The sequence below is a fragment of the Dromaius novaehollandiae genome, chromosome 5, assembly GCF_036370855.1.
Source record: "Dromaius novaehollandiae isolate bDroNov1 chromosome 5, bDroNov1.hap1, whole genome shotgun sequence".
Classification (NCBI taxonomy): Eukaryota; Metazoa; Chordata; class Aves; order Casuariiformes; family Dromaiidae; genus Dromaius; species Dromaius novaehollandiae.
Genome location: NC_088102.1, coordinates 51044381 through 51181590, shown reverse-complemented (window position 1 = coordinate 51181590; position 137210 = coordinate 51044381). Strand labels below are relative to the sequence as shown.

At 38.3% G+C, this 137210-nt stretch overlaps 2 protein-coding genes across 2 annotated transcripts; one reads left to right on the top strand and one right to left on the bottom strand.

The window, feature by feature from the left end:
* Nucleotides 1-51451: 51451 nt before the first annotated feature.
* APIP (APAF1 interacting protein) lies at nucleotides 51452-68889 on the bottom strand. Its single transcript, XM_026099974.2, has 8 exons — nucleotides 68636-68889; nucleotides 63004-63104; nucleotides 60396-60444; nucleotides 58958-59075; nucleotides 57602-57737; nucleotides 54809-54976; nucleotides 54101-54223; nucleotides 51452-52854 (listed from the first exon to the last, which is right to left on the bottom strand). Exons 1-7 carry the CDS (start codon nucleotides 68708-68710, stop codon nucleotides 54124-54126), a joined length of 747 nt encoding a protein of 248 aa, XP_025955759.1. The 5' UTR covers nucleotides 68711-68889; the 3' UTR covers nucleotides 51452-52854; nucleotides 54101-54123.
* Nucleotides 68890-68976: 87 nt separating this feature from the next.
* Nucleotides 68977-130926, top strand: PDHX (pyruvate dehydrogenase complex component X). Its single transcript, XM_026099969.2, has 11 exons — nucleotides 68977-69170; nucleotides 83106-83189; nucleotides 88125-88225; nucleotides 99115-99320; nucleotides 101388-101486; nucleotides 106598-106781; nucleotides 108357-108504; nucleotides 115778-115836; nucleotides 122043-122201; nucleotides 126228-126292; nucleotides 127797-130926. Exons 1-11 carry the CDS (start codon nucleotides 69026-69028, stop codon nucleotides 128059-128061), a joined length of 1515 nt encoding a protein of 504 aa, XP_025955754.1. The 5' UTR covers nucleotides 68977-69025; the 3' UTR covers nucleotides 128062-130926.
* Nucleotides 130927-137210: the final 6284 nt, after the last annotated feature.

Below are 137210 nucleotides of genomic sequence, written 5' to 3'. Positions count from 1 at the left end.
TTTATTCATGCTGACATGCCCTAGGTGGGATGTTCCCAAAGGAACTGATTTGATCGAGCCTTTTGAAGAGACTGTTATATTAACACAGCTGGACTAATGATCTATTAAGCAAACCACTCAGCAAAGACAAGTTAGCATAAGCTCAGACCTGGTGGGGAGCCCCCAGAGCAGACAGACTGTCCAGAGAAGTTCCAGGAGCCTTGGTGAAACTTTTGTACTTCTCCAGTGATTCACCTGTTTTTAGAAGATCCAAAGATAAAAACATCAGAGTTGCAAGAAAATTTCATCACGAAGCTTAAGACTAGCTGCATGCTGTGTGCTCGCTCTGTTTGCATCACTAGCTCAGGACTCAGCTGATGCTCACTGAAAAGTTTGTTGCAGTCTGAGACCTTTGTAGGAGAACCTGATTAATGAAACTTTTTTGGGTAGAAATCAACTGCACCTAACATTTGCAATTACATTTTGTTTAAAGTATTATGATTCATAGATTCATAACAGATCTGGTATAAATGATTACATATTTTCATTATAATCTAAATTATTAAAAGCTCTGTCCTATGGATTTTACTTCCTGAAGGATCACTGTTGCTAACTGGCTTACCTTCCTTTTTACCACAGGACATCACATTTCACTGTCATGCCTGCCACGCATCCATAATGTTTGTCTGGTGCAAAGTGTTTGATCTAAAACATTCCTTTGAACTATAGATTAAAAGGGAAAAAATTCAGATGCAACATAAAAAATCTAACCATTGTGAATTTTTTTTTCTCCTCAAATCTTGCCTGGGAATGGGAAGGTGAGATGTGCCAGTCAGTGTCAGAAATGCAGTTTCTCTTCCCAGTGCTGGCCTGCAAGGCCCATTAAAAAGCAGCACAAAACCTTCTTTTTCCCCATGCCTTTAAGCACACGACTGATGCATATGCAACACTTCTCGGCCCCAGGAAAATATGAATGCTTCATAAATATTTGTCATGTGGTGTTATATATTTTACATATGTCTTGTACTTTTTTTCCATTTGTTTCTGAGTCTGCAGTTTTATGCTACTCCAGATGTTAGGGTAGTTACTTCTCCTAGTGAATTAGTTCAAGTGATTTTTTGTCTAAATAGAAGCATATTGATCACAAAATTAGATTAGCAGGTTGACTTTTTATTACAAGTATTTTCCATTGTGAAAAATCTCTTCATTTCCTTTGGCAGGCACTTCTCAACTAATTCCAGATTTTTGCATGTGTGTATGACATGTGAAAGGATTTCCTCACTTCAGGCTGTGGTTACTTCACTGAGGATTTTTAAGCAAACAGTTATTTCTTTGTCATTCACACATCTTGCCATTTCTGCAGGAGCTGCCCCCTCTTTGCCTCTTTTAGGATGGAGGGAAGGACGCTTATAGACCAAGGTGGTTCTGAAAGCCTCACGCTTGGAGCTGAGGGGGCCTCTCCAGCACAGGGGCTGAGCAAGACACCTCCTAAACTGCTTTTTAAAGCTCCCTTCTGAATCTTGAAAACTTTGGGCAATAGCGTGACCTGTAGCACTGCACAGAAAGGAAAATATTGTGCCTCACAGCTGATTAAGGAAGGCTGAAGGACAGCTCCAGAGTTACCTGGGGTGAGGAAAAGCCCCACATCTTCCCATGTTCCACCTCTGGGACTCACTGGGCACAAGGGTGGCAAGGGCACCCTTGCCTCCAGGCTGCTGCGCCTGCATTTCTTTGCTGGGCAGGTTTAGGCCTCAGATTTTCAATATTAATGGATGTGAGTCTGACGACCACGGCAGAGTTTGCCACAGGGGAGAAGCCCCATGGATGCCGCTACAGTGAGTGCTCCAGAAAAGTCAGGGAATGAATGGGATCATGGCATCTCTTGGAGGTGATTCTGCCACAGGAAAAGCACGAAATGCTCTGGGAGAGTGGACTGCGCCTTCCCCTTCAAATCTTGCCAGTTTTGCTCTCTATTCATCAGCTCCTGCCTCCGCTCTACAGTACATCTCCTCAGTAGAGTGACCCCACCAACCTAGTGCCCAAATACTGACATGAGGAGAAACCTCCTTTGCCACTAGAGACTTACCAGCTGCAGTCTTGTGCTTTCTAAGATCCCTGTATTTTCAAAGAAAGCCTAAATAGACAGACAACTAATTAAAAATTCAACTGCCTTGAATTTCATCCCTCTTATAGCAGATACAATCATATTCTTTCGGGTAATTAGCTTTGCCTGAACTGATGATCACTCATTTTAGAAGTGTATAAATCCTATGACTAGTGGTGTGAAGCAATCTGTAAGTCTCCATGCGTCTTCCTAGAGTTCCCTTGGTACTCTTATATTTATCTCTAAATCAGATCTCCTCTCCTGGGGGAAGGCTCACCAAAACCTATCAGATTCAATTACAGCTGTGTAATACCAATGTTCTCATGTGAAACCAGAATTTAAATACGCCAGGACTACCTCCATACCCCCAGACAATTACACATTCAGATGATTCACCAGTTATTCATGCCGAACCAATATTTTTCAGTATTTTACAGTTCACAAGTGAAACATTTTGGTACATCAAGGTGGAAATCACTGCCATGCCAGGAGGTGTCTGACAGAGAAGTGTGCTCTGGCAGGCTCAGGAGCTGAGCTGTCTCACCGCCGGAGCCGGAGCAGGGGACGGGGCCCCACGAGGCAGCAGGCCAGCGTGCCGGGTCAGCCCCCATCGTGGCCACCGCCAGCGGGGCAGCAGGATGGACTGAGCAGTTCTTTGATTTAGCTCTAAAAATGGATATCAGTATTGGCAGCACTGAAAACGCAAAGGATTCATGGAGGACTGCAATAAATTTTGAGGCCAGCAATCACCCTTTGGCTCTCTAAAATCTGCAGTTACTGCTTCAAGGAAGGAGTACGTGCTGGGCTGTGTGCTCGTACCTGAAAGGAGGCAACCCAGCGATATCAAATTTAAGGGGCTAGAATACAAAGATCCATTGTCAGTGTCCCGGGATCTGAGCAAGCACCATCTCATCCCAAATACGTTCTGTGGTCATGAAGTTTAGTCTCTGTGTACAGTTGATAATGAGCCCTACCCTTTATCTTTTTTTTCCATCAGATGGAATTTTTCAATATATTTACAATGAAAAGTTACGTGCTGAAGTTTAAACACCTTTCTTCTAGAGCGGAGGAAGAACTTCGTTCATTATGTATGGATAACCCATCTGTTTATAGTCAAGTTAAGAACAAAGCCAGCTATTAAGCTTTGCTGTCACCTTTAATGAATGGTTTCACAAGATAATAACTTCATGCAGCTACGCCCAAGGGCCATCAGCATTTCTAAAGCCTCTTTACGTGTCAAGAATAAGCCACACTGTAAGAGCCAGCAGCATTTCAGAGAATTGTTCCAAACTGATATTTCAGCTGGGCATCCAGGTCACAAGTTGCAGGGAACCAGCAGGCACAATTTAGCCTTGGACAGAGCTTAATGCCCCAAAGAAGGTCGTACATGGGCAAGCTTTCCTTCAGCTTGGAGAAGGATAAGGCTGGAAGTGGAGCCTTATCAGAGGAGTATGTCCCAACCCAGAAACCATGTGAAACACCTTGAGCTTGATTGAGGATTAATTTAGTCATAGTCAGCTTAAGCTGACCTGAGAGTGCTGCTGAAAGGGCAGCTTTGCTCTCCCTCTCCTTGCCTGCGGCTGCCTTGGTGTTAGTGCCAGGGCTGCTTCATGGGCTGGCCTCACTTGATGATTGATCTGGAAAGTAATCTGGAGGGGAAAAAAAAAAAGGTAAGTTTTTGGTTGGATATGCACACCCTGAGGTCACAGGCTCATTAGATGCCACTCAAGGAGGAAGGTAGAAATACGGGGTCAGAGTAGCAGGAGAAGGAGGTGACCTCCTGCCCCTTTAGCAGCCCTAGATGGCCCAAGCCAATTGTGAAACTTCAGGTCATCACTTGCTTTGTGGAAGGGACAGAGGACATGTGTCTGAGCCACGCAGGGGTAGCTAGAAGGTGCTTTATGCTTTGTTTTTCTGTTTTGTCTATAAATAGTGGCAGCTTTCCTTACATCTTGCATGGTAATAAAATAACTTTGTATTTTACTTTTGCTGTAACATTTTTCTGGCCCTAAGAGTGTGCTTGTGTGCCTGGCAAAGCACAGGTCTCTGGGGACTGATGAGACTGGACTATGAAACTGGGCAACTGGCCCACTGCGGTACCTAAGACAAAACAGGGGGATCTAAGAAAATTGCAAACATCCTCTGCTAAGCTGCAAGGGTGAGTTTGTCTGGGATTTAGTAATGCAGGGTGTTGATTTGGGAAAGATATCTCCCACCAGCAAGTGTTTGTCACAGGACAGTGAGGAGATCAAATGAGTCACAGGACTGTCTCCGAGACTGTAACATCTACGTTGTCTGGAAGGGTAGGTATGGTCTGCAGGGAGCAGGGGCAGAAAGAGGGCCATAACTACCTATAAACATTTGGGGTATGTCATATATCACCAAATGAAGAGATGTATTGTGAGAAAGGGAATATAGTTAAGAAAAGGAGAAACTATTAGGAAGAGTTTGGGGAATAACTTATTGCCATGCAGCGAGTTGCTCTCAAACTCTGGTTGTGTAGGCTGGAGGTGCTCAGGCTCCAGGGGCTGTGCTGTACACATTGTCTTATAGTATGTGATCAGAATTAGAAACCATTATAACTGTAATGACTGAAACTGTAGAGTGATGCGTTTAGTCTTTTTGAACTCTAGATGCTGCATTTACATAGTAATACCTGAGAACGATTACCTCATGTCTCCTAAGGGAAGCTGTTGAGGCCCCATCACTAAACACCAGTAGGGCCTGATTTCTCAGAGGTAGTGAGCAATCACCTATCCCCTGTAAGATCAGACTGGAAAATAAACTGCGGATAAAAATCTTGTGCTGGCAGAGGGATAGAATAGGTGTGACCTGTTATGGGTTTTTTCCATCTCAAAATTTTATGATTTGGCTGTATGTGCTCACCTGATACGCTGGTTTTAAAAAAAAAATCTATATGATCAGCCCACACACCTCCACTCCTCAGTCAGTTCCCACACCTTCATTCCCCAGCCCGTTCAAAGGGCTTGGTTGAAAAAACAAAGAAACCGCAAGCAGAGGAGATCACCACAACACTGCAACAACTTGGTTACAGATGATTAATTTCTTTGGGCTGGATTATTCCCTGGGCTTACACATCCATCCAAAGGAGTGAGGCGGAATAAACCATCTCCCACCTAAACCTTAAGAGCTACCTGGCGTTCAGGTTCGGGCTTGACGCCCAGGTCAGGCCTCTCTTCTAGATGCTCCTTCCTGAGTGAGGACACAGGGATTGGGTGATCTTTCTCAGGCCAAGATGATGGAAAAGGGGAAGTGGGAACCACTGTCTGAGGAGTAAAAGATGTTACTTGCTTCCAGGGAAAATCAGAAAAGAAAATATAACTGTCACTTGAGAGCTTTTCTGAGACAGGACTGCTACATCCACCCTTCCCTCCGAGATGAAGGTAGCCTTTCAGTCTAGCTCTACATAAGGAGCTCAGGATAGTGAGAGGTCTATGGTGACATCCTTTGGATAGCAGGAAATGGATCTAAGCTTGCTCTTTATAATTTGGGAGGCTGCGATAATGCAGTAACAGTATTTATCCTCCTTCACCTGCCATATTCTCACAAAAAAGCAGCAGGTGCACCAAGGGTACATTGCAATGGAAAGGAATAACATCAAAAGAGTTTAAGCTTATTTTAAGATGTTCTTGAATATGTTGTTTTTCTGTCTACCAAAAGGGGTAAAACATAAATCATAAACATGACCTGGATCATTACTTGTATGTAACAATCTACCCACGTGATTGTACACAGGAATGGTTTTGCAGAAAAAGCCAATTATCTTAACTATGAAGTCCAAACTTGTTAATAAGCCAACATGTGTCCTCTCAATTTTCATCAGTAATGTCTGACTTCTTCTTCATTTGCTGTTTTAAGATAATAGAGATGGAGACTTCATTCTTTTTTCCATTAACGTATTTGTAAATATGTTTTTCCTAAATAGATCAGGCTTCTGATAAACAGAGCAGAACATTCATACTTCTGTGGAGGACTATGTGGTTACTTACTATGGGACATGTTATGTAGACAGGGACATAAAATGTGCTGTATTGGTTCTGATCACTTGTAGGGATCTTGCAGTGGATAGTCTCAGACATTTCAGATGGAGACTCTCTTGTTTGTCACTGTGCCATGTTGTATTCCAGAAATAAGTCTTTCTCAATGTCTCGAGAGATTGCAAAAAACTGGCATGGGAGGAATATGAATGTATGAGACACGAGCTATGTGAGGGATCTAGCTGAGAGTCTCGTGGTAAAACTGCAAATGCAAAAACTAGTCTCTCTAGATGATTATTTCTGGAGTGTGATGTGTTTGAAAACGTTACTTCTGCAATGCTTTGAAAATAAAATAGATTAATGCTTTTCTGCTTTATTAAACAACTTTATTTTCTTTACAGTTCTGCATTAATAAGGAGAAAGTAATCTTTTGCCAAAGAGAACCTATATAATCCAAAGATGAGACAGCTCAGGTTGGAGGTAGCAGTCTCTGGAGTTGTTTGCTTGTAAAAATTAGTTGTAATCTGGGCCTGTCACTTTTATTTTACTGTGTAGAAATCATAGCCAGGCATTGAGTGTTGAAGGCATAACATACAGCTTTAAAACCTTGACACATGTAGCATGGTATGATAGGGGAAAATTACTGCTAATAAGTGTTCCCTGATGTATGTCCCAGGAAAAAACGTAAAAGAAATACCAATCTCTTGTAGTTAATCATGACTTTTTTTTTTGAGAAGATGTAAATCATGGTTGTTTTTGCTTCCTTGAAACACAGCTTCTAAGATTTTAACATTTGTTTTGTTTCTTTTGAAAATTTTTGAAAAAAATGTATTAGAACATAAAAAATGTTTGAAGTAGATTTGTTTTAATTATCCTTTTTGAACTGTCCCCATCCATTTATTGAGTGCACTTTGAACTTTTGAAATCTTCCCATTGAAAACTTGGTTGAACTTCTGATCAAAATGCCCACGCAAATTAACATCAGCAAACAGGAAGTGAGAAGTTGGACTGGAAAAGTAAAAGAATATGAGTTAGATGCTTTTGAATCAGAAGATCTTTCTGAAATCCACTCAAAACTGCTCAGGAAGCTGCCTGAGGCAATCTTTGAGTTGTTAACAATGAACTTCAGAAAAGGAAAGCAGAGAGCTAGTAAAGTGGAAAAATATAAATACAGAACCTATATCAAAGAATGGAGTGGCGGGGAGAAGATGACCAAAGCAAATATAGGCAAGGAAACGTAACATCAGCTTCTGGAAAACTATCGGAACAGATAATCAATCTGTTTGCAAAATGCCTACAAAATGCTGTAATGAATTTCCAAGAACAATTCCAACCAACTTTCTTCTGTGATAGTGTGGCAGGTTAACAATTCTTTAATAAGAGAGAGAATGTGTTAGGTTTAACAAGGCTTTTGATTTTACTGCTTCACAGGACATTTTCATAAACAAGCTATGGAAACATGGTCTTGAAGAAATTACTACAAAGTGTGTTCTAAACTGGTTGCAAAATTGTACTCTAAGAGTGGTTATTAGTGATTCACTGCCAAACTAAGTTATACTTAATGTGGCTCCACTGTGATCTGTCATCAGCTAAGTACCATTCAATATTTTCCTTAATGACTTTGTTCATGAAACAGTCTATTTACCGAGTTTGTAGGTCATACCAGCTGGGAGATGCAGCAAGCCCTTTGAAAGAGAAGATGAAAATTTGAAATAGCGATGATGCATTAAAGAAGTGGTCTGAAATAAGTAAAAGGCCATTCCATAAAGACAAAAACACATGCAATGGCTCAACAGCAATATTCAGCAGCACAAATAGGAGATGGTAAATGACCTCCTAGGTGGCACTTCTGCAGGAAAAAGGAAAGTGTGTTGCAGTGGATCGCAAGTTAAGCATGAATCAGCAATGTCATGTTTCTGTGAAAAAATGCAATAGAGTGTATAAATAGGAAAGACTTCTTGTCTCAGAAAGGAGCCAAGTAGTGTCAGAGGAAGGACTAGAGGTCTAGCAAACATGATATATGAAGAAAGGTTAGAAAATCAGGGCTGCTTTACAGGGAGAGGATGAGAAAGAGGAGAAATGTGATAACAGTCTTCAGTTGTGTAAAAAGTTGCCAGAAAGAAGATAAACCCTTCCGCATTTCCAGTGAGACAAAACAAGAAATAACAAGCCTGAACTACAGCAAGGGAAATTCAGGCTAGATGTAAGCAAGAGATTTGTGCTGGAACGGGTTGGAATCTCCACCAGTAGACATTTATGAGAACAGGTTAGACCAACATCTTTGTGGAATTACGTGAGTGCAGCTGATCTTTGCTTTGGGTGAGGGATGGACTGACACGATCTTAGATCTCCTTCAGCTCTACTTTTTATGACTCTGCAATATGTCTGCAGGAGTCATGCAGGCTTTGATGAAATGAGAATGTCACAAAGAAAAAGTTTTATTCAAAATGTTTTGGCCAAATTTAGCTGTATGCCTTGACAATTCATAAAATTGCCTCACGCTAGATTTCACTTTTATATTCTGTCAATTGACTCTATACCCTTCCAGAAATTTTAGGAGTTCCTAGAGTAGAACAGTATCATAAGGCATTTTTTCTATCATATTAGCATTTATATATCAGATTAGCATTTAAAGGAGAGTATGTGCAAAATTGAAACGGACTGCAGAGGACTAGGGGGAGAACAGATCATATTGACCTACTTCCAGCTGCATTTGAGCCTCACCCATCTAACCTGTCAGATAATTGTTTGCTGTTTACTGTGTCCCTGTAGGTAAGTGATAAAGCAGGTTAAAGTTTTAAAAGAAATTAAGAGAGGTTGTTAATACCACTAGACAGTGGGGAGTGTTGCACTAGATTGGTCTATACTTCCACACTGGCAGGGGCATGTACTGCAAATAACTGCCCTTCTACCTACAAAAGATAAGACAACGCTTTACCTGTATGCTTATGACACTCGTATGGCCCACACTGGTGTAGTATCCAAAACCACCTTGCTGTCTTTGCAGTCCCGTCCTCAGAGAATGGTTTTGAGATACGGAAGAAAAATTATCCTCTTTATATACACAGAAAATAAAGTCCCAGTCCATTCAGCAATTTTGAGATTTTTATCTGTTTGAATGTGGAATGGAGCCTAAGTAACTTCATCAAAGTCGTACATATAGAGAGATCCTGGATGCAAACACATCCGCCAGGTAGACAGAGGCTGCTGCTGTAGCCGGGAATGTCTTTCCTTTCATTTGCCCAGCATGAAACACAGAACTTTGTAGTGCAGGCATTCCCATGCCAGCTGTTGGGAAATACTTTTGTTTCTGCTAAAAGTGCTAACAAAAATATGCTTATATTTTTTTGTTAAAAATATTGCTAAAAATTTTCATCAAAACCCTGCAAATCTGAACAGAATCTGAGTTGGGACTGTGGAAGCTGAAAACCACAAGACTGTAGCAAAATAACAAAAAAGTTATGACAAAATCTGCAAATTGCTGTGTAACATAGACACTTGTTTTGACAGAAAAACCCATCCAACCAGTCAATTAACCTGCCAAGTTGGCTCTTTTTTCATGGAATACTAAAAATTTTTAACCAGTTCTATTCTTCTTCTTGCCCAGTGGGAGACAAAGGTGTCCCACTGGGACAATGTCCATTGTCCCATATACCATGGGGAAGGAATAAAATCAAAACAAACAGAATAGATTAGTTTGTGCTATTTTTTCCTTTCACATACCGTGTGTAGATCAAAACTTTCCCATCTACTGCTTAGTCTTCAGTAAGGTTCTCAATAAACAGTTAAAGGGCTGAGGGAGGGACTAGGATGGTGAATAGCTTTTTATTGAATAAACCAACAAAATAAACAGATATTTAGTTCAACAAATTAGAAACAAATCAGGCTTTTTTTTTTTTTTTTTTGAAAGCCATCTCCCAATGTTTCCTCTACCAAGGCCAGCAAGTTTACAAAGTTTATGAAATGCTTTGTTATTAGGGCAAATTCAGTGCTACCGCTGATGGACTGGCAGGACTAAGAAAAGCGATCTCATCCACAACTGCACTTTCATAGCATCATCGACAAAGCAATGAGGAAAGGAGACTTTGCAATGCAGAATATAACTAATGTAATGAAAATACAATAGCATCAATCTTCTAAGCTGAATAATGCTTTGGTGTTTAGGAATGTAGTCACAAAAGGCTGGCTGCAGCCTGCTAAGACTGGTCATCCTCAGATCTTCTGTAGTCAATGAAAGCTTTGGGTTTGCATTTGGGTTCAGGACACAGGATATATGATTCCTCTACTGAGAGTCAATAGATAGACTCTCAGTATATATAACCTAGACTCTAAGGGTACTTAGTGCACTATACACAGCACTCCAGGAGAAGTCAAGTTCTTATGCAAACATATGCTGGCTCTGGTGTGAGACCAGATCAATTTGTAGCACCTACAGATAAGTGCTAAGGACTAATTAACTCAGTCCTACTAAATTAGCCCTACCACCTAGGACACACCTCTATCTTGGTGTTTGGAGAATTTCAGCACAAAATCGAAATATCTGGAGAGGATGACCCGAGAATTACCAAGATGCAAATGCCCTACTGAACTTGCCAGACCACAGCAGAAAGTATCTTGGATATCTAGAATGACTTGGCATCGGGTACTGTCATCCTCAGGCACATGAAGCGATGTGGGAGTTGGGTGTGCCAGGAAGCAGGGATTGAGCCTTATGCTGGTATCTTCTAAGGATAACTTGCTGTATTCCTGATGCCTAATAGGAACTGGGATATGTCTAATCAGACCAAACAAAAGATGTAGAGATTAAACTGCATCATTAGTACGCAGTAATGAGATGACTCGAAAAGATCTCTCACATCCAACACCTTCATTTCCATGCTTAAATGATTTGCTTCTGTATTAAGTCCATTTGAATCAGCATTTCATCAAGGGAAATTAAATGCAGGTGGAAGAACAGTTGGCACCTTGACCACAAGCTGTACCATGGATATGAATTTAAATACACAAGCCTGCAGAGTTAGATATTACTAATGAATGCACCAGGGCAGAATGAAATAGAGCAGAGAAAACGTTTGCATAGGCTTATTCTTGACAAAATCTTACAGAAATACAGTAACATAAATGGAGAGTATTAAAAGGATTACAGAAAGAAAGCAAAGTATACACCAACTACAATAACTTGTCATAGGGCTGCTGTTTCACTTCACAAGTAGTCTATTGATTTTGGCAGTGTAGGAAAGGTGGCAAAATTATCTCCTCATAATTATGATCAACATAGCTGAAAGAAGCTGTTACTTGTTATCTGATATTTTAGGAGAAGAACGTCTAGCTTGTGAATGCCCTGTGTCCCTCCCTGCTCCACACCAGACGCACTCATGGTGTTTTAGTATGAAATGTCCTATTTCTACAAAAAATACTAAGGTGAAATTTTGCTTGTTTTCTCTGTAGATTTTTAAACATTTAATTATCATTTAAACACCGTTCCTGACTCACTCTCCTCCACTGTAGCAGTGAGGAGGTGTGCTGGAGTGACAGTGCTGGAGACCGTGGGCCTGCTGGGCACTGCCTTTGTACACCAGAGGTGATGGCACGGCACTGGCACCATCCTGCAACGAGTTTTAGTCAATCCTAGCATGGGATGTGAATTGGAGTTGACTGCTATGGACGAAAGGCTCTGTATCCCGGTTACTCACTGCTCAGCTATCCAACACACCCAAGGTTTTCAATTTGTAATAAAAACACATTTTGATCTTGATTCTCTGCTTCTCTGGAAAGAGGGCTTGGGTAATTTGTTAACCATGAACTAATAGGATTGCTTCGTGTCATACCAAACAGTTCAGGTGTATTTTGAGAGATATATAAATTCAAGGTGGCACAGACACTGGAAACTTCTCCTTATTGAAATTTTCCCTTCCATTTACAGAGAAGTCTTCTGAAATCTTAAATGTGATATAGTTTATCTTTTCAACACAGATTTCAATTGAATTGTCAGTGAAATTAAGATGTCAGGAAAAATAATAATTAAGCAGCATTTCAAGTCGGTTATGGGAGAAATGTTCATAGTTATTTGCATTCATATTTATTTAATTATGGACTGATAACAGATTCACTTTGCTGTTGTAAAATGAAATTGTACAGACGCATGAAGAATCAGTCATCACAACTAACTCAGAAATGCTAAACCATTCCCAGAAGCTGACAAGAAGTCTCATAGAGAAATACTAGGCAACATGCTTTGATATTTGAAGTTAAAGCACGAAATCCTTAGGCGAGCCTTATCTTTGGAGTCGGAGCACTTCCCAGCCGTGGCAGTATTGATCACCCGTTAAGCCCTGTGTGGCAGTGAATGAGGATCACTCATATTTTGCAGACAGCAAAGCCAGGCAGCCCAGAAACTCATTTGCCCCAGGCCACCCAGGGAGCCCACGGCAAAGCGGGGACCTGCACCAAGATGACGGCAATGTGAAGCAGCTCCCCTGCACGGGGGAACCTTGAACGCAGGTGTATTTTTTCCTACCTCTCGGGGAAGGAGATGCAGTTCAGATCTCCCGTTTGACTCTGAGAGGGGACCTTCTCAAAATTTCCCTCCGTTTGCCAGATTACTGCAAAATTTTCAGCCATATCCTGAGCTTCAGGCTGCACGTTACAAGCATCGGCTTGGCACGAGAGGACAGAGCCTGTCTGGGGTTGCGCGAAGGGGCTTAGCAGCGAGAACATTCCTGTGGCTTATTGCTGTTAATTTGATACGCTTTTTGTTCGTCGCCTAGAAGAATACAGCCTGGATAGAAAACTTGGCAGGTGGGACGAATTTCATAAGGTAGTTCAGACTGGGAAGGGAGACTTTCATACATAAATGCAGGTCATAAAGCACTGGAGAGGTTTGAGTAAGGAAATGTCACCAAATCAGTATTTTTAAATGTCATTAGGAAAGACTTGGCAAAGAGGGTGTAAATCACTGCGGAGCTGCCCAGCAGTAGTATGTGCATCTCTATGGCCTTTAGGATGCTCCTGAGCACAAATGCTACAGCAGCGAACCGGCAGAGGCTGGACTCTTTGGTTCTCTAGTACTTGCTGCAGAGTTATTTTGGGTCCCAGAAGCACGTCTCGGCTCCCTGGAGCCTGCTTGGCAACGCAAGGCCGCCTTCGCTTTTGAGCAGGGCAGCTGAAAACAGCTGGCGCTTCGTCCGAGGTGACCTTGTCTCTCTTGGTTTACCTGCTGCCGTCGCACGTGCTTTGGGCAGCGACGGGGTGCCGCTCCGCGTCGGAGGCGTCGCAGGCGGCGTCCCCCTCTCGGCCGCTCTCCGTGAGAGCCCGCGCGGTTCGTGGGAAGCGAAACGCGTTTCGCCGTGTGAACTGCAAACTGTTTGGCCGCTCTGTCGATGACTGAGGGTGTAACCCAGTGGTTACCTTGAAATGTGAGCACAAAACCAATCACCTGGGAGGTAAAGCTGTGCCGCCCGGTAACGATCTCCTCAGCCACCCAGCTCCTGTATATAAAGAGGTCATTTTCTTTATATTTGTCATCTTCTTGTCTCTTGACAGTACACATGGTGATGCTAGAATAAATTTAATGAGAAGACGGTAAAGTTGCAAAAGGAGTCGGTTTATCTGATTGTATTTGTTTTCCCTTGCTGTTCTTTAAAAATAATTATATGTGATTTGTAATATTTGCTGTAGCCTGGCAATATATATAGCGGCAATGGATCAGATTCAATCTTGGATGAAGCCATCACCCTCAGCTAATCAGGGTGTGGGAGAGGCATGCAGACAACATGTTCAGCCCATTTATTCAGTTATGTAATGGCCTTTTAAACATTTTCCATTTATGGTCTCTATTTAATTTACTGTAAGTCACAATGGTTTAATGTAAATTCAAGCTATAACATATACCAGACAGCTGAACCATAAATCAGACCAGCCTTTGGTTTTCATGCATTTCTTCTTTTATGAAATAAAAACCCGTCCATTACTGGCCTTTTAAAATGAGACTAGAGAAGATAAATCATTCTGGTTACCGCAAGGGACAAATCAGTTCAGCGAGACTTGGTCTTTTCCCATCACATGCACAATAAAGGTTTAGATGCTCTTCCTTTTAAAAATATTTTCATGCAGCTTTGTGTTATCTGGCTTCAGCTGTGACTGAAAGAGAAAACACGATGGGGAAAATCACTTTGGCAGTATAACTTTCCAAAGTCAGGAGCACTGGAAAGCTCTTTTTGCAAGATTTCCAAGTGTCTCATTAAAGGAGGTTTGGATTGGTGTCTAAATTAGGATACTTACTGAATTAAGCAAAACCTTGGATCTACTGTAAACGAGTCGTAACAGGAGTCTCAGCAGTGCATGCTTCCTCATTTATCCTCGCTGTAGCGCTTCACTCTGTTCAACTTTTCTGATCATTGCATGCCTAATATACGAACTGAAAACATCTTTTGTTTTTTTGTGAAATGTGTCCATCACACCAGCTGCATTATTTGAGCTCCAGCCTTTGCGTAAATGCCTTTCTGTGGATCCCTCCTCCCTCTAGGCCTGGCACCAGAGGCACAAACTGCAGAGACCGGGCTTTGGGGAACGTAACCTAAATTTAAGCGTTTGCACGGTCGAACACTGACTTTGCCGTGTGGTGCAGTGCGAACCGTCTCGCGCTTCTGCAGAGCGTGCCCCACGCCGCCCTCCCAAACGTGAGCAGAAGAAGCAGGCGAGGAAGCCAATAACGGGGGAAGAGGCGGACGATTACTCCCCCAACTTGTCAATATAGGCAACCCCTGTCGTTACGGAAGAGCTGGCAGCTGGACGTGCAGGTGGAGCCAAGTTTTGCCAGGCAGGAGCTGGTGGCGTGACGGAAAGCGGCGGCTGGACGCCGTCCTGGTAAGCTGCCCCTCATGGGCGCTGAGGCCTGGAGCTGGGATGGACCCTCTGGAGCTGCCGTCTCGCTTTGCCTGGTGGTGGCTGCCTCGTTCTTGTTTAACATAGCTCTGCCTCGTCAGAAGGGGACAGGAAACCACATTAAACCGTGTCAAAGACGTTAAACCTCCCTGGCTGACTGACTAGCCCACGGGTGCCTCCCTTTTAACCACCGCCAGAGCCGAGGACAGAGGTCAGTGCCCTGCCGAAGGTCTCTGGGGACCTTCTGTGGGACACACGGCGCAGCGCTCCTTCCGGACGGCCGCTCCGTCTGGGGGGGAAACTGGGCACATCCCTGCTGTGGCATCTCCGAGGGCTGCAGTGGGAAAAGCACGGGTCTTCGTGGCTTGAATGCTGAACTCCTAGTATTTCAGTCTGAGAGACTCATCCCAAAGTCTGTTGGTTTAAGAGCACAGTACAGAAAGGTGCAGTACTGCTGGGCCCATTTCTATTTTAATGAAGACAGACTGTACCCTATATTTCTTCTCTGTATTGACTTTATCAGATTGAAATCTGATGGGTCTGGTGTATTTGCAAGAGCCTTGTGTGCATTGTTCTGCTGTTTGGTTTTGATAAAATGTGGTATTGTACTTGATGTTCTTTAGCTACGTCAAACCTTGCTTCATGGCTAATGCGTGGCATTAGGCCATACCACAAGTTGTGCAATACTTCGCAGCAAAAATATTGATGCTTCTTGGGGATTAAGCGTGTTATTTCAGTATGAGTTTAATGAGAGAATGGAAGGCAGCACTGGAGGAAGAAAAATATCACCGTGAAATAAATTTTGGCGAGTTGATTATGAGGAAAAAAGCCCTCTTTCTTTATCTGTTCAAGCATTATACCTTCACCTGTTTCTAGAATTAAACCTTTTCTTTTTTAACTTTTCGCTTTTAGTTTCCAGCCGAAGCAAAACAGTAACAACCACAACAAAAAAATCCGCCACAACGGTGGATTTGGCCCGTTCTGCCCAGGAAGCGCAGAGCTGGCACTAGGATATAAACACGCTGGGAAGGTCTTATGGGAATTAAATGGTTTTTTTTTATGGCCTCCACGGCCGTATCTGAACTGGTAAATTAAACAGCATCTGGGCCAGGCAGCAGCCCACGGCTTGGTTAATTTACCCATACGGGCATAGCTTCAGTGCCTGGGGACGGAGTAAACCTGAGGGTCCTGCGGGAGCCGGGTGACAAGGCGGTGGGCGCTTCGGCAGCCTTTGCGGGGAGGCCGTCTGCGCGGCTAAGCCCTGGGGAACTCGCAGCACCCGGGCCCTTGCCTTCGTGGTGACTCCGCGGCTCGTTTTCCCTGCAAAGTGTGCGAGCACCCCGGCGCTCGGGAGGGCACGGGCCAATGGAGACACGATAATCCTGCTTACAGGAATAACACCTCCGTCACTCCGGGTAGGAGCGAGATAACAAAACTCTCACATCCACCCTTTGGACTCTGATTCACGAGCATTGCCTGTTCGTGCCGGGCTGATCTCGGAGATTGCCGGGGCTGCTCTCTGCCACACCTGTCTGCCAGCGGTTATTGCCCCGCTAATGGGGGCAGCGAAAGCGCCGTGTACCAGCTTCGGAGGCTCTCCAAGTCATAGGCTGATAAAGCAACGTAAATTGCTGCTACTTCTGTGTTAATGTGCTACAAAACATGGCAGTGAGTGGCATTGATTCATGACCCCTCAAATGCTGCTAAATAAAACCAGGAATTTTATTTCCAGCGTAAACTCTTTGAGACGGATTCTAGCTTTTAATCTGTTTTTTTTCCGCAGATCCTGGTCTCTACTGAGACCTGCAATTGCTACTCTAATATTAGTACTACTACTATTAACCATAACAATAACAACAACAGTGGGGACCTACATGCACCAAACAATGAGCTTATTAGGTACTGCAAATGCCTTTTATCATGCCATGCAAAAGCTTATGTCATACAGCCTAAACGCCTTGAGTCTCGAGCTGAAAACCGGGCCGCTGGCTTTTTTCCGGAGTGTTTCTGAGTCTCCACAGAATAGCTGCAGGGTCCGGACGGCGAGCGTACACCTCGCGCGTCAGCCCAGAGCCGGGCTGGCTGCATCCAGCGGGTCAAAAATGGACGTCCCAGTGTTGCACAACCATTTCTTCGGGAGAGATCGCTCCATCGCGGTCTAAAACCAACACTCATACATATTAGAGGAATCTCTACCCACCAGAGTTTGCATGTGGTGTTTTTGCTTATTAAATTCCCAAGTCCTCGGGTCATCATTTGCATTGGGTATCTTCCTCTCTCGGGCTGACAGTGGTACAGTATGAAAACAGTGCGGCTAATTGTTCTGCTATTACAAAGGCCTCCTGAAACAAAGCAGGTTTGGAAAATAATTTAGAGCAGGTGCTCAGCTCACGGGAAGTTCACTTGTCCAAGTAACAGATATTACAGGAGGTTACTACCTTTTGGTGTTGGCCGTGCTAGTTTCTAGCCACTTCAAACCTTCATTAATAGAGAGGTGGCTCAAGTAACCTCCAGAAGTCTCTTTCATAGCTAAATGCTGTGAGCATATCATTAATTTACCTTTTGCATAACTATGCATGTTTTTCTAGAACTAGCTCTGACTTTATTTTGCTGACGTTGTTTTGTCACTATTAGTCTCCTTAGGGACACAGATTTAAAATCTTATTTGAGTGTTGCAGAAAAGTCCTGTTGATATGGTGAAGGCTGGATAGCCTCCAAAGTTCAGTAGAAACCTTTTCAAGCCATACATAAATACATCTTCTGTGGTAGGATATTGTAATCTATCCTACTTAATTTGAAAGAATGATATGACTGTATCAGAGTTTTGTAGATTTTAGAATTTATAAAGAAAGATTAACCATTAAATTCTGTAGGAATTTCCAAAGGAAAATGAGATCATACACTTTTATTATGATTTCAATGCCTTTTTATCCCTACAGATAGTAAGAGAAAGAAAAACCTTAGCCAGTGAAAGGGGAGGAAGCTATACAACCTACTGCAGGTTTCTTGCTAAATTTCCTTTAGCTGTAACTGCAATCACCGGCTGCAAAGAGCAAACAAGACTGCAGGGGAGACAAACACAGCAGCAACCAGATAGAGGGCCACGACGCTTTTGCAAGTAATTACTCTATTCATATTGCATACAGTATTTTTAAATATAAGCTTTGATTTGTTCTGGAGAACTTTGTAGTTGCATGCAAAACTGAATTAATCTACGAATATCAGAAATAAGACTGAAATTATTCAGGAAATATTGAAGCAAAGCAAAATAAAAATTAATTTTAGAAATCGATCTGAAGGGGGTTTAGAGGGTGATTTATGCTTATATATATGAAAAATATCTTTTTCTTCTTGAACAAAATGTGAGTGCCCAGGGTTAAGGAAAACGTAACCACGATGTGACAATTCCAGAACCAGTCCTGAAAAAGAACTGTGTCATGATTTCATCCTGAAAGAAAAACTACAGTATCTGTGTCTAAGCTGGGCTGTGAAATTCAGTGTCTGATTCAGACAGACGTTCCAAGAAAATGACTTCCACGTACTACAGAAATAGTCCGATTACGAATGCACTGACAATTGGAGCACTATCCAATTACAGCATTCAGTAGTCCAGCAACATTATTTTATGCTAATTGCCTTTGCTGTTAATTCCTTGGAGTTCGTTTTATGTTTACTTTAAAGCAGGCTCATAATAAAGCACGCTCATAATGACATGACTTTTTATAATTATATGTGTTTACATATTGTAGCTCACCAATGCAGAAAACAAGAGAATCAATCATACTTACCAGCAGACCGAGCAGAGGAAATAAAGAAAGAAAAGGAAAAGATTTTACAAAAAAAAATTTATATGGAAATGGACATCTATCTTTCTATCTGCTGTGATGCCTAAAAGAATAAGAATATTTTTCTGCCTTTTTGGCTAACAGATTGTTTTGCAGGTTTATATACATTTGCTCCAGTACTGAATTGTGAGTTGTAATTAGGGATTTTCTAGGTGGGGAAGCGGCTGTGCTGTGACCTAGTATTTCAGAGTGCAGCCGTTGCTCTCGCGTTAACCCCCGACGCGTACATGCTTGGACTGCAGTCGGTGTTAGTAGCTAACCCCCGGAGTAAATAAGCTGCAATTACTGCACTTGAAGAATTACAGAAAAATTGTTAGTACGCTCTACATTCACCATTTAGTTCACTATACAATTACCTGTGAAGAGGAGCTTTTAGCCTGATCAAAGGATAATTTGGGGCACTGTTTCTCTATTTTAAAGGCCCATGCTGTATTGACTTTATTTTAGCATTCCTTTATTGATAATGTTTATGTCTATAAAAATACATGGCAAGAATTTGGTAAAAATGATAGCTAGAGCTAAATGGTTTTGGAGTATGCATTTATACTGCATACATCATGTCGTATCCTTTATTATTTGCTATCTTTTAATTGCCTGATAGAAATAATGTATGCATGCATATATATGTATACATATGCATTATATGAATGAATGAATTTATTTATACTTTTAAAGGCAGTCCCTTTTTAGAAAGGAACTCAATATTTTCACTACTTCTAGGAGCATCAAGGAGTTAGGTTTCCTAATAAATAGCTTGTTTTCTTTCTAGAGGTTATGAATCACATTTTATGTTTCTTAACTACCTAGGAGTAGTTCATGAATAATCAGTCATGCAAAGCTGTCACACTTGGTTAAATAGCAGTCATGTTTTTACTGCTTCAGTCCTTTATATCTTTAATTACCTTTATTTAGCTGATATAAATCATCCTTGAATGCCTGCTCTCCTGGGCAGCCCTGCTTTTGCACGTATTCTGCAAAGTACTGATCATACTTCTGGATGAAGTGCAAAACGTAACAACTGCATCTTTTTTTCTTTGGCATCGTTATGGAAATCTTTTCCATACTTCTCAGTTCTTTTATCCAGCATGAACTCGGTCTTTTTTCCCTACTGTTTCTTAGATTGATTTCACCGCATTGGTGCTCTTGCTTGATTGCATTCTCCTCTAAGTATATGTATTTTAGTTTTTTTTAAGCCAAGTCCCTTGTAAGAATATGTCTTTTCCAGCACCTTACCTCCTGGGACAAATCTCTGTGCGTATGCAGCCTGAAATTGGTTGGTGGGAGGTTTCTTCTCTCCTGTTTACCACTGCATCTGCACTCTGCAGTGTCTGAAGAGCTTTGGATCCAAAACTCCTAAATGTATCCAGTCTCTACCTGACAGCAAGATACTTTTTATTTAAGATAGCAATTCACTCAGAAGGGTTTTGATAACTTCATGGGATAAACATTGCTGTCAGAATAAATACCTGGAAAAACCACTTGGCTAGCAAACCAACTCAATCAGATAGTTTTAATGAAGAAGTGATGATGGGTTGAAGTTATAGTAAATTGAAAAGCCAGTTGATGGCTGCCAAAAATACATTCTGGCTAACATGAATGTCACTTTCCATTAGTTTTCTCATAATCTATCTGTCATAGTGGACAGACAGATTTGCTAATGGTGAGTGTCTGCAGATTACGTGACTAATTCCCCAAAATGAAAGGAGCATATCTTGATGCAAAAAGTTAATTAGGCTCTAGAAATTGTCTTGCAAATCTCTGATGAAAGGACAGACAAAAACGAAAGAAGATAAACTAGCTGGATTATTTCAGGATGATAATTTCTTTAGATCTATTAGCTCAGATTGTCTCCTCATTTTGCATATGTTTTACTTCTATTCAAGGACTACACCTGGTTATACATACACGTATATGGGAATATATACAAATGATTATAGCTGAGAAGATGGAGTCAGGTGTCCTTTATTTCTGATCCTGTCACAGGCTTGTGACCTAGGAGAAGATATTTCATGTTTCTGTGCTTTGGACTAAGTATGTGTGAAGACTGAGATGAGCTTTCTCTCTCCCTTCCTCCCCGTCCCCTCCAGCTTTCATCCTATCTGTTTTCAAAATTTTCCCTTGAAACTTCCAGCTCATGAGTAATATGGCAACGTCTATAAAAACAATAGCTACCATGAAAATATCTGCTACGGAGTAGCTGCATACTGTCAGGCATATCAACAAGTCATTGGCACCCTAAGCCTCTGGTGCGTCGCCCGACAGCAGCGCCGCGTGCAACCCGACTGGCAGAGGCTGCTGTTCTTGCTGGTCTTGCTTTTTCAAATTCCTCTTTACGTGGTCACTGCCAACTGTACAAAACTGATACGCCTTTTTTTATGAAACAAAGGGGATATTACTGGGCAAACTGCTGATAACAATATGTTGCTATTTGCATATCTCAATGCTGGCTTGTGAGTAAGAGCTGTAGGCCTGGGAATGGGTGGGTTTCTGTTAAAATGACTCAGACTGTCACTCTGCCTAGTATGGGAGCTTTAGTGAATAATAGCTGCTGAGGAGCCTCCTGTTGTATGTGTACAGAGAGGCAGGAGCCAGTGTTCCCAGTGCAGGGAAACCTTCATTGCTCAATATATGCAAGAATAAAGAGTTCCTTTGCTCTAAAGTGATTTTTTTCTTGGTGTTCCACAAGAACCTTGATGTTTTTCATCAAAGAATGTTTCAAAAATTTTCATGGAAGTTTTCCTCATTTTTTAACTAGGTTTGGCATTTCTGAGCCTCAAAAAAGTCAAAACTTATGACTCCAGCAGAGTCTGCTCCTTTGGCTTTTCTAATGCAATGTGCCATCTTTGCTGTGCCTGAGACAATGCAGCTGGCAAGATTATTTATACCTCTGATCTGAATATGTTATGCCTTTAATTCCAGTCTAGTTCCAATGAAGGGCAAACCCTTCATTCTCTTCTCTACCTATTTGTCCTACTTGTCTTTTATAGCATTGCCCCTCCACTTTTTTAGCGATAAACATCAATGCCCCCTCCAGCTGCTGTTCCTGTGATGCTTCCAACACATAATCTCTTTTCCTAACTTGTTCATAAAGCTGCTGTCTTGCACATTATACTGGGTACACCAGTGCTAATAGTACAGGGCAGGGGTGATATACTGCTTATTTATTCCATTCCTTCCAGATCAGCCTCCAAATTAAAGCCTGTGCTGTCTACACAGCCACTCGAGAATCAAACCAGATAGAATACTTCCAGTTACCCAGCCTTTAAAGGGAAAATCCCAAGCAAAAATCAAAGTGCCCCAAACTCTTCATGACCTATAGACCTGTTCCTTGTAAAACAGGTGTTTCTGATGCTGGAACTTCAGGTGCTTTTCACGCCCACTCCAGGCTTTGGAGATGGTCCAAAGCTGCTCTGGGAAGACCCTTCTGAGACATATGTGCATTATGCACACACTGAGCCATCATGTCATATGTCTGCGGGTTCTCTGATCTCCATCACTTCCTGACAAAGGGGTGCATCCTTCCAGCTCCCCTGAGGAACAGGGACCTTTCACAAAACCTTAGAGCTCCCCACCCAGGGAAAAAATGAATTTGGAAAATGTCTGTGAGTGAGGCAGGAAAGGATACTCTGCTGCCCTGCATTTAGCTGAAGAGCAGGTGCCACCATGATTTGCTTGGGCACAGATGAGGGACACAGGTTCTGTGCCCCATCATGCCCGTATTACTCCCAAGCTTCCTTTTTGTGAGATAGAGACATTGTGGTGACATGCAGAGGCAGCAGTTTCACCCTGGTGTGAATTTGCATGTATATAGCAGCGTCTGTAATCTGTTCAAGGGCTCAAAAGCTCCCTCATCACCGGTTTGTATGTATGTATGTATCTCCAGCATAGCCGTCCAAGTAACAGTGGGATTAAGGATCCTGGTATAGTGGTGGTTTTGGTCACAGTACTGAAAATCAAGCAATGGAGATGACCAATCTGACACTTCAGAAAGTGCAGGAAGTAAAAGAATAAGGGGGAAAAAAATGGGGATAAAGCAGCTGTATGCAAACACTCTGGTTGGTCACTGGGCCTTCTACCCTGTGCTCATAGTTCCTGCAAATCCATATCTTTCCCCTGGCATTCTCAGTCTAAAGCTACAAATGAAAATATGGAAACTGGCTTGTTATATGAGCATTGCATAATAGTTGTATTTATGATGAGTCTCTGGGAGACGATTCCTGCCATGGGTCTAACAAATCTAATCACAATTCACGGTCTATTTGGCATTTCATCTTTCCTTAGGCTGTCAGGGCAATTTGGAAAAGTCAACCATGTGAGCACTTTTACAGATAACCCCACATATTTTCTTTTCTATGTATCAGGCAGATGACGGACATCTGACGGCAAATGTTTTAGTAATGCCATTTTAAAGAGGTGGTCCAGATGGAGCTACTGTGCAAGGGTGGTTGTGGCATGAATGAAGAGTCACTCTGTGGCTGGTAGCTGCTCTCAGGTATGCCTCTCCCTCAGCCACGTGGCCAGAAGGCATCTTCCAGGCCAAGTCAGTGCTGCGCAAAGGTAGCACCAACCTGCTCATAGATTTTGAATGAAAACAACTATCTTCTGATGGTTCTGATGGTGGAGGTAAGAAGACAAGCTGGAAAGCATATAAAACATGGTTGGGAGTGGTAAAGAGAGGGCTGCCATACCCTGTCTGTGATGCATGACCATTCACACTCTGTAACAACCTTGCCTGTCCTATGCTTCTGACCTTGCTTGCAGATGAGCCTCATCACATGAGCCAGGACTCAAGAATGAAAAATTACATTGGGATGATGTACCATTTTGTACAGCACACTGCCTCTGCAACACAGGTCCATGGAGAGATGAAGGAGGAGGAAACAGGACTACAGTAAGGTGTGGAGTCAGCATGATATGGGGAATGCTTTTATGCAAATAAAGACCACTTATGTTAGACTTTCTTCTACTGGTGCAATAGTTTTAGTTTCTACAAAGTAACTGTAAGCGGCTTTGGAGCCTGCTAAAAACTTCAGCTTGATGTGTCAGCCAGGGTGGGCTAGATGGGCTAGAGGAAGGCATCATTGGTGCCCCTGCAGGAGGACAGCGAGGTGGAGGGGCCTGTTCACAGGTGCACTGAGACTGGCCTGGGCAGTGCCAGGAGTGATTGGTGAGCTGACTTCGGCCAGCTGACCACTCCAGGTGTGGTGCTGAGTTAGAGATGGGGAAAGCAGGCAGGCTGGCTCTGCTGAGCCATGTGGAGAGCTTTGCTCTTGTAACTCCACTCCGACAGGCTTGGGTGCTGCCTGTACAGCCTGGCTCGGTGGTCAGGGTCCTCCTGAGGTTCCCCCTATGCTGGGAGAGAGGCATCTTCCTGGAGGACATCCCTGTACTCTTGTGGCAATATGAGCAACCTGGTAAGGGTGCAGGGTGGGTACCCTGACTGTACTGCAGAGCTTGTCTGTAAGAGCATTTGAGTGCTAGGACAAGATGTAAAGGTATAGTGATGTAAAACAGTGAATGCTGCTTTATTGCATATGTGGTAGAAGACTTGCATAGCTCTAATGGGGGAGCAAGTGCTCCAGGGTCCAGCGTGTGTGCCGAGTGCTACGGGGTGCAGACAGCCAAGTGCTCTTGGATTTTCCTCTCTGCTGTGATCCAAAGAAGGCCTTTCTCAGGGTGCCCTGCAGGTGCCCCTGTGCTAAGCCTGCGTGAGCAACTGGAAAGCTGAGTTTTCAGAGCTCTGCAGAGGGCAGTCCTGCAGGGCAGCGTAGGTGCAGCCCTGCTCTGCCCTGGTGAGACCCTGGAGAGCAGGGGATGAGGGCTCTGACCCGGGCTGCAAGCAAGATTGAGTAGCTGATGATGCCCTCTAGCGACTACCCAGAGAGAAAATAGGAAGAAGTAACTACTAAGAGACTTTCTCTTGGGGGGGGGGCGCTAGTATGTGACCTGTAACGGCAAAGAACTAAATTTCTCACTGTTTCTTTTTCTGTTTGACTGAATACAGTTATTGTGTTTATTGCCAGCAGCATGTTAAATTGCTCTGGTGTAAAAAGAGCTTTGTGAAACTTTGGGCTTGGTAAACCTTATGTTTTATGCCTTGGACCTTTTCATTAAAGAATTTTGCTCAGCTGCAGAAAGATTCATATAAAAGAAAGTAGATAGTTCTACTAGTCCTCTTATTAAAAGATCTTATTTAAATAAAAATACTAATTTTTCATACAAACCTGCTTAGTCATGTTATCACTGTTTCCTTGCTGTGCAATTACCTGAAAATGAGTTTAAAGACTATAGTAACTGGATCTATTCCCTGCGCTCACTTAGTGGACTTTATTTTAAATAAACTTTTTGGAAAGTCTGTATGGTTTCCTGGATTTTTCTGGCTGAGTTGGATGGAATTTGGATCAGACATCTTATAAGAGTTTTGTTAGTTATACTGGCAGCATCTCCTGAACTGAGGAGGTGAATCACTCGCAGGGAGTGTAGGAATGATGTGTGTACATATAAAGGGTTGAGAATCACCAGTTTTTCATTCAAAAGAGCTCTAATCCCCTCAACCCCTCCCTTGGCTGTGCCCCTGTGTTTTCATCAACCCATCCATTCTGTTGGGGTGAGATAGCTTTTTTTCCCTCCACTCCCATGTCTGTGAAGCTTTTTTGTTGTTGTTGTCCCTGTAAATGGCAAGGGGAATGTTCTGATTTTTAAAGCACTGCTTCCATTCACTTACTACCTTCTTAAAAGACAGCCTCTTTTCAGAGATCTATCATACATGCACATATTAGTTAACCCTTGTTCTTGGATTACAACTGTGTGTTGCTTGTTGGTATTTCTTTTGGGAAGGGTGCTCTTTGGCACGAGCATCAGGTTTGGGTTTTTTTGTATGTGTGCGTGCTCTTTTTACTGAAAACATGCCAATCTAACTAAAAATTTACAGATAACCTCAAATGTAAAATTACAGTAGTTTCCATGGTTGTTTCACCTCTGGTTTGCACCAGTCAGAGATGTAGAAAGGCAGGGGAGAATATATCCTTTCTGTGCTCCATGAAGGATTTGCTGTCCTACAACTGTTGTGCTCCTTATGAGTTCCCAGAACACATGTAAATGGCTAAACGTAAGAGTAAACACAAATATTTTACCTTGTACCACATCCTCATCCTCCTTGGTTGCTCCACTCCTTTTGTCTTGATGTATTATTTTGCAAGATCTCTAGGTGAGGACTGTCTTCTTGCTACACGGGTTGCACCTGGCTCAGCGTGGCCCCTAGCCCTAGCTGTAGCCCCTAGATTAACACTGTGTCGATGGGGGATGAAAGATTTGGGGAGGTGGGTGGCAAGGCAGCTGTATGAGAACGTGCAGGTAAAATGAGAAGTAGATAATACTGGAGATGGCAGAGGTGAGAAAAGAGAGGCACAAAAGGGAAAATGAAATGAAGAAGAGTAGCAAAAACATAAAAGATGTAGGGAAAGGAAAGGGAGAGAGGTATGCAGTTTCCTTACGGAGCCAGGTTCCTCGTGGCTCAGTCTGCACCCTGCTCCCAAGAGCTGGGAGGCAGAGGCAGCGAGTTTGCAGGAGGTGAATGGTAAGGAGGGAGAGAAAGGAGAAAAATAAAACAGAATAGAGAAAAGCATGTTGGAAATAAGACAGACAGAAAACAAGCACATGTCGAAAGATATCTGAGCACTTCATCTTGGCTGTAACTTGCAAGTGACCATCTGAAATAATCAGAGGGTATTAATTAGATTAACAACAAGAATTCAGTGGGTGGAAATGTGGCACAATCTGCTTATATTATGCATGTCAGCACATAAGACCTCTGTGTTAATTCAGGAGGTGTCTGTTTTGTCACTTACTGAGTCCTGGGTGTTCCTTAGAGAAGTGCTCTGGGTGGAAACAGATGTACCTCAGTAGGAGTAACATTAATCTGTATTTTACTAACACATCTCGATTGCAAGAGGGTTCAAAATGTGCTTGATGCTGTATTAACAGGTCCTGTACTGATATTGCATCTTGCCCCTAGAACTTCCTCTCTGGGAAGGTGAAGTGAGCTATGAAATACAGGGAGATGTCTCTATCTACTTGGTGTTCAGTGCCCTCAAGCAAGACGGTCAATTGTCAAAGTTAACCTTATGCTTTGATCACACTACTCTTCTGGGGTGTAGAAACTGTCTATTGGCTATGTGTTTACAGACACCCTTAAAAACCAGGGCCTTTTCTGTTGGTGCTACCATAATTCCAATTTTTTTATTGGTAGATTTTGGTGCACAGGTTATTTTTACTTGATATTCAGGCAACGTTTCCGAAACATGGTCTGAGTTCATGCAAGTCCTGGAAGAGGAGAAAGCAAGCCTTTGTTGATCAGCCAAAATGAGCAGGTCTCTTTAGGACATGCTTTGCACAAGTTTAGGACACTGAGATATATATATATATAGGCTCACTGGCCTTTCTGTCTGCGCTTTTGGACATCCCTTCAATAATTGCTCTACCTGATATCCCTAGGGAGCACTGCTCCTTAAGGACAGCTGCCCTAGAGGACTGCTTCAGTGCGTTGTTTCTCCACATACCATAGTTGTTTCTGAGGGTACAGATGCAGCACCCTACACCTGTATTCCCCCTCTGGGAGGGTGGGGGGAGAAGACATTTTTCTCTGCATCAGACATGGTGATACATAAGCAGATGGCCTGTCTCAGATGTAGGCCAGATATTGGAGAAGCAACTGATAATAGAGCTTGCTGCTATGTTCCTTCTTTCCCAGGAAAGAAGAAAGACCTTCATTATTTAATGAATTAGTAATGATTTCTACTAAGAGTTGCTGGGGTAGGTGTTATATGTTTAACTTATCCCATTTCAAGGGCTTAGCAAAGGGTTTGACGTCTTGCGTCTTCTGAGTTGGAAAATTGTCATTCTGGGTGCTTGCAGCCTTGTGTTTTATTAAGTATTGAATAGTAATCTCTGAAGATCAGGTCTCTTTGAAGTATCTCAGCTTAGGTATTCAAAACACAGGGCTCTGAAATTTCTTGGTTTTCCTTCATTCTTCTTTGGTTCCAAAATGTCGTTTGACGGATCAAAATCAACTCTCAGATTTTCTTAACTGAGACCATGTAGGATGGCTTTAAGTTTTAACCGAAAATGGCATTCGCTGCCATTCAGTGATCAGCTAAGTGACCACTTACAGGTTCTTCCTGGACCTCAGTCTGGGAATTCTTGTTTTAAAGCACTCAGCAAAATTCACCAGATACTGCAGACCAAATGCAAACCTCTGCTGCTCCTGTCATTGTACTATCAGAAGTTCAGTCCTTTAGTTACTAGCACAGAATCAGGCTGACTACTTTTAATACAGAGCTTTTGCTTTGCTTTTTCCCTCCATTGTGCCCTTGAATGTCAGGAAAGTAACTTGTTTTTGCCCTATAGTGATTAAATAATCAGAGATTGTTCACAACTGCTTTTCCCTTCTTCTCTGTGTTGTGAGCGTTTTGACTTGCTTCCTCTTGGGGACTTTGCTGCTTCCTAGGCAAGGTAACTTTGATATCAGTTTTAACCTTTAACATTTTATACTTTCAGATGACTTCTCTACAGTTACTTCTATTGGTTAGAGTTCCTTTGGTTATTTCAGTGAAAGTCCTGCACTCAGCCAAAGCAAACTAATACAGAAAATAAACTCAAAAGTTTGAGCTAGGAAAAAAATCAAACTGTCCTCGGTATTTATGTAATACATTGTGAGGGTGCGCTTCATGCACCAATAAGACTTTAAAATGCCAGAACAGTGTTGTGACGGGGGGGGAAGTTGCCTTCTTTCTTACTGTTCTTGCCCTGACTATAATGACGGAGGAATGCAGGACGGTAGAATGATGCTTGCCATGGAGTGTTTATTTTCCTTTTCTGTGAGCAGGTGGCATTTCTTGTCTTACACTTAGAATAATGGGCCAGTTTTCCAGCTTCATGTTGGGCAAAATTTATAGCACGTTAGCAATGTAACCATTGTTGTTTTTTGTTTTTTCAATAGACATCATAACTAAGGAAGATTAAAAAAAAAATCTGTGTGAATGAGTGGATTTTTTAATTTATTGCTTTTTCTTCATGCTATGTCTGAAGAACCAGAATAGCTAAAAGGAGGTTAGCCACTACCACCCTTCCAAGAGAACTGGCATTCAGGAGTAGATGATTCCTACACTTAAACCAGTTGTCCTTTGCACCAGAAGTCTGTTGATATATCACAGAAAGACTGAAAGGCATAGGTCTGTGCAGGTACTGGATTTGGCTGCAAAGCCTTGATGACTGGTGAGGATACACAGAAGGGCAAGAACCTATGCTGTATTTGCATAACTGACAGTTGAAAAAACACTTTCAATTATAAACTGAAAAGATAGTGCTCAAGAAACCCTGAGACAGAGATTCCTTTAATCCTACACTTTCAGTCACATGATGGGACAGGACCACACTTTGAGCCAATCTGATCTTCTTCCCATAGATATGGGGTTCTGCTGCGATTCCCTAACTGCTGTGGAATGCTGGTAATAACAAGTGGAGTTTATCACTTCATCTGCATTTTACAGTATTAGAATATTTTACATTTCTTTAGTCTCATTTACCATGGGGAATTTAAGTAACCTGACTAATGAATCCACATGACCAATATTCCCTTTTTAGGACACCGTAAGGACTAGGAACGCCTGAAAGTAGATTGCAGCCTTCAAATACTTAGAGTTATTTACTTTAATCCTGAAACTATCTTTACAGCTTGTGCAAAAAGTCTTCATCCTCACTTTCAGTAGCTTGGACACACTCTGAAGAAATTCACAGTAGATATTTCTTTAATGATCTAAACACAGAACAAGCTTGCTTAGGCTTTCAAAATTGTTATATATGCACACAAATATATTGCACTTCTAAGAAATATGTAAGAATTTGTGTGAGTACTGAGAACATAGAGAATCTCTTTTCCCTGATGCTTGTTTTGTGAATACTCTTCTGGCTCTCTGAACACTAGCGTGGTTATTTGAACTTGCAGCCCATAGTTCAACCATTCCTTCCAGGAGCTGCTTCTGTAACTAAGGAATTCACCTGCTCTTTAGCTAATGGCATTGTGAGATTGCAAAAGACTTGAGCCGAGGCTTATATTTAATTGAATTTGTAAGGGTATAAAATCAGATTATTTATAAATACCACTTTTTTGAGCAAAATGTACTTGAGATCTTTGCAACAAAATGCTGGATTTCATAGATCCTCAGAATCAAGACGTAAGAAAGATCTTAGCTTTTCTATTGTGTTTTCCTGGTGAGATTTTTCTACAATGTGAGTGAAAGTGTGTCATGCTGACTAATTGTAAATGCTGTATTTTCCTTTCTTTTCATTCACAAAGAACAAAATAATACATGCTTGGTCTGGATGCTGATTACTAGCCAGTGGCAAGGAAAGAGCTGAATACTTGAAAAATAAGAGGACTTTGTGTGCCTTGAATTCTCTGAGAAAGGCGCTTCGCATATAAAGGTACATGGCATGAGGAGCAGAGTCGGTCTGTCCCTTGCGTATAAATGTACAAACAACTACGCAGTGTCCTGTTGAAGAAGAGGGAACAATTTCGTAATTCCATGAATATTCTGTTTCCTAGTTACCCTTATTTCCATAAGTGTATTATACACTACGACCCTAAAAGTGTGAACTGGGCTCACAAAGTAGTAGTTTTGGATGGAATTGCAGCAAGCAGGTTGGTGGGAGCTTGAGCTCTTGGGGGTGCCTGGATTTTGTCTCCCCCTTCACCTCCCTGTTATGCTGAAGGGTCTGCACTGAAATAACCGGCTCATTTCCCACAGTTGATTGGCCATGTGAAGAATGCTACTGACCTCAGCTGGACTGGAACGGTTGTTTAGCCGTTCAGCTGTGGGAGACGACGTTATTCCAAGTTCCTTCTAGACACCCTGGCCGTACTTCAGCAGTTTCCATGCTAGTGCATGTATGCATGATGAACCTATCACAGCAGTGGTTTAATGGGTATAAACAATTAAGCAATTATAAATCAATGAGCTCTGTAACTCTGGTACTATAATAATTACATTTTAAAAGGCACTACTTAGTTACAACTCGGGGATTATTTACAAGCAATAATTAAGGTCAAACTGACTTCCTTCTGTTACACAGAGTATTTGTATGAGCAGCATGTCAAGCAATAATTAATTTAAGGCAAACCTAATTGCATATTGTACTGAAGTGTGTCATTAGCCTTGAGAATATGATCTTGTATCTATCACTGGTTATATTTTAAGCAAAAAGACGTATCTTAAAGTGAATTGTCTGAATATGTCACACCTCAGTTATCGTATCATGTGCTTCAGGGTTTTTTATTCAGCCCACAGGAAAGGGAATAAAGTAACAGGAAAAGGAGTATGGCATATTCCACATATGAAGCAATCTTGTGAAGAAAGAATAGATGGGAAAAATTAGTGCAATCTTTTTACAGGATTAATCCCTACAGTATATTTCCCAGTGCTTTGTCTGGTCTAGTCTGCAAAGATGCAAATGATGTCGGCTTTATTGCTTCCCTTAGGGGAGATTATTCTAGTCTAATAACGTTCAGAGTTAGGAAATTTTACTGATGTTCAAACCGTTTTTCTTTACCCGACTTTACCCTATTGCTCCTAGTTGTAAACTCCCGCAGGCAATTCTAAATAGCTCCTCTCCTTCCTGGGTGTTCTGAGCCAAGCGATACATAAGTGTTTCTTTTAATCTTTCATCTAAGTCAGTCTAAGTGATGGACATTCAGGCCTCCAGTTTTGAACACACAGTCTGATCACTGCCCTGCGTTCAGGTCCACGTGGAGGTACGCGCGCTCGCTAAAAGGTCACCCAAGACAATGTGCCCCCTTGGTACCCGCTGAATGATGAAACGTGCTTTTGAAAATGGGTTTCTTTTCCAGTTGGGGGGTGGGGGGGGAAAGTTACCTGCAATGCTAACTGCTCTGTGAAAGACGAATTTGTAGAACCGGCACAAAATCACTGAGGTGGGAAGGGACCTGAGGAGGCCTCTGGTCTGACCTCCAACACACACTGGTGCCCTCAGGCCTCTGTCCAGTCAGGTCTTGAAAACCCAAATGGACAGAGGTTTCACAGCCTTTCCTGGTAACCTGTTCTGATGCTCCATTTTCACAGTGAACACTTTTTTCCTTTTTTCTTCCTTATATTCAGTTAGAACCATCTTATAACTGGTAGCCTTCTGGGATTTCTTTTAGGCTTCAGGTATCCTTTTTAAGCGGACACATTAGTGGCAAAAGGCAGCAGTGTGAACTGTTGGTAAAATGCCTCATGAAAGGCAGCACAGGCTTCTCCAGTTTTGGGTCAGATGAACGTTGTGAAGCTCTCTCCTCTTTGTGGGTTTTGTTTTTCTGTCCACAGCTATTTCGTTTCTATAGCATTAAATGATAAACTTGGTAAGAAAATGTGGCTTTTCGAATGACTGAGGGGACATATGTTTAAAATTGGCTTGTGTTGTAATATGACTAAATTCTAAGGCGTGTTAAAAGCCATTTCACAGAATGTTGAAAAGCTTCTACTGCTTCATAAAAAACAAACATTGTGACTATTGGTAGCTGTGCTGTGCAGTTGTACTGCACTATTGGTATGAAAAGTGAAATCTTCTATAGGAAATGGTGAATCTTCTTCCTGATCATGATGCATAAATCAGATCACCTCAGAGGCATCTCCTCTGAAGGGGGGTTGCTTTCAGACCCAGGTGTTACAACTAGGCTGCTGTGCCCCGTGCCTCATCCTTGAGGATGTCTGACCTGCGCTCCCCACCCCGAAGGGCACTGCCGAGCTGTGCAGAGCCTTCCTGGCATGGTCTCACCAGCACAGACCACCTCCTCTGTCCCTGCATTGGCCCTGGTAGCTCAGTCACCTCCTAGTGCCCTTTCCTGAAACAGGATCAATGTATTTCAGTTTTGGCAGGCTTGGTTATTCCCCTGGAGTGGCAGCCATCCTGACTGGAGGTGACACTGATGAAGAGATAATATCCTTCCTTTTTGGCAACAGCAAGCACAGTGAACAACCTTTTCAGGCTGATGAGCTCCAGCTCCTTAAGTCATTCAAAGACCTCTGCCTGTCCTTCTTGCTCTCCTGGATGTCACTTCCAGGGACTGATGTACTTGTTGAAGTGGGATTCTCAGCTTTAGGCTCCGTTTTCTAAAGTCCTACTAATGCTGAAGACAAGCATTGAGGGGATCTTGCAGACTGTTCTGCTTTTCACCACCAAGGATGGTGTTAGCTTGTGGTGGTGGTGTGGCAGCATAATGTTTACTGATGAGCAGCTTGTGATCAGATACCTCCCCTGCCTCCATGTATTCAGAACTGTTTTCCAGGCAGTCATTCCTGATTTTGTTCTTGTAGAGTCGAACCCTTCTGTGTAAGTGTAGACCACTTCTCCAATTTCCTTATCGATAACTGTATCAGCATCTTTTTCTGAGGCTGTTCTCCAGTATCTTCTTCAGAGGTAAGGATTTTGTAAAATGTAGTGTAGTACTCCAGAAGAGGGTGCATATACTATGAAACAAAATTAAATCTGACATTAACATCACAGTATTTTAAATAGGGAAAATAGGCATTAGTTTATGAAGCAATATGTATGAAAAGGTAAATAGAACGCCTGCTTTATGAACAGACGCTATGGGAAAATGACTCGACATGTTCTTACAACATAAAATTTCCAAATAACAGGGATGAAGTATTTCACACAAAGGCCACCTATAAAGCCATTTCACATAATAACAAAATGAAACAGCTATGTTCCAAAGCGGCTACGTTTGTTTTTCATTTAACAAAAACCTTGTTTTACAGTAAGATTATTTTTGTAGAGGCGTATGGGTATAGCTAGAACCCAAACTAATAAGTGAGGGATGCTGTAATATTCTTTAGCAGAAATATTTCAAAGGGGACAAGGTTTTTTCCAAAAGCTTGGCTTCTGTTTAAGAACCAAAATAACTAGCAACGTGCTTAGAGAATTTTAGCACATGTGGCTTTGAGCACTTCTAAAAATTTGCCTGTAGAGGTGGATGCTGAACACTTGAAGGAGAAAAAGGAAAAAAAAATCCTTGAGCTTTTAGAAAACCTGTCTACATGTTAGACAAATGTCTGTTCTATGATCTCTTGCCCTTTGATATACCAAAGCTGCAAGTGCTCTTTGATGAACTGCTTGTTGTCAGATGTTTATCAGTCTTTAGCTGGCTATAAAAATAAAAGGGGGGGCCCCTCTTTGGATTTTGTGGCGATGTAGACAGACTTCATATTTAGAGTAAGATAGACTTAATACTTAGACTTAATATTTCTGAGCAGCCAGCCAAGTGATTAATCAAGTTTGTCAGTCCCCTGAGAGGACCTGGAGCGCACAGTGCAACGGCAGGCCCGGAGAGCTTTTCTCACATTCCAATCCTTACTCACATCAAGGCTTCATAGCTTTACTAATGTTACCAAGAAATATTTGCATATGTTTTTCCACTACCTTTTACAGTGATGCAGGGAATGAATAATTAGTTTGTAATGTACATTGAAGATAAGTACTATAATTCATACCACTGCAGAATAAATTATTACCAATAAAAGAATAAGAATGTATGCTTGGCTGAGCCCAACATTTTACAAAGAGCTGTTTTTTAAATATTATAAACAATTTAGGTTTAGTGCAGTGCTCATTTACTAAGGTTTCTGGGTGGTATTCATGTCTCTTGGGTGTACCGCTTTGAGGCGTCGTTCCTATTTTCAGTCCTGCCATTGGCAGTGTGAACCTGGAAACTCTTTACCAGCCTCCCACCTTCTAAAACACATCTGAAGTGATTAATACTCCTTGTGTGTGTAATTAACAGTGACAAACCTGTAGCCTTCCAGATTTTCTGAATATGTAAAAGCCTTATTCATATCCAGATTGGATGGACAGCTGTACCTTGGCTGACCTGAAGGTGTCCTAAGCGAAACCCTAGGACTGCTCATTGAAGTATGCCCTGCTCCCAACTCTCATGTGGTCAGTTGGCAATGCCTGAAAGACTGTCTAAAAGAGCACTATTGCATCCCTTTTCAGCTTTTTTCAGTACGTAAAAATGGCCCAGTGTTCTGAACATACGCATCTCTTGCTGCACTCAAGAAGGATGTTAAATATACAAGAGCAGTAATTGTTTACAGCACTAGATGGTTAACTTGCTCTTGTATTAACTACCAGTCTTATCCTGATTAATCAGTATTTAATTCTGCATTCCACATCTCTATTGACCTTTAAAAATATTCTTTGCTACCAATCAGAAAATTGCATATAGTAGGAATTATTTTAGATCTTATTTGGGTGATTAATTGGTTTGTTTTTCAACTCAGTGGGAGGGGTAGACATTTTTCAATGCGTTTCTCAAAATTACATGAAAGTGGTTTCTGAGCCATAGAAGTGGCAGATCTGACTGTGGGTGCAGTGCTCTGGGCTTCATGATAGAAGAAGACATTAATACTTTTAGAAGTTATTTGTTTACTTATTCCTCATAATGGTGGTGTAGGATGAGTTTTAATCTTTACTGAATCTTCTCACTAGATAGTGAATGATAGAGATGCAGGAAAGAAAGCAGCTGGTGTTTTGACTGATTCTGTAATATTGTAATTATGTTTCTAAACCTGTGCCAGGTGCTCTAACAACTCTAGGTTTTATTTTATGTGGATGTAAATAAATAAAGTTTGCGGTTAATTTCTCTGTTTCCTGAAATAAGAGTTTATAGGTGTTAGTGAAAACAATGTTCATTGAGGCCTAAAAAAAAAAAAAAAAAAAAAAAAAAAAAAAGAGACCTAATTGTTGGAACTGTGCAGCTAAAGTAATGGGGTGCTTGAGAGGATGACTGAGTATCTAGGAAGGTGAATTATCAGGTTATTTATTGTCCATCAAAAGTCTGGGCACGTATCTTTTTAACAAAGACATGAAAGCCAGAACATGACCAAACACAGCTTTCAAAAACATATAGCATAAACACACAGTGCAGACAACGACTGGAGCTAGCATGGGTGTATGTTGTATTGGTAAGCCATTAATCAATTGAAAAATGCATTATAGATTCATGACAGAAGCTAAGCAGCAGCAAATGCATGGCAAAACGTATAAGGAAGAGACTAAATGTAAATAAAGTGGTGGGGAGAAAATGCATATGAATTTTTTGACTCAGCTGCTTGAAAGCTTGGCTGCAGCATGCTTCATCCCTTCCTATACTGCAGCAGCAAAGGGAACCTGGGCAACAAATCTGGTCCACATTCAAATCTGTGGTTAAAGGCGGCTGGTGAGGGAAAGTCCCTGACTGATGGGAGAGGGAGGCTCCTGGCCAGGACACAGGACTAATGGATGGGCAGTCAAACCTGGAAGACCATTCGGGGTGGGTCTGGGATAGGTGGGACTAGGACATGGAGGGGAGGAGAGAGGAGCTGCAGCTGAGAAGGGCACACATACCGGCTTTAGGAGGGCTAATTATTTCATTCTTCTGAGTTTATTAAAATTAAACATCTCAATTTAAATCTAATTTCAGTCAAACATAAATAAAATCAGATACAACTAGTATGGTATTATCAGCTCACAAGTAAATGTTTCTTTCCTGCTTGCTTTTACACTTTCAACGGAGAGAACTGTAGGCTGTTAGATACAATCTTGTGGAAAAGAGCAGAGATTTTGGGAAATGCAGTCGCACTTTCTATTTCATGAAATAGAAAGCTGTTTATATTTGTTGGTTCTAAACAGCCTGTAAACCCATAAAAGGTTATAACAAATCTCACAGTTTTCATGTCTCTGTGATGATAGTTCTTGTGCAATTTGCATTTCAACATCCAGTTTTGCTTTCTGGACTGCAGCCCTACTGGAGCACAATCAATTTTGGGATAAACAACAAAGAGGATATAATTATATGTACTTACAGAAGATGAAAATTAAAACTGTTTTCCAGCTTAAAGATGTTAAATGGGCTAGAGTCAATTAGCAAAATTATCTTCCACTATATGCTATAGCAATTAATTTATTAGTGAGGAGTGGTCACCTTGTGCAACTTCTAACCAGTTCTGCTTCTTCCAGTGATAAACAGGAGTCTTAAATCTTTTCTCTCCTGTAGTACCTAGCAGTGGAAACTAGTTATTGCCAAAATCCGTAAATCTGATGCCTTATCCCCCTCAAAATCCCTCCTCAAAACCTTTTGCTGCTGTGATGCTCATGAACCACTCCCATTAGGTAGGCAAGTAGTGAGCTGCAGTGATATCTGTCGGCTTTACAGTTATTCAGTCTTTCCAATCTCACCTAGTAGTTTATCTGCTCCATCAGTCTCTTTTATCCTGGATGATAAGAACTGTTAGATCTCTGATGCAGGAGCCCTTTCTTATTAGTGTTTGCAAAACACCTAATTAAATTAGGCCCTTTCATTGAGGTTTCTAGGTGCAGCGATAATATAAACAGTAAACAATAACTTTGTAAGATTAGCATTATCTCTAATCCCAAAATCTGAAAGTGAGGCTTCAGGAGTAGATGATTTGCAGTGCACTTGGAGGAACTGAGCAGCACAGATGGCACTGGGGGGCCACAACTGAATTTCATCTGCCAAATCCTGCCCAATCATACAGAGGCAGGCTAATAGATTTGGGGAGCTTGGCAAGTTTAAGCCTACACCACTCACTCAAAATGCCATCCAGACTAGGGACTTGAAACAAAAAGTAGCTCTAGCATAAGATGCTTTTTATCACATCAGTGAATTAACTTCCTCCCATTTGGGTCTGTTTATTTGCTATTACTAGTCTCTGGTTGGACATCCTGTGCAGCAAAAGCTTCCCACACTTAGTTTAGGACTAAAATGCAGCCTGGGATCCCTCATGTTTGAGCCATGTGTCTTTAGTACAGTAGCCTATTTTGTCCTGCAGTGAAAGGATCTCATAACAGAAGTGGATCAAGACTCTTAATTAAACGTTATGAGAGAGGTTGTAGGTCCTTAGAGGTGAAAGTCCTGGGTCATAACCCCAGTGTGGCATGGCTTTTAGCCTTTCACCTTGGCTGTGATATCCATAATTGGGTCAAAAGCAGCAATAAAAATGAATACCTTGTGCATCAGCGAGCTGGGAGGAGAACATTGTCTTTTGAGACCTCTGTGTAACTGGTCATACCTGTTCTAAAATGAGTATGTTCTCTGGGAAGCATTAAAAGAAACAGACCTTACCTTAGTGTCCAATTGTAATAAATGACAGGCTGCGTTAATTATTACTTGGTAATTCTTTATTTAAACTTTGTACTAAAATTCATTTGCAGTAGATTCTTTCATGCAGAACATAAAAGATATAATTGTGTACAGAGTGGGTGTGGTGTTTCCCTAGGTCATGTAAGGAATAATTTGTTTATATACTTGCCCCGTACGAAAAACATGCATGCTGTGCTTGTACATCCCAGTTTATCAGATCGTTTCCATTAGTGTTTGCATAAGGTGAGGAAAACAAATTCCTTGGTATTTGAGGGCCACTCTTCTCAGCCCGATGTAAGTGAGCAAGACACAGTAGTGTTTGTACAGTGTTGCAGTGACTTAATAAAACCTTCTAGATGCAGTCTAGATCTTAATCCTTCCCCACTCCATATACCAGCCCTTCTAAATTAGGTGTCCATCTTCTTGTTAAAAATGTCAGCAGCCAGAACTAGCTTCCAGGCTGTTCATTAGCCATCCCTAGGGATGGAAGAAACAGATTTTTGCATAAAACCATTTTTACTCAGATGACTGAAACTCTTTCTGCCTTCAAGAATACTGTCATACAATACCTCACAGGATCACTTTTTTGAACCAAGCTGTATGTGTAGTTTTTATACATACTTCACAGACATTGTGGCACAAGGGAATTTGAACAGAGGCACTGGGCATGTGGAATGATGTGTGTGCCGAAAAAATCAGAAGTCACTTTGGAAAATTCTGGTGATATTTTTATTACAAAATAATGCAGTGTGCTGAGAAAGGTGGAATGCTAGTTAATTCTCAGAGGTCTTGCTTACCCTTCTGCTTGGATTGTAATTGAGTTTCTAAAGGAAACAATAGGATCTCTTTGAGACTGATAGAACTAGATGTCAAAATCATAGCTAATTTCCAGCCAAGCATGAAGGACTCTCTTCCAGCAAACTCTGCTCCTCACAGCTGTTGTCTTCTCTCCTCAAACTAGCTTTTTCTGATAACTTTTTTCCTCCTACAGAGCTCTTACAGATTTTGAGCTGGAAGTCCTTGCCCTGTTTTCCTGGCCCTCACCTACCTCAGACTGGCTGTTAATCTGGTGGCATCTCCCTGTACTTGCTCTTGATTTTTTTAGAACAGCATAAAGCTCACTCCGCATGTGGATGGACGAACGAATTTCAGCCTTACCTCAGGTTGACTCAGGTCAAGACCAGCCCCCTCAGTCATTGCTGGATGATGTCTGTTAGTAATATCTGGGCCAGTACAGCTGAATAAGAGAAGACCAACAACAGCCTAAGCGCCAGGGCACTGGCAACTTCACTAGTTTTCAGAGGGGGAGGAGAAGGGAAGAAAAGGAATTGCCTTTACTCCAAGGGATCAGGAATGCTGTGCTTAGTTTGCTGCTTTATCTGTTGCCTGCCTATAGCAGCCATCCCTGTGTGACTGGCCTGTGGATGAAGGGAACCACGCTTTTCAAAGCTGCTAATCAGCAACTTTAATTAGCGTTAAACCTGCTAGCCCCCATAGCAACTTTCTTTATTAGTAGCACTTCTGTGCGAGTGTTTTGGGCTCACAGGCACCTACCCTGCTCTGCAGGGATCCCTGTGCTGCAGAGCGCCCCTCACCTCTGGAGGGCCCAGGACACTTGACGATACCGCAAGAGAAACACGAGCAATTACAGAGGGAAGGAACTTGTCCTTCTAGGAAAGGACTAGCTAGGAAAAGTGGATGGGACGATGCTGGCCTGCCACAGGGTGCTCATGGTTTTACAGCATGGCCAGAGCTTTTTCTACTATCAGCCATATTTAGAAGGTAAACTTTTTTTTAACTTCTTCTTTTTGCTCTTTAGATACTCTTGTTCCAAGTCCCTTGTCACATATGCTTTTCTAACGTTATCACTTTCTGTATGTGTCTTAAGCTTCCTAATATCTGTCCCTTCCTTAAGTCTTTATCATGTTTGACTGTTTTCAATAGGCTTGCATTTTCCTCTTTCATTCCCTTTCTCTTTTCTCTCCTACATATTCTTTCCCCTTTTCTCCAGTATTATACTTATTTATTAACTTCACTCAAGCAGTTTCAACTGAGCATGAGTTCCTATTATGTTAGTCACAATCTACAAAGCATGGCAGAAAGGAATTTTATCCCCTTTTTACCGATAAGGAAAATGTAGCTTTGGCCATTCAGTGTCTTGACCTAACCCATGTAAGGAAGTTGTGGTGTTTTGAGACTTGGGCCCATTTCTCGTGAGTCCCAGGGATATAAGGCTATCCCTCCCGCCCCTGCCCCCCTCCCCCCCCAATTTTCCCCATGTGTGCACTCTCCTTTCCCTTTTCTTCTGTACTTCTCCAGAGAGAACAACAACTTATTCTCTATGGTTACTACCCCTTGGCCACTTTGCTGACTGGGTATCTTTCTACCCAAATCAGTGGCAATGATCTCGGGTTACAGGATGTTTCATCAACTTCAGAATACCTGTATTGCATAACTCAAAGTTGAACTGTACGCCCATCTTGAAATAACACTAGGCACACCAGTTAATTGCATAGTTACTGTGGAAAAAAGAAAAACCCAAATTATTTGGTGGTAACTACGCGATGACTGTCAGCAGTGGCTGTAGCTTGCTTGCTTAACTTAAGATAATGCATTCAGTGCTTGCTACGTATCAATAAGCATGTAATCGACTACTGTGCAAACGAAACCGGTCACTTTTGAAGAATGCTTGCACAAGCTAATGCAGCAAGAAAAGGTTACTCCTGCTACCTCCATAAACTTTACTGACAACAGTTATAGTTTCTTCAAAAATAGGAAGAAAGTAGAAGGAAAAAAAGTAGAGTAAGTGCATTCGCTGAATTCCCCCCACACTCTGCTGCGAGGCAATGAGGAAAGATGCACAACTGGGGGAGGAGAAGGAAGAAAAGAGCTGCTTGATTGACATGTATAAATGATCAAATAGTCTCTTCATTTTTGTTCTCTCCCTCTACGGTGAATGATTTGGGTGAGGGAAGGTTATTTGAATTAAACGGTGAAACGTATAACTATGCTTAGATCTACCCCATTCACAGAGCGAAAGGGCCACTGCTCTGCCGCTGAGTTATTACCAGCTCTGACTCTCCCAACCCAAACTTCCACTTCTGAGAGCAAGGTGGAATCAGCTCCTATCAATAGGAGTGGAAAGTCAACAATCAATGCATCTAACGATCAGACTCCAAGGTTTTAACATGGGAATGAATATTTGGTCAATAAAAGAGGGAGGGGGGAAACTAGGCTTTCTAAAATTAAATCAAGAACCATTTTTGGTTAACTTTTTTTAAGCAGCTTTGACTTGATAATTCTGGCAAGTTCTTCTCCCAACGCATTTTAGCATCCGTGCTCAGATATGGACAAAAAACAGGTCCCAGCCTAAGCCTCTAATATTAACTATACAGTAAACATATCTGCATAAGGATCAATATCAAAATAAAGTGAGGCATGACTAAGTGGCTGTTTATTCCCATCCTTCAGTGGATATTCCTATTCCAAGGAAAAAAAAATGTTACCAATGTTAAGTCACTTGTTTATACAAGAAGGCTCCAGCAGTTACAAGGACAATGTTAGTGGTACAGCTCCCTTGTCCTGCCAGGACATTCTCTCATATGAGCTTTTTTCCCCCTTTATTTTCAGTTCAGCTTAAGCCCCTTCCAGTCAAAATAAGGTAATGCTTAATGCAGTACCATTATCATGTTCAAAAAGGCACAGTATACCTGTGTTACGGCATAGTCTTAATGTGATTACACTCGGTCATTTGTACACGTCTGCATTTGAATCAGGCCTGTAATCATCTCTCCTAGGCAAATACCAGGATGCTGCATCTGGAGAACATGATGCCATGTCTCAGGTGCTAACGTAACACAACAGAGCTTGTAGAAATATTATCTGCTAGTAGTTCACAGCAGCTGTTGTCTGTAGTTAGCTGAGGCGCTTCATTAGTAATGGCAATTCTAAGGGTGCTGTCACGCCGTATGAAAGCATAACAAGATTTCAAACCATTATTGAGTCATAATAGCTACTGGCACGGTGCTTTTTTTTTTTTTCTTCCCCAATAGTAAATGGTTGGAGAGCAACCTTTGGACATGTTCTTGCAGCAGCACCTGCTCTTCTAGGGAAAAGGATTATCAATGCAAATTACATGGGAGTGTTTAATAAGGGTTACTAATTTGAAAAATGAAGAATTTGCCAAGGTGAATGATTGGTAAAAGCAAGTCGTCTATTTCAGGGCTAAGAAAATATAAGAATCACTGAAGGCAAAAGAAGTAAAGAAGTTTTTGTTAAAAGGAAGGCTTGGAAGCTGTAACTGCTCATTTCCTTAAATTTGTTTTAAACTGCCTATTCCTACCTCTAAGGACTATTTTCAAGCATCTTAAGTACTTCTATTATAGGTACCTAATCCTTAGGGGCCTTGTTTTTTTTCCCCTTGCTTCCTTGCAGGATTGTGTGTAGTCACCAAAAGCTTCAGGTGACCAAGCACCTAGGTCAAACCTGAGCCCTTTCAGGAACCAGAGTCTTGATGCCTCTTTGGAGAGGATGAGCATGTCTGGATCAGGCTCTCAATAAAATATACCCATTCTCACAACCTTCAATTCTTTCTTCTGCCTGAGGGTCTTCAAATCTACATCTCCCATGACAAAAGCTATGCTGAGTGATAGTACTTTCACTTCTTCCTGTTGAATCACTTTTCTTGAGTTTATCCTAAAAAAAAAAGTGGAATGCAGTTTCAAGAATCTGTTTATAAATTCAACGGGGATTAGAATTCAAGTCTCTACTCTCCCACATAAATGATCTGTTGGTTGCCTAGGGATTAATCAATGCCCATTGCTATCTCTTTCTGATCCAGTGAATATTTTCAGAGCAGCCTCAAGGGGAATGAATGGGAGTACTCCCTGCAAATTCAGAGTAACTCCATTGCCAGATTTTTTCAGGGAGAGGGGAGAAACTTGGTTGAATCTCCACATTCCAAAAAGGTACCAAGTTTTCATCATCCTGGATGAGACCACTAATTGCTCAAGTACCCTATGAAGGAGCTGGGACTCCTTCCCTCTACTCCTCAAATATAAGAGCAATCCCTGCTTACGTGCTTTCAAAGATGGTGCTTAGACATCTACCTATTTAAAGGAAAGGATCCTGGACTGAGGTTTCTCAAACAGGAGGCTCCCCTCTGCTATGCTCAGTCACCTAACACCCAGATAGGGTTTAAGATTAAAGACCTACCCTTGTTGGTGATGTTTTGCCTAGTGACTGTTTATTCTACTTCACACCTAGCTTGTATTTTAAAAACTTAAATCTTATACCTTTGAATACAAAAGCCTTTACAAGGAAGTTAATTACAAGCATCATGAACCTACCCCCTTTTTTGGATGGGGTGTAAGTGCTTGAAAGATGCATAAGGAAGTACAAAAGCTTAGCCCAAAAGCTTCACAGAGCTTAAGAGGATCATTATGAGTCAAAGACCTGATACTACTTCTCTGAACAGGGGTTAATTTTTATCCAACAGGGAAATCCCACCTTTATCCTCCAAAAACTCAAGCATGGGAGCCATAGTCTGGGGATGAGAGGGAGGCTACTGAGACTCTTACACTGCTGTGCTCACTTGGAGCTGAAATGACTCCATGGGATGCTTTAGGTTGTCCCAAGAGACTGTTCAGGTTATGGAAGCCAGTTCCCAAGGGCACCTACAAATCCCTGAGGAAGTCTTGTACCCTCTGCCCTGAAACCACTGTCTCCCCTCAGCTCCTAGCACAGTTTGCAGTAGGCTTCTCTAAGGAAGGCTTCAGCTGCTTGCATTACTCCCTGTCCCTGGGAAATTATCTCTGGGATAATCTTAGCCTTTACAATATTTTAGTCCTTGTTCAAAATGTAAACAGTCTAGAAGAGGGAATTTCCTCCACAGTGATTAGTAATATTAAAAAGTACAATTTCAGTGCATAGCTGAACAGGCATGAAAATACAACTCAAAATTATCCTGATAGTGTCCTTTTCCGGCTAACCGTATTTCAGCCAACCCTGCCTTTATTTCTTTGAAAACAAGTTCCTTCTCTTATCTGCAGAATCTGAGCCTTGTCATTTCCATTGGACTGATGCTTTTGTTGCAATAAAAAAAATTCTCTAAAAAAGATATTGAAAATTTTCTTATGATCCTTTTAAGGAAGAAAAATGTCTCAGTCAACTGTAATTCAGAATAGTATCTTGAGAATTTTAACAAAATATCCAGTGGAGGAATATCCTGACTGAATCAAATATTATCATTACTATTTTTTTTTAATAAAGGAGAGGATAATTTCAACTATAACCACACTGATGTTCTTTGGACAGGCCATAAAGTTCTTGATCTCTCCATTAGCTTCTGAGCGCACTAAATTTGCATCTACGTCTTACAGCTTATTGTGTGATAAGCTTAATCCTATAATGGACAATCTTCTTTTGACCTAGCTGCCATCTGCTGCACAGGGCTTAAGCCCAGGCACCCACCACGGGTTCTGCTGCGGAGCAGGAAATGCTGCTCCACAGCTCTTCATCTCCGTCGTCTTCGCAAAACTTCTCCTGAACTCTTTACGGTCCCTTTTTTTCTCTAACGTGCGCTTTCTCCTTTATTCATGTGCAAGATTATTTTTATGTTATCTTCCCTGGTGTATTACTTTGAATACCTAGGCTTTATACCTATTTCACACTGTTTTTAGCTTTCTCCTTCCTGTTTATCTTTAGCATGTTTCTCTGCTCAGCAGCCTTAACAAAACCAGTGCTCGTTTTTTGTGTTCATGGTGGAATCCTTTTGCCCAGGTAATAAAATGTTGTGCTCCTCCTTTCATCGTAAAGCAGCTACTATGCGTGGACATGTCTTTCTTGGAGAAATCTTTGTAAAACTATCCCCTATGTTAGGATCGGTTTTGAATATGGAACAAGGGAAAAAATTACAGAGAACTAGAAAGATAGGTAAGGCAGACGGGAGCATTGCAGGGATTTACAGAGCTTTGCAGGATTTCTTGAACTGAAGCTGGGAATGGCCAGTCATTAATAGCAGTCAAGCAAGGTAGTAGTTTGGAGAAAGAAAAAAGAAATGTCAGTTGATTAAGTCTTCTAATAAATTTCCTGTATAGATAGATTTTTTTTTTTTTTTTTTTTTTTTTTTTGGTACCCACATAGATAAAAACATGATTATGGACGGCTCAGGACTTGTGTAATACTTTACATGACAAAATGCCACAATTCTGGTCTCAGTGTTGCAGCCTATGACCTTTATCAAGTTAGAGTTAAGCACAGACTGTGTATCACGGAGAGATATTAAATTTAAATATAGGAGGGATGAGCATCTCCCATCCTTTGTCTCCTTACGGGAACAGATTGGAAAGTATTGTCACTTCATTTTATTGTGCAATTCATTTTGCGCAATGTGAGTTTCGGGTTTCACTAAGTTATCAATTATTGTTTGGCCTCTGGTCTGGTCTAATTTGATTTGGTCCATTTTCTTCAATATTTGATAGTTTTGTTTTTAATATTTCTCAAATTTTAGCTGAAGCCAGTGTTGTATTAGCTACTTGAAATTTCCAGACTTTTTCCAAATATAGCAGTCTTCCTTACTGAGTATCAGACATTTCATACAGGACAATGTATCTTAATGTAGGTTAGTGTGTGACTTCTTTTATCAAGAGCATTAGACTAACTAGCCAGTCTACTGGGACTGCACTGTTTTAATTGTAGTTAATGTACAGTAAAACAGTACTACTTTTTAGTACGTACAGTGAAGGTATTTTATTAATGCTTCTGCAGCAATAGATAGCAGTAATCACCCTGTTCATCTAACTCTATTCGTCTACTAATGTTGCTACCATTGCTACTAAATGCTTTGCTATTTAGGTGTCTGAGGTGTTAATTACATTCCCTCTTCTTGCTTTTACTACAATTAAGTAAATCATTTGCTATCATAATGTTTGTCCTTCCCTCACTTTGTGTTAGAAAGATTATTCCCCTCTTATTCTATGGCTTGAGGCTTGATACCCTGAGCTGTCACTGAAATGCTACTGAACTGTTCCTCCTCCCTCCTTTCCGTCTGTTCGGAAACAGCAGCAGCTGTCCTTTTCCTGCTCCTACGCATCTCTTTGCCTCCCCTTTGGTTTTAACCACGGTAGGCAAGCATGGCAGTAGCCATTTGCTCCAGTGTGGTGTTTTTGTTTTGTTTTGTTTTGTTTTTCTAATTTCCTGGCAACTGGGCATTCAGGTTCAGAGAACTTCCTCATCCAAGTTGTGTTTAAAAAAAGAAAAAGTCATTCAGGGGTCTCTAAAGTTCCCAGCCATGAACCTCGAAGCCTGCCTACATGGAGCAGCTATCAGGTGACAAGAGTGCGATGTACTTTACTTTGGCAATGGGATTCTCTGAATTAAAGTTTAAAGCATTCAGCTGAATTTAAAATAGAACTTGGACATCAAGCCAGGACTAATTATTAATCAGTTCAGAACACTTAAGTGTCTTGATTTTTAATTGCTAATGTACTTTCTCTTGAAGCCCTTCTGTTAAACTCCTGCGTGGACACTCCTTTATTTATATAGAAGTTGAATAAAATACTGGCATTATGAAGTCTCATTGGTTTTGGCTATGTTTTTCATAGGTGTAGTCCTGACCCTTATTTTTGTGGTGTATTAGGTATTTCAGAAGTTATCATAACCTTAAGGTGAAGGCATTAAATAAAATGACGACCCAAGAAAATGTGGTAGCTTGATTTTGAACATGTGACAAATCATTAAAAGAATGTATTTTTTTTAATTGTATGAATTAAGTTGCAGGGACTGTTAAGCTAAACTTAAAATAACCCTTTTAAAAGTTGTTGAGGATAATGAATTAGCCAGGAGGAGTTAGAGCCTGCTGCTGCCAACTAGAGTGCTTGGGGACTTGAGATAGAAGCGAATGATAAGAAGCAGCTTTCATGCATTCAGACATGTTGGGCTTGGTTTAATCCTGGCATCAGAATGATCTCTGGGGTTTTCCCTACATTATCTTAGTCTATGATTATGCAAATTTCCTTTTAATGTAGCGACTCTTTAACAGGAAATTAGTCTCATACTTGCTCATATGTTCTTGCAACCAACAGACGTTTGCTTGCAAAATCCTAAATAGTGTGTCTGAGGTACAGGAGGTACATTAACCCTTTAAGTACCAACATTTAGCAAACATGCAAATAAAGGACATGCTTGGATGTGTCAGGGATGTAGCAGATGCATCAGGAGAGGGATAAGTTATTTGTTGTCTAACACAAAAATATTCCTGGGTTTGAAAGTTCAACTAGAACGCAAATGGCATTAAGTTTACACTTAGTTTCGAAGATGGTATGGAAAACAGGTGAGGGAGAAAAACACCTTACAGCAAAGCAGAATTAAAACACAGTAAGGCATGGAAATGAGACAAAGCATAAAGACAAAAGAAATGTAAGCATCAGTGTTAAATGCACAGGAACCAGATGTGCCCAGGTAGCTGGCCATGATCGTTCATGCACGTACATATACTTAAATTTATTGCCGTGATGTTTCCTGGAACCTTATCAAAAGAGGGACTGTGAGGGTAACCTGCTTTGGCTGGAGAACTGGAACTTCGGGATGGGCGTCAGATGTTCTGTCCAGAAGGACAGTTTATGGAAGAATGGTATCCTTTGGGAGCAGCAGAATTAAAGTCGCAAAGGTTGTGATATTTAGTTACGGTAGTATTAATGTATGCGTTTTGAGTCAGCAGGAAAGCTTGGCTCTGGATTTCTTCCTTTTGTAATACTGTGCCAGGTGATGTTATTGTGAGGTAATCTTTTTCTTAAAAACTATGGCTTTCTTGTGTAAGAGTTCTCTTTTTCAAGAAAAAAGAAATAGCAGGTGTTTGACGTCTACCCGGAACATGCTAGTGATGAGCTAGGGAGGGCCACGGTAGCCCCCCTCTCCTCCAGACTGCAAAGCACGGAGCTAAATGCTGGGAGCTCCAGGGGAGCTTAATGAAATCCCAGCATCTAACTCTCCAGTGGGATATAGGTAGCGCCTGATTCATTCAAGCTCTTTTGAAACTCCCATCAAAGTGAACTGTTCAAGGCATGACCTTAAGGTAACACTTGAATCAGCCACAGAATCTAGACTTCCAGCTCTTTGCTTTAAATATAAGACCTATTCTTTCTTCTATATCCAGTGCATTCTGTTTGTAATTACCAGAAATTACCATTAGAGAAATCAGAGCTAACCTGAGGCTCATCTAGGAGAGAGAATTTATGCCCAACTATTTAAATAAATACTTGTTGAGCTAGTTTTGGGAGATTAAACTCTGTAATTTTATCTGTCACAGATGAGAGAAACTTGCTAGTACAATAGCATAATGTCTTAAAAAAAAAAGTACTTAACTACAGAGAGAGAGTGGGTGTTTGCAAATGCTATTCAGTCAGTATGAATTTCTATGATTCTGCATTAAATCACATCTAGTTGAACATGTTTAATCCATTTTTGGTATTACACATTAGCCAGTCACTACTTTTCTGATTGTGCTCTAGCACAGTCTAGCAGATGTTGGAAAAAGACAAATAGAAATATTAAGAAGATTACTATTTGGAATTTCTTTTGTTTTAAATAAGTTAAAATCCTTAGAAAAAGCCAACTGAATAACTCCATTGTCATGATTTCACTAGTGGTTTCACCTCCATAATAATATTGCAATAGTGCACTCAATCTGCTGAACCACGAGTATTGTAATCTAGTAGAAACAGGTCCCCATGCTAATGACATCAACTGAGAAATAGTGTGATTTTATTTACCACCAGATTTCTGAAGCGAATCTTTGGGCAGCACCAGGATAAAGGCCTGAGAGTTCTTTCCCAGCCAGGGGGACTTAAAAACTTGCTCCCTTTGAAAACACCAGCTAGCACTCTCCTGCGGTAGCACGACTCCAGGACATGGAGCTTTAAGAATTGCCGGTCATCAAGGGACAGGGTTGGCTTAAAATTAAACCAAACATACTGATTTAGTGACTTTTGTGAAAGCTTTGATTTAACTGGTATCAAAGCTCAGTCAAAGGCATTGCGATATTGTTACAAAAGTCCATCACAGCTCAGAGGGTTGTATTTGTATATAATGTGGGTCTGTGGGTCACATCTTGTATTTCGCCTTACATGTAGGGAAAGATAACAAACAAACACCACAAGGATTCACCTTCCCCTCTTTAAAAGAAAGGGGGGCAGGGGGATTTCAAATCCATAGTGACTTCAAAAAGGAAGCATTTTCCTAATTTTCAGTAAGTTACTTCCATATGAATCTGTGAAGTATACGACTAATAACTTTCTTCAGTAGGGATAACTTAATTTACATCAGGTCGGTTTTTCTACAATTTTGAAAATGATATATTCTGACTCAAACCATACATTTTTCTTGTTTCTTGATAGAGAAATAATGCATCTAAAGTGCTTCAGTTTTTCTGCTAATTTGCTGCCGTCTGTAAAAATTGCTAAATATCAGTACAAATGTATTTGACAAAAAGCGTATCGACAAAGAAATCAGAGAAAGGCTACTGATTTCTGTGTTGTTCCATTAGTCGTCTTAGATGTGAAATTTAAATGTAGATTTCACAGTCAAAAAGAATTCCAGTTTTTCAGGCATTGTAACACAGTAGAGGACTTATATTGGCATCATTACCTGCTTAAAGTACGTTATAGCTGTATGACTTCATATTACAAGATGCTGCATTCTGCAATTTTATTTCCTTCTTGGAAAGCAAGTGTAATGTTTGCTGGGAAATTACTTTTATTGGGAAATATTGGAACTTAATTAGTATTTTGGATGAGCCACTGAAATGGGAATTATGTCACTTCTACATAATACCATCTGGTGATACTAAAGATAATCAACTTCCATGCAGATGATAAAAATATCTTGCCAGCTTAGTAGTCTACAATTCACATCAGAAAGTGATCTAGACTTCCAAATGATAGAAATTTAGAAGCTTTAAATCATTTAGGAAACTTTAACATTTTTTTCTACAGTTGAACTGTAAAAGCCTTCTGAACGCTTTGGGAACAGTAATCATGTCACACGTTTCTGAAGATAACAAGGTTGCGACTTCAATGATTCCTTTGTTGAGGGCCACCACAAACAGATATGAGAACAGTATATTTGGCCTATTTCCGTATCACTAAATGGGTGTTCTGGGTATCTGAAAGTCCCATCTAAAGTAACCTAATAACTACCATAGAAAATTTGTATTTCATATTGATTTTAGAAAGAATAGAGTTACAGATTGTATCTGTGTAAGGAAGTGAATATTTGTAATTAATATGACCCCAGAGGAATATATTTGGCAAAAAAAAAAAAATACTTTGAGTCTTCTTTTGTAGTCTTTCAATATGCACATAGAAGAAAACAACATCAAGAAGCGTAAAAACATCTTTATCCTTACAAAACATCATTATCATGGAATGATATAATTATGTCCTATTCTGACAGCATCATCAGAATACCACAGGAATTCACTTTTTGCAGAGATTTAGCCATTTAAAGAAAGTATCAAAGGTCACAATCAATAGATGACTACTAGATTGCATTGTTAAGTGGATTGTCACCTCATTAGTTGTTTTTTTTTAGCATAACCATGAAGAAGAACATTAAGGAAAAGACAATCTGCTTTCCCTTCATGTCTGTTATGCCTTTGAGGTCTTACTTAGATGCAACTTGTGCCTGACTAGAGCAGAGCAGTATGCAACCTGCCTTGAGTCACACTCTGATCTAAAACCTAACATTTTTTATGCAAGTTTCTGCTGCAATCCACATACCGTCACAGGATAGAGTCACTGCAAAATATTTATCACTGACAAATAAGTGTCTAATAATGAGAATTGTGTCAATTAAAAATAGCCAACAATCTGAAGTAACTTTGCAATAACTATCATTTCACGAGAATTAATAACCCCCTCACTTTAAAGGTTGCACATTGCAGGCACATCACCACTTACACCAGGGCAGGGCAAACGTGTAAGTGTTACAGGATACAGTTCTTAACGAAACCTGCCAGTCTGTCAGCATAGCACTGAATATTATTTTTCTCTATGAATTTTAAGAATGAGGTAGAATGAGCATTTGGGAAGGGACAATTGCAGGTGCACTCTGAGGTTAAAAAAAAAAAAAAGGGAGCATATCAGATGTACAATGAAGCAGTAATGAATCTAACAGGACTCTCTCTTCTTTCAGTTTTTCATTGGCTATATTCCCAGCAAAATTCAGAAGATAAACTGAATGGTAAAAAATGCTAAACATACTCAATGCTATACTTGCATACCTAAAATGTGTAAGGAAATCCAGAAAAGATCAAAACCTGGTTACCCCTTTAACCTAAGAATGTAAGATGACAGCAGGCACTTAGCTTACACCATGATGCTTTACTGCAGATGACTTTTGTCAGTCTAGCGACAGACTGTTACACAGGGACACAAAGAGCCACCAAGCCAAAACAGCGTGTTTATTGTGTAAGTTCAGCACAACACAATTACCAGCATACCAACAGAATATCTTGTGCTATTTTCAGTAGTCTGGCATACATAACTAAAGCAAGTCAATGCTATTAAATGGGAGTCAAATATACGAAGTTTCTTTCCGACTTCTTGAGGATGCCTTTCCACGAGCAGCTGAGCAAGTTAAACAGTCATTGCCATCAAAACGGGGAGGGTCTCCCTCTTCTTCCTTCGTCCCCCATTCTAGCCATCTCCATTTCTGTCCCAGCTCTGGTACTCGCTGGACTGATCTCTGAGCTGATTCAACTTATCAGTGACTGATTAGGAAACAATATAATTTTCTTCTTTTTCCCCAACAGTAGTTTTCCCTTAGGTTAATGAATTAATTCACCTCATGGAAGCTCAAACAAGCGCCAGAGAAGATGCAAAGGAGGTGGTGGGAATGCATAGCCCCCAGCAGAAAACAGGAGGGAAAACAAGACCTCTCCCTCTGGCAGCGTAAGTTGGCTGATTGGCTCTCATTCACTCTCATGTCATCCTAGGGACTAGAGCCTCAACAGTCAGTCAGAAAGCTGGCCAACCGAGGCTTTGATTGCTTCAGCTGGGGGCCATTCCATGAGGTCTTGAAAGAAGATACACAGGTAAAATATATAAATATCTGAGACTATTTTAATGAGCTTCCTATTGGAATCATAATGTTAGATTAAATCTACTCTAGGCTCGGTAATCATAGGACATAAAAAGCTGTTTTAAAATCGTAACAGTCTTAAAATTTTATTGAAAGGGTAAGGATTTACAGAGGTAAAAAATAGACAAGATCAAAAGTATTCTCCTCAGTAATAATTTCCAAATGCAAGTTATAAAATTATGTCTCCTACTCCTTATAACGACAATTAAAAGAGGATTAAAAATACATATGCTTAATTTCACAGAAATCTTATTAACATAGTATAAATGAACCAAGAGTTCAACAAATGCTTTAAACTCTACATCTAACTTAATTGGGGGGGGTCCCACTTTTTTTCTTAAGTTTAAAGGCTGCTTTTTCTTTCAGAAATCAAGATCCAGAGCAAGTTAAATGATCTAGCAGAGGATCAGGATCAAGAAATGTGAATTTTTAAAACATGCAAACAAAATGTCACATTAATTCTCCATAGCTTTCTTCAAAGACAGTTTTTACATCTCAATTTTCATTTCTCCCACTGTAGTCTTCGACAGTATTCATAAATAGCAATGACTGTTCAGGATTTTCTTCATTTCAGCTCTCCTTTTTCTCTTTGATTGTCAAAACTGATGGGTAGCATCTGCCACTCAACTGAGTATAACAGCACTCTCTTCTGGTTTCAGTGGTGTGACACAGAACCTGGAACTCTCATAATGATGTAAGAAGAAACCTCTGTGGGAGGAAAAAAATATGAGAAGATATTCTGAAACAAGGTATTTAGGCATAAGAAAAACGTAAAGGGATATTAATGCTATCATGCTAGTCCAACCTTTTCAATTGTAGGGGCTGAAGAGCAATCTTGGAACCTGTCTCATGGGCTGCGTGGTAGCTCTGTGCAGGTGTGGTAGGCAGTGTGTTTTCATCCCTGAATGCAGTGGCAGCCCTCCAAATATCTGGTCATGCAGAGACTCATTTGATAGCAAGCCTCCTGTCCCACTGCTTCTTCCTCTAGTGTGGGCATAATGGCAAAGGCCCCGAGCGCCTGGCTGTTCTGTGCTTATGCAGCCATTTTTCATCTCTTCTGATGCAAACGTGGTGGGTGGATAGAATTATCTGATGGGCCAACTTTGTGCAGTGAGTTAGCCCATCCTGTTTAATTAGACCATGAGTTTGGTCTAGCAACTCCTTTATCATGCCAGCACTGCCATCTTCAAACTCTCTTAGATTTTCAGGAAGAGGTGCCCCAAACTCAGAAGCATCACGCTACCACTGTTTTGCCATACTGAGTTGTACAAAGCTTACGTGAGATTTGTTTCAGAGGTCCTTCTCCACCAGTTATATGAAGTACTGCCTGATCACATTATGTATTTGCTTTTAAAAATACTGGTTTTGGGAAGTTTATAAAATGATCGTTGTTGCATTAGAAAACAAATTCATGGTAGCATCACTGTACAATGTAAACACATGACACTAATCAATGAAACTTAATAAAATTGCAACCAGTCATTTCTGCTTAAGGAGAAAAGCTACCAAATATATAAGAAAAAATCCTCAGCACCACTGAGACAGACTGAAACTGATGCCTGACCCTTCAAGCTAAAGAACGGAAGTCGGTGTTCAGATACTAGCTTCCCAGGCTGGAGTCTTTCTTTCACTGGCTTTTTTCTTGTAACACTAGAGATACTTTAGTTTTAAGATGTAAAGGAATTGTATTCTGCGCAGTACATAGTTGCTAAAATATGCACAGGACATACTTAACTTTAAATACATATCCTTTTGTTGCACTGCAGGGTAAGGGAGCATTACTTCAAGGCACAGGTACAACTGCAGTGTTAATAGAGCGGGGGGTGGGGAGAGATGTGCAGTATTGAAGTGTCTGATCTGTTCCCTGCCTGGGAATGCAGACTGAATAGATGTTGTCATCTGCAGTCTCTTCCTCCATATAGACCCTTTTAGATCTCTACAGATAAATTCACACCTGAATATAAATGTTGTTGCCATTTACAGGATCCCATTTTCTCCTGATGGATGTTTTGAAGGATCTAGCCCATGCTGCTTCATCTGCACTGCGATGTCGAATAGGTAATCATAACACTCACACCTTAAAATTAAAAGGAAAATGTAAAGTTAGGTTCAGGCCTTACCATGTTCTACAAAAATGAAAAACTTTTCTTCCTTGAGCTGTGTATCACCAATGTTATGGTCTGACTGGACAGCTCTATTATTATTCAGTTCCACTGCTATGGTATGAGAAAGTCAGCAAGGACACGATGGTGCCCAGCATTTTTGCTGCATGCTCCTGACTTTCTCCATTTCCATCAGCAAATGAACTAGAAGCAAAAGGGACTAGGGAAGACTATACAAACAGTTGGAAGGTATCATATAAAAGCAGAGATTGTCTGCAGGTTTCATGTAGGGAGGGACCATATGAAAGAAAAATCCATATTGTCCATATGAAAGAAAAATGTTGTGAACCCTATCAGCCAGCATTGCTATGAGAGAGGAAAATCAAAAGGTGAAATTATGGATGAACCCATTACCAAAATCTCCCTATGCATTCAGTGAGGCTAGAACTTATGAATGTTCTGAATTATCAACAATAGGTGAGGGGGACACACAACTTTAAGCTCATTAAAATTTTGAAGATATAATTGCAAAGGATATAGTCTTCCTAAATTGTACTCACATCGTTTTGGCTTTTTCCCATGTTTCTCCCCATACATAAACTCCATGACGTCTGACCAATACAGCACAAGAGTCTGGGTATTGTTCCATTGCACGTGCCATTCTTTCCTTGAGATCTTTCTCTTCCGGTGTATTCTCAATAATGGGAACCACTAGCATATCATCATATCTAAACAGAAAAATAGGTGTGATGATGTGTTTGGAAGTATCATCTATCATAGATTTAAGATTTTCCCTGTGAAGGATATTCTCCTTTTATTGCTTACAGTAGTTAACAGATTCTCAGCACTAGTGATTTTAAGCTCTTCTCTTGTGAGTCACTCTGTGACATACAGACTCTCAGAAATATCTTCTACTCCCAAACTTATGCTATGTCTGCAATACCTGAACCATATTTGAGGCATAAAAAGAAAGTAAGACTTCAATGTATTAGGTGTAGCTGTTTGTTCACATATCACCACTTTGTAGTCCCTTTGCAGTTTTTTCAGACTTTCTTCATCCTGTATTGGCATCATCTACAAGCTTGATCTCAGACTAAATTATTTAAAAGAATCACATCATGAAGAAGGAAATGAAACTGTTTGCTGGAGAGCAGAAAAAAATTAAATTTAGGTAGTCCAAAAAGCCCCTGGAAATAAGATTGTCCTGCTAAGGCATATAAATGGAACGAAGAGTCAACACTTGAAAAATAAATTCTCTCCTGTGATAGTGATTGGTGGGCTATATGTGATCTTAAGAGAGCTTGAGAACCGCTGTTCCAAAGACAAGATGATGCACGTTACTCAGTGGAACTTGCCTAACAGTTTCTTGTGAAGGAGGATTGGGATATTTGGCATTGTTTGAACCTTAATTAACACTGGCAGAAACTTGTTTAAATAACTTTAATAAGTCCCCACTTCAGGTTCAGATTTATCATCAAGATCACATAGATATTTCATTGGTAGATGCTAGCAGAACTTACTTTTAAAAAACACAGATAGGAAACAATGCTAAAAATAATACAGCCTATACTTCGTATTATATATTCACAAAATTAAAAAAGTCTGATCCCTTACACTTTTAAATATTGATGCTTTCCCAAGGAAGTCTATAAAAATAGTGAATGGAGAAAATGAAATGTTTGTAGGTTTACTTAGACTCTCATATGTTCTGGCCATTAAAATTAGATTTGAAGTGTTTGCTACATGTGAGGCCAGAACAGCTAAGGGATTGACTTCCTAGGATTTGCTTTCTGTTTGGAAGAACCCCACATTACTCTACATCTTGCCTTAGACAGCATGTATAAACACCATAAACTGATTCCTAATCATAACCATAGACTTCTTAACAAAAACTAATATCCATAAAGGCCACAGAAGAGTGAAGAGGTTAAACTAAACAGGAATCAAGTATTTTATTGAAACAAAGGGAGACCATGTTCCATCAAACTTTCTTATAAAATATCTTGGGATGGTTTGAGGGTGACTTTCAAAGCTTTTTCCTATGGGCCTGATTCTTCTTCTGAAGTTGAAGGTAAATCTATTCTGGCTTCATTGGAATCATATTTAGGCCAAGGAATACTTCTGCTTATCCTATCTGTAACATTTTCCTGGATAGCTTCCAGAAAAGATTTATGTGATCAGAAGCAATGTATTCTTAATCCCTTTTTTGAAAGATCCTATTCCCTTCTATTCCTTTTGAATTCAATCAGAGTTTCATGAGAGACAAAACAGTGGATTCAGAAACTAGGATAGACAAATATGTACACAGTGGCAACCAACTTTATTAGGAGCTTTGATTCCTTTAGTTTTTCTGTTGAATTAAAAGGGTGACAGAGGAGAATGTGTAGATACAGAACCCAATAAATGAAATGTCCCATGACTAACACTCAGGAATGTTTGGGAATTCAGAATGCAAATCCAAAAAGGGAAATTGGTCCTGATTTTTAAAACCAGTGTTGTTTACACAATTCAGCATATGCTAGGATGTTTTGCCACATTAAAACCACAAATGTTAATGCTGGGAAGAAGGTAAAGCCAGCAAGTCAACCAAAACTCTGAATATGCCCCAGCATAAAATCTCAAGCCAAATGCTTTGCTCCCTTGCCAAAGGGCAATTGTTAGTTACAAATATTAACATCAAAAAGTGGAAAGAATTTAGCATTTCAATTTTTCACCTAATTGTCACATATTATACAAATGTTGTTTGCTGGTCTCAGTTCAACACTCTGTGGGTGCAGTCCTCAAAGCAAGCCATCACACATAATTTGGAATAACTCAGCACTTACCTCAGAGCTCATCCTTGAAAAGTAGTAACATTATCTTTAATGAGCTGTTTATTCTGAATTTTCTTTCAAAGTCTGTCAAGCAAAATCTGAAATCCTCTGCTCTCTTAACTTGCTCTAAACTAGCATAGGCAATGATTTGTGAAGTCCACCCAAATGCAGTTTGTTCTTCACCAATCCAACCTAATGTTGGTTGGCTACAGTTTCAGTTTAACCTTGTATAGATGCGTTGATGCCTCTGTTCTTGAGATTTTTGTCAGGACATAGCTCTTTACTTTGGTTGTTTCTGTAGTTCAACAGACTGCAGTAACTTTGACATGCCAAGATTTTATCTCAGTTCTCTTCCATAGGAATGAGAATTTCTAAGGGGAAGTCAATGACTGATTTATTACAGAGGTCATGTTACTTCTTATTTCTAATACTTTATATTACACACACTAATGCACATAACTCAGATTACTTGTCATCTATTATCCTGATTGATACAAGTGATCAAATAGCATGCCCCTGTTCTTAAATATATTGAAATACCGGTAATATCCTCCTGAAGTACACTTCTGGATTCCTTTTATCATCTCCTGATGGGTAATACTGAACTCACTCCCTGGGTAAAGAAGGGTAGCCATAACCGCAACCTTGGAATGAGTATGGATCACTGCACCTGCTCCTAAGATGAGAAAAAAACCAAAAAGAATTATTTTGTAATTAATTTTAAAATGTGCCTATTAAGAATATTTTATTCACATATTCATTTCCTATGGCTAGCTGTCTTAGCAAATGTCATCTACTGTTTCGGGGGAGAAAATACATAGCAATCTAAATAAAGGTAGGAAATAATCACTCATCTATAAAGGATAATTATGAATCATTTTAGGACACCAATATCAACTTTTAGTACCAATTCCAGGAGAAACACTAACTATTTTTACGTTTCTTTACATACTGTAGTGACTGAAACACTCTAATTTTATCAGTGTCCTGAAGTTCTAAAGAACCACCCAATTTACTTGTGAGAAGGTAGTTCAAAGGCTTTTAGCATCTTGTTATGCAGGTACTCTTCCTGAATTATTGACTGAGTCTCTGAAATGTTATTTATTGTTATTTTTACCATGTGCCATGATGGAAAGAGGCATACACCATAATTTATTAATAAAGCTGCAATATTGCCAAAAATACAAAGTGAGTTTTCCTTATATGTATATAAGTTTCTTGTACAGAAAGATCAGAAGAGCCTCCCTAAACCCTCTCCTGAAAGGACATATGTAAATCTTCTACAACTGCAAAAACTTGCTATTACTGTCCATTTGTAGGGACTCGAATCCAGTCCAAGCTCGGGAGAGAAAGGTGCAGAACATCATGGGCAACACTAGAACCCACAGGCTGCTACCTAAATGTAACAACTGCAACAAATGAGCTTTCTGTAACATCTCTGATACCAGAAAAGGAAACAGACCTCCAAACTGGAAATTGGTAAATCGGTACAAGCAAAAGGCAAGTTGCATGCTATTTATACCTATTAGTCATTTAGAACCTTTGACCATAGAAACAGAATGTAAAACAATCTAATAATAAGCAAAACTACTGGTATAAAAATGCTGTAAACCCCTCCTCCCCCGCCAAACTACAAATACACTGCACTATAAATTGGTGCCATAACTATGATCAGAGATACAACTACATATGAAGGTTAAAGCATGAATAAACCTCACAGAATGTAACCATGGACTATTTCCCATCCTAAGCATTCTTGTACAAATGAGTTTAGTTCATAGTTTCATGTCTTTAACAAAATTTCCATGGATAAAGAATCCTGATACTGAATTTTGATTTTCTGAACGTATACATTGTGTTTTAGTCTTCTTTGAATTAAAAATATTAATAACATACCTCTCATAGTGTAAGCATTCATAAAAAGAGGTGTGCACTGGCTTTTCTTTAGTTTCTTGTGTGGTGGAGGTCCACTGATGTCCTGTTCTTTTATGTCACAAACAAACATATCTTCTGGCTGTAAGAGAGAAGAAATTAGTTTAATCTGTGATGACCCAGATAGTTTTGTTTTCCTCCTAGGGAGTTATATATATACACATCATATATTTAATACAGAATGCAATTTTAACTCTGTAAAATTGATATAATGCACCACATTTATTCCAGCTTCTAATCACTAATTACTATCACTGTATAATGTGAACAAATATTAAGTACCCTTTTAATTCAGACTGCTGTCAAGCAAATGTTTGCAAATGTAAAACTTAATAGGAAGGGAGAGAGTCCATAGCTAAGTAACATGCAATCCATCTAAGAGGAGAAGTAGTAACTTCTTCAAAGAAAGAAATACAGATATACTCTTTATTTCTTTCTTAAGGAACCAACAAAGAATATATATTAAACTTGTAGAACTGTATTTTTTTCTTAACCTTGCTTTTAGAAGCTTTTCACAAATATTACCTTTGCATAAATCAGCTATTTGTAATAGTACAGAATACAGAGAATTTTTCAGGGTAAAAATAAAACTTTCTTCTTTAAAATTACTTACAAAATCAGCAAGAAATACAGTTGCAAGAGATCTTGCTCACTGTACTCAATCCACTGCTGCTGCCAGCAAAGAAAAGAATATCACATCTTGCCATATTACGCCTTTGCCTAACTTGCTAACATTCCTATCGAGTGTTATATAAAACCTCAAATTTCTATCAGCAAAGGTCATTTTTCATTGTATTAACTCAGAGCTATAAAACAACAAATTCTTTCTACATATATTTCTATTTTGAGGTAGTTCCTGCTGTCATAAAATAGTTATCTTTTACTGTTCTTCCTTCTACTTACACCTTGGTTTTTTGCTCTTATGGGAAAAGAACCGAGATAGAGAAGGTCACTCTGTCATGGGGAGAGCCTATCAATGTATTGAGAAGATCAAGACAAAGAAAGATTTGTCATAGCTCAAATGAAAATAAATAGAAAAGAGGTGTTGATGCTTAATCTAATATGTGCTGCAGTAAGTTGAAACTGAAGCCAGCCAGCAAGAAAGCCATTTAAACTTGACAAAGAATAAAGCTTTCTAGAGTGACTTTCAAATCTCATAGTTTTCTGTGTTAATTTAAAGCAAAGAGATCACCAAGACTAATCTATACATGTCACTGAAACAAACAGTGGCTTGCTATGCTAGTGGAGTACTGAAACAGTGGCTAAATCCACAATTGTTTCAAGAAGGCAGTCAGTAGCATAAAAAATTTCAAACTTCACGTAAGGAAAAATGAAACTCTAAATAAAGGTAATTTCATCCGCTTCAAGATGAGCTCTGAGGTAAAAATACAGTTCAACATACCTGTATTCTTTCCTTCTGGACTCCTGAAGGAGCGATGTAGATTTCATTCCTAAGAAAAGTTACAGGTAGGAAAAACTATATATAAAAAAAAGGGCTATTTAACTGCATAGGTATTAGAATGGTAGATTCACTGAAAAGGAAATAGCAAATACAATCCATGATAATTTAATAATTTTCTTGCTCCTTCCATATATTCACATGTAGATGGTTTCCAAAATACAACCAGATCATACAAGGGTACATCAAATCTCTGTAACTTCTATGGGTTCAAAATAGTGCTTTCAACTTGCCAGGAGATCTGAAACATGCACAGGAAGCACAGCCTTACCTTTCCTATAAAGAAAAACACACAACTTTCCCATGCAGTAATTGCAGACTCCTACCTCCAGAATTCAGAATAAAAATGGAGCAAAAAAGAAACTGCAAGCAGATACTGATCTGTCCCAAAAAAGTGACAAAACTATTATTTAAAAAAATCTGCACAAAATATCTATAAGCAATATCAACTGTCTATGGCATTCTACAATGCCAATACTTGTGTTTTGGTTAAAAGTGTAACATGTATCATTTTTAAATGCATGCATACATTTATTTGTATGGATAAAAAATTTAACACTAATTCAATGCAATTAAGTGATTGAAATTTAAGGAGTAGTGCATCACTTCTTGCAAGGTTCACATGAACAGAGAATATAAAAAAAAGATTTAGATTAAAATGATTTTAAAATGGGATGGGAAATATTTTTGATTTAATGTAACAGCAAAAAAAAATATCAGATTGTTTTCCCTCATATCTGTAATCACTACTCAGTTGCAAAGGCAATGAATTAAATTCAGAAGCACATAGACATCTAGTGAATAATCAGTCAAGCTACAGATGCATTTCCTAAGGAGAATGAGATGTTTGTATTTCTGGACAAGAGGGCACCTTCCAAGAAATATAACTGTTAAGGTGATGTACTTATCATATAGGTAAAACAGTCGTGAAGTACATCAAAATGTGGCTTTAATATGTTTGTAATTTTTAACACTCATGAATTAACACTACTTCCATTTCATTAATTTAGTTTTCCTACCTTTGCATGAGCAAGACGATTTAGAGAGCAGTGTATTGAGAAATCAAGTGGTAATTTGGTTACTAATAAAAGATGTATTTTTTCTAAAATTTTTTTTTTTTTTTAGAAATTGTGCAGGGAAAATCTGAGGATGAAATAGTTTTTGAAATACAGAACACCTGACAAAGAATCCTGTATCCAAACTGGCGTATTTATTCTGAGTAGTTCATGTGAACTGTCCAATGAGCAATGCTGATTAGAATAGCTGGTAAGCTGAGTTGCTAGAACTTCAAGCAAATTTCAATTGTTCTTTAGTTAGCTCCTATATAAAAACTCTAAGCTAGTCCACTCTTCCTGTTATGGCTATTCATTTTGAAATATACCTAACGCTACTGTAGGTATAAAAATGAGTACAGTCACATAGATTGCTAATCTACACCACATAAGATATATCCGTACCAACTCAGGTATGTATTTCAGTGTACCCTGAGCAACCAAGCGATAGAGCTGCTGAGGAAGACTGTGCCAACATCTTAGTGTATCCTCTATTGACATTTGCTTTGCCATAACCGACATCTAAGCTATTGATCAAAAATTAGCACTAGACAGATATTTCCATAGGCAAAGAACTTTAAAAACAGGAATTAACCCTCTTAACATTTCCCTGATTATTATTGCTGTTGCTTTGTTTGCAAAATTAGGCAGAGAAGTGAAAGGACCTGCCAAAGCTCTCAGAATAGCACAAAGATTAGCACTTAGAGCCTGTATTTCATAACAGATACTTGAACGGCAATGTCTGTTTGTGTCTGCATGCAAGTTTATGTCAGAAATATGAGACATCAGGCAACATCAAGTTACAGTGTTTCAACACCGTTTGCCTGCAGACAGAATTGCATATGCTGCACAAAATACCTATGGCACAAGGAGTACTTACTTCTCAGTGGCCACTAAGAGGAGCTCTGTATCCATCAAAAGCTTGGAAATTGTGAATAGGGAGCATGAACAATTGAGAGCAATGCCGTGCTTCTTAGTAGTGGATGCACACCAAAAAGGGTTTTGCTGTTACCTGTCCTACTTCAACTATATGCCATGAATATCTCTCCAGAAATTATCTCGGTAGAACACTAATTCCCTTATTAAAAGAAACAGCATCTCCGCAACATGTCTAGGGTGCGATTCATCTCATCTAACCACAGGCATTTGAAAGCTGGGTGCCTGGTATAAGCTAATCATCTGAATGCCATATTCAATGGAATGAACAGGGGAGAATGAATTGCTCTCTTGAGGACAATTCATCTACCTCAAAAGACAGAAAAAAGATGGAAAAATCATTCTCTGAAGCTGCCTCTTTCTCCACTGAAGGAACCCCAGCTCAGACTAGCCACCCTCCCTTCCCTATGGTTAACCTGGGATACTGTTTCTCTCTTCCTCCGCTTTCTAATTCACTCTTGATTTTCAAACATTCTTCATGGAATTGAAATGCCTTCACCAACTATTAAACAGCCATGTTCTTTATGTAACCATCACATTGAATCTCTTCCATTTTTACTTACCCATGTTTCAAGCTGATTCCTCCACCAGTTCCTGTTACCCAGCCTAAACTATAAAACAGTCTACAAAGTTCTGGGATAAGATTTCTTGGGTGCAACTTTTCCTAAAAAAAAAAAAAAAAAAAAAAAAAAAGTAAAAATAAAATTAAAACCACCATAAACATCACAAAGCTTAGAATTTCAATTCTGGAATTGAGTTTAAGGGGTAGCACCTTCATACTGCAAGATGATAATCTAATTCATGCTTATGAATTTGAATTACAAAATGACTGTGTGTTTGTACAATGCCCTTTATATTTTGTAGGGGCCACTTGCACCTTGAAACAAAACAAACCAACCCCATAAATGTGTGGTTCATCATCCTTCACAGGCAAGGTCTCAACTCAAACTTATTTGAGTGCAGTGGCCCACAGGTCATCAAAGATATCAGATCATAAACTACAGTGATGAAAAAAGAAAAATAAATGCATCTAAATTCATCCACCTTGAAAAGCTCAACCAATATTTTTTCTTATTAAATCAGTTTTCTGAAGGCTTATTTTGCTAGATTTGAAATTTTATAGTGAAAAAGCTGAGTTGTAATAAGAACTTATGCAAAATTATTACAAATCTCAGTGGGACATATCTTATCTGTTATACATTATTTTTATTTAGCAGTCAAAAATACCATAGAAATTATCGGCAAATTATTTGATGATCTTCACATTCTCACATTTTTTACAATGACAGGCCACCTGATACACAGTTTGGCCAGAAGGCAAATTGCAGTATTTTAGTATTTCTTTCAGAGGAAAAAAGTAGTATTTATTTTTTCTGCATTCCACTGTTTATTTTATGTATATATACATACACATATAAATAGTGTGTGTATGTCTGTGTCTCTGTGTGTATGTGTCTGTGTGTGTATATATATTTTTTTAGTCTGTGTGTGTATATATTTTTTTCACCTAAAGGTAGTTGTAGTGTCAGAGATTCATTCATGGTTGATCTAAAGGAGAACAGCTTTACAATTCAAACCAAAACTGTTTACTGGAAATCCTAAACACTGCTCTGCTCTGCACTGAACATGTAAAAATAAAAGTATGTAACAGATACCAGCCTCTGATAAGGTATTACATTGGAAAATAAAAGATTGTGACTGTTGGAACCACTTACATGAGGCTTATAATTGACACATGCAAAGAAAACTCCAAGGTAATAGTTTAATTCATAATGTATTCTTGAATTTACACATTCGTATGTTGTCTTGAATATTTCTTTTAGTTTACTTTAGACAATAAAAACCAAGCCAAAGTCCTTGCTCTTTATCAGTGTAAAAATAAAAATGAGATGTGTTTTTACAAAGATCCTGATACAACTGCACCCATCAAATAATGAATCGAACAGTAAAAAACAGAATAGTATTTTTATTTATATACATTTATTTATCTGGCATGAGGAAAGATTTCTACCTATAATACCATGGTAATACAGTTGTTTTTATATTTCATGCATGGGTGTGTGACAGAAACCAGCAACTATGCAGAATGTAGTGCCCCCTTATATTGTTTTCTTGAAAAAAATTGCTCAATTTCTGCTTAAAAAAGCTAGTTTGGAAAAAAGCCTTATGACATTAAATACAGTCTCCTGCTATTGTAGGCAACTCTCAAATAATTTTTTCCATACACGTATTAAGCCTGATCAGTACTTCCACCTTCAGCTTACAGTGACACTTCCATATTCTTCAGTGACGCTTGTTTCTAAAGCTATTATCCCTGAAGACCTGGCATTCACTTCACATGTTATTTTTACTACTCTGATTTTGTTTCTGTTCTTCAGGGTCTCTTTTAATAATACAAAATAATCATCTGTTGATTCATTTCAAATGTTAGAAACAAGACTCTAACCAGCACTCCTAGAAATCTATGCAAGAAGTTAGATTTTTAAAGCACCATAAATGTGTACCAATTCACATTATTTAAAACAAATGAAACACTATACGCAACAGTACATGAAAAAAAAAACAGGCCAAATAGACAGACTTTGCAATTTAGAGTGAAAAAATTCTGAAGGTAGGAACACCCCTCCCCCCCAGGTTTACATGGCTGAAAATGAAATAACTCCTTTTCAGTTCTTCTTCACTGAAAATAGTAATATACATCAAGTATATATTTTGACTAGCTACATGTTCCTCAAATATTAATGCCTCTGAAGTGTACTGTGATTCTGAGAAAACTAGTACCTGTATCTTATGTTTACAAATAAAAAACAAGTGCGTAGTGTGTGTAAATTACAGGTCCTCATTTTGTTGTTCAAATTTATTTGTACAGAATTAAAGGTTGTATATGATTTTTATCAATTAGCCTGCTACAAAAACTATGAGTCCCACAATATCTTGTTTTGTCTTTCATTCAAAATAACATCACTGCATATTTCTAACCTATGTACTACATTGATATTTTTCATTTCAGAGAAAATTATCCCCCTTCTATTTTTGATGGAATAAACTCACGTTAAACAGGTCTTCATAGCTATTATTTATTGAATGTATATAGATATAAAAAAAGCTAGATTATGACATTCTTCCAGTTGTTTCAGATTTTACCTTGCTGGTGAATCTGGACAATAACTCATGGGAGAACATGACTGCTTTTCATCACTTTAAAATCATTAAAAAGTTTTTTTTTTTTTTTTTTTTTAACAGTCCAAATTCAGAAGCTGCTTTCATCGAAAGCATACAAAAAGCATGTACCATTAAGGAATTCCAACTATTTTTTGAAGAATTTCAGGATTATAAATCAACCCTCAGTATTTAACAGGACTCTTCCAGGATCAGCAGATACTACTCATAACCACAACCTATTTATTTAATGTGTTTTAAAATAACTGATAATATAGATGACAGAACTTTCCATAACTAAAAAGGCTATTTACTGTAATAAGCTTAGGAGTGAACATGTATAAAAGCAGTTGGCAAGTCAACAGGATTATTCTTTGCCAAATCTCAATTAGCGCTCATTTTTTAACTGATTTTTGAGTTAAAATACGGATGTCATTGGTTTTCTCTTTCTTTGTATCTCCAACTCAGGATCTGGCCCACCAGTTTTCTGATACAGATAATATGAACAATTTAGCTTCTTTTTATGATCTTAATCTAATTTTTCCACATTAGGTATGAAGGAAAACTTTACAAATTTCCATGAGCTAAAAAAAAAAAAGACTGACTTTTCAATCCAAATTATTCTTTTGAAAAACAAGTTTGGTGATAAATTTCAAAAGAGTAACTGACTGAAAGCATTCACTTAAAATTTATATTTTTGGTTGTCAAATCTTTTGACAAAATTTTTTTTTAAAGAAAGACTGTCATTATTCAAAGAAAATCATTTTTTCCCTTTTTTATTTAAGTGAATATACCTAATGCTATAAAACCTAAAATAATAGTAATGATACAATGTAAAACTAATATAATAGATATCAAGGTGGACCCAGGCTACTCGCAGAATAAGCCAATTTGCAAGACTTTTAGAGATAGTTTTCAACAAGATATGAAACTGAACTACAATGCAGTTTTACTATTTTAAAATATTATGGTAAATAAACATTTACCGCACATAAACATAAACATGTATCTCCCCTTCACAAAATGCTTAGAAATAATGCATTTTCCTGAGAAATAAGCATAAAGTGCATAGATGAAATCATGGAGTTGCTATTTCACACTAGCCTGTAGTAAATGATTATGAGTTTTCTTTGGAGTAGCTACATACTGGTAAGTTTGATGTAGTAAAACAGAATGGGTCTATACTGTAAGTGAGAAAAGTACCATTAATAAACTGGTAGATTACAATCTGCACATGGCACAGAAATGGATGAAATAACAAAAGTAGGAAAAAAATGATCCTTTAAAAAAGTCTATTTCCTGCAATGCCTTCAACACCATATAAAGATTTTATAATTCAGAAAAGATTTTTTATAGGTAAGAAAAAAAGAAATATTTGTCAGGACAAATATCCTGTCAGACAGGAGAGCAGTGTTGTCAGGACTCCTACACGATTTAAAAGCCTCAGCCTGTCAACTTTCACAGCAAGTATAGACTTCCAACTGAAAATTACCATTTATTGTGTGCCTTTTTTCATTTGAAGTTTTATTTATTACAGCAATTAGAAGCTTTACTAGTTTTTAAAAATAACAAGCGATTAGCAGCCATGCTCCTCAGCTTAGTCATTTGCATCCATGAAATGACATTTCCAAGAGAAACACGTTTAGCAGCAGGAACCCACATTAAGGGGGCAGTCCGTAAGCACCCACAGAATAAGAAAAACAAAGGCAAAAAACAGTTAGCAAATAAAACTAGCAAGAAGGTAACTAGTGAGTATCGATCGTCTTTCTGAAACACAAAGAAAAAAACGTTGCTGTCATCATTCTCTACCTCTCCCCTTCTCCAGGATAGTTCAGTGACTCTAAAGTTGAAGATCACTGAGCAATTCTTGACGGTCTAAAGTAAGAGTTCAAGACTTAAACGGGAGCTGGGACTTTGCGGTCCCCGAAGGACCGTTTCTCGGCCTTTGGAGGCACGGCACCCAGAGGCGTGCATGTACTCCAGCCTCTCTGCGTGGGTGGACCACCGGCCTCCTGCTGCGGCTGCAGGAGGGCTCCGGCTGCGCGGATGCTTCCCGTCGTGCCGGACTCGCAGGACCCAAAGCGAGGAGGCAGCGCCGGCCAGCTGGGAGCAGCAGACAAGGGTGCCAAATGGAGGTGGCGGTGCTGGGGCAGGACAGGGAAGGCGAAGTCACGGAGAGAACAGTCTGAGGCAAGTCTGAGAAGGTTTGGAAACTCCTGCTTTAACCTGTTCATAAGAACCTCCTGTGACAGGCAGTCACGCACGCCTTAGGCGATCTGTTTAACTGTCCTAAGTCAGGATATTTTCCTATTGCCTAACCTAAATCTTGCTTGCTGAAACTTAACCTTGTTTTCTCTTACCCAGACAATTAGGGACATAAAGAAAAGGTTCTTCCCTTTCGTCTCTGTGACGATATTTTACGTAGTGGGATGTATTCCTCAGTTTTTGATTTTTTTTTCCTGACCAAACAGATCCTTTCACTCTTTCCTGACAAGCCATATTTCCTAGTTGTTGATAATCCCCGTTGCTGCCCGCAGTGCTCTGTGCACTCGATCCACGCTTTTCCTGATGTTCAGGCTGGTCACCCCACCAGTTCCCCACGCAAACGGAACAGGTACTTCCAGCACGCTCTAGGTAACACTCCTGTTTGTAAACTCTAACATTACGTTTGCTTTATCTGAAGCAGCCCAGCAGGGCTGACTCATGCTCAGTTTGTGATCTCTTATAGGAAGGAGCTACCACATAACGCGCGCCCCAGAGTCACACAGCCGCACTGCCGGCCAGCAGCACACCAGGAGATCTAGGAAAGGCCGATTTCGCAGCCGCTTCCGTACACTCTGCCGTTTCATAACTACGCGGGTGAACGGCCGATGGCCAAGGTTACAGAAACGCCCCCGACCACGGCGATCGCAGGCCGCTGTCCCGCAGCGCCCCTTTTAGCGACGCGCCCTCCGCCCCAGCGGGATCCGGCAGCCCCGGGCAGCGCAGCGGCCCCCCCCCCCCCAGCAACGGCCCGGGCTCGCGCGCCGCCGTTACCTGCGCGGCGTCGCAGCCGTCGGCGCGCTCTAGGCAGCCGGCGCAGCCGCTGGCGGCAGCCATGGCGGCGGCCATGGCGGGTCCTCGCTCGGGGGCTTGATCGTGAGGGCCGTGAGGCGGCGCGGGCGGCTGCCAGGAGCGGCCCTGCCCCCGGCCGCGGGGCGCCGGCCCGCGCAGGACATCGCGAGGGGCCTTTAGCCCGGTGGCGGCTGACGGGGCGGGGTGGCGAGGGGCCCGGCGCTGGGGCTCAGGTCGGGAGCGCTCTCGGGGCGGGCGGAGGGGGCGCTAGGAGCGCCCGGCCGAGGCGGGGCGCGCCGCCGCTTTCTGCTCCGGCGGCGCGAGGGACAGCCCCGGCGGGGCGGGGCGGGGCGGGCAGCGAAGGGCAGGAAGATGGCGGCCTCCCTGTGGCTGAGCGGCGGCGGCGGCGGGGGGGTGGCGCGGCTGCTGCTGCGCGGGCGGGCGGCCCTGGGCGCTGGCGCCTCTCGCCCCGCTCGGGCGGCCTGGAGGCTCCTGCACGGGACCCACGAGCTGCGCGGTGAGTGTTTGCGCTGCGCCCTTCGCGGTTGGCCGGTGCCCGCGCCTTTGCTGCCTGCGTGAGGGGGAGAGCAACGGCATTGAGGGTGGAGGGTGGGAGATGCTCGGGCGGCCGGGTCGCAAGGCGGCGGGCAGGGGGCAGCGGCAAAGAGGCGTCTGCGGTTCCCGGGTAGCCGTAGGGCGGCAAGGCCGAGTAGGGCTGTTGGTGCAGGGAGTGGAAGAAAACGAGTAGCAGAGTCCTATTGGAAAGTAGATAAGAGGTGGTGGAGATGGGATAGTTTGGCAGAGGGCTGCTTGGCCTGGTCTCTGGAGGTACGAAGCGCAAGGACGTTTTGGTGATTTTCTGATAAATGTTGCTCCTGCTTTTGATGAAAAAAATTATTTTTTTCCCACTGTATAGCTTCCAAATTCCTTTTCTAGTATCTTGCTTTCTCTCCCCAGCTTTATTCTCACTCTTTCTTCTTTGTCCTTCCCGTCCCACATCCCAAAGGATGAAGTTGAATATAGAAGTCTCGGAAGAAGACAAAGCATTCGACGTGTGTTAAGCGGTCAAATTAGTATTTAACGCTGAAATGCTGTTCTTCATTTTCAAAGAAGGCTTCTTGACTCCAAGACCTGAGTGTGGCAGCCTTCATTGGTTCTCTGTTAGTTTCGTGGCCCGATCTAAAGGACACCACCTTTGTAATCTGCTGGGAATAATTCACTTCTTGTTGCCAAAGCTAGGTTAGCTGTCAGTTTCTACAGAATGCAAGCTTAGGTATTATTTTAAATAATTTATTTCCTAACTCTCTTAGGAGCCCGGAAAAATCTTCCCTTATGGCATCTAGGACAATAAGATTAAAGACCGTAGCATCTAGGCTTTAAAAATATTTACTATTTTTTAGAAAAAACAAATACTGTGTTCTTTGCTCTGGCTGATGTGGCACTATGTATTGTGAAAAAAAGGAGGACTTAATGTAATAGAATAAGAAAAGAAAATAGAGGAAATAGCCAATTTGAAAGAAATTGTAACGTATCAAAAACTTTAAAAGGAAGGAAGGAAGCAAACAAAAAGCAGAAACCAGGTCAAATTACTGGGAGGAATAAAGTCGAAAAGGTAACAGCATAACATGATGTAATTTGTGCCTGGCAGATGCAGCAAAGAAATATTTTGTAAATGAATTAGTATGAAAAAGAAGAGTTAGCTTGTTATACAGTGAAATGTACCCAAGACTGAAGTCTGTATTGCTGCTGCTTTTTCAATTAAACTGTCACAAAAAGGTTACCAGTGCCCAAAACTATTGGTAAGTGCTAGACTAGGTGAAGCAAAAAGGTTATTCAGATAAGTTAGATGTCGTTTAGATAGGTGAATATTTTATCAGATATTAGTTGAGAAATTGTGGAGGATGAAGGAGATGATGGAAGCTGCTTTGTTCTTTCCCACTATCTTCCTCATCTTAAAAGAAAAAGAAGAAATTATATGGAAGTCTCCTCCAGTAAAGAGAAGAGTCTTTTCAGAGACTGCGGTTAACCAGCGAACCAGATTTGTAAGCACTGACAAGGCCTATCAGAACCTTGTTTTGTCAGACCAGTCTGATATCCTTTTGTACTGGGGTATGATATCGTCTGTATGGGAAAGATGCAATTGGTGTTTTAGATTCATTTTTCATAAGGTTTTGGCATTGTCTCATGCAGCCTTCTCATAAACAAGCTGTAGAAACATGGCCTCAAGGAGTCTCTGTAGGGCTACTCAAACTGGTTGGGAATGCATGGGGTAATTATAGTTCACTGTCAAACTGGAAAGCTGTATCGCATGAGGTCCTTCAGGGACCTCGTGTCTAGAGTTGCACTTTAATTGCTGTTTTTGTTAGAAAGCTGGATATTAGGTTTTTAGAGGTAGAATTAATACCTCCCTTCCATTTGAGATATGTCTGAGATGGGAGAGATTGCAAATGTCTTTTGAGGACAGAGTTAGACTTCAAATTGATCATAGTAAATTAGGTAAAACAGCCTGAAAAAAGTAGCGTGCAAAGCATAAGGACAAATGCCTGATACAGGATGAGATGTGACAGTCATAATGTTGCAAAGGAGACCTGGGTTTTACGATGGATTGTAAATTAAACACGAGTCTGTATCGTCGTCAAGCTAGGAGTGTTATGTGGAGGACACATGGTAATCCTCCTTCCTCTCTCCTTAGCACTCATAATGCCTCAACTGAAGTTTTGCGTCAGTTTTAGATACAGTATGGGAAGGATCCCAGAAGGATATTGGCTACTAGAAGAGAATTCAGACAGAGGAGTGAGAATTATGAGGGGTCTAGAAAATGTCATCAGTGAGGAAAAACTGAAGAAATTGGAGTTCATAAGGGAAGCAAGATTGGTGGGAGAGTAGGTCTTCAAATATATAAAATACTCTGTTGTGGATAAGGCCAAGAAAAAAAAGGATGCTGACAACTGAGGGCAGATGAGTACTTTCTTAATTGTAAGTATAGTTAAACATGTAAATAGAAAGAGGCTGTCTAAATTAAGGGTTTTTTTTTCCAGAACTTGGAGATTCCACCACTTCTCTATCACCTTTCTGTTCTACCAGTGATGCTTCAAGTAGCTGGAGAAGGATGCAGAGGTGTATTTTTTGCTTGTTTGTTTTAAATGGAGAAAATGAGTTTAAATTTATTCATTGCATGCTTAGCAGAAAACTACACAGTAGTCAACCTATGGGGTCAGGGCAACATCCTTTCAAGATACCATTTTCTCTTCCCAGGAGTTTGTTGTTAGAGATTTACTAGGCAGATCATCTCCTTACCTTGCATATTTTCCTCTCATTCAGAGACATGTGGGAAGAATTTTGGATGCCCAAGTGAAATTTGAGCCTTTCTTCCCCAACTTGATTTGTTGTTGCAGCTTGTAAAACATTAAACAATATTCTGGCACGTTTCTTGAGGTACTGGTGTGACGCTGAGCATAAAATATCTGAACTCTTCATTTTTTTTTATACACTTATAAATAAGTGAATTCTTGTTAACCTTATGTAATAAAACTACATACATTTTACGATAAAATTGAAAAGTAGTTTAGAGACTTGTTAATCACTGTCTTTTTGAATTCTGTATACCCTTCTTTTCAGCATTGGTCTGCTCTCCTGCTTTTCTGTATGAAAATATTTTTCCTCTGCAAAACTCAGTGTCAGTGATCTGAGAAGGAGGCCATCTCCGTGCTTGAAACAATATCATTTATTTTCAGATTTTAAGAGAAAGTTTGCTTCCTTCTTCATATAAGTATCTAGGTCATCTAGTCTGTCTTTTCGTCCGAGGCAGAATTGGCTTATCTATACGTTAGTCCTCATTATGTTATCTATCTAACATCTTAAAGACAGACCTCTTATCTACAATCTTCCCAGGCAATCTATTTTGGAAATTTATATCTTAATGGTGGGAAAGGTTTATTTAATATGTAGCTTGAGTTAAATCTATTACTTTTGGGTATGGAAATGAAAAGTGATTATTCTCTTTCTTCCTCCCTTGCAGCAAGCTTTTATGTATTAAGGCTGGTAAGTCTCACCTATAACTTGTTTGGTCTTTCCTCACTGATGAGTTTCTTTGAACCTCTTACTACTCTTTCTGCTTTTCAGGGTGGAATGTATTTTAATGACATCATCTTTTTAAATGTGTGTTGTAGCTTCTAAAATGGTGGAAGGAAACAGAAAACTCTTAACTTCTCTGGTAAAATCCTGCTCTTTAGAACATAAAGCTCACTCTTGGTTCCTTGTTTGAGAATTAAAACTTTAACCTGGTTCTGCTTTAGCATTGACTTTATTCAGGTTTTTTTTTTGTTTCTGTAAATGCCACCATTTGGAGTATTGGTTCATACAGATCTGGCTTTGTTGTGCTGCTTTTTTTGTTTGTTTCTTTATTTGCTTCTGTCCCTCTCTTTGAGAGGGGTGGGATAAGGTTGTTTTGCATACTCAAAACTCTCTTTTTGACTTCAGTTATGCATTTTGAGTGTATCAGAACTGAACTCCTACTTTGTCAGTTAGTTTTGTAACAGAGGGAATAATTGGGAGGAAAGTACCTGTATGAGATAAGAACTGAAGTACAAACAGACACACTGCCGGGGCAGGGAGGGAAAGGTGAACACGTTTCGAAATGAAATGCTATCAATGGCATAATCCATGGTTAACCTCAATTATGACCTACCTGATGTTTTTCGGATCCTTGCCTTTTGCCTGTTGTGCTTAGATGGCAATGTGGTATTAGAGAAAGAAAAATTTTCTTTCCAGCTCCACCACCTGAAACATTACTTGCATTGCTGACTGATGATGTTGTTAGTAAACAATTAATGAATCAAAGACATAAAGCATAGAGCATCTTTTGAAAATTCTTAATCCATTAACAAAGAAAAAGTCTTTGTGGGTTAGGCCATGAAGGTTGTGTTCATTTATAAACAGATTAAAAGAGACACTCACGTGGAACCAAAGGATATGACTTTTCTTTTAGCAAAACCACTACTTAAAAAAAATTCTGTTGGGAATGTGATTTAGCCCAAAGCCCCTGCTGAAAATAGAGGATTAGCAAATTGGCTTAGGTTTGTGATTTATTTTTGAATGCTTTTTTATTTATCTGAGAGAGTGTAGGCTATCAGCAGTTGGTGCCCAGGGCTAGCCTGCAGGTTGCATCTGGTCCATCAAAAGAAATAGTCTGCTGCTTGCTGCCCTCTTTCCTGGGGGTTTTCAGATGCTGTCCGGTTATGTGACTAAGGCCTTTGACCTCATCACATGATGGAGAATGCCAGTGTTTCCTTGTGCTGAATGCCTTTTCAGTTATATGGAAGGAGGATGGCAATATTGTGGCATTTGATACTTCAGTGTCTCACTAGAAGACTTCCTTGCTGCTGTTTAGCTTGGGCATCACAGGTGTGTGGGCTCTTTCTGGAAGACAAGGGAAGAATATTAAGGGAAACAGCTTCTCTTTAGTTGTCTTCTGATGCTTAATTATTGCTCTTCCTGCACCTTTTGCCTAAATATATGCCTACAGGCCAGCCAATGGTTTGGATTTGCTGATAAACAATATCTTTAGCATATAAAGTCAGACTAGGGTTTTGATATTACATTGTTTGACTACGGTTTCTTCATTTAAAGGATTTTCCTTTTATAATATGGCATTTGAAGATTTCTTTAGGTAGATCCTAAATCAAAAGGAGATTAATTCAAAATAAGCTCTTCTAAATAAACATAACAGCTCTTTTCCCTTGTAATTGATAATTGCAGCATTAAGTCCAGCTGGGGGCAAGAAATGTTAGTGTTGCCAGTGATATGTCTTGTGACATTTCTATTTTGTTGAACCTGCAGATGGTGTGAGTGCATTATCTTTCAGTGATTCGAACAATGTGGCTTTAATATGTCCTTGTATTGAAAGGAGTAATGTGCATCTGACCTGTGAAATGTGAGGGATGTGCTTTGGGAGATCAAGAAAACAAACCCAAAGTGGAAAAAAGATCAGATCATTTTTTCTGCTATTGGTCCTACCCTCTATTATATCTCTTTGTTCACATTGTTCATCCCCTGTAAGCTGAGAGTGTGAAATTCCAGCTATGCCTGTATATAGGCTTTTGAATGCCTTTAATCACATTAGTCAAAGTACTAATGTTTAGGTCTGCTTCATAATGGCAACAGATTCTTCTGTGATACATTTGTATTTCAACAGGTAATTGACATTCTAATAACTTTGTGGAATTGCACAGTAAATTCAGCGTAAGGCCAGAACACTGATGAAATGAGGTGTTGGTGTACTTTCTTCATGGAAGGAAGAAAAATAGAATGAAGCTTTATATCAGAGGACTGTCAAGTTTTCTTTCTTGTGTTTTTTTTTTTTAATGTTGCTTAATCTTAGCATTGTTTTTTTTTTTTTTTTTTTTTGGTTGCAATAAATCTTTTAATTTCTGACTGGAGGGCATAGGAAGCCATGAAGTATCTCACCAGTGGGGCACATTAAAGCATTTATGTTTTCAGTTCATTGCAGCTTTTTTGTTTTGACAAAACTCTAGCTGTTCCCATATCAGAAGTCAAACAGGAGGCAATGAACCTGTATTATGCTGAGTACGTTCAAAGCATGAAATTCACTGCCAGCAAGATTCTCAGATTGTGGTTAATGGCATATTTTGCAGATAATAGGTTATTTCACAGGTAAGAATAAAGAAGTGAGAATGAGTCAGGGTGGACAGAAGAAGGCTGAGCAGCTGCTTTTGGTTATATCAATCCTTGATATAAAATTGAAGTAAAGGGAGAACAACAGTCATACATGGTTGTGCTTTAAACTTTTTCCCTAAATGGGCCTCCTTCAAAATCTAGTGCACATGCTGCGTTGCAGAATTAGACCTGTGATGAGTAGGGAGAAGAAATAATTTTCTTGAATAAAGAACATTTTGATTTTGATTGATCTTGATTATTTTAAAACACCAAATCAGTGTTAACAAATGTGTTTTTGGGAAGTTTTTTCAGTGAGCTTGTTGACCCAAACTAACCTCCAGACAACTGCAGGTAACTAGAAATGGAGTTTTAAAACCAGTGCCGCAGCACTGACAAGTCTGTTGATGGAATTTTTCCTTCTACTTGATGCATTGCTATAGTGGATGCTGTGACCATTATTTTTTATATGATTCTGCATAGTTCAGTTTAGGCTATGTATAAGTGTAGGGGAAAAAGGAGGCCTTGAACAAAATAAAGTATTATTAGAAGGAAAGCATTTGTTGGTATTCTTTGCCCGTTCTTTTTTTGCCGCCATGGCCATCCAAGTTATCAACATCTTTTTAAGATAAAGACCTTCTCAAGCCATATTTAGAAATAACAAGTGAGATAAATTTTTTAGTATTCTCCCTGAAGCCCTTTGTCCCCAAGATTTTCTTGGAGTACTAGGAATATTTTTTTCCTTTGATCTCCCTGCAAAAGCAGCCCAGAAATTAATCTTAAGTTTTGCTGGTTAATGTAGGAATTAAAAAATGCAGGAGGGAGGAGAAGAGGAAGAATTTGCTGTCAGATGCATCACAGTCAATCCCTTTGCCTTCAGTGGCAGTAGGGTTACATGTATTTAGATGAGGACAGAATTTTGCTCTAATAATAATACTGTTAACTTTTTTTTTTAAGATGCATAAAAGCAAATAAGAGGAGATCATTGACAGACGAGTTGAGTGAGGGAGCGGTTTAATTTTCTAGAAGTCCATGCTTGCTTCTCACTAGACCTCCTTCCTATTACAAGTATTCATACAAGTCTACGTGCAGTTTTCCAGTGTAGAGATCAAATCTTTTCAGCTGTCTGCAGATTCAAATTTTAAATGTATTTTTCGAAGTGATTTGCTTGTTGCAGATGAGTAGAAGTTTGTGAGGCTGTTCTAAGTAATTCAAATTAGCTTTATACCATACACCTTGATTGCCATTTAAAAAATCATCATTTATCTATAATTAGGACAGGCAATCAGGTAGATTAAAAAAAATATATAACTTGCGTGTGGGAGAATATGGCAGAATTTCAAAAGCTAATACTTGGCAACTGTAAGTATGGTTTTACTTTCTTTTTAAATGATGACCTATGATACCCATTGAATTCTTTTTGATTTGAATGTATTTTAGTTAAAAAAAAAGTTTGTTTGCAAATTATTTTTAAAATTAAGCAGTATGATGAACTTCCAAATTAGTAGTTTAAAAGAGAATATTGATGACATCAGTGGTCTTCCTGCAATGCATTTAAAGTCTGGAGGGACAATCCACAGAATTTTACAGCCAGATGTTTCTTGTTCAGAATGGAATTATCACATAATTACATAGGAATATTATAGTACATGATGTTTTGCAGTAAAATGTTAGTTACCTTCCAGGTAGTAGTAACCTTTGTTATCTGTCACTTGCAGGGTTTTATATTTTAGCATCTTCACAGAAAGTGGAATCTTCAAAACTTTTAAATATTATGAAGAAGTATAGGGTTAGTTTTCTCAAGATTAATTTTTCTTCTTACAGTTTCTGAATAATTGCCTGCAGATTCAAGAGGATGTAATTACACTGAAGTGTTTTCATAGGCCCAGAAGGGAAAGAAAGCTAGTTTAGTTATGGTACTGCATTTATTGCCTAGAGCATGTGTCCTGATCCAATATCGGGAGGGTTTCGTTACGATCCCAAGGACGAGATTGACGCTAAAACTGGTCAAATATCGTACAACCTTTTAACTTTATTTTCCACGAAGGGGGGAGAAAAGGTGGGAGAAGGCGAAGGGGAGGAGGGAGAAAGAGCGAGAGAGCGGGGGAGAGAGAGATATCACCACCCGTGGATCCAGCAGCGTCCTGTTGGTCCTCGTCACCCTGGGTGTAAATTTTAGCGATGCGCATGCAGCAATTACAACTCGAGCAGGGTCCGACCCTAGGTTCCCGCTGAAAAGTTCAGAGCCAAATCAAGGCAGTGACATGCGTGCAGTAGTTACAGCTCGAGTTGGGTGCCTCTGAAGAGGGACCCCGAACAAAGAAATCCCTGGGCAATTATAGCTTTTTCAAATTGTTTTCCACCCCTCACGCGGTAGTTCAGACCAATAGTAATATTTAAGTCTGGGGTCTCCTGCTCCTTATTGGGTCTCATCACTGTCCCTAGGTAGGCTGTTTACTGTTGTGGTTTCTGCTGGCAGGTGTGTCTTCATTCTTCGAGTCCTGCCCTTGTCTCTCAAGGTCCTGACAAAGAGGTGGTCAGTTAACACTGTTTTCAGCAGTGCACAGGAATGCAAACTGCTGGTAACTCCCTTATCATTCCAGTTTGAAACCAGCTCTCAGGCCCTTTTCTTACTGAACTAGGTTATTTTATCTAAGTGTGGCCTAAGGCTTCAACAAATTTAGCTACTCATGCTAAGCAAGTTTTATAGAAGTTGTGCTAAGCAGCAATAATTTACAGTCCAGGTCCCAAAGTCTCTGCCCGATCATGGTCTGGTTCAGCTCAGGCTCGATGTGCCCTGGGTGGTCGCAGGGAGACCATTTCGGGGGTCGCAGCAGCTCAGTCCTGTTTCCACTGGAAACAGATGGCTTGTTCGGGGTTATGGTTTGCTTGCACCTTATGTACCAAGACATGTTTAAGGCAAAATTTCGCTCATCTGTCCGCCACAGCATGGGACTAGGAGGGAGAAGATGCATGATCTTTACATTTGTTTTGACTGGTGATGCGGGGTGAATCATTCATTCCTGCTATCACTCAGTTTTACATCGGTAATATGGAGGTAACGTTGTTAATCTGGTAAGACAGTTTGTATTCTGTTGTCCACAGAAGGATCTGAGTAGCCTTCACCTCACCATCTCTTCCTGAAAGGGGCTAGCAGAACTCTTTAGATTTTCTGCTGTTTCCCTCCCCTCACCCCCCAAGGATTTTCCTGTTCTTTCAGTTATGTGATTATATGTTGGTCTTTCTATGTAATAATAACAAGCCTTTGTTAGTTGCTAGAACCTCACAAGTCAAATATTCTGTGTACCTGGTGGAAAGTTGGGGAAGCATGAAGGAAAGAATTTCTTTAGTTACCACCATAAGTATTCATCTGATCTCCCACTTATTGGAGGTTTTGCTTAGTTATTATCTAGTGACCAATGAGTTTATTCTTTGTGTGGTAAGTTTTTGTTTGAGCGTGACTGCTAGTAATAAGACTTTTAAGTGCCTAAGACTGGTAGCCTACTTTATTTCTGACTATGAGAGGCATAGTCAGATACCTTCTAAAACGGAGTTTGAGTGGCTGGCTGCTCTTCAACTGCAATTACTAATATTGCAATGAGACACAATAGTATAGGAAGAGGCAGCTTCTCATTTTCAAATTTGTCACATTCTTTGATTTTTGTTCAGGCGGGGGAATCTTCCTTTTGCTTCCTCTTCCATTTACTTTTCCATTACTTTACTTCATGTGCATCTTGCTGCTGGATCTTGTCTCTTAACTTGATCAAAGGTTCAGGAGGGACTGTGTAGTTTGTGGTAGTTCATATCATGAAAGGGAAAAAGTTGCACACTAAATTTGTTGCCCGCTTTTGGGTTTATGCCAAAGTATGGAGCATATTCTAGGCAATGGGGCACTCTTTAGTAAGTGAAATATATGAGGCACCATGATTAAATATTAATTCCTTCTTCATTAGAAAAGTAGAATGCTTTCATTATTTTCAATGTTCCCTACTTCTAGTTAGTCCTAGATGTTTGTGGGGTATGCCTTCAAAAATCACCTTTTCTGTGTCAAAGTTTACTTGTCAAATTAAACGAAACAAAGCATTTCTTTACGTCATGCAAGTTTAAGTAATGTAATGCATTCTTTTCTACTTGTTATCTATATATTTTGAGTGAACACAAATAATACGAGGAAAATTGTGCACCTGTACTTTAATTTGCAGTATTTCAAAAATGATCATAGATAAACATGATTTGATAAATGAATGCAGATGTACATTCACAGATTAGTATGCAATCAGAATGTAGTTCATTTAGTTATGTATTGTATTATTATGTATTTATGTATTGGTTCAAGATGGGAGGTTAGAAAAAGAAACTTTATTAAATTCTTGGAGGCAATTCACATGAAAATTACCGATGTTTTTAGGAACAATGTCTGGATAAATTTCTAAACATGAAAATAATGAATCATACTGAACTGACAAGTGCTTATGTGTCACAGAAGATCATTTCTGTGAATGATTTGGAAAAGGAGAATTAACCTGGAAATGGAAGGCTGAAACAAATACATGTTTATTTCTTCATGAAAAGTCTTCCGGGAACATGAGCCATGCTCACTGTTTTGGGGAACATGACCCTGATTGTGTTGATCTCCTGGAGACTTTGGGGAATAAATAACTCGCTTTCTGATCTCAGACCATTTTAAAATAGCAAGATCGTTAATGTCTGCTGAGGTTATTAGATTTTTGCTGTAATGTTTCCAATTTACATTAAGAGAAATGCATTGTGTCCAGGAAGAATGGAAAAACTATACAGTTTCTTTAACTTTACCTCACCTCTTAAATATTTATTGTTAAATGCTTCTTTATTCTTTCTCAAGTGCTATAATGTATTCTTTCATAACCCTGTAGCAATAAGATAGACAAGGTTAAGATTTATGGGATATATTAACAGTAATGAATTACAGAACAAGGGTGCACTTCTTTAATTCCCTTAAATCATTGTATATTTATTGAAGTTCCTTTTCTATGTTTGTTTTCTCTGAGATCTTAACTGTAGCAACTCTTAGGACTTACATTAGTGTTATATGCAAGTAAGAATAAGAAATATTCTCACTTTGGGTGCCATGTTCTTCTCAGCTCTAACATTTTCTGGTTTACTTCCTTGCACTTTCTTCCAGATAATGAGAATTTGAGGGATAGGTTGGATTTTCTTAAAGCTGTTATTGCTTGCTTTACGCAATACAGCAATTGGGAGAAATGCATTGTCACTTACTCTTGAATTGACAATAAGCCTTAACACTGCTGACTGGGTGTATAGACAAGGGAATATGAGGTAGAATTGATTCTTGTCTCTGTTTGAAATATACTCCTTTTTTTCTTTTTTTTTGTATTGAGTTCTATGCTCTAATTCAGTACAGATTTGGATATAACAGGGCCTCAAATTGGTCAGGTGCCAGAAAGTTAGGCTTACAACAGAGTGCCTAAAGAGCTGAATATGTAGCCTTGTAACTGTCTTTAACAGTTTAGAAGGCTGATATCTCTTGTATTACAAGCCGTATGTCAGAATACTCTGGTATACTGAGTCAAGTGACAGGAGAGGCCATGTGCTACAGCGCAGCTGAGAAATGTGCTGTCTCATGAGTCCTGTGCTCAAAGAAGTCCCGTTTACGTGGCACTCAACCTGCTGGTGTGCAGTCCTGCAACTTCTGTCTTGGTGTATGGGTTTACTGAACAGATGCAGATGTTTGGCAGACTGCAGCGATGGGCTGGCCAGCTGTGTCTAGTAGAGAGCATAGCAGGATGGGCTGTGGGTTTGTACTGCTTAAATACTTCAGACTTTGCAGATCTTTTTGTTCAGCTTGTTGAAGAAAAGGTTGAAAATTGATGTGGTCCCTGTATATGAGCATTTCTCCTTGAGAAGGTGCTCTGTAATAAGAAATATTTCAGTCTTTTCAACAGAGATGTAAGATCCAGTCACTGACATTTGAAATTAAGCTATGCCAGTCCGCATATTAAGTGTGGTTTCCTAGCAGAAAGGGTAGGTAAACTTTGAAACAGTTTATCTGTGGAGGAGTTGGATCACCAGTGTCTGGGCTACTTAGGATTAGGGGCTTTGTTATTAATTTTACAAATACATTTTTTCATCTGGGAAAAATTCCACAGCCTGGGGCAAAGAGGAGGAGGAAGATGATATACCATTTGTGAGGTCTTCTGAGAAGACCCCACAGTACTGCTGTTTTTGGAATTCAAGACTCTGAATTGACATTTCTTTCTTTGGTTTTTCAACTTTGTGGGAATAGGATTACATGCTTTGCCTTGTCATGTTCTTAACACTCTGGTTCAGCATCAAGGCAGTGATCACAATTAAGATATCTGTATCTAACCTGTGGTCACAAGTCAGAAAGGATTCCAGCAGCTAGCTAAATATGTTCTCTGTTTTTCTCCCTTTCCATCCCCACATGCGCATACCCATGACTAGAAGACTGGGGATGGTTAAGTACTCTGAGACAGAGCAGAGGATGCCTGGCTGGTACTTTGCTCGTATGTGCGAAATTATACTGCTGGTATACTGCACAACCAGGAAGGAAAATTCTGGTAAATGGTCAGGAATCTTGTGAGTGGAGTTTACTGTCCTCTGTAACACATCACTGTTCATCAGCAGGGAATTTGCAACTGCCTTTCACCCAGTTTCCTGTGGTTGCAGCAGTGCTGGCCTCTCTTGAGGACCGAGATGCGTCTGTGCGTTTGTTTGGGTTTTTGTTTTTGTTTTTTTTTCCCCTTTGGGCTTACTTAGATCTGACAAGTAGCATGTGTGTGCTGTGAACTCTCTTTCCTACTAACTTGTCTTTGAGCCTCTTCTCATTCATGTACATGCCTTGGAGTATTTGAGAGGTTGTGGCACAGCATTTTACCCAAGGTTTTGCTTAAAGAGGATATGGCAGAAGCAGAACTAAGCATATATATGGCCATATGTGGAAGCCCAAGAAAATGAAAATGCGAATTGGCTTAGCGCTTATGTCTCTGATACACAAGATACTTTGGGCCTTTAAATTTTCCAGTGGTAGATATTGAGGGTGTTAGTTGGCTCAGCATTTGAAATCTGTGGCGTTTCTTCCGCGTTCCACAGAAATGCCACAGCGTTGTGTTAGCTGCTGATCTTTTCTAATGCGTATTTGTATTTTTTGCCTGCTTTTTCATTCTCCTTGCTATAGCTTGCAGCTTGAACTCCAGACAGGTTGTTGATTTCCCCCCCCCACCCGCGCATTTACATTTCTGTTGGAGAAAGGTTCTCTAGCCTTGCTTCACTTCAGTCCACCTCAGTATTGTTGAGTAGGTCAGGCTGAGCTGAAGGTAACTTGAAATGCTAGTGTGTATTATTTTTAATAACATACTAAGACTGGGTCCTAGGGAGAGTTTTAATTAAAAATTAATTGAATCAAAGCTGAGGCAACATGAGTATCTGAAGCCCCCAAGTGTTTATATCCTATTTTTAAGACAGAGTTCAATTTGCCTAGTAGTTATGTATTATTTATGAGTTCATATTCAAGTTAATTCTTTTTCTCTGCATAAGAGATGGGATTTATACTTTGTGCCTTGTTTTCCTCAGTGCCCTTCTGAATTTCATTTACAGTGTATGTTTGTGTGTAACCTTTAGAAAAGGACCATCTTTTTAGCAAATGTTCAGCTACCTTTCAGATTCATACACTGCTTAAGCCTTGTTTGAGTTAAGCAGTTAACTGAGAAAAAATTACACTGGAAAAGTATCCAATTTAGATAATCATGTGCTTGTTTTACAGGTACGCCTGCTATTAAAGTTCTCATGCCTGCACTTTCTCCTACAATGGAAGAAGGAAACATTGTGAAATGGTTAAAAAAGGAAGGTGAGACATCATTTTCTAAGGCTATCATTGCTGTGTTTTGTTAGCTTTTTCAAGCTAGTCTGTAAGAATAAGATTGTTCTTTCAGATTGCACCTTACTACTTTGAAGCAGAAAGTTTGGTACGTGAATGTTCTCTTTTTGAACAGTACCCTGCTTTAAAATTGTTGATTCTTTAAACATTCTTCCTTGAACTATCTTCCAGAGGGTTGTAATGATCATATTTTGAAAAGTCTCCACTAGACTGTTCTACAGGGTTGACACTGGAAAATCAGCTAGTTGGCCCTTTTTTCACCCCTCTTCCCCCTCGTCTCTCCCAGTGTCACGGTGCTCAGTAATTTTGCCTGAGAGCTTTTGATGTTGGGGAGGCTCTCTGTTTTGTTTTTCCAATTCATTAGAAAGACATAGTATTTTTAAAGTTGTTATTTAACAACTATAAAGCAAGCAAGTTATTACTTGCTTCTTAATACATAAATTATAGTCTACTCTTAAAGCTGACAGGAAACCTTAAATTTGTTTCATAGCCCAACTTCCAAATAGGGGAGAAGAGGCCTGTTCCCATTAAAAAAAACAAAAAAACAAAAAAAACCCTCATGATCTAATTAATTTTCATGAAAGTATGTTATGGGACCTCAGTTATCTTCAGCTGTCTGTACTTTGACAACTGAAAAGTAGCTGACTTCTGTCAAAATGATTTGGAGCAGCTAGATAAATAGTCTGAAGTACTTTTTGTCTTCACATAGGTTGTATGTAATCTGTAGATCTGTAGAATGTGATCTGTAGAAGATTCAGCACTCCCTGTTCTGTTAGGAGAACTTTCTCCCCATCCCCCCTCCCCTTTCTCCTATCCAGTTTAAAATTAAGGCTGGATTTTGACTTTAGCAATGGATTGCAGGGAAAAATGGGAATCATAATGGTGACAGTTAGTATGGGATGCATTGCAGTTTTAGATGACTGTAACAATGTGTCGTCCTCCACGTTTTTAGCTTTGTTATAGAGAGCTAAACATACCTGGTGAAAAGAAAATCTCTTGAAGCCTGTTAACTTTGATAGACACAATTTGATGACCTAAACGTGTATTAACTTTTCTGCCTGAATAAGTTTTTTCTTTCTTTTGGCTTACCCTGTAAATGTTGGTATGGCCTCCGTCACCATACTACTAGAGTACTTTGCTTGTGCTGTTTTAAATATGTTGCAGGGATGGAAAGACAGTGACTTTATACCTCAGAGGTCCTCTCATAATGGACATGAGATTTTGCTTGTAAAACTTTTGGTAAGAATTTCTGAAGAACGTACTCAGAAAAATACAGCAGTGTCAATTTGTAAAAAGTAATTGCTCCAAAGTTAACCAAAACTTGAAGCTTCAGTTAATAAAGTAACAAGTCCAAGGTTACGCAGAGAGTAAGGAACAACCGGAAGTCTTTTTTCTATCCATTAGTCATTCTTAGTCTATCCATTAAACATATAAAACAATTCAGTTTTTATTTTTAAATATCGCATTTAAAATCGCAAAAGAAAACAAAGAAAACAGTATCATGGGAGTTGAAATGCATTCTAGTTTGCTCCACAACACAAACAAATTAAGTTTTCCTCATGAAAAACATTTTAGGACACAATGGCTATACGATGATTCTTCTTACTCTTCTTCCCCCTACCCCAACCCAAAAGAAAAAAAAAAAGTATTTTAATTAACATCAAATCTTATCGATGGTTGGACTTTAATAGAAACCATTTTAGGATTTTCATTGCTCTACTTTCAGTTTAGAAATAAGACCAAAACTGAATATAGGACGTTGTCTTGTTTGGCACATCTGTGACCATAATTAATTCCCATGAACATTCTTTTTTCTGTCTATCTGGAATAAATGTAATGACAACATAAGAAAATGGGAACATAAGTTTCGAAGAAGAAAGCAAAGTGATCTAATGCTTTTGCTCTTCCTGCAGAGCAGAACTGCAGCATCTTCCAGTGAATTGATCATCTATGCTTAGTGGCATTAGTGAATATAAATGTTTGATAATCTTATATATGAGAAAATAAGTACTTCAGAGCAATTGAGAGAAAAAAGCTGATGGTTGTGTATGACCAGCAGGGGCCAGTAGAATACTACTTTTGATAATTTTTTCAGCTCTTTGTGTAAATACCAAATGTTTTCATTTTATAGTTTCACAGGACAGGCAGATGATTTCACTACAGCAGAAGGAAAAACACTGCATTTAATTGACAGCTTTACTATTTTCCTCTCATCGTTAATGCTGCTTCATATCAATTCCTCTGGGCAATAAAGACCATTGCTTAAAAGTAGAACTGTTTCTAAAAACTTCTATTTATTATGTATGAATTTAGTCTCCAGGGTTGCCAATCTATCATCTTTCATCAACACTAAACTCCCCTTGTTATCATGGGCAGAAAACAGAATAAGCAACAGTACTAGTTGTTTCCTCATACAGTGCAACTTGACCTTCTTCTGAGACATCACCTCCAGGGACTTCAGTATATTTGGTCAACTTTCATTTGGTTTGCAAAGAGTACATCAAGAAATGCAGTTTGTCTTGTGATTTGGATACTTGTCTGCTAGTAAGTAGATGGAGGCTATAGGCTGCTGAATGCCAATTGGATGTGATCCCCTAGAGGAAACTGTGCTTTAATAAAGATCCTAATCATTCAATCTAGCTGTAAGAAATTGATCACAGTGTGCACGTGTGCACAGCATTTTTAGTGTTTTATATATAATAGTTCTCAGAGAGCTGCTGTTCAGGCAAATCTTGTTGCCAAATACTGCTTTTTTATTAGAAAGCACAAGAACAAAAATTTTTCTCAGCAAACCTCTATTCTTTCTAATCTTCTCTATTGGGAAATCTGATTTGTAATTGACATGAAAATGTCAATTACATCAGGAGATATCACAAATTTTGCTGTCTCTACTGAGAAAACTATGGTCCTTTCTATTGCGGTTAGGTACTGAAACACACATGAGATTGATTTTTTCTTTTTTTTTTTTTTTTTGAAGGCTGCTGTGAAATAGTCTTCTTAAAACTGCATTTGATCATTTTCCTCCCCAATCTATGGCCATTTCTTGCTGCTGCAATAAAACACTAACAGAAAAGTAGGGGGAAAAGTGGTTTGTCCGGTTACCTGAAGACTTCCTCTTTTCTTCCGTGTGGAAGGGAGTCCTTAGGAGTCTGTAAACAGCCTCATGTACCTGAGTTAGGAGATGCATTGTGGGAAATGAATGCATGCATGAAGGTATTTACTTTGGCTAGCTTACACTGTTGGAGTTACTACTGCATGTTGTGTTTAGCACTGAGACTGCTTTGAGTGGTACAAAACATTTACACGCTGTTTGCAGGCTGGGGAAAGACAATTGAGATATGGAGTTAAGCTCCTTTATGCTTACCTATCTTAGCTCAGTAGGTTACAGAATTTGCACAACAGTTTGATAGTGTCTATGAAATACTTGCCTAGTGGTCTGATGTACAGGCCACTTGAATTAATCATCTAGTGGAATTAAACCACTGATATAAACCCTGGAATTTTGGCTTTCTTTCGTAAATTGTTTATGCTCTAATTATTGTGAAGTGCAGTGTGGCAATTAGATTATTACATTAAATAATCAAGTGTTTGTCTCCTCCCTAGCCAAGTTCCAGAATAGGAACATTTTTAACTTCTAAAATTATGCATTATGTAGTTGACTGAGGTTTGAATGTTTTCGCTCTTTACCACTGCAGAGGTCACTTGAATCATGTAACGCTTGTTTTTTTCGCTTCTTTCTGTTCAGTTAGTCCTAGACCAGGAAATAATCTAAAAAGATGGCTTTATTTCACTTAGCTAAATACAGGCTGTAACATGTGAACCTCTAAATAAGATTTTCTTCTGATGCTTAAGCACTGCAGACAGTGACAGGAATAATTAAATGAAATACTTAAACAGATAATACTATTGCAGCATTTATTGTGCTGGTGGATTATTAAGATCTTACTTTATATTAAAAATACATTCTTGTGTTAGGTTTGTATGTATTGTCCTTCTTTTTCAGTGTTCTGTAAGGAAAAGCGTATCATTTTGTTGGAGGCCAAAACATTCAACAAGGTCAAGGTTTTCCAATGTAGTTTCAATTTAATGTTGATTGTCTAGTCACTGTTCATCTGCTGAACGAATCTAGACTCATAGCATTTTTATCATGCACCAGCAGATAGATATATTCCTCAAAAGCAGAGGAAAGGTATACTTCAAAACAGTTCTACTTATAGACTTGTGTGATATAGAAAAAGCTACTTTTAACACTTACACATATTTTTATTTCATAAAATGTGGGTTTTTCAAAAAGACCTTTCTCTGGCTATGTAAGAGGTTTAGGAAGCAAGCTTGTGGGCTTGCTGTTTGAAATGATTCAATTTATCGAGATTTTTATTTGTATGTGTTTAATAGTGTGCATACAAATTAGGGAACTGTTAACTGTGTCAATCTTTGTTAGAGTACCAAAATAATACTTAGTCACAGACAACAATTTCTGTTATTAGTATTTTAGAAATCATAGCTTTAAATAGCTTGCTCTGATTTATGGCTAGCAATGAATATGGAAGGTTGAGGGTGTTATTCTTGGTTGTGCTACCGATTTGTCATCTTGTGCAAATTGATTTCATTGTGTGTGCGCTTCCTCTTGGAAAACTTACTTTAAATGTGGCCATTTGAAACTTAATGAATTATGTCAGTGTTCTGCTGCTGCAGTCTTTATCTCTGAATCTTAGTGCTTTTATTTGAAAATGAAAGAGATTATATAAATTAATGATCTTTTTTTGCCTGGATATCTACTACCTAGGGAAAGTATTAAGAATGTAAAATGTTAGTATTATGTGGTTAAACGTCTGTCTTCTATAGTTAAGTAGAACCAAAAGGAAGTTTAGAGTAAGTATTCTCAAGTTTTGGTGTATTTTGCAGGTGAAACAGTGAATGCTGGAGATGCTTTGTGTGAAATTGAAACGGACAAAGCAGTGGTTACCATGGAATCAAGTGATGATGGCATATTGGCTAAAATACTGGTAGGAATTTTGTCTTTCTGAGCAGGATGATGTAATTTGTTTTGATTATGTCATTTAGTGTTTCCACTCAAAAGTAGTTAACTTTCCTTCTTCTCAGCTTTCAAAATAATGCACTTGCTTGCATTCCTAATGAAAAGTAATTGCTATGTTTATATCAGTACAAGTACTGGACTACTAAATTTACTAAACTATATGTATTTAATGGATTTTCAGTTAGTAGGACTGAGTTACATTATTTTATATGTTCTGTTCCTTATGAGTTTTGTCCATGAAACAGCGCAGTTTATTACAACTCTTGCTTTGAGTTAGAGGAAAACAAGCTGCTATCAATTAGTTGTAGTGTGGAATATCAGATTGTACTTTACCCAGGATGTGTGGTTTTCCATGCCAGATTCTCTTGCGTTGGCCATTGTTGAAGCTGAAACGTCATACTAGATGGACTGACCCAGATGGTAATTCTTTAATTTCCTGCATTTTTAAAAATTACATTGAAGAGGTTTGATATGAAGAATGAGCTCTGACTGCAGAGCAATTGTAGTGCTTCATTATCCCATATGGACAGCTTAATCAAAGTAAGTTGGCTCTATCACCAGTTTAGAACTAAACTTGCAGATTGTTAAGTGGTTCAGAGAGTGTTCACACAAACTTTTCAGATGGAAGACAGATGATTGAGATAGAGGGCAGTATCATACAGATGCGGTGTAGAACATCTGCTACTGACAGCTGTCTGGATATTGGCTTGAGAGTCTGAAAATAATAGATAATTCCTATAATGTAATACACTTAAAATGAGCTTTTCAGGAATTTTATCTGGTGGTTGACAGATCCTCCAACCACAAGAGTGAGAGTCTTCCCTATTCCCTCTTCCTTTCTCAGCTCCCTGATTCCTATGTGGAATTTCCAAATAGCTTTTCTTGCACATTCTTGGCACTGGTAGATCTAGTAAAATAAAAAAGGCATAGGTAAGTAAATGTGGAAAATATATTTCTTCCTGGGGAAGACAAACTCTTGTAGTTAATGTAATCTGACAATCAAGGAATTAAATTAGTATTTTTTATGAGTAGGGCAGAGATTGGTCTTGCTGCCTCTCTGTAGACAAGTTACCGAACTCTGTGTCAGTTTGTTTCTCTCAAAATAGGGATCACTATCTGTGATCTGTTTTATCTGTGGTGTTTGTTTTCTTTCTTTTAAAGTCTTGACACTTCATTACTAAAATAGATTCACCTGGTATTATCACTTTAGAATGGTTTTAACCTTTCATGTGGATGGTGGTGGCAAGAGGCAGTGATGCATGTGACAATATTGATAACTTTTTTTTTTTTAATCAGACAGAAGAACCTATATTTGCAGTTGCCTTTATGGTGCAAGACTTGATCACTCATGATAAATACACCACTATAAACATTCTACTTGCTTTCATATGTTGTTTCCATCTTTCACATGCAAAGCTTAAAAAGATCTTTCAATCTATAATATATTATAGTTCACAGTATTAGTCAGATAGACCTGTACATTAACGGGTTTTGTTTTATTTCTCTTTCATATTGAGTTAATTGTCATGCTTAAATAAGAAACAGTGATAGGTAGTCTGTGTGGTCTCAACCACATTTCAATAGGCAGATCTAATTACCTTTGGGCTGGATCTGCACGGTATGGTAATGAATGTCTTCTAGAATCGTTCATATTTTTCAGTTGCATGGCGGCTAACATATACTTTGAATTTTTAATGCTATCAGGAATCACTAACCAACAATTCCTAGCACCTCAGGAAGGACACAACAATTCATAGAGCCATTTCAGTGGCTTTGACAGCCTGTGCTTGTGCTTTTTGTAATGTGAAAATTGCTCTCATTGCAGATCAGCGACATACAATTAAAAAGAATGTTAGTGAGTAGGTGGCAAGATTAATGCGGGCTTCTAAATGTTTTTTGTTTTATAATTAGTTTTGGGGTTATATTTTGTCTCACAGGAGTTTTGAGCTTAAGAATTATTTCGATATTTAACTGGAATGTTCCTCCAATTTAGGCATTCTATTCATATGAGTGTTTTCATAATCACCATTACCATTTTCCTAAGGTAAGTGTCCTGCTCAGAGGAATTTACCCTATACATTTTCATTAAGTAAATACTCATTAACATGAACTGGGGAGATGCAGGTCTTCACTGAGTTTTCTCTGCTTCCCTGACATCCTTTATGTTCTACGGTAGAAACATTTTTACCATTTAAAATTACTATTTAAAGAAACATTTTACCATTAAAATTCTACCATATGGTAGAAACATTTTATCATTTTAATTTTACCATTATTTAAGATAATATGAAAGATAATACTCTTTAAAATGGTTATTTTTGTTTTGTCATCTGTTTAAAGGGATATTAACTCATAATCTGCATACCAATGTTGTTAGCTTTTTCTTAAAATAGTTTTTCAGAACCTGATGATAGTATAAAAATCTGATTTCAAAATGAAATGTGATTCCTTTTAGTCTATAAAATCCTTTTCTTCCTGATTTACGGAAGTCAAATATTAGATTATAAATATTTTGTAGAATACAATGCATCTGAAATGCAGGAAGAAAAAAATAAGAATTCCACTGTGTTTATGGGGAAATGTACTTAAAAATATTTTTAATTTTAGTATTGGAAATTGTGTAAAGGTGAAGCAATGATTTCTTGTCAAGTTTAAATAAGATTTTAACTAATCCATAACTCTCTTTTGAAAAAAGTTGTTCTTCATCCATTTTAGCTCCATATAATCCTATCTTTTGATCCAAAAGTAACTACAAGAAGTTTAAGATTTTTCTAACTCTGTGCAATATTCTAAATCCTTATGTGGAGATGATATCCAGTATTTCAGTTGTGTTCCTGAGCATGAATGCTTATATTAATGACTCTAAGTAGTTGTTGAACTATATAAAAATCAGATTTGATTGTTCTGTAGTTCCACATTAAAAACATGTATCAAACACTGCCCTGCAAATGTTGCTTTATATAAATGTAATTTTTAGTAGTGAGACTATCAAAAGCTTAATAACATTCAATTGAAATATAATAGGATTTATTCAGTATATTCAGAATGTATATTCAGGATACTCAGAATATTCAGTATTCTGAATATAGTATATTCAGAAAAAATGAAATAGCTCTGAAATTTAAATATCTGTCTTCTTGGTGTTTGCTATGTTCCACCATTTCATATGTCAATGCAAGCATTTCACAATCGGTTAAATTTGCATGAAAAGCTGGAAGAAGAATGTAAAAAGCTTGGGACTGGCTTTCAATGGACTTATTAGGGTGTTTGAGGGCTGTGTTTTTGTTGTGTCCACAAGTGTTACCAGTAAAGTTTTTCCAGAAAATATAGCGGTTATTGTCCTTGGCACTTAACTCTGTTTGTAGTTCTGAAAAGTAGAGAGGTTGACTGGCTTAGCTTGCTGTACAAACCCGGGAAATAATACAGAAGATCAGAATATGATCGGAATGGGAAGCAGCGGATAATTCTGAAGACAGGATGGATAAAAAGGGGTGAAATTTGGCAGTGTAAGGTGCTGTGTCCAGGAGCTATAGATGTGTAGGTTCAAAAACAGTAAGTCATTACTAATGCAACTACTGATACAGAAGGCGGCTCAAATTTACCTAGACTATTTCCTGACAGAGACTCCTCAGGTACTATGACGCTATTTTATATTCACATTAAAAAAAAATTTTCGTAATCATTGAAAGTAAATCATTGTACAAAAGTAAGCTGACTTACCAATTCTCTTACTACAGTGGCCACGAAGAGCAGCTGATTACTATTCCATATATCACAGTCATTTATGTATTGAATGACTCTTAATCTGTCTTTGCATGGTATTCTCTTTTGCAAGATTGAAAAAAAACTAAATTTTTCAACCTCAAAAGGATTTTTTTAAATCTCTTACCCCTTTTGTGCTGTTATGATTCTTCAGGCTCTCTCTAACAATTTTTGTTGGAAGTATGGTTCTCTAAACTAGATTAAATATTCTATCTAAAGTCTTTTCATCACTTCAGAGGGCAAAACACTTCTTGGATAAATGTAACATATGGCCCCCTTCTCTTGGCCTTCTTTTTTGCAGCAGTGTCTGCACTGACTCATGTTTAGGATTACAAAATCCTATGTAATCTTGGAGCCTCTTCTGCCAGAGAGATCTGTCTAGTTATTTTTCATTTTGTGTTTGCGAATTTGGTATTTTCTTCTTGACTGAAATAGTTCTGCGCTTTTCTTCTGTGAACTGTATCATGCACTTTAGGGACTAATAATGAAAAGATCTATTATAAACCATTAGAACATATCAAGCAGAAATAACAAAGGAGGAAATGATGTCTCAAAGGCATTGTGTTACCAGTGTGATGTATTCATGATAAAAGTAAATAAATTCTAGGTTTACCTTTGTCGAGGGGTTGCTAGAAGAGATAGGAAGCTGTTAATGCCAGTGTGCAAGGCATTGGTTCGATCTCATTTGGGTTCCTGTAAATAGTTCTGGTTACTGGCTATCACAAAGGATAAATTTACATAGGAAACGTGCCGAGCGGAATTAATTAGAAGCTGGCCAGGGATCTTGAGCCTAGCAGTGTAAATGAAGGATTTGATTGCACCCAGACCAGGGTGGTTGGGAACTGCTTGCTGGGCAGCAACGTGATAAACATGTGGAAGGTGTGGTATGAGGAGGCGCCTGCAGAGACAGCAGCATGGATCCTTTCTTCTGAAATAATTTCTAGTTCTAAAACAGTATAGTTGCTTGTTCTTAACAATTTTAGTTTTTTTTAAACTCTCTTGCAGTAATGTAGTATTTCACAAATGGGCATCTAAGGAATAGAGAATGTGGATTACTGCAGTGAGGTCACAGAGGAGACTCATGCACAGGCAGGGATTTGAATTCCCTTATTAATTTAAGATCAGTGGCTTAATCACAGTACCATCCATCCTTTGCTATCCATTTCTCAACATCTTACGCAGTGTTAAAACAATTTTCCTTACTGAGGTACTATCCTGAAGGTGAAAAATAATTATCCCAGTTCTCTGCTCCTTTTCTTTGGCTAGATCTGTGAAAGTTGGGTCCTGCTCTAAAACAGTAGTTCAATTAAAATTATAGGAGATACCAATCATATGGGAAGGTTATCAGCTAAACAGTGTTACCTTAGTAACTGTCCTACAATTATAAAGAACTAAGATTATGGTCTGAAAGAAAATGCTGTTGAAAGCAAACTGTTTTATAGAAGATGCTATGTCATTTGGTCAGGTTGGTCTTTCGTAGGGAATATCCACACAGGAGGTGTGGATTGCAGAAGTATATGCATACACATATTAGTTGCAATCTAGCTATATCAGAAAACATAGAATGGACATAATAAATACAAGTTTCCTGAGCAGTTGGTGTACTGGACTCACCTGCCTACAGTGAGACTTCTGTTTCTGCTGCTGTCACAAAAGCTGGTTGGGTTGGTATATTAGGTTGCTTATCCCTGCTGCAGTTGCGTTTTCTTACAACAGCATATATTTATCATTTGTAAAAAGGAGAGTACTTTTCTCTGTATGGGAGATTTTTAAGAAGAGATGGTAAGCTTAGCATCTTCCTTTTTTGTGTGAACAAAGGTAACATTTGCAAAAGGGAAAACATCAGAATAGGTGCTTTTGTGGAGAGGGGGATGTAAGATGCAACAGCTGTTAAGTGAAGCATGCTAGTCTATCAGTACTTGCATCTCATAAGAAATTATCATTTGAGTGTAATTTCTGCAAGATAATTCGTATTTTAAACAGTAATTTGTATAAATGAATAAGAACTTCTTAAAATTTTTCATTCTTCTAATTTTCATTGTTTAATAATAATTTTCCCCAGTTGGACTTTTGGGTTTTTGGGGGGTTTTTTTGGTTTTTTTTTTTCTGGCACCTTGATGAAATAGACATTGAAACTCCTGAGTTTTTGTGTTCAGCTGTGGAGCAACTCATCTAATAATTTCAGAGTATATTTTGCTATTCCAGGGAAAAATCTCACATCAGACAAATTTTCAAATCCATTTTTAGTTCTCATATCATTATTTTAAGAACTGCTAGGTGAGTGATGCTTCTGCTATCTTTAATTGTCTTAAATTTGGAATGTTTCTGAAACTTATTTTGCATCTAATAGCCTCAGTAGCAAAGTGTGTAATCTCTTCTTTTTTTTTTTTCCCTGTATATGAAGTTCTTATTCTTTCTTCACAGATGCTGTTTTGTTAGATTTGTTAGAATGACTCCCTGAGAGATGTTAAGAGCAGTGAACACTGGTATTGATGTGCCAAGTGTCTTTAGTAGTGTTTCCCAGTAACTAGTGGTAGCATTAGTATTTCAAAAGTTGTATTTTTCCTGTTTCCTCTTTTATATTCTGAATGTATTGCAAAATTTTCTCACATGTATTTTGCTGTTGTGGTGGGGGTTTTTTTGTTTTGTTTTTGTTTTTTTTTGTTTTTTTTGGAGGGGGGGGCACACTATGGATGAAAACCAGACTTCTCCAGCAACTACATGATGGAGGCAGTATTGTGGAGCAGTGACATTCAACCTTAGTCAAGATATCCACAAATCCAGGAACAATCAGACACTGAGAGCTGGGTCTGAGGAGGAGATGGCAAATAACTGTAATGTCTCTCAGATTGTTTAGGGCAAGAGAGGCAGCTTTACTGGAGTAGCATGAAGAGATTTTTATCTAGATCTGATCTTTAATGGCTCTGCTAATCATCCTTTCTGGAATGTAGAAATGATGAGCTTTTTAAATAGCATGCATACTGGAGTATGGAGTAAATGTAGGCACAGATCTTATTCTGGTCTCTTGAAAACTGTAGAATTACATAAACCTGGTGTATTTGGGAAGTGAAATAACAGGGGAGCAATAGGATCTGAAATTCACTGACTTTTTTTTTTTTTTCGTATCTCGAGTATGATCCTTAATATTCCTTCTGCAGTATCCAGTGCTGTATTAGGTATTTAGTAGATTTTTGTGTGATATTTATAACATAAAGCTCTCAGGTTTGTGGATGGGGGAGATGATTTCTTGTTGGAAGGGAAAACTATCCTTCCAAAGAATATTCGAAAGTTTTGAGTTGTTTAGTTTTAGATATGGTATGGAGAAATTAGGAATAAGCGTAATGCATTTGAGTTGACAGCATTGGCTCAAGTTTACTCACTTCCTAAAAGAAATGCAAAATGGTTTTATATTCACTGGTGGCAATTACAGTTCTGAGTTCAGAATGGGAAAATTGAGTCAGATAAGCACAAACTATGTGCCTAAAGCTCTGTTTTATGCTCTGAAAGATGTAATGTTCATTAGATTAAATTAATGGGGAGTTTCATTATTTTGTAAGGTTTTTTCTTCTTGATTGTACAGTGCAGTATATATGGTTTAAGAAAGAGCAAAATAAAAGAGAAACACATGCATATATTCTATTCCTTTTTTCTCTGAATCTCTCTTTAATGATCAAATCTGTTTCACTATAAAATGCAGTAAAAACTTAAATGAGTGAATAAAAGTTTTTAGGGCAATTTCAGGATGGTGATTATTCTTTCAGTAGAGTTACTTCTTAAATTAACGCTGCCTATTTTTTCTCTAAAATACTGTAGTTCAATTTGTACTGAGAACAGAGGATGAATGATTGTTCTGAATATTTAATATCCGTTACTGTTTTATCAATCATGCCCTAAATGTTTCATGACAATGGGTATGAGCTGAAAGTACTTTGTATAAAAGTTCACCTGTAAAGTGGATCAGTGTAAGTTCCTGCTGTATTTCTCACCAGTATAGGGGAAAAACATTTACCTTGATGAGTGTGTCTGTGTCTAAAGCACTGTACTGCTGTGACAACAGCTCAGAGGGGACTTTAAGTATTCAGATGAATAATCTCCTCCAAACTTTCTCCCTATCCTGGCACATCTATGCTTTGTTGCTATGTCAGCAAAGTTAAGATTGTTTTGACTCATCTTGGATATGTGGCTACACAGAGGAAGTAGCTTCACAATACTTCTGGTTCAGCTCTTTCTGTATATGAGGTTCAAGAGTTTGTGGAGATTTTATGCAGAGGGGTCTCCTTCTGGTATTGTGAATTCTGAGAATGAAGAAGTCATGAGTCAAAAATCCAGGAGATGAAAAATTAAGCAAAATAATAACTTTTTGGGTCTCTTAGTTTTTGGGCTGCAAAGGCTGTGTGTTTAAAATAAAGTTGTACATGCACACACAAACACACATTTTTAGCATAAACTCTGATCACAGAAAAATAAGGCAAACTGGAGTTTTCACATAATTGTTCATCTTCAGGAGTGATGAATATCAGAAAAAGCATGGTAGGCCCACTATAAAGAGTGAGATTTGACTGCATTAATGGCTTTGAATGCTCATGTAATGCTGGGTCATAAAAAAGTCTAAGAACTAGAAACATTCCTGCATGTTTGTTCAACTCTGTTGGATTTCTGCATGTGTTTTTGTAGCACCATTAAAGTGCTCTGATATCAAAATCATAATAAGGACATGACACCACAAAGGTGTTGTGATGTTTATTGGTCTATTCAGTTACAATATGTAGACTGCTTATAAAAATAGAAGTGTTTGTCATTGCACATGCAAGCCTTTCTAAAGGAAAGAGAACACATGCCAAAAAATTGGTCTATTCCCATTCTGTTTAAGAAAAATTATAAATTTTAATATATATAAAGTATTAGTGTGTTGTGGAAAGTATTTTAAAGTTATGGGTTGTGCCTGTTTTGCATTGTCATTGGTATGTTGTTGGACTCATGTTCAGAATAAAATATCTGAGTGTTATGCTGACTTGATAACATGTTTCGTTTTCTAAATGCCTTGTTCAGTGCAAAGAATGACAATCCTATAAAACTATTAAAGTGAAAAATCTTGGTATGTCATATATTTATCGTTGGTTTCTGTTTTTTCCCCAGTTTTTGAGTTTTGATGATTAGATCAAGTATGTTGTGTTTGCACTGACTTCAAGCTGCTGTTTTATTTGATTTTGAGTGGCAGTAATTTGATATGAATAGCTTCTGGCGGTGCTTTTTGTGTGGAGTGACACAAATCTGCTTATTAGTAGGCCTTTCTGTGATAGGATTTTTCAGTATTAGCCTAATCGGTTCAGGATTTTTGGTTGCCATTCTGTGTCCCCAGGTACTTTAAACTCATCTCAATAAAAACAGAATATCATCAAGTCTTGACTGGCACTTCAGACTTTTTCTCTCAAATGCAGCTAAGATGTTCAGAATATTAATGGAGAAGAATGCATCAAGAGATCAGCACAAGAAATATTGATCTAAATCTTAGGGATTTTTCATGTAATAACTGCTATTTAAGAGTTATACCAAAATTAACCTGGTATTTGGGAGCAGGGAGGGAAGTGGACTGACAAAATTGTAAATGTGGAATGTTTTATCAGAACATACTTGGCTTGGCTTTCCTGTTCCTGCTTTGGTTTAGTGTTGTTCCTTCTGAGGAGAGAGAAGGAAAATCCTGTGAAATCTGAAATGTACTACTAGTAGGGTTAGTATCAGAGCAGTGTGCAGACAGCAAACCTAGATAGGAGTAATAAAATTCTCGTGTTTGCATCTGCCTATTGCAGCCTCTACAGTTTACAGTGTTTGGTCTTATTTATTAGACTGCTAAGGACCTAGAAAAATCTGATTGAAGTAATTAGAACAATATGCTACCTTATACTCTGTATATTTTTGCTTTGTTTCTGTTTTTTAGTTTAGGTTTTCTGAATGCCTAATAGTGGTTTGCAAAATGTCGGCATTACAGATACCCTTGTCTCAAAGGGGGCTGGTATGTAAGCTCAGTATGGCTTTGTGGCAGAGATTGAACATCTATTTCCTTTGTTTAGAGATCAGTTCTATTTGGGCCTGTACAATATAGCTGGCGTCTGCCTGCCTGTGGTCCCAAAAGGCTATTTTGCCATCTGGCCGGATGCCCTGGGAATGTTGCTTCTTTTGAGGACATAGAGAGTTGCACTTCCACTGCCATTCTAAAGAATGTAGGATTACTCTATTGAAGAACCCTTCGTTAGGTGGTTAAATTGATGTGGCTGCCATGCTTTGATCTAAAGAATCCCAGGGCTATTTTGGCTGTGATACAAATACTTTTTTTTTTTTTTTTTTTTTTTGGGGGGGGTGGGGAATGTTAAAAGTATCATCTAGGACAAATCTGCCTTATCTTGTCTAACTACATCTTATTTACCTTTCTGTAAGATTTCTGTGCAGATGTTCTCCAAAACAGTGATTTACGTACCACAAAAGTGCTATACTTTCCTCGTGGACTGACTCGTTATTTGGCACGAATTGTGTTAAAATAGTCGGATTTTATGGGGAGAAGTTAGAGCAGGAAGCAAATGTTATCTTTTCAAAAAGAAGTATTGGGGCACTACTCTTGCTGTGGGTTTTGGTCTCTTTTTTTGTTTATCCCTTAGCTTCTGAACTTACAAGGCTGTGTTTTAAAGTGCAACAATGCTAGGTATGGTGTAGATATCTCAAGGTACAGTTGCTCTATCTAGCTCAAAATTTTCAAACGTAGTTGCCAAAGATTAGCCATTCACGTTCATTTTCAGTAGCTAGCATGCATTCATTCTTAGAGATACTCAGTAGCCTGTAACTTGCTCACTTTGAATTCTGCGTCCTAACTTCAGATGTATGGGATTTGGGGACATAAGTTAATATTTCTCGATACTTTATAATAGCAACTGTTGTTAATTTCAGTCACGAGTTTTCATTATTAATAGCAGGGATAAAACTGGAGATATTTTCCTGACGAAGTGTCATGAATATGACTGAAATTTTCACATCTACCCTTTTTCAATCATACTACTCTAGACAGTGCAATATATAACTTTAATGTTCTCATTGCCTTAAATTTAGGTGGAAGAAGGAAGTAAAAATGTACGCTTGGGCTCACTAATTGGCCTGCTGGTAGAAGAAGGACAGGACTGGAAGGCGGTTGAAATACCAGCTGATGCTGGTGATCCATCTTCTCTGGCTCCACCAGCAGCTGTGCTTACCTCAACTCCTGCAGGTCCTTCAGTTTCAGCCCCTCCTAAGCTGGCGCATCATGCTGGAAAACTGCAGTGAGTTTCTCTGTTCACTATGAAATGGAACCCTTACTTAGTTAGATCGTCAGAGCTGCACCAAAAAGAATCTTTTGAAATCAAAGAATCTTTGTCCCATTTCATTTAGCATTAAGCTGTTATTTAAGAATTAATTCCCATTTAGAGCTGATTGCATTTACATCTAAAAAACTGTGAAATCACAACAGTTTCCTATTCTTTAATAGGCTGTGATTTTTCGGTATCATGTGCTGCTTGATGACCTATTCTGTTTGGTGCGTTGTGTGTGGGGGATGTTTCTGTGTGTGTGTATGTTTGTTTTAACCTCCTTGTCTTTCTATATCTGGATCGCTTCCTTTACTTCTGCTATCAGCATGTACACTGTTTTAATGCAGGTGGAAGACATGGAAACAACTGATTAAGGTCATTGCCCAAATGTTACCTGTAGTAGGAGGAAGATAAAAGCACTTGAAAGGATTAAGTCTTGCAGTTCTGGACTAAATGTCAGAGCTGCATCTGTTTCTGTGCAGCTGTTAAGTTATACTGGCATCTTTGGAATCATGCTATCAGTAATGACACTTTTTTTTTTTTTTGACAAGGGCTTATGGATAGTTTTTAGAATTCAATGTGGTGCAAATATTGTCTCCTTTAGGAATTAATGAATTGGAGCTACTGGAGTGAGTCTAGCAAAGAGCCAGTAAGATGATTAAGGGACTGGAGCATCTCTCATATGAGAGAGCTGGGACTGTTTAGCTTGGAGAAGAGAAGGCTGAGGGGGGAATCTTATCAGTGGGTATAAATATCTGAAGGGAGAGTGTAAAGACGATGGGACCAGACTCTTTTCAGTGGTGCCCACTGATGGGACAAGAGGCAGCAGGCACAAACTGAAACACAGGAAGTTCCATCTGAATCTAAGGAAAATTTTTTTTTTTTTACTCTGAGGATGACTGACAACTGGAACAAGTTGCCCAGAGAGGTTGTGGAGTCTCCATCATTGGAGATATTCAGAAACTGTCTGGACACCTGAGCAGCCTGCTCTGAGTGATTCTGCTTGAGCAGGTGGATTGGACTAGATGCTCTCTAAAGGTCCCTTCCAACCTCAACCATTCTGTGATTCTGTTCTGTTCTGAAATTCAGGCGAAACATTTGAAACTAAGTACTTACTGTTTATGAAATTTTATGAAAATGTTTTTTATGAAAATGTTGCCACTTTTGTATTTAGGAGTTCTTAAATCTGTTGTTTGCTTTATTTATTTATTTTATTTATTTTTTTTCCCTCTCCTCATCTCAGAACTCAAATTATGATTAAAGTAACATCTGGTGCTCTATAGCTTATGTGCTGTTCTTTGTAGTTGAGCACTGTTTCTGCCTGGAATGTTACTACTAAGCATATCCTGCATAGGTCAAGATGACAGGCAGGTTTATTAGTATATCTTAGTTATATGATAATTGAAATGTTTGATTGTAGGATGGTTTGATATTTAATCTTTTAAAGCAGATACTGAATAATGCAACTATATCTGTATGACTTTTGCTCTCCAAAAGAGCAGCTGTTTCATTAAATTGATCCTATAAAACAAATGCAGAAGCTGAAATTGAAGCTAATATAGAGATAGTGGCATAATTAAAAATAGGCTGCATTAATGATGCAACTGCAACTACCCAAACAAATACGAGATGAGCAACCCTCTTGTCTGAGATCCTGAAACTCATTTTTTATGTTACTGTGGACAAACTGATGTTAAAGGATGTATTTGGCTCTGCACTGTGGCCCTTTTCCAGAAGAATCTACCAGTATATTGCATTGCTGCTGTAAGACGGAAATTTGGAGATGAGTTTCCTGGTCTTTATTTTGACCCCTTTGGGGTCATTATTCCATGTTTTAAATTCAGTCTTGCATTAAGACTTGATGAAGGGGCTCAGTGTGACTTCATTGTTAGGATCACAGCCTTTTTACAGGCTTCTCTTCCCCAGGAGTTGTCTGGTTCTGAAATACAGCATATGGTGTATCATTTCTGTTGATATATGGTAGATGAAAGAAGTTAACTTTATTGTTTATATAGCTTATTTTCCTCCTCATTTCTTTAGGATTCGCTTAAGTCCTGCAGCTCGCAACATTCTGGAGACGCATGGACTAGATCCAAGCAAAATTACACCTTCTGGGCCCCGTGGAATCTTCACTAAAGAGTATGTAGATATTGCAGTAAAGCAACAACCTTTTCTTTCTTTACTTCTTGCTTTGAACCTAGTCATTTTTCATGAACTTGGAAGCCCAATAACTTAAAACCCATCTTTTTCTTTCAGTCTTCTGTGGAGTGATTGCTTAGTAAAATTTGACTCAGTAAAAGAAGATATGGAGAATAGGTTGGAGGATACTGTAAGAAGCCTGTAACTTTTTTATTATTAATTATTTTTTTTATGATCCTCCAGCTGAGCTATATGTGCTGCTGACACGTTTCCTCCAGCTCAGCCTAACAGTGGCTATCAACTCGTACACTGCACTGTTAGCTAGCATTGTGGGTCTAAAGAATTTTGCTACTCAGATGTGGTCGGAGGCCTATTTGCTTCAGCTCCTTTTCTTTGGTGGGTTTGGATCCTTTGTTGCAGTTCAACTATGAAGTCTGTCAGGATTTAGTTTTTCTTTTTTGTTGAGCTGGGGCAGAGCAATAAAATGTAATGGTATGAAAGTGAGTTCTGTTTTGCCTCCATCTTTTGGTCTTACCTTTAGTTTAAAGAATGTTTGCTTATACCCCTGGTTTGTTGTGATCAGACTTCTAGTATTTGAAAATACCTGAAAATTCTGATCTAGGGATTGGCCTTCAGCCTTGGAGTGAAGACCTAGTTTATAAAAACATACTGTGGTAGGTCCTGAACTTTTAGCCTTGAAATGGCGTATTATCGGATTTCTCTTTGTGTTAGTATATATGTTATTGGAGAAGAGGATTTTCTTCAGAATATTTATTTTTGTTTTCAGTAAAATTTTTTTTTGAACAGTACAGTCTTTTTGCACAATCGGAGTTTTGCCTATACAGACCTTGTTAGCTGCTGTAAGTTTGGCTCCATGTAAAGAGAGACGGATTAGTCTAACTTGCAGTTGAACAGAGAAGCAAACAGTGGAAGTCTGTTGCTTTTTTCTATTTTTTTTTTCTTATAGTCTTTGGCCAAATTTTGGATAAAATAGGGAGTTAGACAGATAAAATACGTGCAACAGCAGCACATTATCAGAAAGCTTTCTTCTTAATTATATAAGTGTGATGGTAATTTATGGTGAGTGACTAGTCCATGGCAGGTGGAATCCCTCTAGGACTCTGAGCTATCTAATTAACATTCCCTACTTGTCATGGAGACGTAGTAAAGATTTTTCTGTAGCTGTAATAATTATCTAACTAGCAAAATCTTTTTTTTTCTCCAGAAATTTTCTTCCATATAAAAGATTTTGACTTTGAAATGTCATTTTATGATAGAGGCTGCAATTTTAACCATTCCTTTGAATGTTACAGTCTGCAGGCTCTGCCATTGTGTACAGTTTGAAATTAAATGTTTGCTGATTTTTTTGTTTTGTTTTGTTTGTTGAGAGGTACTTCAGATGTTTAGTGAAATACTCTTTTTAACATGAGTCTCAAGTTAGCAAAGTATGTGCCATATTATATAGCTCAATGACTCATTGTCTCATTTCCGTGTATACTAGCAATTGATCCTTTGTGGGAGTGTTGCCAGTTCACTTTTCAGTTTTAAACAATGAGTTTGCTTTTTGAGCAGGGGTCACTAGATTACAAGAAACAAAGAAAGATAATATGAGTTATATAAGCAAGCAGGGTTCTTCCCTCCTCCCTAGCTCTCTATCTTTAAATTAAATTCACTGTAAAAACTTACTGTAACAGCAATAGGAGGTCTCACCTGATAGCTTTCTCTGTCTTAGCATGCTCCCCTAGTGAGCTGATATTTCATTTTTCCATGCATCTGAATTTCTGTGCAAGACTGAATTACTGCCTTCCTTTTCTTGCTTGTTTGTCGTTTAGAGTGGCAAGGCAGTATTTCTCCCCCCTGCCCTTTTGTGCTTTTGTGGCACAACGGATGAACACACTGAAGATCGTGCTCAGTATTTTATCAGTCACAATTAGATTTCTTTGACTTACTAATTTTTGTTTTTGAATCTGTGACTTCTCTCCTTATTTCGAATTATCACAATTATACTTGCAGTAGTAATGAGCCTTCTCTTCTCTCTCAGCTCTCTGAAGGCTGTCATTTCTCATCCAAAATGCAATATAGATAATTATTCACAGTCTTCTCAGTATAGATGACCATTACTTCCAGCCCTGCCTGCCATACATACATACATATATATATATATATTTTTTTTTTTCTTGGTACTTTACTTGAAACTAGAACTACTGAGTGCTGTTCTTGTTTCTGTCACTGAGTTCCCTGTTTGATCAAGTTGGTTTGATTATGTATTCCACATCTGCAAAGCAGATTAATTATTGTTTGTAATTTTGCACAGTGAGAAGGTGCTGTTTTTGAACAGTAGAATAATATTAAATTTAACTTGCATGGTGCTCTGGATGGGTAGTAATCTGTTTCTCATCCAAATTAGAAGGGAAACTCCCTAATAAAATTCAGAATACAAAAACTAATTCTTTCATTCAACACCATATACTTTTGAGTTGACCTTACATCCCTATTATTGTTTATGTTATACCTTTAAAGAATTTGTGTAGGGCTATAAATGTAACTGAGAGCCTCTTGATAGAAACTTTTGGTGCTTTAGGCCCTGCTTATAATTGATAACAGATTTTCACTTATGTGTTGCACTTGAAATAATTTTACATTCAGCTTGAGTAATATTAACTTTGTAACTGATAACAGGCACAATCAGTCTTCTTGCCTAATGGCAGTGGGGATTCTCAAGGGGTTCTTGTCTGTCCCTGATGGTTTGGCCCTTATCAGCCTTTAAGCCTGGTCCTTTTTAGTACTCCTAATTCTCACGGAATTCCGGGAAATCTTTAAAATGGATGTCCCTTGAATTCTTCCGGTAATTTCTTTGTTTACAAGAGTGACTTTCAAGCTTCCATTCAGCTTATTCATTGAGAGAGGAGACTGCTGTGAGGTATCTTATAAAACTCATCCCAAAGGCAGTTTTAATATTTTGTTACAACTTATTGTCTACAATCTTCCTTACTATGTGCCTTTTGTGGTTGGAGAGGAGAATTTGTACATGGTGCGTTACTTTATAGTGTTGACTGAACATAGTATTTGGATTGTATGTGTGTTCCTAAATTCCTCTCCTGCTAGTTAGTATGCAAAATATAGCCTTGAAAATGATAAGGCTTATTGAAAATGTACAGTGAAATCTGTTTTCACACCTACTTGCTTAGCAAGTCTCTTCTCCACAAATGGCCGTGACTCATTTTACCAAGGTACAAGTAATATCCTCTGCTTTCTTCAGAGATGCACTGATACTAGAAAATCCATAAGTGGCAGTTCGGTTTCTGTTGCTTAATGTTGTTTGCTCGCCACCTCCGTCTTCCAGGGAGCCTCCTGTGAACAGAGTAATTGGGTGTTCAGGTGAAGAGGACTGAGACAATTTAACAGCAGTAACTGCCACCAGGGGATTCTCTCTGCTCTCTCTGTTTGCCCTCTATTTCTCCATTCCTATGCTGTGTTGACAGGGTGTTTTTTTGTTTGTTTGTTTGTTTTTCCCCCCAGTAGTTGGAAATGAAAGATGTGACCAACCCTTCTGAATTCTAATGAAATATCTACCTGCTTGACTCGTGCAGAAATCTGTTTAATTTGATGTGCTCTGATGTATCCTCCAGCTCTGCTTATTTGCAGGCTCCCAATCCTGCACCTGTGACTGTCATAACATCGCTATGCCTCTTTTTCTTAATCGATTAAATCATGTGGAATCTGCTGTAAGAAGTTTAGTATCTTGTACTCACTCCTGAGTTTCAAAGACTAAGTGAATCTTCTAATCTAAAAATAAGTTCAGTGTTGCTAATAAGGTTGTCAGTTAACACAGTAAAGCCACCGAAATTATTAAAGCATTTTGACTTGGCAATAATAGGTAGGACCATCTGTTTGCTATGTCATTTGCCTAACATATGGAGGTAATTTAAAACACTTCCTTTGCTTTGAAATATGTGAAAAGTTACAAAAACTTTGTTCTGTGTATTATGTAAGTGATACAACAAGCAGATGGTCCTACTACTGTCAAGTTAAAATGCTTAAATCTTTTGTAGCTTCTAATACGTTAACCAGGAAAGTTGCGATATGTCATGTAATTACCATTTCTTTCCTTAAATTATAATGCTATAGGATGACTTTCATTCAGTGAAAATTAGAATTTTTTTCCCAATGTAGTAGTTGTATTAAATACTAAACGCTTATTTTACATTTACTTTAAAACAAATTTTGGCTAACATTTAAATTTGGCAAAGCGAGTGATAACTCTAGCAGTGACTTTACATCCTGAGGTCATTCTGTTTTTAATATCACTTACTGAAGTATGTATTTGAGTATAAAAGAATAGATTGGAGCAAGTCAGCGCTGATGAGTAATAGGTATTGCATAAAACAAAAAGAGCTTTTTTGTTTTATCAGACTGTGCCCACAAGAGGAAAGCTTTGTGGTGGTGGTGGCTACATCAGTACAAAGACCCTTTGCTTACAGAGTAGACGAGGTTCAACCATATGTGGGACTGAATTAGGTGCTATTCAGTGTTTGGTTTTGGTTCTTTAGTGTGCCATTGATATCTTTCAAATTGCATATGATATGTTTGAGCATATTTATTTCAGAAAGGTGTAAAGACATGAATGATAAATGTATGACTTAATTTCCTCTGAGCATTATTTATAAAATAGCATTAGAAACCTATCACAACTAATTAATTACATAAATGCAAGTAATCACAAATAGCAAATGAAACTGCTTTTGAGTCTCAGAGATAGCCTGAATAAGTGTCCTATGATATTGATGAGAATTGTTAGCATAATGCACAAATTACCTTGGATGCTGACAATCAGTAATGATGAATATTATGCATCTTTAACACAAATGCCTTTTGTTACGGCATATTCTAGCTCTCTTATTCACTGAAATTAATGAGAATTTTTTTGATGTCTCTCTCTTGAATTTTTAGTAAATTATTATCACTGAAAAATAATCACCTTTTTAATGTTCGATTTGACAACAAAATTCAAATGTAACAAAGCTGCTAATTAGTGATGAAATAATAATACTTTGGGAATTTTTTAAATAGCTTTCTTTTTGTTAGTATTTCACTGTATGTTTAATCACCAGGGATGCTCTCAAACTTCTGCACGAGAAGCAGAAGGGCAAACCCAGTGACCTGAAACCTGTGGTTTCTCCAGCTCCTCCCCAGCCTACTGCAGTGCCTTCTGCTCCGCCAGCAACAGCTGTGACTTCTGCTTATCCAAGGCCAGCAATTCCACCAGTTTCCACAGCAGGACAACCTGCTCTACCGGTAACATTTCTGTTAAGTTCTCAACTTTTTTACAGCTAAATATTGCCACTGCTGCATAGGAACCTATATGAGATTTGCAGAAATGGAGAAAGGAAGGAAACTGAGGCCATGCCAATGCCAAGTCCAGTTGCCTGCAATTTTTAGTATGTTCAAATGATTCTACAGCGGTGTAATTCAAACTGCAGAACTCTCAGAATTATGATCTACACAATACTTTGTGTAATTTGCAAATTGAAGCCATGAACAAGTTTATGTTGCAAGCTGTTCTGCCTGGAAAGGGGCAACTCGGCAATTTATTTCCAGCTCCAAAGAAGAAGATGCAACTGGTTTGGAAGCCAACAATACACCCCTTCCCCAAATACCTTCAGGAGCAGTATGTCTGTGTGTATTTCCGAACTCTGGAGAAACATGAATCCTGCTTTGTTTTCATTTCATTCATTCATTTTCATGCGATACAGGTAAATGTCCATTGATGAATTGTCAAGAAGTGAGGATGGGAAGGGCTTAGTGGTGACGTTGAAGAGTACTTTACATGCTTTAGCACCTAAATACAGCTTGTGTGTTCGTTTGAAGTGTTAAAAATATCGGAAGTTATTCCATAAGGATTAAATGCCCCACTGAAATGCATCTCAGTAAAAATTGAAAAGCTTCTTTGAAAAATTGGAAAGAATCTTTCTGGCTGTAGAACTAAATTTGAAGAATTTTTGCAGGCTGAGTTTTATGATGTAGCTACAATTCATAGTGTTTAGAAAATGCTATATTTTTCACACTGTAAAAAAGAACCAGACAAAACTCAAGAAACTCAGACTTGGATAATTTTTCCATTACCGAGAAAAAATCTTTTCTGCGATTGTACTAGAACATACATATTTCAATTTTTTGTGTGTTGACTACCATTCAGTATATAGTGTATATACTATAGAATAGTTATATAGAATAACATTTTTCAGAATCACTTATTCTCTTCCTTTCTATCTTCACTGATATTTTAAGGAATTTCCTGAAAATAATTTGCTTCTGTGAAGAAGTTGGGAATGCTTCAGTGAAACATGACTGAATATATCTGGAGAAAAGGAGGAGAATAGCAAAAAAGATCTGCAGTGAACCTGTCTTAGGCAGCTACTCTGGGAACTTGAAAAAAGAAATAGTTTAATGAGGAAATATTCTGCTGTAATGAAAATGGAACGAAGCATATTCTAAGAATATGTCAGGTCAGGCTGTCAGATGGAACAGTACTTTTACCCTGGTAGAGTCTTAAGGCCTGAGTATTTAGAAATATTTTTGAAGCAGTATGCTAGAATAGTAGGATTAATTCTATACTGTGAAGTAAACCTGTCTTGACTCAATATTACCTTTTGTGTTGATCTGAATTCAATATACTGGAATTGAACATTCACTGATGCGAGTCATATTAGTTTCAGTAGTTGAAATACATTGCTTTTTGATATCTAGGGGTTGTTCTAAGTCAGCAGGAGTCACTGATGATAAAATCTCAATGCCAGAGTCCTGTTTCAGCAAAATGGAAGTATATTTTCTCTCTTGATACCTAATATGCAGCATATGACTTTTTTTCAGGGCACATTCACCGAAATCCCTGCTAGCAACATTCGAAGAGTTATTGCTAAGAGATTAACAGAGTCAAAAACTACTATACCTCATGCATATGCTGCTGCTGACTGTGACATTGATGCTATTTTGAAATTAAGGAAAGAATTGGCTAAAGGTTGGTGATTAAACCAATTTACTGTAATACATGGGACTAACATGTACTTTATTTAGTTCACATAATCTTTTTTCCAGGACTTATTGGTTTTGTGTGGGCAGAACGTAACACATTCAAATGATCTTTTTTTGGCATTCTGTATATCAGAAGTATAACTCCCTGTGGTTACTGGAATCTGACAGTTTATCAAGGGATGGGAAGACAAAGGTGTTACTTTGCCAACTAACACAATGTTGTAGACAGCTGGAGTTTAACACAGAACTACTTATTGTCCAGTAGGTTTTTGTTTCCTTTTATCCAGATGCAGTTTTCAGATTGCACAGAACTTCTGTTTAACAAAATTCAGCCTTTCAGTAGTTAAAAACTCAAATTATCCGTGTGAAGGATAATATTGGAAGCTTTAATATTGTAACTAGAAGGACTGAGCATGAGTATATTTTCCAGTTTACTTCTGCTGGTCTGTTCACTGAATTTACTGGCAAAGAAAAACTAAATTAGTCTCTCAAATACTGGATGAGTATGGCTTTATCTTTGGTTGGGAAAGGAAGCAGGTTCTTAGCACATGTCATCCAACGCATAGTAAACTTCCTATTAGGGCAAAGTAATGGTTTTAGTGTGAGTGAAGCAGGGCTGTCTCTTTCATTGAAACTTATATCTGTGCTTAAAGCTAAGTTAAGCTGTTAGGAGAATGGAATTCTGTCCCACAGAAAATTGGATAATTTTAAAATATCCATTCAGAATTTGATTAAGCTATAAGTCCTAATTGTATAGTGTGTATTTAAAAAAAAAAAAAAAAGTGAATTCAAGTTGAGACAAAATGGGAGAGTTAAGTGACCCATTTAGAAAATTTTCTTGAAGTTTAAGGTAATATACTCCCACAAATTGCTTTGATATTGCTAACACTTTCTGTTTTTGTTAAAATCAGCTGAGTGTACTCTGCATTAGGATGCTTTAATAGTTTCAAAATTAACTATTTTAACTAGATTTTACTTTTCCAATTCTCAGTTCAGCAAAGGAAATGTGTATTTAAAAGAAGCAAGAATATTTTCAGTAGAACACTCTTCAGGAATGTACTTCATGTATTTCATTTTCATGCAGAATATCATGAAAGGGTTGTTTACTTAGTTTCTTTCTGTTTAAGGGCTCCTGCTTAGTTGGAAAAAGAGCATGAGTGCAAATCCTTTATTCTGTAATTTCATAATCTCTTTAATTGAAATCATTTTTATTACATCTAGAAATATTTGTTCAATACACTGATTTTAATGTTGCATGCAGGAGGTGGCTGCAGTTTCGTAGTTCATGATCATATTAAGCCAAAAGGTAATCTTATACTTACTGTGGAAAATGTTTACAGAAGTATTGTTTAATATTAATGTATTATCTGTGGGTAGGCCAGTTCTCGTAGTTACATATGAGTAGTAGCGTTTGGGTTTTTTGATTTGGTAGTCAGTTTAATATTCTGTAAGAAAGACATCAACACAGTGCAATCTGTTTATAAACACAAGTGTTTTGGAAACAAATGCTTTTTTAAGGCTTTGAAATTTGTAAGGTAATTTGATCAAGTCAGACTTAAGCTCATAAACCACTGAGCTGTATCTTCATCTAGGGCATCTTGCTCTTTTTGGTAGCACACCTCTGTTTAAAGTATTTCCTAAAAATTAGTTTAGCGCACTCATTAGCCTTCACGTAAATTTAAAGCTGTTTCTAATGTGATGTGCTGTATTCCATCACAAGCCACCTGCTAGTTGAATTAGACCTCCCCCTGCCCTGTGTGTGCTTGAGCGCTAGTCTCATGACGAGTTAGAATGGTTAATGATATGAGATTGAACGTAACCTTTAATTAATATCCTAGCTTTCTGGCTCTCTGGAGAATATAGCTATTATACCTATTTAAAAAAAAAACAAAACAAACACACTCTTCACTGACAATAGCTTATGGAGTGTAGTCGTGCCTAAAGCCTAGTGGAAGTAATAAACTTGAAAATGGGGTGATGACTGAACTCTACCACACAGAAATACAAGTAATAAGATTCAATTTGTTTCCTAAAAAGAGCTGTCTCATTATTTCTGATCTGTGACAGGGAATACCAAATAGCTAAAAGCACACTTGACTGACTACAAGCACTTGCTGTTTATAGAGAAGGTAAAGATGATGCACATATGAAGGAAAAGCACGTTATGTCCCACTCTGTCAAGTTGCTGTAGCTAAGCAATGTCTTAGAACTTAACCATTTTTTTCCAGGCTACCACTTATATATTTAAAATTTCATTTTTTTACTTTAAGCTTATTCTTTTGTACATAACTAGAAACACAGAGTTTTAATCAATCTGATTTGGAAAAATAAAGCTTGTTGTTTTCATTTGAGGCTTTGCTGGTACTTGAAGTGAATTAAAGTGAATTTGACAGATGGAAAAAATGTTGCTTTTATAGAAATGATGAATACAAATAGTGCTTCAGATGATCTTTAGGGGCATCTACAACTTGAGATGCATTTGAGAATCCCAGAGGTAGAAGATTCGGTTGGAACTGGGCTCAAGTAAGAGAGAAAAGGAAGAGGTTTTTTTTTCTAGCAAGGAATTAGCAGTGATAACAGTCCATAGTTTTGTGAATACATGCCTTAATGTCACACCTGTTTTCAGCTGTTGAAAGAAAAGACTGGTTACAGTTGCATAGGAAGCTTTGAAATCCGGTGTCTCCTAACTTTTAAGTAGTACTTTTTGCAGCTATAGTATCTTCTGAATGTAGCTGTTCTATGGAACATGTAGTAATTTGACACTGTTGTGTATCTGTTTAAAACAATATATGAAAAAAAAAGAAATATTAGTAATAGAAAAATGGTATTTTTATTTAAATAACTGTTAATAAGTTTGTTTAAACAATAGTGTATTAATGGTCAAAAGTGCCTTTGTGACTTTGGAGTCTGTATTTTTTTTTTGACTTAAAGTTGAGAGTTGGTTTTTGAGTGATCAAATACTATCATTTTATTCTACCAAATTATTAACTGCAGAGAAGTTATCTAATGCACATTGAACATTATTTGTGGATTAGTAATCTCAAAATAACTTCATTACTGTAGTTTTGGGTGATGTTCCGCAATTGGCTGCTTTTCAAGCAAATTGAGATGACTTCATTCAGTGATACGGACAGTAAGATATTCTTGTTGCTATTTTTTTGTCTATATTTCTTCTTGGGGTGTGTGTGTGGTTTTTTTGTTTGTTTGTTTGTTTTTTAACAGTACAAGGGAAGATAGTGTTGGAACAGCAGTAGAAGGTTATCTTAGCCTTTGTTTTTTCAAAAAATGGGGTTGTAGTTGCCTTAGATAATGCCCAGGTCTTCAGAAGCTTTCTTGGTCCAATCTATAAGCTTGTTATTCGACAATACCAAGATCAACTCAAATGACTAATTTTCATGTCTTTGGGGAAAGGTATATTAATCCATGTTCAGCTTCCTCTCACCTCCTCCTCTGGAATGATAGCATAGCTTTTATATGTGGCATCTCTTTCAGCTTAAATCTTTGATAGGGCTCCCCCACTGAGGTCATGTAGATGCTAGCACACAATAGCAGAAAGATTTTGATTTACTGCAAGCTTTGCCTCTGTGGCAAGGTTAAACAGCTTTGTTATTGTCACAGTACAACAGCAAAAAGAATCTTCAAGGTCCAGGTTAAACTGATTATCATGTGGATGTGTCTGGATAAGGATTTTCAAGGTTATCTTACGTTAGTCTTGATAGGTTCTACAGGCAGAGACATCAGCTAGGCTTTAGACACAGAGTAAGTGTTCATCTAGCTATATACTTGTCTTGCAAAGAATCTGATACTGTTTCTCTCTCCTTGACCCGTCTTTTTATTGATATAATAGAAGATTTACTTGCATCCAGAGATTTCTAACATCAGTAATTTATGCTGTTTGGTTTTTCCTGCAGGTACCTGAACATAGAGGTGTTTTGGTGTGATATTATAGTATAAGGTGTAAGCCCTTCCCGAGTGTTAAAGCACTTCATAATGATTTGCTATTCCACATGCTTTACTCTGTGAGTGAGTTTTCTCTCACATGGTGCCATGGAGCTGTAGGCCTAGGAACTAGAGTGCTGATGTTGGGAGGGCTACTGTTGTGTGCTGGTGACTAGCACACACACTTTTCCCTGTTTGTGAGGTCCTAAATTAAATACTAGATTAATTTTCTAGATTGTGATGGTACAGGATGTGCTGTTTCTTCCACTGGAGTTCAGAATGACTACTTTTTAGTGCAAGAGTATCCAGATTTTTCTTCTGCCTATCTTCTTGCACAATACCGTATTCACAAATTAATGTCAAAGACAATTTAATATGTTGACATTTTATTTAAACAGCAACAGGTCTTAAGAAATAAAGTACGAAATTATTTTGCTAATGTTTACTTAGAAGTCTTTACATATCTTTGCTGCTGCTGTGGATTCTTACGAAGTTTAGGTGTGCAGGAGTGGGAAAGAGCCATCTGCCTTAACAGAAAGTTGAACTGAAGAGACAGTCCTGGTAAAATTGTTTTAATGGAAGTGATGGTGGTCTCTCCTATATGATGATACATAACCTGAAAGCTTAATGCAGCATTCCATACTGTAACCATTCCTGATTTGGGGTAAAATATAGCAGTCATAGCTCATTTAACTGTACTGCTATATTTTCATTGTCTTTTTGCCCTAGTGGACGGTGACACTTTTGCCCAAAGTTAGAAATATAATTTATCAATCAAAATATAAATCTATAAAATATCAAAATATATTTGACAGATATAGGTTTGTATCTGATATGCAACTCTTACGTAGATTGTTAATCATAGTAAGCATCACAGATCAATTATGGGGCAAACAGATATTTAGATCAATCCTCTGAATTAATGGTCATTTAGGAAAATTTCTCTTGAGAATTAAATTCAGATTAATTTTCCCTTTATAACAGCATTTCTAAACACATGTATGTTATGTGCCATAAGCCATTCTTCAAAATGAAGTAGTTGTGCTTCTTGAGGTGTTCAGCTGACAGCAATCATGAGAACAGTAGACTAATAGAGTATTTTTTGATGATAATGCGTTTAATATTGTGTAAGTCTCATGTTTTCAGGATGGTGCTATAGCAAGTATGAAATTAGTCTCTAATGTATCTGTAGGCTTTGCTTCTGTTGTCAGAGCTGATTATACTTAGTCCTTCTGTTTTCCTAAAGCTCTTAAAAATAATGCAGAGCAAATATAGCCATTTTTTTCCACTCCTTGCTTTCTTCTGTGGTCCTATCCATTGGGGGACAGGAAGCAAATGTATTAAGTGATAATCAATATTCTGTAAGCTCGCACTAAAAAAATCCAGTCCTCTGAAAGTTATTGTATGTGTCTTCTAGCTAATACTGTGATTTTTTTGTTTGTGTGTTGTTTTTTGTTTTTAATTATTCGCTTGTTCATTCACATGTTATTCAATCTGCTTTAAATGTATTGTTAACCTAATTTAAGGATTCACAGATGCTTTCACCCTGCTAATTCTTCAATTAAGAGGCCCTGAGGGTCACTGGAGAATGACATACCACAGCTTGTATTCAGCTATGAATCAGATCTTTGTGATTCTTCCAGTTTATGTATTGCAGAACATAAAAAGTAATAAAATTTATAGTATTGTCTCTTTATATTTAGATCCTCTTGTAGATTTCTACATAGAAAGTAAATGTATAAAGTATGAAACATATATGGGTTACTTCTCATAAAAATGAATATAATTCCTGTACAGTATGCTCAGATTTGGTCCCTTTAAAGAGCATTCTTCTGTCTTGAAAAAACTAAAATTTTAGTTAAGTAAAATGACTACACACTTTTACAGTAACTTTAAAAGGAGCTTTCAAGGGTATGCTGGCTGTCTCTATTATTCATTCACAGTTATAATTAATGGGGAACTAGGTTCTTTATGGGTCTTTAAAGTTCTGAAAAATACCTGTTTTGTTTATAAATTCTTCCATTAGAACCTGCTGCAAACCAGAAGGCATCCTGTTTGTATTATAAACTGCTAGATAGCTCTTCTTCGATACATTTTCTTAAAATATTAAAAAAAAATCATCTACAGAAGTTGTGATGCTATATGCCTCTGTGGTGAACATTACATAAATTAGTTATGTAAACTATGTAAATAAATGGTCTAAGGGATGTATGTTCAGGTACAAGAAACAAGCAAGTATCAAAATAATGCAGAAAATACTTAATTGTATTCATAATTGTGCCATAATTGCAAAACCAAAAAATATATTCTGCATTTTAATAAAATTAAAGATTTTGAAACTACGGCATGAAGTTTAGTTTTGTATACTTCACATAATTTTTATTTTTACATTATTTCCAATAATGTATTGTGGATAATAAATCAGTATAGTATGGCTTGATATATTGCCTGAAGTACTGAGTGATTGGCATTGCTTTTTGCATGTATTTGTGCGGTATTCACTTAGAAGGATGGTAATTTACTCCCCCAATAATAATGAGTCAGTTAGCGGCACTGCTTCTTTTTTTTTTTTTTTTTCCCACTGATTTTTTTTTTTATTACTATTATTGTTGTTTCCGTTCATATTTGAGAGTAGAACATACCTGCCTCTTCCTGCAGGCTAAATGTGTGCTTGGAAGGAAAGGTACACATATCATGCAGTAACTAAATTTCTCCTTAAACAAGGGGAATATGAAGAATGGATTGTCTGTATATAATGATGGGAAATCTGGAAGGAATTACTGTTAATGTGTTACTTATCAAACCACAATATACTTATTAATCTCTCCATTCTTTTCGTAGTACCCACCCTCTCCTACATCCTGTTTTGCAACATCATTTCTTTGTCAAATATTCAGTTGAAATAACAGCTGTTGGATGCTAATACTTCTGTCCCACAACTGTTAAAGTTTTTGTGGTTGGAGTCAACAGGAAACCTAGGTTAGGGTTTGAATTGAGAGCCAAAGAATAGCTCAAATCCACTAATGTAGAATCCCCACCCCACCCCCCCGAAAATCAAACCAACATCAGGCATGCAGCTTTTCAACCTTTTATCAAAAAATAGGAAGAACGTCTGTGCTCAGGAGACTTTTGCTGGATGATAATTTTATTGTCCTAGGGTAAAAAGTATCCTTTGAAGATGAGTAACTGCAGCTATTTAATTATTTTTCTGATAATGTTTCGAAGAAACAGATTTGCTGAATCACTGGCATCTTGTGTCATAGCACAATAGTGATAATTACTGCTCATAAGATTTTTTTTTTCTGTTTTTCCTTTTGCAGATGACATTAAAGTATCTGTAAATGACTTTATTATCAAGGCAACTGCAGTTACTTTGAAGGTGAGTAAATAACTATAATTAATACATTTTATAGTAAACTGTTAAGGAGACGGGAAGTATTTTGTGAGCTTGTACGGAGATACGCATGAGATCATAGCAAAGCTTCTAATTCTTCATTGCTGAATGTCAGTTCTTTTGAGCTCTTCTGATAGCCTACAACATGAGTACAATTCTCCACACTGTCCACAGTGTGGAATGTCTGTCTTCACACTCTAAAAATGAGAACTTGTTAATAAACATCCACTTGCTGCATTATGAACAGCAGTTCTGAGATGATGTAACAGCAGATAGTTTGTTAGCAACTAAGGCAACTGGCAAGGTAAGTCATCTCTTCTTTGCTGTTGTATCATATTTCCTCTTACAGTTATAAATAAGTATCATCCATCTTGCTCCAAATGCTGCATCAGTGTCATGTTTACCTCAGACGTATTCTGATATGGGGAAATCAGTGACTTCTGATTTGAATTAAAAGTTCTTCAAGGAAGCAATCTGCTTGTGGCTGAGAGTTGTCATTGTTGCCATTGTGAATGTGAAGGTTAGATTATTGCAATAATACATTCTGAAATTAGACAGATTCCTAATTTCATTTAGAATCTAGACATTAGATGCCAAACTACAGAGGCTTCATAAGCTACTTACCCATTTTCTGTGTAGAACTGGATGCGTTGCCTTCCAATTTGTGTTGATTGTTCTGCTTGGAAAATGTTCCCTGTGCCACTTAGTTTTCTGAAATGGCAAAGTTTCAGAGATCCTTCTTTAGGAGAACTCCCATGCTTTGGAACTTGCTCGTCCTTAGTCCAAAGTGTCTCAAATACATTACTCTAAAAACTTATTGCTTAGTCCATCTTCTTTCCAAACTGTAAAAAGAAGGGGCTGTGATAGTTTCACTTAGATGTGGAGTGTTGGTTTTAAGTGCAGTTCACATTTAGTTTTAGAAAAAATCAAAGGTGGGAGCATTTACCAGGCTGAAGGCCAGTATTTGTAAAGTTCGGGAGGAAATAAGTGTTTTTTAATTAACTTTGATAGCTAGAAAAGATCTGGCATGTAACAAGGTAAGTGCGTGGGCGCGGGGGAGGGGGATACTTGATCCCGAAGAGTCCTAACAGAGTTTGTGGCTCTTTGGTATTGCTGTGCATTTGTGTTACCTTACACCCTGTTGTTTTCTTAGTGATTACATGTTCTAGCTATACAGCACATGTCTAGAAGAGCTAGACTTTCCTGATGGCATTGCATTGCACAACACCCACTTGGAGGCATTTTACAACTAATGTACTGCAACGCTTTCCTGCAGTTCATGCAACTTGCAAACAGACGAACCATGCTTCCTTTGTATATTCTGGTGTTGAAGAATAGGAACTGACAGCACTGGTATGCCACTTTTCTCTAGGGAAGTTTAGGTGGAGTTAGTTTGAAGATTGTCATATGTATCATAGATATGTTGCTGAGGTTATATTGAAATAGCATTGGATCCAAAACCTAATGCAATAAAAGAATATAGAGTGATGATGCAAAAAATGAAGCCAATAAACCAAATCCTTGTTTGCTTGTTTGTTTTAATTCTATGCAGGTTCATTAATTTGATTAGTGTTAAAGTCAACAAGGTACCTGGCTAGCAACTAAGTATTCATTTGTATAAGTATGCTATTGCTTAGTATGTCTCATATGAGTTTTTATACAAAAGTAATTTAATATAATGTAACTTTGTTAATAACAGTGGAAGGAAAGGCAAAGAAAAGGAATTTCTAGTCATTTGAAGTTGGCCTTTTCACCTTCATATGTTGTTTAGCTCTACTATACTACTACATATCCTTAGCTCTATGCTTCCTTTTAATTCTCATGTCACCCTAAAACATTATTTTTGACTTGCATAGGCATAGTAATAGAACGGATACTAAACGAAGGTAAGAACTTCAAGGAATTGTTGAAAAGTAAATGCATTTTCTCATAGCTACATAAATCACATTGTTGTGATGTAGCAATACTAAATGTTAATACTTGATCTATATATACACTGAGTCACTGAGGGCAAACACAATAGTGGGATTTACACTTCCGCAAAAGCTTTTCCTTTGCATATAAAAATGCTATAGAGTTATAATTTTATCTCTTCTGCTTTAAATAACTTTTTCTGTCGTAATGTTTTAGACCTTGTTGCTGCCATTCAAGGGATAATATTTCAAATACTCAGGTTTCAACTTTGTGGTTCCTTTCGATTATTTGCTTTTGTTTTTAGAGAGAAACCTTACCTGTAAACGTATCTAAAATAACAATGTAGCTTTGAGTAAATATGATTCAAAGAAATTCAGAATTAAGCTCAACTTGATAATAAACTTCTTTTGCCTGTATGCTATTGTTAGCACCCTATGTATGTTCTTAAAAGATCTACGTATGGAAAAACCTCTGCCTCTGTTGGGTAAAATGTTAAAGCCAGTTTATAAATGTATAGAATAGATAATCTAACCTCCTCTGTAGCAAGGTTGGAGGTTTGAGTCATTGTAACTGAAATAGAGTGAAAAGTGTCTCTAGAAAAAAAAGTTACGATTTTAAGAATTCTAAATGATAATACCTATACCACAACCCTCGGCAACCAGTGATTATCCTTATTTGTTTGTTTGAAGGCATTTGATTTCAGTTAGTAATTTTCTGATTTCACTTTTCAGCTACAGGATTGTCTGTTGGGTTATAGAGCATTTTAACACTGGCTTATATAGCTTGTAATATGAATATTAGTGTACATCTTTAGTTTTATTAAGATAAATGTTATTGTTACAATCTGAGCTTTTTTTATATAGATAGAGCAGGATAATCTCTGCCACAACTTTTCTTATCTGTAATTCTTGATTATTCATTTTTTTGTACCTACTCTTCTGTTTTTGTACTATCAGTATTTAAATCTTATCTTAAATCAATCTTATCTCCTTTCATAAAGTAAGTTTAGATTTATGATAGTGTTTATTACCCTTCTAAAAATTCCTTTACTAGAGAAGGGAGCATTTTTTTCTTCAATACCAAGCATGAAAGATTTGAACTCTTTGCACCAGTATCACACAAATGAAAAGTTTATTACTATTTTGGCAATACTTACTGGGGACTGTTCTCAAGTGTGTAAGTGTATAAGTTTGTAGGGTTTTTTGTGTTTTATTTTATTTATTTTTAACATTTTGTCTAGAAAAATATGGAAAATTTGAAGTCAGAGCATGCATTTACTGAAAAAAGTTAAGCTTTAAGAGCAGCCTTTGTCTTCCTATTTTTATCTCCAGAATAAGATTCATGTCTCTAAGAAATTAGTTGAAGAATGTTATAAAATTGCTGAAGTTTGGATGTTTGTGCCTTGCTGTTCCTGAATTATGCCAGTGCAAGTACAAACTAACCCTTCCATATGAGTTAGCAATGTAAAGCAAATCTGGCCTGGTTTTAGAATCTTATGGGAAGGAAGATCTGCCATAACTCAGCAATCCTATCCATTTACAGCAAGCCAGGTGAACATAGAGACTCTGAAGCCCTAATCTGCATATTTAGATCAACAGAAACTGTGTAAAGTTTTTTTCCCAAGGTTTGTTCTTTCTGGTTTAATCAGACTATGAAATGTACACACCTTCTTTGCCAAGTTTGTTTTCTGTGCAGAAAACAATTTTTAATGCCACTGTAACTGTCAGCACATTATCATTACATTAAAGTGATATTTATATATCAGTAACATTGGACAGCTATTTTAATACGGTTGCAGTATATTTTTTTTACTAAACTGGATCCAGTTCCATTTCATGTAATGCTACAAAATTTCTTTAAAATTATCTATACCCCAGAAGTCATGTATTTCTGTTGGTGTATTTGACTTGAGAGACTTGAGAGACAACAATATACTGCTTACATGTCTCGTGTTAATTTCCATAACCTGGTCTTCAGAGATTTCCAGTTCATTAAACATTTTTGTTCGATTCACCGACCCTGTCTAAACTCTTTAAGAAAAAACAAATGAATGTTATCCTAAGCTCATATTAAAGACTGTATAACTAAAGGACCTGGGTTCATATCCCAACTTCTAATACTGAGAACAAAACTGTATATCCAGTCCAGAGCTTCAGTTTTCTATCAAAATAGTTCCATCATTAACAAGGTCATCTCCTTGTTTCACCTGTTTTATCACATGCTGTTTCTCCTGTTCCTCCCCCTTCTCCACTTTCCGAAACATAGTTTCTGTGGTATTAGCACATAATTTCAGAGATGCCATGCAAACTCCCCAGTGTAAAGCAAGCTAATAAACCAGAAAGCGAAGGACTTTGGAGTCTTTAGGGGTAAAACCCCTGATGAAGAATGTGGGAAAATGATAAGAAGAAATTACTTTCCTGAAATCTTTCAGAGATCTTAAGGCATTTTACTCATGTATATGTAGACTGTAGTACCATTGGAAGGAAGTAATTTTTAAGGCAGGCTGAAGTGCATATTTAAGAGGTAGCCTGCTGCCCATCCAAGAGCCTATGGATTAAGGATACAGTAGCAAATTTGTACTCCTTGAAAAAGCGCTTCAAAGGATGTACAGAAGCCCTGTGTACTCTGAGGGAATGAGCTGTGCTGGCTTGTGATAGTTAACATTTTGCAAACTTGATGCTGAAGTGGTTATACTGTTCACTTGGATAGTAAGATATATTCACTATGAAAAACCTCTGATTTTTAAAAGCCAGCAGAGCTTTCCATAAGACTCTCCAAGTATGAATAGGATTGCAGTTATAGCCTACACACCTTAAAAGGAGGAAAAAAACTATGCTTACTCCCACTTGTTTCTTTTTTTTCCCCCAATTTCTCTTTCTTGAATTCAAAACTAGAGGTGTGGTTTTTCTCTCCTAATAGCGTTTGAAGTTCGGCCTCAAATATGTAGCTTATAAACGGTTAGTGTTATGTGGCCAGTATTGTTCACTTATTTATTTAGTACTGTTCTTAATAGGGAGGGATTACTACCCACAGTGCTGCAGTGAGGACATTATTCTTTTTGTTCTGTTGAAGAAGAAAAACTGGTATAGAAAGGTTTGTGTGTCTGTGCACAGAAAGGGATATAGATTCAATTTTATATATGAGCTTTATATTCCAATTGTCTTCCTGTTTTTCAGTGATGAAATTATGCAAACATATGTGATAGCATCCCTCCTATTCTTTTTTCCAGAATACCTTCTGTACTAGGAATACAACTTTGTAATTTCTCATTTCGTTCAGGTCACTGAGTACTTATCTTGGACTTATTAGTCCATAAAAATAGGATCTTCATGCCAGTCAAGGTGTCTACATGCAAGTTGATGTCCTCCAGCAATCTTATATGTTGATACTCCCATCTACTTCCCTTTCTGTAGGGCAGACCCACAGCTTGTAACCATTAGGTCAGTACAGAGTAGAACTGAACTGTAATCATTAAGCTACCCTTCCATCAGTTACTGAGACTTCACCTGCAGGCTTCCTTCCCTGAGCTGTTTCAGCTTTATATGGTAAACTCAGAGGCCTTGTTGAAGTTATCATCAGTGTTATCTGAATTTTAGTTGTGAGTTCATCCATACCTGAAGCACTCCTAGATCCTCATCCCAGCAGTGAGCATACCTGCAACATATTCTACTTGCAGTTTCCTTTGTTTAGAGTCATGCGTGAGACAAGGCTAGAAAGCAACCTGTGGGTATAGTAGGAGCTCCATTTTCATTTTCTTCTGCTTGATTAAAAAGTAATAATAATAATTAAAAAAGGGCTATATCCAGTGCTTCTTTGTTTTGGGGGGAAATGACACTGCTGTGTAGTTCTTGCACACTGGGCATTTGTTAGGTGGTGTCTGAGAGTCCTGAAGGAATTTGGAGGCATCTGTTAATTTATTGATTTTTTCCAGCTGCACTAAAAAAAACCTTCTGGCTGCACTGCTGTTGTACATTTTCAGTTCCTGCAGCATATATTCACGCTTTTTGATGAAATAGATTTAAGTAGATGCAAGCTAATCATGTAAATCTATTCTTAGAGCCTGATAGTGATTTTATTGTTTTTTCTTGTTGTACTAAGAGCAGTCCCAGTGACAGATGTGACCTGTTCTTTCGCCTTCATTTGCAGACAGCAGTCTGTGATGCACTAATTACTTCCCTGAATGCTGTATATAACTACGTATCTTAAAGGATTTTCCTTGATAATTGGTTGCACCATTATTCTTTTAACAGCTGTGTCTTTTTCTTCTCCTATTCTAGCAATTGCCAGATGTGAATGTAACCTGGGATGGAGAGGGCCCCAGGCAGCTGCACTCCATTGACATTTCTATTGCTGTGGCAACAGACCGAGGTCTCATTACACCAATCATAAAAGATGTTGCTGCCAAGGGAATACAGGAAATTGCTGCCTCTGCAAAGGTAGGTCTTAAATGTACAGTAGGCTGAGGAATATAATAGCTATGTAGTTTCTTGTAACGGAAAATGTAGCATGACCCAGATACGCACGAATAATAACAAAAGCAGTTTCAAAATGGATTGAAAGCTGCTTCCGTATTTCTTAAATTTCAAAATCATTTGTTCATTTTGCAACTCTGATCGTTTTTAATGACAGATAACTTACCCATCATGTTCTGTAGTTGCATACTAGCTAGGCTGTTTATTTAAAAAAAAAAATAATTCTGTGTTTCAATACCATTGATGTGGTAAACGTTCCTAATAGGATGTTTATAAGATTTTCAGATCACTTTTCATGTGACTTCATGTTCGACTTCATGTTCAACTTCATGTTGAACATGCTGTGAAAGCAAATCCTTCCAGTACTATGCCAGCCAGCCAACAAGGAAGGTCAGCCAAGATTGTTATATGCTACTTTTAGATTCCCCCTAAGTTGTTCATTTGGCTTGGTTCCCTTGTAGTCACAGCATGTAAAATCGTACTTTATGATTAGTAATAGAATAAAAAGAAAAGCATTATTAAAAGGATAGGATATGCTTTAACTTTCATCCTCAATATCTGTAATACTGTGGTGCAGTATTACAAACCTGTGTTATCAGAAGATTATCCTACAGTATCCTATGTAGGATATCCTGCAGTTCCGGTGATGAGAATGTACACTTGCTTTATATTTAATAGGACCATGCTAAGGTAAGCATTTCCATTTCATTTCAAACAGAAGGTATATAACATAGGTCACACTAGGCTAGATGAATGCCACTAAGTTGGACAAATTACAGTTGTCCACACCAGCATAACTTTTCTTCTCGACTTCTCCACTGAGTTATTGAAATAAATATGTACCCCACATGCACACACATACATATGCATGCACATACACACACGTAAAGAGGCTGTGAAACTGCAGCTGCTTTTCTGTCTCAGGCATTTGACAGATGCTTCCTCTGTTTGGTTTGCTTTATGTTCCCTTCTGGTCCATGTTAATTTTAACTTATTTCCAGGTCATGTGCATCCAATCACCATATCTTCATCATTTCAGCAGTTTTATTGCATGTATGCATTGCACTTATACTGACCCTATCGTGTTGCTGAACACTGTTCCCATGCCTGTTGTGTTCTGGTTCACTGATTATTTACAGATGAATTAAAGCCTAAAATAAAATTCAATATATTCTTATAATTTATAAATTCATAGCAAGGGTTTTGAAGTTTTATAAAACTTGGTGTAAGCTTGAATTGTTTAGTGCCTTATTGATTTATTAGAATTGGATTCCCTTAAACTTATTGCTGCTTGTTCTAAGCTATTGCATTTGCTAGACTATCGTGGCATTTCAGATCCGTTGCCTGAAAGATGCTTTGAAGTGTATACAGGGAAGAAAATTGTTTAGCCTGACCACTAGTCATGGATGTTGCTGTCCATGTACTAGTTGTGCTTACGTTATAAAATGGGTGAAGAAGAGGGGTGAGATTTTATTTCTAGTAGAAAATACCCATCAAAAGAATTAAGCAAGCTGTTCATTTCACTTGGTAAAAGTTGATATAAGCTGCTGGCAGAAGTGGAAACTGATGGAATTAACTTTTTTTTTTTTTTTTTTTTTTCCCTCCTTTTGGATTGAGGTAGAATCACTGTAAGATAAACTTCCTCACAAATAATGAGTTGGTTAAGAATTATAGTTGTGACATAGATTAGTTGAAATAGTATTTCATGTTATAATTGAAATCCCTTTTCATGCTGTAATAGATTTTGGGGTAGACTTTTTTTTGGGGGGGGGGGGGGGGGGGGGGATAGACTCTTATTCCACTAGAACCTTGTATCACTGATCCATGTGAGATCCAGTGGCAGCTGGGATACTTATTTTACACTTCCCAAATATTTACAAATGCAAATCTGTAAAATAAAGATATGACCACCTCAGAAGGTGTTTTAAGGATTATTCCATTAGTGTTTAAATGTAGGAAGTCTTCTGACAGGAAATGCTGCAGAAATGTGAAGAACTTAAATAAACAGAGTAGAGCCCACATTTAAGTTTACATTTCTGCACAGCCAGAAATTACTTCCTCATTGACTGTCATTTGGGGGTAGAACCCTTCTGAAGTAAGTGAAGTCTTTCATGACTGACAAAAGCCATACAGATATGCCATACTCTAAAGTGGTACCTACTTGTAAACACACTGTTTATAAGCTCATTAAAAAATTTTACTGTTCAGTGTATGTAAAAGCAAGTGTCTAGCTTTTAGATTTTTTGCACCTGTGAGGTTTTTTTAAAAAAAGTTTAACCAATAACCAGATGTCTTTACAGTTATTTCATTTTCATTTGGTAATATATTAATTTCAAATCCTCACTTAAACAAAATATTTCCATATGTAAAATGCTTTTCTTGCTATTCATAGTACAACAACAATACCTTTTTCTCTTAGTGTCCATCTTAAACTTTACTATGATGTTGTCCTGCTGGAATTGCTGTATTGTTAGGGTAGGTTGTATTTAAATTCTTCTGTATGAACTATTTCATCATGTAACTGTTTCCATTGTTCAGAAAGTGATTTAGAAGAAACTTTGAAGGAAACAAAATGCTTAATAATTCAAGTGGGATTGCCCAATGAAAAGAACTGAGGACATATGTGATGCCTTTACGAAGCCACTGGTTAAATTCAGCTAACTAAGCAAGGCAATTTGGCGTATGTGAAATGAATTGATCATTCTTGGTTTATATTCTCAGACTATTCAAGTAACCACTGCACCAAAAAAATCACAATATTTGGACAGCTGGAATTACTACAGTTACATAACATAGAGACGGAAAAGTTCTGTTTGATTGGACTGTTACTTTTAGACACAAAAGAATGAACTAGGCATTGTTATTTCCTGAGGTTTTTGTAGAACTTTTTGTCTAGTAGAGTTTTAATCTAGATGCACACCATTTTCACTGTAGACTATTTTGGAGACTAATCTGTTCTGCTGAATATAAGACTTCTATCTAAGCGCTAATATTTTTGACTTATCTACTGTGTTTTTATTCTGGACCTTTTTGTCCTCAGTATTCAATTGTAGCTATATTATCACTTTGTTAAGTTTTCTTAACAAATGGCCAAGGTAGTCCTTCCACATGGAAAGCAGAAGAGGATTTTCCTAGACAGCAGAGGGCGATTTGTTTGAAGGCAGATAGGGGGATTTCCTGGATATCAATAGGGGAATTCTTCAAAAGCAGAAGGGAGAATTCCTAGAAAGCATGTGTGTGGAGTATGGGGATCTCTCAAAAGCATGTGGGGTTTCCTAAAAAGCATGTAGAGAATTCCTAGAAAGCTGGGGCGGATTTTTGGATAGAACATGGAAAGCTCCTAGAAAGCAGTTAGGGTGGGGGAGGTCCTAGAAAGCCTGTGGAATCAATTGTGGAATTACTCTAAAGCAGAGGCAAGGGTTCCTAGAAAGCACGTGTCTGGGGGGGGGGGGGGGGGGGGGAGTGTTGGGAGGGGAGAACAGATTCCAAGACAGCCTATTTAAAGTAGTTGAATGTTTTGCTGGAAGAACTACACGTGCTCTCTCCTCCCTCCACCCCCACCCCCCCGCCCCCAATCTGCTGGAAAGATCCAAAGTGGTAAGTGGCAGGTTCTTTAAACAAATATGTTAGGGAGAATACTATGAATTTGCCCCATCATTTTATCACTAGATGTTTTTGTCATCTAAAAACACATGGGAAAAATGACCAACGGTTTTTTGTGGTGCAAAGGTGGTGAGGTGAAAGGACATCTTTTTTAAAACAGCCACTGTAGCTGGGAAAATGAAGTTGTGTGTCCTAGTCTCTATCAAATCGTTGCAGCTACAGCAGCATTGTTGCTAATGCACTTGCTGAAGTTAAAAACCAGAGGTCTTTTTGCTATGGCTATGTGGTACTTTTAATGTCTTACTGAAGTAAAAAGAATGAGAGTCTGGTATGATGTTTTCATTTCTTTTCTCTTTCCTTTTCTTTTTCATCTTTTAATTTCCTTAGGCTCTAGCAAAGAAAGCAAGAGATGGGAGACTGTTACCGGAGGAATATCAGGGAGGATCATTTAGGTAAAAGTTTCTACCAGTATTCAATAAATGCAGTGTGGGTTTAGTTGTCTTATTCTCAGATATTCAACTGTGTGTTCATGCACTGCCTTGTAAAATCTTGCTTCATTTAGAATGAAACTGCATATGATTAATCTGAGCGCCAAACCTAAGTACGAGTGCCCAGTATCGGGGTGGAGAAAAGATTATCTTGGTGCTGGTTTTTAGCAAGTTTATTTTATCAGACCCTGCTGTGAAATTCAAATATTTTATACAGAGATTGTTCTAACTTTTATTTTTGCACCTAATCTTTCCCATTTGTAGAACAACCTGTTTTTTATTGCATTCTGTAGGTATGAAAGCTCATTGACATAAGTTTAAAAAAATTTTGAAACGGAATTGTTTGGCAAAGACATATGACAGCATATCATGATGTTCGGTTTGTCTTTAATTCACTCTTTGGAAGAATGCCTCTAGAGAGGGGGGGAAAAGCTACAGGAAAGTTGGAGTGTTAACTCATAGTTTATTTATTTTTAAGTGAAACAGTAAAACCTGTATGGATGAATTTTAAATAATAGTATATATTTAGTAACTGTTTTTTCTATAAAATGAGCTGAGCAAAAAGAGCTAGTGAGCTCAGCAATGAGGAAAAAAAGCCTTTTATTAAACATCAGCATGAATGTAGTGGCACAGTTGCGCACTTACTCAGCTCACTTTTTACAGTTTTAAGTTTTTAACTTAATGTAGTGTATTTGACAAACAGTAGCATCAAGCATTTTAGTTATGCAAATTTTAGCTTTGTTCACTTTTTGTGAAATTTTTAAATCTAATTCTGAAAGCTTACCATTAGCATTCCTATCTTCTCTACTGGATAATTTGTGTTGAGAGTAATACTAGAAATAACTATCTTCTGCACAAATATTGCAGTAGCATACAGTAGTGTGCCCAAGCTTCTACTCTCTGAAGTATGTGATTGTCTCATGCTGGAGGAATGGTCAAAAGAATCTCTTTATCATAAGCCTTTCAGCAGAAAAAGCTCATGGAAATTTGCAGCAGTGGAGGGGCTTTATTTTGTTTGTTTGTTTGTTTTCTTTTTTTATCTGTGGTAAGAATTCCAGTGACAGAAGTTACATACGGGATGTTCTTTGTAGCTTCCTGGTAACTTGTAATCTATCCAGTGCCTCCTTGGGAAGGCAGTAGTTATCTGCATAAGAGAAATTGTGGATGTTATTACTTATTCCAAAGTAGCAGAATTGCTGCAGCTGCCTGTGTCTCTTACTACAATGCAAGGATATAGTTCTATAAACAACTAAGATTTATAAAAAGGTGAATTAGTTGCAATTAAAAAATCCCAAACACTTCAGAGTCCGAATGTGTCCAAATTAAATCCAGTTCAGGTCTGTTATAGTTAACAGGGCTGGCCTTGGGACAGAAATTAGCCTATAGTAGTCACAGAATATAGATTATTTTTTCTTGTGGGGGGGACATATAATCTTTGAAATTACTAGTGCTTTTCTTTTCTATTTAGTATCTCCAATCTGGGCATGTTTGGCGTCAGTGACTTCATTGCAGTCATAAACCCTCCGCAGGCCTGCATCCTAGCTGTGGGCCGAGCAAGACCCGAGCTCAAGATTGTGGAAGATGAAGAAGGAAATGAGAAACTTAAGCAGCATCAACTCATGACAGTGACTCTGTCAAGTGATGGCCGGGTGGTAGATGATGAACTGGCTTCAAAGTTTCTGGAGACCTTAAAAGCCAACATAGAGAATCCAATACGACTTGCTTTGTGTTAAATTCGGTGAAGATTGCTTCCTGTTTTGACAGCATTTAGAATTCTGTTACAGAAAAACAACCCCAAGTATGTATAGAGGGAAATAAGTAGTGTCAGGTGGACAGTTTAAATATTAATTTATTTGAAATAACCTGAAAAACTGTTAATTTTCATCTTTTTGGTCATTTCTAGTTCTTGGATTTTATATTGTGAAACTAAAAGACTTTTAAATATAAGGTTAACATATTATAGTTCTTTAAATGTTTAGTACTTATGGCACATAATGTTTGAATAGAATAGTCAATCTTCTCTGTAAGGGAAAGTATAAGAACACTTATGAAATGTAAAAGGGAATGAAATGCTTTATTTAAGCACAGCTTTTACAGTGAGGAATGCAAGTATCATAACTGAGCAAAATCCTACTATGAGTTGTGGTTAATATTGAAATCACTGAGTAGCTAAACTACACTGCTAGAGCAGGAAGTTTTTCAGTTTACAAAAGACTTTTCTAGCATGTTGCACCATCTGAATTAGTTTGAAATAATACCAAGATTTTGACAGAGATTTCAAAGGTTTCTACGTAAGAACAAAGAAGTTAGAAACCAAAATAAGTTCTGGTCTGGTTTTAGTTGCATCACAGACTTGACTGTTCTATATGTAGGTTTTTCTGTGAGCTGCAGTGAGGAGAATAAGATTGCCATGGAGATAAATGGGGGAAAGAAATGGCAGGAATTTCTGACAAAGACTAAGATAGATCCTAGGTAAAGATGCCATGTCTCAAAATATTGACAAGTATCTGACAATCCACAGCCTCATTCATAAAATTAGATCTCATTAAAACAAGTTTAAACTGCAGGCACATCTTTTTTCCAGTGTTTTAAGATTACTGCTTAATCTAATGCCCTGTAGAAGGCAGAGAGGAGAAACTTGTCTAAATAAAAGTTCTCCATAGAGGATGGACTATCAGCCTCATTGATATAAGTGTTTGATAGAACCAAAATTTAGTGAAAACTGAATTTGTTGTGTAACAACTAATAATAGATAGCTAATTAATTTAAAAAAATAGTTGTCTCCAAACTTAGAAGTTGCCCCAAGTCAAATCTCTCTCAATGCCACAAAACATTAAATTTTTTTTTCCAGATACTCTGAGGTAAATTTTGTGTAACTTCAAGCTGAAGTTGATTGTGCAGACAGTACTAGCTTTTTGATCTCTTAATCTCACAGAGGTTCCAGTATGAAAGGTCAAATTTTGCGCACTGAATATTTGCTGAATAAAGCTGTTCTTTGAATGGATAAAATAAAAATGCAAGTACAAAATGTTTCTTCGTCAGTTGCATATGGAATTGTAACCCTGTTGGAGGCTTATGTACAGCAGCCTGAAATTCAGATGAACAGAAATGGCTACTTTTTTCCTATATATAAATGTGGAACCATGCATTGTATGTGCTTGTAAGGAAATAAGTACATTTATAGGACCTCGTGAGAATATAAATTGCCAGTAGAATTCTGGGAGCTTGTGTTACTCTATTTTGTGTTGCTATTATTGTTATTTTAGGATTCAGAGGACTTTATTTGTTTATGGCTGCTGCCATAATTAAAATGCTAATTGCAAGACTAAATCTGCAGTTAATGCTGAGTTGAGAGTTTTCACTAAACTAGTTTTTCTTTGGCTTGTTCTGATACAAGTTTCATAAACTATCAGTGTAGCATTAAGGAGAGAAGAAACTTTTGATTATGGAATTTGTTTTATTGTGCAATTATTGACACACCCTTTGTGTATTTACAGAAGTCTTTCACTGATAAATTGTATTCAAAGTTGGTTGCATAAGATTAATTTACAGTTTTAGATGGTCAACCATGAATTTTTCCAAAGTTGTCAGGCAATTCCAGATTACTCTGAAAGGAAAAAAAAAAAAAAAATATATATATATATATATATGTTGTTCTTAATAATATCATACAACAAGTTCATATTTGTTTTTTATCGCTAAACCTACTCTGCCCATCAAAATTCCCAGTGTAATTTAAAATCCAATACACTGTTCTTTATTTTCTGTTCTTGGTGCTCTCTAGTGTTGCTGTGTGCTCTCCAGCATTCTGCTGTTTTGTTGGTCACAGTAAAGGGCTGCATGAATGTTCTTATATGCAAATTTTTTATATATATACATAAAAAATCAAATATATAGTGCAAGCCAGTATATTTTACAGATTTCTTTTGGGAGCCACTGGAAGGCGCTATTGTATATGACTATAGAATATTTATCATGATGTCTCATTCATGTGGGTATTAATACATGCATTCTACCTTCCTAGTCTATGCAAATAGATGAAGGTAATAAAACTTTTTCTCCAGGTTAAATAAACATACAAATTTTTAAATTCAGTTTCTTCACACCTGCCTGCTTGTGAGCTGGTTGTCACTTGACAGAAAGATAGTTAGACATATCTAATTTATCAGTCAGCCTTTGAAGGAGCTCTCCTGAAATTCAGAAATGTGATATCAGTCAGCTCCCAAAGAAATACCTCTTCTTAATACAGAATAATTGTAGCATTCAGCAACATCTACTACTTTAGCAGAAATGAGACAAATAATTGCTCATACAGATTAAAATAAAACAATGTATTCCTGGAGACCTTTGGGATTTTAAGACAGGGGCAATAGATAAAATGGCTCAGAAGGCAAACCATGAAAAATGGTTATAGTGGTCACATTTGTAGCAAATTTGCCTGAAAGTAAAAATTTCACAGATGAAAAATACAACTTTTCATATTTTGTTCCTTAATGTCTGCTGTCAGCATCTTTTTGACATACCTAAGCAAGAGGTACATGAAAACATCTAACTTTTTGAAGAATTAAAAAATTGAAAATAAAAGTTTGAAGAGTGTGCTAATGTCTGCTGGCAATATCTTCGTTTAGGATTTGTTTGGGGAAAACTGCTTTCTTCATATAACTCTTCCTTTGACAGAGGCATAGTTAGAAAAAAATAAAGGGTAGCTGTTCTTTTCAGATAGACCTGGTGATCTGATGGACAGTGCTACTTTCACCTTGTGCTTTGTCCACGTGTTCATCTATGTGCATACAAAATAGACTGGATGCTCTCTTATGTTTCAACTAATGATTAATCCAGTTGAATGCAACAGAACTTGGAAGCTGAGCAGGAAGGCAAAAATGTGACAAATAATGATAATCCAAGAAACAAAATCTGAATACATGCTTTTATTTATGTACAGTGGTATTGTGTAGGAAGTTGCAATGTTTGGTTGCATTAAAGTATATGTGATTGCAGAGTTAGGGGTAACCGTAATTCTGAATCATTGAAGCTAAGTGTCTTGTTTGACATGTGCTTTCACATGCAAAAATTTATGCCAGAAATGAGGGAAAATAAAGAAATAGGATGAGGATTGATCACCTAATAGTCACTTTTTCCACTGAATTTTTGTCCTGGATTACATCAGGCCATAGCAAGTACCTTTTTCCTCCCTAAATCCACTGAAAGTGTTGTGCTTTACTGTAACTTCTTTGAAAGCAGCAAAACCAAAGCATAGTATGTAGTGGTTGCACAATGACCTGTGCCAACTGGACTGTTTGGTTGATGATTTTGCAAGCCACTTTCCCTGCCACTCAGATTATCATGGCAATTTCAGATATGGGTTAGTCAGATTAAGAAAAACAAACTACTTGAATTGCTAACCAAAAATAAGCAAGACTAGGAAAGCCATTTGTAAGCTTCATTTCTGTCACATAGGCTGTAGACTTTTATGGAGAAGTTTGATCTCAAATAGACAATTTAATATCTTTTACAACCACTCCACTCACTAAACTTCAAGGATATGAAAAGCTGTAGCATGGGACTAATAACTTTGCATAGAAAAAGACACAGTTAAGAAATGTGGCAAACATGACAGCACAGACAGTTAAAAGCTGTAGTGGCTGAAGAGTTGAGAAATATCCCAATGAAGTTTTATGGCAGAAGGAAACCATGTTACAGGCAGTCCTCTTGCCAAACGCTTGTCCATAAACAAACAGAGATAGTACAACACTACAAGATGCATAGGTTATTGAACTAGTAGCTCATAGTATGATTTTCTGACTTCACTCTTTTTCCTCTTTGTTTTTAACTAAGTCTCTTGGGTCTGCATTGTTGGTAATGAGATTCCCCCCCCCCCCCCGCCCCCTTTCTAAAATGTAAATGTCTTAAAAAAATCAAAGAAATGCACATCCTTAACCTCTGTCAAGGAATGCAATGTCTGTATGTTCAAAACCCTTTTTGGTCTGTTTTCAGACCTTGTGCAGTTCTTACAGCTGCGTAAACTACAAGAGAATGCAGGAGACTGACTGGCATGAGAGACGGGCTCACTGCTGGTATTCAACCAGGCCACTCCTTTCTTTAAACCGCAAAGCTGTTTATTGTGGTAGTGCTGGATGAAGAGCAAGCGTTCTTTGAAACACGTAGTAGTGTTGGTGTCATTTGCAGGCTAATACAGTACTCCTGTGTCTTACACAGCTGAAGGATCCTGTATAATTTGAATGCAAGATTGTAAATTGACACTGAATGTTACTGCAAGATAGGTTCTGTTTTTTAAAAGGGAAATATTAGGACTCGGACTGCATGGGGAATTTGAATGGACCTAATTGTATGGGAGTGACTCCCAGTAGCATAGCACAGCAAGAGATTGTCATTCATAGGATCAGGCCACATAAATATTCTCTTTATTTACTTGTTTAATCTGAGTTTATGCTGGTGATTGCTTTTACTGTTATGAGGTTGTAATTTCTGTACCATTTCCATTTGGTGGAAGGACTGGTTTTCTGCCTCCTGTTCATGGTTGACTTACTTTAACTGCTGTGATTCATGCTATTTAGTTTTTGAAATTAGAGAAGGATTTTTTCAAGGCTTTGAAGTAAAATTCCCCTTCACATCTCTTTGTGACATACCACACAACTAATAAAACTGTACTAGCCATCTAGCCATCCACCTGATCTTAATATTTTTCCAATTCAGGAGAGATGCTTATCTGGTACCATTGTGTACCACATATCAGAAATAAGTAGCTATTAATTTCCTGCACTCTGAAGTTTGCTAATAAGCAATGAAGTATCAGTCAAGAAGTATCCTAGAGCATACAGTTTCCTTTTCTCCGATACCTATTTGTAGGCTGCTGTTTGCGTTTCCTTTTCTCCGATACCTATTTGTAGGCTGCTGTTTGCATTTCCTTTTTTGTTTAAAGTATTGAATATAATGTGAATATTATGTGTTTGCATAAAAATGGAAAAAATAAGTTCAGCGTATACCTTTGTTTGCATATTCATTATCATGATGGTGTTTCATTATCCATAAAGTTTCCAAGTATTAACTAAATGACAGTCCAATCAAATGAGACAGGTTTTTTGATAACTCATCCTGAGCAATTTAAACATTCTCATTCTTCACTCTTAGTCTTTGAATTAAGTTTTTAAGGTTAAGTTTTAGAAACTTCTAATTTATAAATAATTTTTTCTTTTTTTAATTCAGCCACATGACAGAGTTGGTTTCTCTCTTGGTTTTAAGGTCAGGACCAAATCCTTTGAGAGTTTGTCATTTGAAGTGTTAGCAAGCATTGCAAAAATATGCCACCTAGATATTGCTCCTGCAGAAAGGAGTGTATCTAAGACAAGCATGAAAATGATCTTAAGATTGCAGTGAAGATGAGCATTGTTCTTGCAGTAGCAGTGAAGGGTGTTAGGCACAGCAGAGAAATATCTTCCGTGTCTCTCTACTAATGTTATTTCTGACTATAATAAGGTAGCATGAAAGAATGAAATACTAGTGTGCAGAGCACTGTTCTACAGGAAAGCATGAAGACTGACCTTTTTTCATTTTGTAATATTTTTTAAATTATCAGTTAGAAACACAACCATATTTATGCAAAATTAGTTTCCAAGAAAGTACATTCATTAGCTAATAACCTATTCATATCTGCATATAGAGCAGTTCAGTGAATCACTCTTCAAAAACAGGAGTCAAGGCACTGACATACTTCTCACTGATGGATTTGCTTGGTATAATCCTTGATGCTGGTACTTTTTTCTATCATTCTGGTCAAGGAAAGAATTGCTTTCAAGGGAAAACTGAAATATAGGAAGGCCAGCAGAGGGCAGTCTGAGCAGTTTAATTTTCTGACATTCTGTCAACTTAAGTTCGTTATGAATACAGGCAGCAAGTTATTTTATTGTGTAGGTATTATACTTGAATTTAAACTATAGCTTTATGGTTCAGTGTTTGTTTTTGAAGTGTACAGGAAGCACCTGACGTGAATAAAGAAGGAATAGTAAATACTGACTTGCTTGATCTGTTGGAATTGGGATCAGACAGAAACCATGATTGTTATATGGCATTTCCTTCAGAACTGGATATTACATTCTGTTTGCCCCTCAAATGTTGAAGGTATAGAGAACAAGTTCTTCTGTGTCAGTGTACTAATTACATCTGTAATAGATTAAACAGGAAAAATTGGATGATCACTTTAGTCGAAAGTTTCTTTCAGAATAATTCCTTAGTTAATCAGAAGCCTTGAACATAAGCTCTTGTGCTTTTTGTCTTTGTAATCATGCTTGAGTAAAGCAGGAGGATGTCCGGGATAGCCTGCTGGAGATTTGTAGAAACACGCTCACCACTAAGTGTTCCAGGAAACACAGAAACTTAAGATTCAGGAGAATACCCATATGTTAATTAAACCAGGGTACAAATTACTGCAGGCTTGATTGACTGCTTTGCCTGATCACTTTCAAAATCTGCCTAACCCATGTCCATGAAAAGCCATCACTGTTTGCTTGGATTTAGTTTAGACTTCTCCCCTTTGATGTGACAGTATCATGGTGGATAATTATTCAGATACAGTAACCATATTGTTCTTCCCTCTTTCCGCAATAATGGTCCTACCTGGCAAACTAAACATTTATGTCACTAAACAAACTAAACATTTATGGAGAAGACTGGTTGGAAAATGACAGCCTTTTGTTTCTTCATTACCTGTACTAAGGAAGATAATTCATGCTATGTCAATAAATACTATTGTTTTTCTCCTTAAAGACTAGAGATCAAGAGAAGATTCTTTGTACTTTATACCTTAAAGAATTCCTCTCATGTGGCCTAGAGCTAGATATCAAGAAAAGGCAGCTGTGAACATTTTTCTGTTCACTGTTGTATACAAAATACAATGAATTGTTAGTGCAGTAAATATTCTCTCTTCTGTAGTTTCATGATTTTTGCATTATTGAAGTAACATTTGTTACAGCTTGCTGTTTACTTCACTTCGCAGGGATCCAAGCAATAGAACCTTATGGAATGCTCCCTGATGACCTAGTCATCACCCAATTCCTGTTTCAGGTGTCTATCTTAAAATATGTGTAATTACGTTTCATTCCGCAGCCTTGGTGCACTTTGAATATCTTTCCTGCCACATAAACTGTACGCACAAATACACATGGAGGCTGTTTGTCTGTGTGGACACTCCCCGTCGCTGTGTCATGTCCCAGTGCCCACTAGCAGCATGCTGTGAGCTTCCGTAGGTCTCAGCAGAAAGCATCACTGTTTCCTCTGCCTTGTATGGAACATAGGAGCTAGAATGGGTCTCCTGGTTGGTCAAGCTTACACCCTGTTCTGAAACTCTTCTCGCACTCTTAAGTGTCAGACTTCTAGTTTATAGGTTAAATTTCCAGCCACGTGTGATGAGTGTAGTACATCACTTACTCATTTGCTTATTTTGACAAGGATTCTAGAGAACTTTTGCTTCACTTACTAGTAGAAGCAATACAGGGATTCAAATGAAAATAATAACTTGCACTTTTTTTTTTAACTAAGACTATTTATAGAGACTTCTTTTGGAGTCAATTTACAAATACAGGACTTTATCAGATGTGATAGCATCTCGCATTTCCCTATAGACAAATAAAGTAAGTGTTACAGCTCTTTCATACAGATTAATATCCATTTTTCTATCCATTCCTATTCTGAACCTGATCTAGCTTTCATAGTCTTCAAGTGCTCAAACTTATAACAAGGGCTAATGATTCTGCATGACTCCCTGCCTGGAGCTGAACAGAAATCTGGGCATATGCTTAATTCCCCTAGACACTGCTCCAAGCCACCTCATTGGCTGCTTTCCTTATGTATTTTTATGGTATCTAAGTTTCAACCACACTGACAGCTGTGGTTGAAGGCCACAAACAGAGGGCCTAGGCCCTCTTATAGAAATGGCTAATACTAATAAAGGAGGAAGAATATTATTATTGGCCTGTTTTCACAAGGTCTTGTTAATAGTTCTATTCCAATGCTTTTAGCCACAAAGTGGCTAGTTTCAGTGGCTGTAAGTTGAATGTAAAGAGTTGAAGTTTTACCGGGACAGAACTACTGCCACATTAATACTTCTGCTTTTGAACAAGACAGCTTTTCTCAAGTGTATGTTGGCATAACGATTGCATTGATCGTTACTCTGTGACAGACTTGGTTGTATTAGAAGGAAAGAACATTGCTTTTGAAAGTCAATACTTGCGCTGTACCTGACAACTAGCAATTTTATTTAGATTAATAATAGCATTGGTGCTGCTACAAATTTATGAAGCTAAGTTGATGTAGCAAGAATGTCTTAGATAATATTCACACAGCTTAGGTGTGTGAAATCTTAGGTGAAATCTTCCCCTGAGCCTAGAGAGAGAGAGATGTTTTGGTCAAAGAATATACTTGGGCAATTGCAGGAAGACATCCTTTGTTTTGGAAGACAATTCATACTGTGTATGGAAAAGCAGATGAAAGTAAGTCAAAAGAAAGTCTTTTTCACCTATACTTGATTACCTTTCTCTGTATAGCACTAGATCTCTATTTTTTTAATTATCAAGATATGCCTGGCTTTTTGAAGCAACTAAGTATAGACACAACTAAGTATAAACATATGGTCTCTGTCCACAAATTAAATTATAGATAATTATCTATAGTAAATTCTGAAGGAAACTTCTTAGGCCTCTTTTTAAAGCATGTGCACATACACTGTGTGTGTGTGTGCATGTGTGCAACGTGTATATCTCTAAGTGCAGCAGCTGAGAGGGACTAGCAAAGAGAGCCAGATATCCTGCTGTATCCTGTCAAAACATGTTTGTCAAAACCTCCCAGGCTTGGGCTACAGGATCAATAGAGA

Bases quoted from the DNA above. Each gene is read 5' to 3' on its own strand.
- APIP (XM_026099974.2), bottom strand. From the start codon at position 68,710: ATGGCCGCCGCCATGGCTGCCGCCAGCGGCTGCGCCGGCTGCCTAGAG. The intron at 54,977-57,601 runs GTATTTCAATAT...TTTTCTGTTTAG, and splicing joins ACTTCAGGAGGATATTACCG to ATATGATGATATGCTAGTGG. The intron at 54,224-54,808 runs GTGAGTACAATT...TTTAATTTTAAG, and splicing joins TGGGAAAAAGCCAAAACGAT to GTGTGAGTGTTATGATTACC.
- PDHX (XM_026099969.2), top strand. From the start codon at position 69,026: ATGGCGGCCTCCCTGTGGCTGAGCGGCGGCGGCGGCGGGGGGGTGGCG. The intron at 122,202-126,227 runs GTAGGTCTTAAA...TAATTTCCTTAG, and splicing joins AAATTGCTGCCTCTGCAAAG to GCTCTAGCAAAGAAAGCAAG. The intron at 126,293-127,796 runs GTAAAAGTTTCT...TTTTCTATTTAG, and splicing joins TATCAGGGAGGATCATTTAG to TATCTCCAATCTGGGCATGT.